Here is a 144179-nt window from a genome sequence, read left to right as displayed (position 1 = left end):
AACATGAGTTTTAGTGTATATAAAATATCATCATTTGTTAATTAACCACAGTTATAAAATCATTCTCAGACCATACTCACACACACACACACACACAAAATTTTTTATAAGCGAAAGTTCCCGAGGATAGGGGAGATTACGCGCCCATACATGTTGCTCCTTTTTGCTCAAATACGTTATGCAACTTGGTATGACTACAACTGATACCTATTAGGGTACTCGCCTTTCTTAGTAAGCCCTCGGACGGAGTGTTTACTTCGCCATAAACTTCATGCATGTTAATTCACATGCAAATACTCACACCTTTACAGTTGAAAAATATGCATTTACTTCCTCAGTATAAACTAGTTCAATAAATAATAACACCATTTACATAAATCAACATATATACGTAAAAGACACTCCTTGGGACTGATACACCATTTACTTCCCCCATGGTACAGGTTGTGTGGCCCAAAGGCTGGACTTATGCCCTGGGGGATCAACCCAAACACAATCAAAGTAACTATCTACAAGTGCTTCTGCAGGCATCCACAACCCAGTTGCAGGTCCGATTGCGTTACCACTTCCTAGTCCGATCCCCAGGAAAGGTACTTCATCCTCACACAGGCTAATCGATTGAGGCCACCTACACCTCTCAGTACAGTGTGGGCGCACATGGCCTATTAGAAATTCCCTAGCAATGGTATCGTGCTCACAATACAACTGGTCCTCAAGGTTTTTAAACCATATCATGCAATTTTAGTAATAAAAATTGTAGTATAAACTCATTTCGTATAAAACTTGTCATTTAATAAAACCTGGCCTCTGGTCGTCAGATCAAATCCCAGTATTTTGCAAAGGAAATTCTAGTATGTTTCACAAACAGTTCATTATTTTCACAACCATACCCAAATTTAGTTATACAATAAACCATACCGATTATTCACTTGCCACACAATTTCAGTATTTGAATATAATCCATTAAACAACCGAGGAGTACCTCGTAGTATACTAGTTTGTAAAGTAAAACCAAGCTTTTCACCATTCAATTATTCAAAATACCGTATCATATATTATATATTTGTAAAGTCCATTTTGAACGGTCGGTTTTCGAAATAACCTTTGAAATCATAAGTATATATATAAAACAATTTAATTGGTTCAAACTTAATAAAAACTTGACTTAACTTAATCCCCTTACCTGATCCTGAAAAAGAAACCGATTTTGTTCAAAAAATGAAAAACCCTAGCCTTTTGATCTTGCTGCCGAAAATGAACCGGCAAACCAAGAAAAGAGAGGAAGGTGATTAGAGTGCGATCACGATATTCAGGTGAGCCTACAGGAGAGAGAGGGTCATGAGAGAGTGAGAGCAGAGATAGAAAGTCCAAAAACCCTAAGAGAGAGAGAGAGAGGAAATTTTTGAGTTATAAAAATATGTGTTGCTTAACCCATAAGTAAGAAAACTCACAGGAAAATCGTCGACAATTTTCCCTACACTCACAAAACCATCGACAGTTTGGTAGTTGACCCTCCCCTATTGACCGAAACTAGTGACGATTTTCCCAAGCTCAATAAAATTGTCGACGGTTTGGGTACTGCCAAACTAATTTCCTTCTTTTTCCTTTCTTTTCCTCTATTTCTCTCTTTTATATTTATTTTCTTCCATTTTTTGGGTTCGGGTTTCTACAATGTGAGGCAGATCATATCTCTCTAGATCCCGCAATCCATAGGTTAATGAGTGCTGCATTGGACCTTGTCCACGAGGACGGCCGACGGATCCCTACACCTCAACTTGATGTACCTGCACGAGGAGGACGACCAACTCCAGTGCAAGGAGGTTAAGTAGCTCTAGTAGAAGGATGACATGCTTCCTCCAGTCATCCATTGAGTCCTACCTCCTCGTCATCGATTGTACAGGCGGAGTGCGTGTTCGGCCTGTCAGCACCGCATCCGCCTTTGTCTAGAGTTAATATTGTGGGACTGTCCAGTAGACCGGCTGACACCCCTTCTGACTCTGCTACCACCCCATCGATGTCATTTTTATTGGATGACATTTTTTGTGGGGAGGAGGTTGATGCACCCGCTATGCCACCCCGTTCTTGTCTAGATACATCATATCAATTCTCTCCCCGTGCGCTTCGCATAGATGATGATTACGAAGTACCTTTTGACGAAGATGATCCAGAGATAGGATGACGATGGGACAGGACACCTGATGCAGATAACCAGTAGGGGGAGGGTAGATGCAGATGGCAGCCACCCCGAGACCGGAGACGAATGCGCTGCGGCACTGAGTGGTATATCATTATGTTTATTTCATTTGTATAACATTGATTATTTTCATTTCATTTGTATAACAACGTTGTATTACTTGTGTATAATTGGAAGTGTTTATTCATTTTCCCCAACATGTATATGTGAATGAAACCTGTGCATGATAGTTTAGAATGAAACACAATGTTATCACCTATCATACAAGCAATTCTCCTATCATACAAGCAATTCTACTCTTATAAAAAAATATATATATATAAACTAAGGAAAACCTTAAAATCAAACATTCACTTCTATTTTTTTTAGAATAGTATTAAAAATAAATTAAATAGTAAACATAGAATTTACAATGAATTATCACTTCACATGTTTTAAAATTGAGAAACATAACTTTGAAAAATATATCAAAGCACACGACTTGAATTGGGACCAACCGATTGTAAATAATTTGATTGAATTGAGTGGGTGAAAATTTAAAACCAAAATAAAAGCATGGGTTCCCATGTACACTCATATGCATTTTCACAATGCTCTCTCACCATAGTTGTAATTTTTTTCAATTTTTTAAAAAAAGAAAAAAATTTCTTCAAAAGAGTGACACTAAAATTTAAGGTCAACATTTAAGTCAACATTTACAATTTTTAATTCTATTAAAATGAAAATTTATTTTTAGTAATATAGGATATGGTTTCTAAATTTATTATTCAAATGGATCTTCCTATAAGGATGAAAAAGTGAAGTCCATTATATGTGTGTATATATTTCAAGACATCCAAGCTGAATTTTAAAAAATCAAAACCGGCAATGGGTGAACAAATTGTTGTCCAAAATTTTTTTCTTTCTCTCTCTTCTTTTCTTGAAGATAAGGACAAACCTCCCACCTACCTCAAAAAATTTCCTACCCCCCCCCCCTTTTATCCGTACACTTTCAAAAATTAGAAGGAAATTACAGACAGATCAAACCCTAGCCCCTCTACACATAGACAAGTGATGAACTATCGAACTCAAAACCTAGGTTCTTTCCATCTCTCTTTTTAAATACACATAATATGTCACCATTTAAAAATAATTAATAAAAACTCAATTCAACAAACTCTATGTATGTGTAGAAATCAAAAAGATTTCAACCTAACTATTTATTTTGAGGTTTACTCTACTTGCAAAGTCTATATATATTTTTAATCATAATCTAGTATAGTGAAATAGAAAAGTTAGAAATAACATTCAAAAGTTGATGTGCACATTGACTCACTCTAAAAATGAGCAGCTCAGAAGTTATCCCAAGTGTAGGAGTTTAGTCGTGTAATACTTAACCCAAGGGCTAGATCGTCTCCTTAGGGAATGCAATCTAATTCCAAATTTCACATAATTCCAACAGAAAAAAAAAAAAAAAAACAAAAGGTTTACTAAACACAGTTTAGATTTGGGTTTTCTAGGATGTTTGAGATATTTTTTTTGACAAATTAAAACAACGTGCAATTTAAATTAAGAATCCTAACACACTAAATTTAGCAGCGAGAAATGATCCTAAATTTAATTAGCCAGGTAAGAATTAAAACCCATGTTGAACTTCAGACAAAAGACTAAAGACGATAACTTTACTACAAAATTTAAGCATGCAATTCTAACAACCTCAATCAAACACAAACTCAAACAAAAACTAAATTTTGACGCAATCAAGAATGCAAACCAAAATTAACTCTTTAACAACTTAAGCAACAAACAAAAACACGATAAAAATTTAGACTTTAATTAAACTAAAATTAAAATAAATAGTACCCAACAAAATTTAAATTCTAAAGAAGACAACAAATTTAAATCCTAAAGATGATATTTTTTTTTTCTTTTTAAAGAGATCAAACTGAACTTTAACAATAATAAAAATAACTCAACCAAAAACTAACTCTAATAATAATACTAAATACGAAGAGGGAAAATAAATTGACTTTAGTAATAATACCCAAACAAGATTTAAAAGTTAAAACTTTAATTGAAATTCTAATAAAAATTAACAATAATCAATCACTATTTAAAAGAAAGAATATGAGAGAGAGAGAGAGAGAGAGAGAGAGAGAGAGAGAGAGAGAGAGAGAGAGAGAGAGAGAGAGAGAGAGAGAGAGAAATGTAGTTGGTCATATGGTTTGAGGGAGAGATTGATCATGGCAGCAACAACATAAGAGGAGGAGAGGAGTAGCAGAAGCTCTCGGGTTCCTCCAATAGCAGCAAAGGCAATGGCTTTGGGTCCCTCAGTAGTAGCACACAATAGCCATGACAGCAAAGGACCTCTCGGGTTGATGGGGGTTACAGTAGCTTGGAGAAACAAGCTTCGGCAAAGTAGAGAGGCTTGGGTCCTTCCTCAGGATAGAGAAGTAGCAACATAGGGAGCTAGGAGAACGAAGGCAGGAAGCAAGACAGAGAGGGGAAGAAGTAAGGGAGAGAGAGAGAGGAAAGGAAAGAGAGAAGCAAGAGAGATGAGAGAGAGAGCTAAGTGCTTAGAGAGAAGAAAGGAGAGAAGAGGGAGAGACCGAAGAGGAGAGGGCGAGACAGAGAGTTAGAGAGGAGAGAGTGAGCAGTTGAAAATAAAAGAAGAGGACGAGAATGAGAGCCAGCCTAAGGGAGGAAGAAAAGGAAAACAAAACAAAACTCTGCCCCCATAGAAGCCCTACTCCCAGCGCCCAGCGTACACAAGTCCATGCCCGACTGCATGGCCGGGTCACATCAACCCGGCCCATGAGTATATTTATTTATTTTTCTCTTTTCTTTTCTTATTTATTCTCTTTTATTTTTCCAGCGCACAAGCCCAATTTTGACCTTCCTATAGCCCGTAACTCTCAAAGCTCAAAACACAAAATTTGTAGAGAATTTTCTCCGCTTTCCACAACATTTTGAATTACCTCGATTGTAGCTTGGATGGAAAACTTATGCCCAGATTATGACATAATGTCCACTTTTAATACCTATAAATTACGCTGGGATAACAAAATACCAAAAATTCATAAATTATTAAATAAAACCCAAATATTATAAATAGAGCGCAATGTTAAAATATTGAGCACAATTAGGCATTTAATTAAAAATATAATTGTTAGTGCATGAATTTAAATGCCTAATTATGTAATTTAGGTGCGTAATCACACCCCCCGAACAAATGTTTTGTTAGTCTCTAGCGAATAACGTGAATGAAATTCAGGGCGGTACCCACAAATACTAATTCCAACAAACATGAAATGAATGCATATGTGACATAACCATACCATTTCACATACATGAATATAACCAGATTACACACAAACTCTTACAATTCACACAACTCTGAAGCAAGTTACTCATGCAAGTTTCATCATTATATAGTCTTTAAGAATAATATACTCATGTAAAGTTAACCAGAAATACAATTTAGAGTTAACGTAGTCATAATTCGAGTGCAAACAAGCGAAATTTCGAGGTATATTTAATGTGTATGACTCATTACACCCAGGATACTAGTGGACACCTACAGAATGGTCGTTTTGACTCGGCCTTACAAGTATACCCTCAAAAACACTTATAAAGGATGAGTATTATATGTAAGAAGGAGTGTCGCAATCAAACATCCCACATATTAAAAGGAACAAACGCTAAATGTATGGAATGGACTAGTCTGAGAAGGATCTAGCCTATTTGTGAGGTGTCAGATCCTTCACCTTAGCATCTTCTCACCTACTCGCCATATCCAACCAATACCACCCTAGATCTACTTATTCACAAACCAGGTGTGAATACATTTGAAGCATTAGGCGGTTGAAAAGTCTTCATATGTAGAGAACATGTGTCGTGTCCCTGACTTTTTATTGTAGTTGTGTGGAGCAGGTATTAATTTTTAATCCCATTCTGGTGCATTTCTATTTCTTTTTTTTCTTTCTTTTTTGCTTATTCTTCAATTTCTTTCTTTTCATGGCCAATTAGGACAAATATTACACTTCTTTTGTTGTCTTCATACCACCCATGTGAATTAAGCTTGAATAGGGGTTCATGAAATAAGTCTATTTTTAGGGGTGACTCAGCCTTCACATCTTGAGTAGGCTACAAGACTTAAGTTTCTATCTCCCCACTAGATGTCACCTCTAGGCTAGCAAGTCAAAAACTGAGACTAGTGTACAAAGAGTATCTAGAAAAAGAAAAAGAAAAAGGGAAAGTTAAGTTTCATGAACTCTAACCTGACGTCAAAAACTCAAAAGAACAATAAATCGCTCAACAGTATCTCACGAGATGTCATAGTAGCCACGGGTGCTCTCTCAGAGCTCACAAGGAACCCTAAGTACCACAAGTCACGTGAACATGTATTTTTAGCCTCATGGGATACCATGTAAATACAAGAGTTTATATAGCCAGATTAACATGAATGAACTACCAATCAACCTTTATGGAGTTACAAAGCCATAAAAAAAGAAACTACACATAAATAACTTGAGTGTGTAACTCTTAGGTTATATGCAAGTATGTGAAGGGTATAAGTTAGTGTTTATCATAGCATAATCATCCATCTTCAATAATTTTGTTTAAAAAAAACAAAACTCAGTAAGTGAACGTTCACAGTGTCACATGCAAATTCTCAACCCCCCCCCCCTTTAATTAAAGTGGAACATTGTCCTCAATGTGAAGCATAAGGGAAATAGAAAAAAATACTGTACAAGGGGGAAACAAGCTAATGAAAAAAAAAAACACAGAAAATCACTACCGACTAATGCAACAAAAAAAGGAAAGAAAGATGCAAATAAAACAAAAATAAAAAGAAAAAAGAAAAAATAAAAAGAAAAGTAATGTGAGAGAGAGAGAGAGAGATAGAGAGAGAGAGAGAGAGAGAGAGAGAGAGAGAGAGAGAGAGAGGTAAGAAAAACTCCCCTAGGGTCTTGTAGAAGCAAGACCTCTTCATTTGGATCAAAGGGAGTCATGAAAGGCTTGAGCTACTGTCCATTAACCATGAAGTTGTTACCATTCATTGGATCCACAATTTCTACTGCGCCGTGGGAATGAGCGTGTTTAACGATGTACGGGCCACCCATCGGGACCTCAGCTTCGCGGGAAATAGATGTAATCTAGAGTTATAGAGAAGATCTTGCTGATTTGGGAAAAGTTATTTATCCTTGATTTTATTGTCATGCAGCAACTTCATCCGCTTCTTCACTAAGCGAGCCTTGTCATAAACTTCCCTCTTGGATTCTTGAAGCTCACACACCTGCAACTTTCTCAAGCCTTTGGTATCATCAAGTGAAAAGTTAATTTGTTTTATAACCCATAATGCATGACGCTGAATCTCAATAGGTGAATGACATGCCTTACCGTAAACTAACATGTAGGGAGACATCCCTAAATTTCTATTGAAAATAGTTCTATGGGCCCAGAGTGGATCAACCAATTTACCTAACCAGGCTTTTCGATTAGGATAACCCGTCTTCTCAAGTATGATCTTGATCTCTGCAAGAAACTTACGTTTATCCTGCGTTACCCCATGTTCTGGAGTTCGATCGATGACAAGGTAGTTCACAATATCATCAAACCAAGGGGCGCAAGACATGTCATTGATAGGATAGATGATGTCACCATCTAACATCTTCAGCACTTCTTTCTTTACCACCTTCGTCATGGTTGGGTTCAATCTCCATTGCGCATCATGAGCTAGTCTTGCATCTATCTCTGTGGACTGCCCCTCTGATTCTGGCAACTCTCTAACCAAAGGAACTTTTTCATCAAATACCTCAAGCTGCTCGAAAGATTCACTCTCAAATGCACCATCAGAATCAAATGCCAACAACAGCTCTGAAATATTCAAGTCATCTATCGCATCAACTGCATGTACCTCTGAATCATCACACCCATTCGGTGTCTTGTGAGCATTAAAAAAGTTCATCTCCAATGTCATATTTCTGAATGTGAACTTCAGTACTCCACTTCGGCAATTGATCAATGCATTGGAGGTAGCAACGAATGGCCGCCCAAGAATAACAGGTGCCTGGTAGATGTTGGAGACAGGCTGCTGCATATCTAGGACTACAAAGTCCACTGGATAATAGAATTTGTCAATTTGTACTAACACATCTTCAATAATGCCTTGTGGAGCTTTTAATGATCTATTTACCAAACATAGCATCATAGGTGTCTTCTTCAGCTCACCTAAACCCAACTGCTCATATATTGAAAATGGGAGCAAGTTCACACTACTCCCAAAATCAAGTAAGGCTCTTCCCATGCGAGTTTTACCAATCATAATAGAAATAGTGGGAGAACCAGGATCTCTAAGCTTCTGAGGAGTCTAACTCAATGTCAATGCACTAACTTGCTCGGTCAAGAAAACTTTCTTCTTCACGTTTAATTTCCTTTTCACTGTGTACAGATCCTTCAGAAATTTTGCATATGCAAGAACTTGCTTCATGACTTCCAAAAGTGGAATATTGATCTTCACCTGCTTGAAGATTTCTTGAATCTCAGTGTGATACTTATTCTTCTGACTAGATGTCAACCTCTGAGGATAGGGTACCATAGGTTGATACTCCTTAACAATCTTATCCTCCTTATTACCTGACTTCTTTGAATTTGAGCTTGCTTCATCTAATTTTTCTTTTGCTTCATCCGTATTAGTTGCAACTTCAGGTGTTGGAGCAATTGTTTATTAATCAACGAGCATTTCAAGACGGGAAAATTCTTTACCACTTCTCAAGGTGATAACAGCCTTTGTTGTTTCAATAGAATCCCCTGAAACAGTATGCACTGGTTGCTGTTGTTGTCAATATACTTGGAGATTAGACTGAGGTTGTGCTGGAAATTTACATTTTTCTAAGGTATTCAGTTGTGTACTTATCTTATTAATAGTATCTCTCAATTCATTCATGGCTTGAGTATTTTGACTGTTGGTCATGATGTGAATCTACATGAATTGCTTAAATATATTTGCCATTTGTGTCATGCTATCATCAGAAGATTTCTTTGATGGAATAGAAGCTAAATTAGGCTGAAATCCTGGAGGTGCATATCTCTTAGAGATCTATTACGACTGATATTGTTGTTGAGGAGTTACAATTGAATGATATAGCGATTACGGAGGTGGTACATAAGATTAAGGAAGTTGCTGAAACTTTAAGGAAAATGGACCGGACTGATCATTCCTCCATGAGAAGTTCGAGTGATTCTTCCATCCTGGATTATAAGTGTTCGAGAATGGCTGATTTTGAGATTTGTTGACCTAGTTTGCTGACTGCATTGGATCAGATCCACTATCCTGCAATACTAGTAGAAGTGGACAATCCTCCACCGATTTTGCAGCTTTCACTTTCTCTGATTCCATAACCTCTATTTTTTTAGACAAAGCAGCAACAAGAGCCCGTAAATTAGTTTCCTCTTTGACCTCGTATCTATCTTTACCACCAATTGCTCTGAGAGATTGTGCCACCATTAGTGCTCGATCATATCATGTGTTCCATTTTTGGGCACTTTCAGCTAAGTAATCAAAGAATGATGGAGCCTCATTTGGTTCCTTGCTGAAGAAATCCTTGTTGCACATAGTCTAAGAAAACTATTTACATTCAGGGGTAAAAGCAATATAGAAATAATTTACTAACCTCCAAATTTTGAATTCGTGATGTATCAGGTCCTTGAATCTCTCCCAGCAAGCTTGGAAGGTCTCATCACCCTTCTATATGAATTGACTGATCTGCTCCTGCAGGTATTGGGTTCTCTGAAAAAGGAAATAAATTATGTTAGAACTCATGCTGCATTTAAGCCCAACTAGTAATAGAGTTAGGTCTCGAAGAATTAAACCATATTTTTACCTTATCTTTCAAAGAAAAAGGAAACAAGCAAAGTTTGATATACTTATCAATTCCAGCCCTATTAATGAAAGTGGTGCAGATCAACTCAAAATCTGTCAAATGCTGATATGGACTCTCAGAATCCATCCCGTGAAACTAAGGTATCACAGATAACATACCATGCTTAATTGTGAAGTTAGGTGCATCTTGTGGTAAAACAATGCAGGAAGGTGTAGAAGTGCGTGTAGGCTATAGAAAATCCTGAAGTGTACGTGGTGCAGCCATAACTTCCTAAAAAATTTCTTCAAACAGATTACTCAAATCAATTTTAAAATCACTCGTAAAAGTAATAAGAGAACAATCAGATTTTGTGCTCTATGTGTCACTACTAGTGCTAAGTGTGATTTAGACAGTTTATTCGAAACATTTCGGACCCGCCAAGACATCAAACATCAATTTAGACAGCAAAAATTCACCAACACAACACCAAACAAGCATGATCAAATTTTGCAAAATTTTCAATTTTTTACTTTTTATTATTTTTTCTAATTAAAAATAAAAAATAATTGGAAAAATAAAAATTTTGAAATTAAAACTGGCACCCCCTGGCAAAGGCGCCAAAAACTTGACTCACTCTAAAAATGAGCAGTTCGAAAGTTATCCCAAGTGTAGGCGTTTAGTCGTGTAATACTTAGCCCAACGGCTAGATCATCTCCTCAGGGCATGCATTCTAATTCCAAATTTCACATAATTCCAATAGAAAGTTAAAAAAAAAAAAAAAAAAGCAAAAAGTTTACTAAACACAATTCAGATTCGGATTTTTTGGGATGTTTGAGATTTTTTTTTGAAAAATTAAAACAACGTGCAATTTAAATTATGAATCCTAACATGTACTAAATTTAACAGTGAGAAACTATCCTACGTTTAATCAGCCAGGCAAGAATTAAAATCCATGTTGAACTTCAGACAAAAGACTAAAGATGATAACTTTACTACGTAATTTAAGCATGCAATTCTACCAACCTCAATCAAACACAAACTTAAACAAAAACTAAATTTTGACGCAATCAAGAATGCAAACCAAAATAAACTCTTTAATAACTTAAGCAGCAAACTAAAATACGATAAAAATTTAGACTTTAATTAAACTGAAATTAAAATAAATAGTACCCAACAAAAGTTAAATTCTAAAGAAGACAACAAATTTAAATCCTAAAGATGATATTTTTTTTTTTTTAAGAGATCAAACCGAACTTTAACAATAATAAAAATAACTCAACCAAAAACTGACTATAATAACAATACTAAATACGAAGAGGGAAAATAAATTGACTTTAGAAATAATACCCAAACAAGATTTAAAAGTTAAAACTTTAATTGAAATTCTAACAAAAATTAACAATAATCAATCACTATTTAAAAGAAAGAATAAAAGAGAGAGAGAGAGAGAGAGAGAGAGAGAGAGAGAGAGAGAGAGAGAGAGAGAGAGAGAGAGAGAGAGAGAGAGAGAGATAGAGAAGTGTAGTTGACCGTATGGTTTGAGGAAAAGATTGGCCATGGCAACAACAACACAACAGGAGGAGAGGAGCAGCAGGAGCTCTCTGGTTCCTGTAGTAGTAGCAAAGGCAGTGGCTTTGGGTCCCTCAATAGCAACACACAATAGCCATGACAGCAAGGGACCTCTCGAGTTAATGGGGGTTGCAGCAGCTTGAAGAAACAAGCTTCGAAAAAGCAGAGAGGCTCGGGTCCTTCCTCAGCACATAGTAGCAGAAACACAGCAATGGAGAGTCGGGAGAACAAAGCAGCAGTAGCAAGGGGCTCTCGGGTTACCTTTGGATGGCAGCAGGATAGCAGTAAGGGGAAAGCAGTAGGAGGTAGGAAGCAAGGCAGAGAGGGGAAGAATTAAGGGAGAGAGAGAGGAAGTGAAAGAGAGAATCAAGAGAGCTGAGAGAGAAAGAGCTGAGTGCTTTGAGAGAAGAGAGGAGAGAAGAGGGAGAGACTGCAAAGGAGAGGGCGAGACAGAGAGTTAGAGAGGAGAGAGTGAACGGCCGAAAATAAAAGAAGAGGATGAGAATGAGAGCCAACCTGAGGGAGGAAGAAAAAGGAAACAAAAATAAACTCTGCTCCACAGAAGCCCTACTTCTAGAGCCTAGTGTACACAAGCCTACGCCTGAATGCATGGCCGGGTGTCATGGTCCGACTATTTTCACACTGTTGTGAAAGGGCCGTGCGACGCTAGCTAAAGCACTATTGTTTAACTAGCCAGCCTATCATTTACCAACATTCATCCACAAAACACTTTTATTATCATTCAATATGGCAACGGAAATAGTAAGCATTCATGAAAGCAGTGGCAACCAAGCAGTAAACATTGAATCAACGAAATTCATTGACAACATTTTCGTTGACATTCTCTATTTAGCAAGGGAGGCAAGTAGGCTAAAAAATTTGACAATAGCTAGTGAGTTTTATAATGACTGATGAACACTCATCCTCCTCTAAAGAGGATTTTATGTAATAATCATCTTGGCACAAGGAAACATCAAAGTGATCGAAGAGTCATACTGCCATATTTGGCACACAAATAAACTACTAGCAGAGAATAACCCTACACTAGTATTTACATGATGAAAACCCATCCCAAGCACACGAGACAAGGGGTCACAGGCAAGCATAATGTCGTGAACAAGCTTAGCTCGTGACACCGGGTCACATCAACCCAACCCACGAGTATATTTATTTATTTATTCTCTTTTCTTTTCCCGTTTCTTCTCTTTTTGTTTCCCAGCGCACAAGCCCAATTTTGACCTTCCTACAGCCTATAACTCTCAAAGCTCAAAACACGAAAGTTGTAGAGAATTTTCTCGGATTCCCACAACATTTTGAATTACCTCGATTGGAGCTTGGATGGGAAATTTATGCCCAGATTATGACTTAATGTTGACTTTTAATATCTATAAATTACCTAGCGATAACAAAATACCAAAAATTCATAAATTATTGAATAAAACCCAAATATTATAAATAGAGCGCAATGTTAGACATTTAATTAAAAATATAATCGTTAGTGCATGAATTTAAATGTCTAATTACGCAATTTAGGCGCGTAATCACACGTATTTCTAAATTTGGTTGACGTGTGACAAATCTCGCAAAACCAAGCTGCGAGATTTAAATGATCAAGGCTATTAAGTTTTGATGTGTGGCAAATCTCGTAGCTTGGTGCTAGGAGATTTAAACAAATCTCATAGGATAAAGCTTATCCTACGAGATTACGTAAGCAATAACTGGGAAGGTTTTTCCCAAATAGAGTATTATTTTATATTTTATTATAAAATAATAATAAATCAGGAAAAAACTCCCTAGATTCATATATATATATATTGAGGGATCAGATCTAGTGTGGCGCAACTTGGACTAACTTATTGTATATACCAATCATAATTAAGTAACCGTATTAATTTATATATATAATTTAAATTAAAATTGATTTTTCGATTTTTTAATTTAGTTATACTTTGGAAGCCGAAGCCGAACCTGAAACCAAAACTGAAAATTTATACTTTATAAAACCAAAACCAAAATCAAATACCGACAAACTGAACCGCTTATGATTTCGGTCCGATTTTGGTTTTTCAGTAATTTTTGTACATGCCTATTTGTATTTCATGTCCGTGAGTTTCAACAACACCCTTTAAGTTTTATGAACGTGACACTCTACCCCTTTAATTGTTCTACCAAGAAACTCCCTAAGGTTTGATACCACTGACAAAATGATTCATTAGTTGACCATTGGTCAACCATTAAGCATATGTTAAAAAAATGAATTTTACCCTTAATAAATTGATAATTTTATCCTTTTTATTCAATTATGATAAGATAACTTAAGAAAATGACATTAATTTAATAAATTAAGTTGAAAAAGTTGTTCAGTTAAGTAGAATACATTTTGAAAAATGAACTTATAAGTGATCTGGATACTTAGTTCTTGGTTTGGCTAGTCTAATTAGCCCGACTAATTTAAGTCAACTAATTGACATACACATGACAACAAAATTAAATTCTTATTTTTAAAAAATAAAATTATATAAAAATAAATAAATAATACTAGTAATTTAGAAAAATACTTAGATAAATTCCATATTTATATACAATTTTCATGCAAAATAAATGGCAAAATATATCTTTTAAAAATAAAATATATATTTAAAATCGACTTAGATTGGCTGGTTAGTCAAATGTTGGTTTGCTTTCTAAGTTTGGTTAAATTTCATATTTAATAATACAAAAACTTGGATTAAAAAAAAAACTATGGATTGGCCCAATCAAAGGTTAACCAATAGTATAAATTTGAGTTTTCTTTATTCATTTGACATTGATATTTTACACACATAAGAACTAGCATTTAACTTTATAATTTTAATTCATGAAGTATGAAATTTGAAAGTTTAATTTTTGTCCTTTTAACACCTTTTTTGATAGGTTACTTGAATTTAAAAATGTTGAAGCATGTTTTGTTTGTTTTGTGACATGTTTAGTCATAAGTTTGTTTTAAAATATATCTAACAAATATTTTGAAGTATTTTAGTTACTAGGTTTTTTTTATGATTTATTATTAATTTTTATTTTTCATATATATATATATATATTTAAAAATTTTAAAATAATGATATATTTATTTTGTTATGATGATATCAATTGGTTAACTTAAAGCAACTAGATCGACTAGACCATTCAATTTGAGAATTAGTCAGTTCTTTAATTCATTTATTCAATTTTCAAGATATTATACTACCCAATTTTCTCCATTTAATTTATTAAATTGGTGTCATTGTAAAATTTTATTTTATTAAGGGTAAAATTCTTTTTTTTTTTACATGTACTTAAACGTTAACTACAATTAACTAACATAAGGTTCATTTTTTTTTTCAATAAATTGAAATATTAGGGTGACATTTTTTTTTTATAGTTCTTAAAAACTCAGAGGATGGAATGTCATATTAAAAAAACTTAGGAGATATTACTAGATTTTACCCCAAATAGTAAAATGATATATAATTTACATAGTAAAATTAGTACAAAGGATCTTGAGTGGAATTCATACAAAATTTATTAGTTATAGGGGCAATTATAAGGATATTTTGGGCATTCAAAAATCTATGCAAGTTAGAAAGTCCTTTTTTTTTTTGATTACATAGGAACTCCAGCCACCAAGAAGCCTTTCGGACCCCCTAGTGCGGCACCAAACCTACGGATCAACATCCTCCGCCCCTAGGTCTCGCTGATCATGGTAAAGTCTAGAATGCGGACACGACTTCTATGTATCAGTTGGACGTTCGGCCAACATCCACGGTCCCCACTGGCTCACAGAGAACTCTCACCATCCACGGTCCCCACTGACTCATAGAGTAAACTCTCACCATCCACAGGTACCGCTGGATCCATGAGTGTATCTACCTATAATTGAACCCCTGATGCTCCTTCTTACTTGCTAATACCTTTCCACCGCGCCATGCCCATGGGGGCAGGAAGTCCTTTTTTTAAGTAATATAACTTGTGATGCATAAAAATAAATATAAATAAGATGGGTACGAACAAGGATATTTAGTTTAATTGCGATTTAGTTAGATAAGTGTTTAGGACATTTAAATTATCTTACCAAGTTTGATAAATTATTTTTTAATAATTAATACTAAAAATTAGATACCATAGATTAAAGGTAAATTAATCTTCAATAAAATATTTTAATATAATTTTATTTAATTTTTAATTTTTAAAACTATGTTATTAACAATGTGATTTACATTTGTATTTTCTAAGTATATTTCTCACATTAGATATATATACAAAATAAACTAAAACCTCCATTGAGGTTTCAGGAATTTCAAAGATCTTCCTTAAGTTTTGTCAAAAGAATATTGTTAGTCATCCCGGCCTCAGGAGTATATAGTCTAGAGGGGGAGTGAATAGACTCTTTTCGCAGAATACGTATTTCTTTACAAAATAAAAACTCTTGGCAAGATACAAGAAATTATATCACAATATAAGTAAATGTAAATCATGCACAAGACAAATAAAATGAAGAGACGGGCAGAGAAAATTAACACCAGTATTTTTACGTGGTTCGGCACCAAACCTACGTCCACGCCTTGGGACCAACCCAAGGAACTCCTTCACCAACAAAGAAGCCTTACAATTCGGGACCAAATCCCTACCATGCTCACAAAGAGCCTTCACTCGGGAACAAATCCCTACCCGCTGACAAAGAGCCTTTTTGGTTCACAAAGAACCTTCACCAAACGGTTCACAAAGAACCTTTATAAGAAGATGATGGAAATACAATATGATGCTCCTTAAATGAGCAAATATTAAATACAAAGCAAACCTCACACTTCTCTTAAGTAATGAATCAAACACAATTAAAGAGCAAGAGAGAATGAGCACTTGTGAATGAAGAACAATAATGCAAAGTGCTAGGTGCTTAGGTTTTGGTATAAAAAAGATGTTTTTCACTAAGAATGATCAAAAGCCTTCAAAACCATGTTAATACAAGACTAATAGCTTGTATTTGTAGCTTAAGAGCCAAAGGAGCCATTAACTAGACTTTGGGGGGGAGAAATGATATTTTATTTGGTAAACAAGCCGTTTTCCACCCGTTAGCATCATTCTGGACTCGTCAACGAGTCCCCTGCTCTCGTCAACTAGTCACACACTGCCACTTATCAACGAATCTCCTGTGTTTGTCAATGAGTGCCCTAAATTAGAAAAAGTCATCAACATGAAACTTGTGGAATTTTGTCTTAACTTTCTAAGGACATCAAGATCATCCTTTTTGGACTTTTCTAGCAAAAGTTATGCCAAAAATACAAAAGGAGGTTCAGGACTTAAGGTTGCACTACGGTAGTAACGATTGCTTTGTTTTTCCTTATCAAAAAGCGTTTTAATGACTCAAAACATTCTTGAACAAAAGAATATGAAATATATTAAGTCTAATGAAGATTAAAACTTGTCCAAATGAGTTTCCTTTCGAATATAAGATATCTTGATTAATAAAACACGTTTGAAAACCCATTTTGATATCTTATATGCTTAGTATGTCCTTTTATAAATATACTTGACTTTCTTTGAACCTTTAGGATATAAAACTTGTTTTAACAAAATTGGGACTAAGTATAAAAATGTTCTTAAAACTAGGATGTTAAAAACTTGTCCCTTTGAAAACATATTTGAATTTTAGGATTCATTTGACAAATTCATGTTTTAACTTAGAAAACTATGAATATTGAGTTTGTGACTTTAGTGCAATCCTATATACTTATGTGTCCTAGTATTCATGCATTTGATCAAATCTTACTCAGTAATCATGCAAGAAACACACTCGCAAGAGTTACAAAACATACTACCTCACACAACCCTTATTACAAATAATTTTACAATTTAGCTTCCTTTGGTTGTGCTTGGGTCCTTCCAAGTACGTGTCCATTTGATTCCTTCTTGACGTCTACTCGGTCCGATCTTTGCCTTCAATCCAATAATTCATGTATGAGTACCTGTGCTAAACATGATATGCAAAGATAAGAAAACACTAGGAACAACATATAGGTTAATATCATCCAAACACATTAAATAATGATGGTGTAGCCACTAAGGCTAATATTCTCCCCCTTTTTGATGATGTCTAACCTATTACTAATTTACTTAGTCTTTGCATTTGTATTTATACTAATCATGGCTTGATATGTAAAGATAAGCTTACTTAGAACCACTAATGGGTTGTTATCATCAAAATAATGCAACTAAGCTCACATATTCTTTAAGAGTAACATTCTTTTGATGATGGCAAACCATTGGTGTTCTCCTATAGGGTGAAATTTAAAGCTCCCCCTTAATTTATGCATACTCTAGAATGGTACTAAAATATGCTTCCCCTTACTTTATGCATATAAGGTTTAACTATATTTTTTCATATCTATGGAGCTTTTGACCTACAGTGCACAAGATAGAAAGTTCATTAGAAAGAAAAACAAGTAAGCAAAATGAACTTTCATGCAACCTTATGCATTCTACCCCATATCCATTTTCCATGCATTTACGTCTCCCCCTCACATAATACCACACAACATTTTCCTAACAAAGAGGACACCAAAAATCTTCTCCCCCTTTGATCATCATAAAAAAGAGAGGTATGATTCATTTTACCAAAAAAACTTTCTCCCCCTTAATATAAGATTCCCTAGTGGTGAGGTGAGTGTGTGCTAGACACATATACCAAAATATTTGCTAAACCATAACATTGGAAAGCCTAGAAGGGATTTCTTGCAAATACACAAATGCTGATTTTTAAGAAAATGCCATATGATGTAGATCAATCATTCAATGCAAATTTTTTAAAATGAGCACAAAATATTCATGCTTCTAATTTAAGCATGGTAAATGTATCCAAACAATTTGGTAAAGAGCATGTGTATAATTTAGAGTATTCTAGGAAAATTCAAAGGATTATTGAAAATTTTGCATGTTTTTCAATATAACATACAATGTTTAGGATTCAACATGCGCCACTTCCTATTCAATTATTCATCATGCATTATAAACATAAAGTTCAACCCGCATGTAATGGATTTCAAGCCATGATCCTTTTATCATGCATCATTTATAAATATTCATTAATGACAATGTGCATGAACCAATCTAAGTAACCACTTAAGGTTAAAACACTAAGTTCAACTTGGTCACCATACTAATACTGCATAAGACTTTCAAAAGTATTTAGAATTTAAAAATAAGTCTTATAAATTCATAATTTCAGTCTACTAGTTAGCATACATGTCTAAAATAGATCAATAAATTCAACATGCAAGACCCTAGTCAACTACCAGTATGCAATGGATAAATCTGCATGGACCAAGCAGATGACGTTCAAATCAGGCATACAGTTCAGTATATCCAATCAATATAAACTATTCATCAAATAATATAGCATTTAGAAAGTAATGGATAGTAAACGTTCAGTTCACACAAAGCATCCAATATAAAAAAAAAAGATATTTATAAAACAAACACAATACACTGAAGTATTTATTGGATGAACTTTAGATTTGCTGCTTCCATTCAATTATACAACCCAAGCACAAAAACTTTATGATCTTATAAATGTATTAATCATTTAAGCTTCAAGATGAGTTTAGGGCTATATGTGCAATGTCTATAATTAATTCCCTAAAGCTCAATTTTGTATGATGGACAAAATATGCTATATTTTAAGATATTCATACAAAGCATATGTATATAGCATTTAAAAAATTATTTAACTAGTTAAGATCCTTTGTCCATTTAGGGGGTTTACTTAATTATGCACTAGCCAATACTATCATATAATAACCAATCATAATGATATATATATATATATATATGTGTGTGTGTGTGTGTGTGTGTGTGTGTTAAGCAAAATAGATTGGATTGTTATGGGATAAAATCAGCGGGACTACTTTTTTGACTTCCATTGACCTGAAAAAGGGGAAAGGAAGAAAGGCTTGGAGGACCCGGGGTGTACTCCGGGGGATAGCTCCGATGCCTAAGTAAGGGAATGCTTCAGAGAGGCTAAAGGCAACAATAAGAATGGGCGTCGAATGACTTACCTTGGCCTCTTCTCTGCGTCCCTTCTTAGAGCGACTAGAGTTGACCCTTGGGTTGAATTGTCTTTATGGTGCGGGGGCGTGAATCACTCCTGGGTCATAAAGTGCCTGCATGTATCACTCCGATCGTTTAAGGCGCTGGCGTAGATCTCTCCCCCTTTTATTGGGTGGGAGTTGATTGCTCTTACCAAAAGGTTTGACTTAGGGAGCGATGACTAGGCATTGACCTCCTTATATTATCTAATATATTTTAGGCACATCGGTTGTCCTCCCTTAGTTTCAAATTTCTAGAAGGAATTTTGAAAGTAGTTGTGTCTTCTTCTTATATGCACTAGTTGTTCTCCCCCCTTTTATTTGAATACGCGCAGTTGGCGGACCTCAACCCGGTTTGGCTAGTCCGAGTGGATTGCGGGTCTTCGAACCGCTTGCCTTGTCGAGGGGGGGGTGTGGTGCAACTTTTCCAAGCTGCTTCAAGGGATGATGGCTGATCCAAGCCATCGATGAGGTTCGGATGGCTCACCGAGCCGGCCTCGACAGGGTTTGGCTGATTCTAGCCATTGTGGCATGCCGCCTATGCCGGGCTAATTTTTGTTGAGCTCTTCCTCGAAGTATTTTGGCCGGGCCATTGCTTCGAGGCCTCTTTACTGAGCTAGCTTCGCCAAGTTGCTCCTTGAAGCCCTTTTTTCAAGCTATTTCTTTGAGGCTTTTTGCTAAGCAGGTTTTTTCTAAACTGCTCTCTAGAGAATTTTCGCGCTTTTTTTTTTTTTTGCTGAGCAGGGTTTTGCCAAGTTGCTTTCTGGAGCGTTTTTCCAAGCCATTGCTTCAAGTCCTCTTGTCGAACTAGATTTTCTGAGCTGCTCTCTGAAGCTTTTTTGCCGAGCTGTTGTTCCGAGGCTCTTTTGTAGAGCAAGTTTTTACCGAGCTGCTCTTCGGAGCAATCTTTGTCGAGCTGTTGTTCTAAGGCTTTTTTTTTTTTTTCCGAGCTGCTCTCTGGAGCAATCTTTGCCGAGCTGTTGCTCCAAGGCTTTTTTGCCAAGCTGATTTTGTCGAGCTGCTCTTAAGAGCATTTTTCTGAGCCGTTGCTTCAAGGCTTTTTTTTCGAGCTACTCTTCGGAGCAATCTTTGCCGAGTTGTTGCTCCAAGGCTTTTTTGCCAAGTAGGTTTTTGTCGAGCTGCTTTCTGGAGCAATCTTTGCTAAGCTGTTGCTCCAAGGCTTTTTTGCCAAGCAGATTTTTATCGAGCTGCTCTTTGGAGCAATCTCTTCCGAGCTGTTGCGCCAAGGCTTTTTGTTGAGCTGCTCTCTAGAACAATCTTTGTCGAGCTATTGTGCCAAGGATTTTTTACCGATTTGCTCTTTAGAACAATCTTTGATAAGCCGTTGCTTCGAGGCTCTTTTGTCGCTCAAGTTTTTGCCAAACAGATCTTCAGAGCAATCTTTGCCGAGTTATTGCTCCAAGAATTTTATTGCACCAAGGCTTTTTTTTTTCCGAGCTGCTCTTCGGAGCAATCTTTACCTAGCTGTTGCTCCAAGGCTTTTTTTGCCAAGTAGATTTTTGCCAAGCTGTTCTTCGAAGCATTTTTTACCGAGCTGTTGAGTGCTTGTTGGCCTCATGAGTTGCGCTCGTCAGTTGTTCCTTATCTGCCTAATAAGCCATGCTTATTTGTTGGGCAGTTGCGTGACCTCATAAGCGGTGCTCGTTAGTTGGGCCTTATCTACCTCATGAGCTGTGCTCATTTGTTGGGCGGTTGTGTGGCCTCACAAGCGGTGCTCATTAGTTGGTCCTTATCCTCCTAATAAGTTGTGCTCATTTGTTGGGCGGTTGCGTGGCCTCATGAGCCGTGCTTGTCAGTTGGACCTCATCTACTGAATAAATTGTGCTCATTTGTTAGGGCAGTTGCGTGGCCTCATGTAATGACCCGAAGAATAATGGTACGTAATTAATAAATAGGGAGGAAAATAAAATTAAAAGGGGGGCACAATAGGTCTTGCGTTCGTCGATGACGTTGCATACTGGGCTCGCCGACGAGGGTGGGCTTCGTCAACGAGAAAATACCGAGAAACTATTTGCCCATCTCTGAATTTCGTTGACGAGGGGTGAGAGTTGGTTGACGAAGTGCCTTCTTGACCTTGTCGACGAGGTGACGTGGCTTGTCGACGAAGACTAGTGTATAAATAGGCAAAACTTCATTTTTTCAGTGAAAATTCGACGCACAACCTCTCTCTCTCTCTCTCTCTCTCTCTCTCTCCTCCTTAGGTTTCTCTTTCCCCTCTTTTCGATTTCGGCCTGGTCGTTCTCCGGATCGACGATCCGAGGCCACCACGATGCTCGTGGAAAATTTCTCTCCAATTCTACCAGAGCGGATCGTTGGTGGGACAGAGTTGAAATTCGTCCCTGGTTTCAAGTAGGACTTTTTATGCCAAATTTGGATTTACCGTAGTTATAGGAAATGTTATTCACAGGAAAATACTAAAGTTTAGTTTTGAGAATTGTTGAATTCAGGGTGTTAAGCGGGGAACCCTATGGGTGCAAGACGAGCGCATTTTAGGGGGTTTCTTTTAAGTGTCAAGTAAGGGAATAAACTAAAGCATTATTTTTCATGCAAATTATTATTATTTATTAGTAAATTAATTTTTAGGAAAACATGTATTATATTTGAATATTATTGAGAAAATGCATGTCTGGGAAAATACTGCTGTTATACAGGAAATACGATTTTAGAATGAAATGTATGATTTTGTTCAGCATTGTGTGACATGAATATTATTTTGCATGATAAATATTATGTTATGGTAATTTTATGAATGAAGTATGATTTTCAGAAGTTATGGAATATTGCAGTACATTATAGTTTTAAAATACATGATAAATGGATTATTTATTCAGAATGATATGTATAGAATGTTCGGCGCAAGGTCGTGATTGATAACCGGTGCGAGGCTGTGTATATGAATGATTTTGGCATAAGACCATAGATATGAAAGTAAACGGCGCAAGGCCGTATGTATTTACGCTATTATAGAATATGCTATCAATCTATTTACGTTAAACTGTATATTATCATGTATTATGTATTATCAGAACCCGGATGATAGTTCAGTTCAATTACAGGAGCACAGTACTGTAACTATATAGATCAAATTACTATGTTTAGATTTGAGCTAACCGCCCCACAAGGGGGTGGGAGATAGATAGTCGATGTGGCTTTCATTGTAGAGTTGTAGACAACCACCTAGCAGTCCGGACCAGGTTGTGGCAAACCCATCGTACTTATAGACATTTTTGACTCGGCCGTGGTCGGCCAGCCATTGTCATGTCCCGCCTTCGGGCTGCACAACCCGTAATGGGGGGTAATACATGACATCAGCTAACTATACATCTTGGGTGAATTTTCAGTATTATTAGCTATATCAGACATTTTATGAACTGTATGATTTATTAGAAAATACAAAAGTATAAGATTATTCAGTATGTTATGATGAATGTTTTTAGGTATATGGAATTTACTGTAGATGTATAATTGCATCAAATATTCATGTTGCCACACGACTATATTTAGTTTATTTTCCCTTACTGAGAAGTGTCTCGCCCCTGAACTTAAATAATTTTCAGGAAACTCAGAAAGATCAGCGGATCGAGGCCGCCGTTAAGATAGTGTGGTACTACCCTGCTAAGAGGGTAAGTCTGAAATAGGATCAGGAGATTTTGATGTGCGATCCTAGTGACATTTTTGTATTTTTGGGAGATTGTATATAAACACAGTATTTTGGGATTTAGTTGACTCTGGTATTATGTATTTTATAGTTTGAGAATGTGATTTACATTTACTGCTGCGTAGGTTTTCGCTGTGAATGTTAGGTGTGTCCCCATTACCCACAGGTTCGGGTTGACTTTGTTATTGATTATGTTTTGATATCTGATAAGATAAGTAGGTCATTATAATTTGGTATCAGAGCCTAGGATACTAAGTTCTGTAGACTTTAGAATGCAGCAGTAATAATACCAAAGTATAGGATAAGGGGATTTGAGGTCTGGTTTTGTAGTCTAGATGTAGGACTTCCGTGGTGGTTTGTGTGATTTTCCTAGGGCGACGATTTCAAGAAAGTTATGGTAAACTATCGTCGGGTTAGGTATCTAGGTTGTAGGATTGAACCTTGAATTAAGACCAGAAAAGATGAATTAATTGGGGATATATTATTAGTTGGATGATATGTTGTGGTGATAGGGGTTCTGAGTTAAGTTATTTATTTTTCAGGATGGACCCAGGTGGCAGTAGTGCCCATATAAGTGGGAATGAGGGTGCTGGACCCTCAGGCACTGTGGGCGATGATTCAGATGCAGTTTTACGCAACGTGGCACAACAGGTTATGACAAAAATTGCTAGGAATTCTAGGGAGTCGGGTGGTTCATCTGCAGGCCACGAAAGCTCTATCGAGAAATTCATTAAGATGAATCCTCCAGCTTTCTTAGAAGGAACTGAACCTGCAGTCGTTGAAAACTAGGTACAGGAGATCGAAAAAGTCTTTGCAGTGCTGTAGTGTACAGAGGAATAGAGGGTACTATTTGCTACCTATAGACTGATTGGAGAGCCCGAGAGATGGTGGACGGCGGTGAAACTCTTAGAGCAGCAGAGGACAGTACATGTAGATATGACATAGGAGCGGTTTAAGGAGACATTATTTAACAAGTATTTCCTATCCTCGTCTAGGGAAGCTAAGATAGAGAAGTTCCTGAATCTGAAGCAGGGATAGCAGACCGTGCAACAGTACGCAGCGAGGTTCATTAAACTAGCCCGCTTCGCCCCGTACATTATTCTAGATGAGGTGAAGAAGGTACGACAATTTTAAAGAGGCTTGAGGAGAGAAATATATAAGCAGGTGTTGATATTGAAATTGTAGGATTTTGCTGAGATGGTAGATAGGGCCACTATAGCAGAGATTGGAGAGCGGTTGGAGGCTGAGGAGTAGAAGCAAAAGAAGAAATCCGCACCTTCTGGTTCCCAGTAGGGAGTTGGCCGTGGTTCATGGAAAAGAAGTGGCTACTACAGAGATTGGAGGCCGGAGTGAGGGACTCGAGGTTTTCAGGATATGCAGCTACTTCCAGCTCGCCCGACTTGTGGGAAGAGACACCCGGGGGAGTGTCGTGTCGAGCGAGATTTTTGCTACCGGTGTGGGGAGCCATGGCATATGATGAGGGATTGTGCAAGCTCAGATTGGTGCTGCTTTTGCTCCTAGACCTACTCAAGGAGGCTACTAGGTGCCACGTAGAGGCCAGTAGAGGAATATGGCTCCAGCCAGGGTTTTTGCTCTGACATAGGGTGATGCTGAGGTGGTCGGCGACATGGTGAAAGGTACGGTTAATATGTTTTCATTTAAAGTTATTGCATTATTTGACTCAGGAGCCACACACTCATTCATATCTTTGGGGTGTGTTAAATTGTGTGGGGTTGAAACATAAATATTAGATATTGAATTATTAGTAGCTACACCAACTGGGTCAGCAGTGAGGTGTAGTATCATGCTCTGAGGTTGTTCAGTTGACATTTAGGGGAGGATTTTATTTGTTGATTTGGTGGTGCTGGGTATGCATGGGTTTGATATCATTTTCGACATGGATTGGCTAGTAGCTAACTTTGCCAGTATAGATTGTCGTGCGAGAGAAGTGATATTTAGACCTCCAGGAATATCAAAATTTAGATTTACAGGGTCACGAGTACAATCTTTACCTCATATGGGCTCAGCTATCCAGGTAAGGAGACTACTCCTGAGTGGTTGTCAAGGATTCGTGGCCTTCGTGAAGGAAACGATAGGGAATGAAGTGAAACTCACCAGTACACTGGTAGTAAAGGAGTTTATTGATGTGTTTCCAGATGAATTACCAGGTTTGCCACCTGATCGTGAGGTAGATTTCCCTATTGATCTACTTCCTGGTACAGCGTCGATTTCTAAAGCACCGTATCAAATGGCACCGGCAGAGTTGGCAAAATTGAAAGATCAGTTGCAGAATTTACTTGACAATGATTTCATACGACCTAGTGTATCTCCGTGGGGAGCTCCAATACTATTTTTGAAGAAGGATAGATCTATGAGAATGTGTATAGATTATAGGGAGATTAATAAAGTGACAATCAAGAACAAGTATCCTCTACCCCGTATAAATGATTTGTTTGACCAGCTCTAGGGTACACGGGTGTATTCTAAGATCGACCTCAGATCAGGCTACCATCAAGTAAAGGTAAGGGCAGAAGATGTATCGAAGACGACCTTTAGGACCAGGTATGGGCATTACAAATTCTTTGTTATGCCATTTGATCTGATGAATGCTCCTACAATATTTATGGATTTGATGAATAGGAATTTTCATCCATATTTAGATCAGTTTGTTGTTGTTTTTATTAATGATGTACTAGTCTATTCGAGGAGCTATGAGGAGCATGAAATACATTTGAGGCAGGTTTTGCAGATGCTCAGGGAAAAGAAGTTGTATGCAAAGTTCAGCAAATGTGACTTTTGGCTAAAAAAAGTTGTGTTTTTGGGGCATGTTATCTTAGGAGATGAAATTTCTGTGGATCATAATAAAATTGAGGCAGTAGTGAATTGGACTAGACCAAGGAATGTCTAGGAGATTAGGAGTTTCTTGGGGTTAGATGGTTATTACCGTCGTTTCGTTGAGTGATTCTCAGCTTTGTCAGGGCCTCTAACACGATTAACTAGGAAGAATGTGAGATTTGATTGGGACGACAGCTGTGAGTAGAGTTTTTAAGAACTGAAGTAGAGGCTTGTCACAGCACCAGTTCTAATTATCCCATCAAGGGGTGAAGGTTATGTCATTTACAGTGATGCGTCCTTGAAGGGTCTTGGCTGTGTATTGTTGCAACATGGCAGGGTGGTGGCGTATACGTCTAGACAGTTGAAAGAATATGAGAAAAACTACCCTACCCATGATCTTGAATTGGATGCAGTGGTACATGCATTAAAGATTTGGAGGCATTACTTGTACGTCGAGCAGTATGAGATTTTCTCTGACCACAAGAGCTTAAAGTATTTCTTCACTCATATGGACTTGAATATGAGATAGAGAATATGGTTGGAGTTTATTAAAGATTTTTATTGTACTATCAGTTACCACCCAAGAAAAGCAAATGTGGTAGCTGATGCCTTGAGCAGGAAATCTACGAGACCAATGTTAGCAATTATGGAGATCCAGTATCCGATTTTGATGGATCTGGAGAGACTCGGCATAGAGTTGGTAGAGAGTGATCCTCCAATATGTATCTCCAATTTAGTGGTACAACCTACTCCGCAGGAAAGAATTAAAGCCGCTCAGAAGAAATACCCAGAATTAGCATAGTTGATAAATAGAGTGCAGACTGGTCAAGGTGAGGAATTCTGCATTTCAGATGACGGAACTTTACAGTTTCGTTCTAGATTATATGTTCCTACTGATGTTGGCATCAGGTCGACTATTTTGGAGGAGGCTTACAAATCTTTGTATACGGTTCATTCCAGAAGTACAAAAATGTACAGGGATCTGTGAGAGTTCTATTGGTGGAGTGGTATGAAGAAGGAAATTACTGAGTATGTAGCGCAGTGCCTGACATGCCAGCAGGTAAAAGCTAAGCACCAGAGGCCGACGGGTTAGTTGCAGCGGCTATTTATCCCAGAGTGGAAGTGGGATCATATATCTATGGACTTTGTCTTAGGGCCGCCTTCGATATCGCATGACCAGAATGCGATTTGGGTGATAGTAGATCAGTTAACTAAGACCGCCCATTTCCTCCCTATCAAGATTAGCTAGTCCCTTAACCATTTGGCAGAGATTTACATTTAGGAGAGAGTCCGTTCTCACGGAGTGCTTGTGTCCATAGTGTTAGATTGAGATCTGCATTTCACGTCATGGTTCTGGAGAAGTTTGCAAGAAGCTTTAGGGTCTCAGCTATCGTTTAACACAACATTCCATCCTCAATCAGATGGACAAACTGAAATGATGATACAGATATTGGAAGATATGCTCCATGCGTGTGTATTAAATTTTTGGGGTAGTTGGACTCAGTTCATGCCACTGATGGAGTTCACGTATAATAACAGTCATCAGACCAGCATTTACATGGCACCATTTGAGGCTTTATATGGTAGGAGATGTCGATCTCCTTTGTATTGGGACGAGATGGGTGAGCAGTGAGTTGTGAGACCAGAGCTTGTGCAGCAGGCATATGATAAGATTCAGCTAATTAGGGATAGAATTAGTACAGCTCAGAGCCGATAGAAGAGTTATGCCGATAATCACCGCAGGAAATTAGAATTTGATATTGGTGATCATATATTTCTAAAAATAGTTCGGTTAAAAGGGGTTATGAGGTTTGGAAGGAAAGGTAAACTTAGCCTTAGGTTTATCGGTCCATTTGAGATTTTAGAGAAGGTGTGACCGGTTGCCTACAGGTTAGCTTTACCACCAGCGTTATCCAGGATGCACGACGTATTCCATGTTTCCATGCTGAGGAAATACGTCCCAGACCCTTCTCATATAATCAATTTTGGCGAATTAGAGCTGAGTGATTCGCTAATTTATGAGGATGTATTGGTGCAGATTCTGGATATAAGAGAACAGGAATTACGTAATAAGAAGATTCCTCTAATAAAAGTTCTATGGAGGAATCATGCAATAGAAGAGGCTTCTTAGGAGCTTGAGGAACAGATCAGAAAGAAGTGCCCACAATTATTCCAAGAAGTTCAGATATAACTTAAAAATGTAAGAAAATATGTGGTATTTCTTTTGCAAGTACATGTAATACTTTAGTTAGTAAGTAGTATTTTAGTTTTGGGGGAATTTTTTTTTATTTATGTAATCTCTCAGGACTCAAAATGTAACCACGGTATTCCTCCTCCATAAGTGAGGGTAAGTAATAAAAATAAGTAGACCGTTGTGCCTTAAGGGATGAGTTATATGAATAATAAATTTCGAGGACGAAATTTTATGAGGTGAGAATGTAATGACCCAAAGAATAATGGTATTTAAATAATAAATAGGGAGGAAAAGGAAATTAAAAGGGGGGCACAATAGGTGTTCGTCGATGGACGCTTCACGACATTGCATACTGGGCTTGTTGACGAGGGTGTGCTTCGTCGACGAGAAAATATCGAGAGACTATTTGCCCATCTTTGAATTTCATCAACGAGGGGTGAGAGTTCGTTGACGAAGTGCCTTCTTGACCTCGTCGATAAGGTGGCGTGGCTCGTCAATGAAGGCCAGTGTATAACTAGGCTAAACTTCCTTTTTTTAGTGGAAATTCGACACTCAACCTCTCTCTCTCTCTCTCTCTCTCTCTCTCTCTCTCTCTCTCTCTCTCTCTCTCTCTCTCCTTCCTATGGTTTCTCTATCCTCTCTCTCTCTCTTTTCGATTTCAGTCCCATCATTCGTCAGATCGATGATCTGAGGCCACCGGATGCTCCTGGGAAAGTTCTCTCCAATTCTACCGGAGCAGATCATTGGTAGGGCAGAGTTGAGATTCGTCTCTTGCTTCAAGTAAGGCTTTTTATGCCAAATTTGGTCTTACTATAGTTATAGAAAATGTTATTCACAGGAAAATACTAAAATTTAGTTATGGGAATTGTTAAATTTAGGGTGTTGAGCGAGCAACCCTACGGGTGCAGGACGAGCGCGTTTTAGGGGGTTTCTTTTCAGTGTCAGGTAAGGGAATAAATTAAAGCATTATTTTCCATGCAAATTATTATTATTTATTAGCAAATTAATTTTCAGGAAAGCATGTATTATATTTGAATATTATTAAGAAAATGCATGTTTGGGAAAATACTGCTGTTATACAGGAAATACGATTTTAGAATGAAATGTATATTTTATTCAACATTGTGTGGCATGAATATTATTTTACATGATAAATATTATGTTATGGTAATTTTATGAAAGAAGTATGATTTTCAGAAGTTATGAAATATTGCAGTACATTATAGTTTTAAAATACATGATAAATGGATTATTTATTCAGAATGATATGTATAGAATGTTCAGCGCAAGGCCGTGATTGATAACCGGCGTGAGGCTGTGTATATGTATGATTTTAGCGCGAGACCACAGTTATGAAAGTAAACGGCGCTAGGTCGTATGTATTTACGCTATTACAGAAAATGCTATCAATCTATTTACGGTAAACTATATATTATCATGTATTATGTATTATCAAAACCTAGATGATAGTTCAGTTCAATTATAGGAGCACGGTACCGTAGCTATATAAATCATATTACTATGTTCAAATTTGTGCTAACCACCCCACGAAGGGGTGGGAGATAAAAAGTCGATGTGGCTTTCAGTGTAGAGTTGTAGACGTCCACCTGGCAGTCCGAACCAGGGTGTGGCAAGCCCATCGTACTTACAGACATTTTTGACATGGCAGTGCTCGGCCAGCCATTGTCATGTCCCGCCTTTGGGCTGCACAACCCGTCATAAGGGGTAACACATGACATCAGCTAGCTATACATCTTGGGTGAATTTTCAGTATTATTAGCTATATCAGACATTTTATGAACTGTATGATTTATCAGAAAGTACGAAAGTATAAGATTATTCAGTATGTTATGATGAATGTTTTCAAGTATATGGAATGTACTGTAGATGTATAATTGCATCAAATATTCATGTTGCCACACGACTATATTTAGTGTATTTTCCCTTACTGAGAAGTGTCTCGCCCCTGAACTTAAATAATTTTCAAGAAACTCAAAAAGATCAGCGGATCGAGGCCGCCGTTAAGATAGTGTGGTACTACCCTACTAAGAGGGTCTGAACTAGGATCAGGAGATTTTGATGTGCGATCCTAGTGACATTTTTGTATTTTTAGGAGATTGTATATAAACACAGTATTTTGGGATTTAGTTGACTTTGGTATTATGTATTTTATGGTTTGAGAATGTGATTTACATTTACTGCTGCTTAGGTTTCCGTTGTGAATATCAGGTGTGTCCCCGTTACCCACGGGTTCAGGTTGACTTTGTTATTGATTATGTTTTGATATATGATAAGATAAGTAGGTCATTACAATTTGGTATCAGAGCCTAGGATACTAGGTTCTGTAGACTTTAGAATGCAGCAGTAATAATACCAGAGTATAGGATAAGGGGATTTGAGGTCTGGTTTTGTAGTCTAGATGCAGGACTTCCATGGTGGTTTGTGTAATTTTCTTAGGGCAACGATTTCAAGAAAGTTATGGTAAACTATCGTCGGGTTAGGTATCTAGGTTGTAGGATTGAACCTTGAATTAAGACCAGAAGAGATGAATTAAATGGGGATATATTATTAGTTGGATGATATGTTATGGTGATAGGGGTTCTGAGTTAAGTTTTTTTTTTTTTTTTTTCAGGATGGACCCCGGTGGCAGTAGTGCCCATACAAGTGGGAATGAGGGTGGTGGACCCTCAGGCACTGTGGGCAATGATTCAGATGCAGTTTTAAGCAACATGGCACAATAGGTTATGACGAAAATTGCTAGGAATTCTAGGGAGTCGGGTGGTTCATCTGCAGGCCATGATAGCTCTATCGAGAAATTCATTAAGATGAATCCTCCAGCTTTCTCAGAAGGAACTGAACCTACAGTCGTTGAAAACTGGGTGTAGGAGATCGAAAAAGTCTTTGCAGTGCTGCAGTGTACAGAGGAATAGAGGGTATTGTTTGCTACCTATAGACTGATTGGAGAGCCCGAGAGATGGTGGATGGCGGTGAAACTCTTAGAGCAGTAGAGGACAGTACATGAAGATATGACATGGGAGCGGTTTAAGGAGACATTATTCGACAGGTATTTCCTATCCTTGTCCAGGGAAGCTAAGATAGAGAAGTTCCTGAATCTGAAGTAGGGATAGCAGACCGTGGTGGTTTGATATATGATAAGATAAGCATGTCATTTCACCTCACGGGTCATTCTCGTTAGTTGGGCCTCATCTGCTTAATGAGCTGTGTTCATTTGATGGGCGGTTGCCGAACCTCACGAGTCGTGCTCATCAATTGGTCATCATCTACCTAATGGGCTATGCTCATTTATGAGGCTGTTAGTCTGACCACTTTTGAAGCGACGTTGCAATATTTTTGTGACCTTTTCCGTCCTACAAGTGTGTAATAAGTGCACATCAAATCGGTCGTACCTCAGGAAGTCACAAATTCTTGGAATTAGCCCCATGTCAACGTATGTACGGGTATTTTTTATTTCTTTTCTCTCGAGACGCACACCCGGGTTCTGCATTGCTGCCTCATTGAGATGCCAACTTCCTCGGGGATTCGTGCTGGCTTTTCTCTATAAAGGCATGAGCTCCTTCATTCGCTTATCATCTCACCCAAAGGGTTCCTTATTTCTGCTAGATATGCTCTCCTTCTGCCCTTTCCATGGTTTTTTTTTTTTCTTTTTTTTTTCTGCTTATGTGTGGCATTGTATATTTGCCTTGTTCTTTATGTTCTTCGCTGTTTTTATTAAAAGTTTGCCTTTTTGATTTGTTTTTGCATAGTGTCTATCGTGTTTTTATGCAAAGTCTATCAGTTTGATCATATTTAGTACAATGTCTTCCTTGTTTTTGTGGGAAGCTCACTTGTTTGATTCGTTTGCATTAATTGCTTGTTTCGTTTTCTCTAAACTTCGATTTTGTGATGGATTCTTCATCGGACCCAGTGAGGGCTCCGGTCATAGTAAAGAACGCTCGGTGTGATCTGTCCTCCTCCAATATACAAAATGTTTGGTACTTTTTTGCTATTCCCGCAAACATTAGTATTAGGTTGCCCAGTAGCTCAGAGTCGGCACTTGATCCTAGCCCCAGTGAGCTCTGTTTGTATACGGACTACTTGGACTTAGGTCTTAGACTTTCTTTTCCCCCTTTCATTTATGATGTATTACGTTTTTATCGCATAGCCCCCTCAGAGCTTGTTTCGAACTCCTACCTTACTCTAGTGTGGTTTGAAGTTCTCCTGCTCAGACAAAGTCATTAGCCCTCGGTGCCTCTCATTCAGAGTTGCTTCCAAATGAGAACGCACTCTGTGGAGAAGGAACTATGCTACTTCAGCTCTTTGCCTGGCTATAAACTCTTTACTCCGAGCATCTTTTCCATACACAATTGGAAGTCCTAGTATTTCTTTGTATCCATGGAGTTGAATTATACTAGCTCTCATGTTTGGTCTGCTCCTCTTGATGGTGACATTCTCTTCACTTTATTTAATTATTACGTATGCAAGGGTTGTGTGTAGGTACCTATTGCTTACCTATTTCTTCTTTTTCTTCTAGCTTGGGTGCATTATATACATCTGATGTAGTGACTCGAATAATTATAATATTTAAATAAAATTAGAGAGGGAGGAAATAGAAATTGGAAGGGATAAAGAAAGGGGTAGCAGGCCTATTGGGCTCGTCGAAGAGGATGTGTCTCGTCGGTGAGAAAATACCGAGAGAGGGTTTTTGGTGATTCTGAATTTCGTTGATGAGGAGAGAGTTCGTCGACGAGTCTTCTTCTTGGCCTCGTCGATGAGATTATGTGGCTCGTCGACGAAGGCCAGTGTATAAATAGTGTTAAACACGATTTTTCAGCTTATTTTGGCCTCAAAATTCACTCTCTCTCTCCCCCTTCGCTTTTTCCTCCTTCTTTCTAAGTTTCTGGGCTGGATTTAAGCCAGTTTGACGATCTGAAGCCACCACGACACTCTTGGGAGAGTTCTCTTCAAATCTGCTGGAGTGGATCGTTAGTGGGGCTGAGTTGGAAACCATCTCAGATTCAGGGTAAGACTTTCTACTCAGTATTTGGCTATTTGATAGTTGTAGAAAGCGTAGTACGCGTAGAAATACTAAACTTTAGTTCTAAGAAATGTCGTTTTCGGGGTGTTGAGCAGGGAACCCTACGGGTGCAGGAGTATTTCTCTTGAGGGCTTTTCAGGAATCAGGTAAGGGGATAAACTAAGCTAGTTATTTTATGAAAATGTATGTATGTTATTACATCATTTGATTTCAGGAAAATAAATATATTTATATATGTTTTATATTTGGGAAATACTGCTGAAAATGATGGTATGTGAAATATATGAAAAAACTGTTTCGTGTGGCATGAGTGGAAATTATTATGAAATACTATTTTTTGGGAATATGATAAAGATATGGATTTTTATAATGGAAAACCGGCGTACGAGCTGAGATTTTTATATGTTTTTCGACGTACGGGCCGTGTTATGGATATGTTTTGCCAGCGTATAGGCCGTACTATGTATATGATTTGCCGGCGCACGGGCTGAGCTATGTATATGATTTGCTAGCGTATGGGCTGAGTTATGTATATGATTTACCGGCATACGGGACGAGCTATGGATATGATTTTCCAGTGTGCGAACTGAGCTATGGATATGATTTGTTGACGTATGGGCCGAACTATGGTAAAATGTGAAATACCGGTGTACAGGCCGATGATTTTCATGATATATGTATACATGCAAAATGATATGATTGATTTGATAATTAATGGTATGAAATATCCATGTATCTCAGTTTTAGTATATGCTATATGTTATTAGAACCCAGTTGACTTGGTTTAGGCTAGCACTTGCACGATATTGATGCTATGTGTTTGTGATTTATCATGATATTTGTGTTAATGCAGCTGTACGGAGTGGTGTGAGATTGGATGGTCGATGTGGTTTTAAGAAGCGTATGAGCATCCCTGGTGTACGGACCAGGTCTGGCAGACCCATTGGATTTACAGACTGTACTCTTGACTTGGCAGTGGTCGGCCAACCATTGTCAAGTCCTGCCTTCAGGCCACACAACCCAGTCATGTGGGGGTAATATATGACAACAACCAGCTAACCTACCAGGATTTTTTTCATATTATGTTATACGAGATGAATTATATTTATGAAAATCATGTATGTTCTACAATGATTTGAAAATATATGTTTCCCAGATATGATACAGATTGTTATACTGATATGTTTATGTATGATTTTATATAGAACACATAAATACTCGTGTTGCCACACACTAGTATTAATTTATTTCCCTTACTAAGAGGTGTCTCACCCCGAATTTCATAAACATTTCAGGAGCCCCTGATAAGAGAGCGGGTAAAGCTCTGCTGATATTGTACATGGATCTGCCCTCTCTGAAGGGTAAGTTTTGGTGGAGATGGTTGGATTTTGTGGGAAATGTCCTCAGGTCTTTCTTATTTGGGATGTGTATATAATGGATGTAGTAACTCTGGTATTATGAGGGATGATATTGTGTATGGTGTTATGAGTTATTATGATTTTTGTATTTCCTGCTGTGTAGGTTTCCATTTTGTATTTCTGTTATATCCCTGGTACCCACGAGTTCAGGTGGATTATGTTTTTATTATATTATGGAAAACAAATCTATGGAAATTAAGCAGGTCATTACATCCGATGCTCTCTCCCTGCGAGTAGGTCATCCTAAAAGAGCTCTGAGCCCTTGGTCAGTAGGGGATAGTCCCTCATGAGGAGCTGCTCAAGGAGCGAGTCCTTGTGCAGTAGGGGATCAACCCCATTTCTCCAAGTCTTGTCTTGCCTTTGATCTTATAATGTATATATATCAAGATGTTTCTGTTGTTTTTGGAATTCTTACCTCCTCTTCTACCTTTGCAGATATGAAGTTTAACAAGTAGGAATCTCTCATGGGAGAAGCTAAAAAACAAAGGGTGAGCAAGAGTAAGAAGAAGAGAAGGGAGCTCGAAGGAGAGTCATCTTAGAGGGAAGCGACCGCTGTAGGCGAGAGTGAGGCTCCTTTTGCGGAGGACGTTGTAGCAGTGCATCCCCCAGTCTCGGTGGTTTTTAATAAGGGTATTTTTCACGAGCCAACCCGTTTCGCCCCTGCACTATGTAAGGAGGTTCATGTAAAAGATTTTTCTAGGCTTAATATTCTCTTCCCGACGTCCTTTCAATGAAGATCAAACACACCACGTACCAGGTATTCATGCTTTTTGATTGTACTTGTCTGTCTTCTCCTTTTCAGCCGTACTATAATTCTTCTTGGCTCCACTCAGCACCTTGTTAGTGTAGTATATGGGTCTGTGTTGCCTACCTTCTTCTCGAACTAGGACCGAGCTGACCACATTTGTCATCGAAGCTATATATAAGTAGAGGTCTTCTCCCGTCTTCGCCTTGGTTAGTAGAGGTGGAGAGCCAAGATACTATTTAAGCTGTTAGAAGGCTCTATTCTGCTCCTCCCTCCATTCAAATCCTCATTTCTTCCTTAATGCCTTGAAGAAGGGTAGGCCTTTGTCTCCTGAGCAGGAGACAAATCTGCTGAGGAAGGCTATCCTTCCTATTAAGATTTGGATCTCCTTCTTCGTCCGTGGGGCCTCCATTTTTAGCAGCGCCCTTATTTTGTCCAGGTTGGCTTCTATCCCTCTGTGCATCACCATAAACCTAAGAAATTTTCCTGCAGAAACACTAAACAAGCACTTTGAAGGGTTTAGTTTCATTTGGTACCTGCGCAACAGATCAAACGTCTCCCTCAGATCTTTGTAGTGCTCCTCCGCTTTTAAACTTTTCACTACCATGTCGTGTACGTATCCCTCCATCGTTTTTCCGAGTTGATCTTTAAATATCCTATTCACCAATCTTTGGTATATGGCCCCTGCATTTTTTAATTCGAAGGGCATTACTCGGTAACAATATAGCCCTCTCTCGATGGTAAAGGAGGTTTTCTCTTCATTAGCTCGATGCATTGAGATTTAATTGTATTCCGAGCAGGCATCCATAAAGCTGAGAAGTTCATGCTCGGAGGTCAAATCCACCAGCTAATTAATTCGGGGGAGAGGGAAACTATCCATCGAACATGCCTTATTTAGGTCTGTGAAATCTGTGCAGGTGCGCCTTTTTCCATTTGGATTCCTTACTAGAACCACGTTGCTTAACCACTCCGGATATTTAACCTCCTTGACAAACTTGGCTTGCACTAGCTTCGTCAACTCTTCATCAATTACCTTGATTCGCTCAATCGCGAAGCTTCTTTTCTTCTATTTTACAGGCTAGTGGTTGGGGTCAACTTGTAACCTATGCTCTATGATTGCAGGGTCAATACCCAGCATATCTTCGGTCGACCAGGCGAACACGTCTGCGAATTTGCCTAGAAGCTCGCTTAGTTCTGCTGTCAAGGTGTCAGGTAGGTGGCTCTCGATCTGCACGCACCTCTCTTGGTTGCCTTTTAGGGGTATACGTTTGATGTCTTCATCCACTGTGCTGATTTTGGGGTATTCCCCCCCTCACTTCTAGGTCTTCCATAGTTAAGGTTTCCCGTGCTTCCATCTTCCCTTTTAGGGCCATTATGTAGTAGTTCTGAGCCGCTGCTTGATCTCCCTTGACCACCCCAGTCCCGTGTGGAATAGGAAATTTCATCTTGAGGTGGTACGTTGATGTTATTGCTCGGATCGCATTAAGCAAGGGGCGGCCTAGTATGATGTTGTATACTAATGGCCGGTCGACCACCAGAAATTCCATAAGTGAAGTAACTTGTTGTGGGGTCATCCCCATTGTTACTGGTAGGGTGATTGTTCCCATGAGATGAACTACGTCCCCACTGAACCCGACTAGGGGGGTTGAGATTGGTTTGAGTCATTCCTTACCAATTTTCATTTCTTCGAGCGCTAAACAGAACATAACGTTGGCTGAGCTCCCATTATCTATCAATACACGTCTTACTTTGTAATTTGCCACCAATAGGGAGAGTACTAGTGCGTCGTCGTGTGGTTGTTGCACTCCTTCTTCGTCTCCGCTGTTAAATATGATAACATCATCTTGTTTGTTCCTTTTGCCGCTTGGTTCCCCTTTCTCCGTTGAGAGTACCTGCTTAGCATATCTTTTACAAGCTCTTTCGCTGTCTTTGCCACTAGTGGATCCTCCAAAAATCACCGCGATTTCCCATATGATTTATTCTTCCTTCTCATCCCCATTGGGTCTCTTCTATTCGCAAGGTTCCCCTTGCCGATCTTCCTTCTTTATGAATCTCGACAGGTATACCCTTTTGATCAAAGCTTCAATCTCATTCTTTAGTTGAATACACTCCTCTGTATCGTGCCCATGATTCCTATGGAATTGACAGAACTTGGATATGTTGCGTTTATATGAAAGGGTTCGCATAGGTTCAGGCTACGAGACATAGTCCTTCTTCCTTATATGCACCAACACATCAGACCGCAGTGCGTTTAGAGGTGTATAGGTAGAGAACTTACTGGACTGCCCTCTCGTCTTAGAGCTGGTGAGCAGCATATTGTTCTCCTGTCTCTTAGTTCGTCTAGAGGGTTCTCCCATCTCCCGACTATTACCTTTCCTTTTCAGCTCGATGTGATTTCCCTTGGTGTCCATCATTTCTTCGAGGTTGATGTACTTCTGTGCTCGAGCCATCAATTCTCCCATATCAGGCGGTGGCTTCTTCCCCTAAGAGTACAAGAAGTTTCTGGGCTGAAGGGCTGTGGTCAAAGCTGCCAAAGCCACCCCTATGTCTAGGTTGCAGATCTCTAGGGTCATAGTGTTGAAGTGATGCATGAACTTCTTTAGCGTCTCCCTCTCTCCCTAGACCATGCTCATTAGATAGGCTGATGTTTTGACGATTCTCTGACTACTGAGGAAGTGGCCGGTGAACAGCTATTCCATCTCCAAGAAGGAACCAATCGATCCGGGTCGTAGGTTATAGTACCAATCCCTAGCACTACCTTTAAGGGTTGCTGCGAAAGCTTGGCACATGATGGTGTTAGGAGCGCCTTGCAACTGCATCAACACCCTGAAGGTGTCCAAATGGTCGATTAGATCGGAAAGACCCTCGTACCTTTCAAAAGTTGGCATCTTGAATTTACTCAGCAGTGGAACCTCCATCACTTCTTTGGTGAATGGTGGCTCCGAGGATCTTAGGGATGCTTCCCCATAGAAGGGGTGGGTCTTGCCTTCTTTCATCATTTTCCCTATTTGGTCTATTTTCTTAATCCTTTCTTCCAGTTCCATTTATCTTTGTTGGTTGACTCCTATGCTATTCGTGTCTTCTACCTTCTTGGTGAGGTAGGTTTTATCCTCACCCTCCTTTGGCTTATCTGCCTTCTTGGTTGCGTTGGGACTCACCATTTATTGATGGGGGACATACCCTTCCTGACTCTTTTGCAGTAAGAGCACATTGAACATATCCTCCATTTTATTTTGAAAAGTAAGGAATTCTTCCCCAGTGACCTCCGATGGTTACGCGGGTGTGGAGTGAATGGACTAGGGCGACTCTTTTTTGGCAGCAGGACTAGAGCTAAAACTGCGTGTGGTTGGCATGGTTTGAATGTCGGAGGTCGAAAGCAAGATGATCACCTCTCAAAAGCAATTTCCCACAGACGGCACCAACTGTTGCGGGATAAAATCAGAGGGACTGCTCTTTCGACTTCCGTTGACCTGAAAAAAGGAAAAGGAAGAAAGGCTTGGAGGACCTGGGGTGTACTCCGAGGGATCGCTCTGATGCCTAAGTAATGAAATGCTTTAGAGAGGCTAAAGGCAACAATAATAATGGGTGTCGAATGACTTACCTTGGCGTTTTCCCCACGTCCCTTCTTATAGCGGCTAGAGTTGACCCTCGGGTTGAATTGTCTTTATGGTGCGGGGGCATGAATTGCTCTCGGGTCATAAAGTGCCTGCGTGTATCACTCTGATCATTTAAGGCGCTGGCATGGATCTCTCCCCCTCTTTATTGGGTGGGAGTTGATTGCTCTTGCCAAAAGGTCTGACTTGGGGGGCAATGACTAGGCGTTGACCTCCTCATATTAGCTGATATATTTTAGGCACATCATGGATGTTTCACTAAAGTTCCCACATTGGCTTGATTTTCCTAAGGTTCTTAGTATAATAATAATGTATACTAAAATTTAAAATTTTAAGCACAAAACACTATTTAAGCATTTAAAACACTATTACCCCTTATAACCTAACAAGAATCTTATGAGTAAAAAAAAATTTCTTTTAAGATATTTCATAAGATAGCATGCAAATATAACTCATGATTCAATAATGAATTTAACACAAGATGTAAATCATGAATCATGACATGAGATAAAGTATAAGGAGGAAGATATACCTTTTTAATTAACTTGGCTTTATTTGACAATGCTCTTAGAAAATAAGAGACATGTTCTAATATGCCACTAATGGGAAGGTATTCCTCAAACATATGATATTACAAATAAATGCTTCATTTTAGAATGCCACTTGTTGTTATGATTATTTTTACTAAAATTCAATTCATGAATGTTATGTTTAGATATTCTATTATGTATTCAAATAAGAGCATATATCATCAAAACGAATTATGTGACTAAGAAATACATCTCTTTTCCATAAGAGATGAATTTACCTATCATAGCATGCCTCTGAACTTAAATTCAAAACCTTAGTAACTTATATGAGAAAAACAAGGTATTTCCATTTAATGAGCTAGGAGCATATACTATTTATCCTATAAACAATAGCCAATATTTTCAAAAAGAAACCAATTGATAATGACATATACAATTAAAACATCACATTGGTTTTATAATTTGAATTCATCAATATTGACATGATTTTCAAAAGTTCACAACAAAGTAATTTAAACAATTCAAAATTTGGGATTTTTCACTTTGAGCTCATCAAATACTTTTACCTAGGTGGGGTTTAAATCTACATAAACCTATTTCCTAATCCTAGGTCCTAAGGAAACAATTCAAATAGCTCATGTGTTTCCTTTTTAGTACACATTCCTCCTTTGGTCCCAAGGGGTTGGTTTTCTTTACAACCTATTTGATTTTTCTTTCTTTACCTCTAGCTCCTCTAAATGGGCAAAAATATCTAATATGACCATTTCTTTCACAAAATAAACAAATCTTGTTTTCATGTGAGGGTCTTGACATAATTGCATTATTTTTACTTGTTGAGGCATGACTGTGTGATTTACAAGAGGATTTCAAATTCTTTTTCGAAAAGTTATTTCTTTTAACTCCCAAGAATTTATTTGTGTTTTCTTTTTCCTCTTATGATTTTACCATGATTTTCAACTTTGTTTTTCAAGAAAGTATTTTCTTTCAAAACATTTTCAATTTTATTTTTCAAAATTCCAACTCCCCCTTGAAGAATTTCATGGTCTTTTTGAACTTTTTCCATAAGCTCCTCATTTTCCCTTTTTAAAGAGCAATTTTCTTCTTTCAAGATAAAACAAAGGTAAGGTTCCTTGCCTTTAGATTTTGACAATTTTCCTTCCAAATTTTCTATCTTTTCTTTCAAAGTTTCATGCTCTTTTTGAGAATTTAAAAAAACACTCTTTATTTTTCCTTTTAAGAGATTCATTTTCTTCTTTTAAAGAAAATTTCATTTGTTTTGACAAAGCAAGTTCTTTCTCAATATTTGTATTCTTCCTTTTTACTAAAAGTAATTCATCAAATAATTTAACACAACTATTTATAATTTCATCATATGAAGGTGCATAATCCTCCTCATATGAACTTACTTCATCTTCTTGTTCGTTAGCAATAAAGCAAGGATGTGTTTCTTTCTCATTTTCATCATTGGTGGCTAATCCATCGATTTGATCCCAAGTAACACCATTTATGGCATTATGATGCCCATTTAGAAAATTTTCTTCATTTTGATTTAAGGGGCAATTTATCATGTCATGCCTAGAGTTAGTACAATTACAACATTCAATGCATGACTCTTCTTTTTATTTTTTTTGCATTCTTTTGCTTAAGATTTTATTAAGTTTTCTTGTAAAAAATGCAATATCATCCTCACCTATTTTTTGGTGATAAGCACAAAGTGTATTTAAGATAAGACCATTTTCTATCTTAGGTTTTTCTAGATTTCTAACTTCTTCAATGGTTATTGATGACTTAGGTAAATATTGAAGAATTTTTTGAATATAATCGTTCAATGAAAAAACTATACCATGTGCTTTTAAATTGTTTATGAATTGTGTGAACCGAGTGAGCATGGATGAAATTTCTTCATCGTCATTTAATTTAAATATTTCATATCCTCTAACTAGCATGCACATTTTTGATTGTTCATTTTGTGATGTGTTTCCATAGATGTTTTCAAGTACATCTCACATTTCTTTTGCGGTTTGACATTCGCAAATAAGACTATGTACATCATCATTTAAACCACAAAGAATAATATGTTTTGCTTTAAAATTTAGTTCAACTAACCTTTTTTCGCTTGATGATTGTTCCAATAAAGTCTTTGGAATATCCTCATTTTTCTTTGTGATTGAGAAGTTTCCTTTGGAGATGATCTTTCAAAAATCCAAGTTGTATGCTTGAATGAACACGGACATTTGATTTTTCCATGCGTGGTAGTTTGAACCGTTGAACATCGGTAGTTGATAAATGGATCGTCCATATGAAGAGGTGCTCACCGAATACTCCATTTGATCTTTTACGATCTGGATTTTACTCCGAAAATACAAGCACCTCGCTCAAATACCACTTGTTAGTTGTCCCAGCCCCCAGAGTATATAGTCTAGAGGGGGGTGAATAGACTCTTTTTGCGGAATGCGTATTTCTCTACAAAATAAAAACTCTTGGCAAGATACAAAAAATTATATCACAATATAAGTAAATGTAAATCATGCACAAGACAAAAAAAATGAAGGGAAGGGTAGAGAAAATTAATACCGGTATTTTTACGTGCTTTAACACCAAGCCCACGTCCACGCCTTGGGACCAACCAAAAGACTCCACAATCCACTAAGGAACTCCTTCACCGGCGGAGAAGCCTTACAACTTGGGATCAAATCCCTACCATACTCATAAAGAGCCTTCACTCGGGAACAAATCTCTACCCGCTCACAAAGAGCCTCTTCGGTTTACAAAGAACCTTCACCAAACGGTTCACCAAGAACATTTACAAGAAGATGATATAAATACAATATGATGCTCCTTAAATAAGCAAATATTAAATACAAAACAAATCTCACATTATCTTTCAAGTAATGAATCAAACACAATTAAAGAGCAAGAAAGAATGAGCACTTGTGAATGAAGAACAATAATGCAAAGTGTTAGGTGCTTAGGTTTTGGTATAAAAAGATGTTTTTCACTAAGAATGATCAACAACCTTCAAAACCATGTTAGTACAAGTCTAATAACTTGTATTTATAACCCAAGAGCCAAAGGAGCCGATAACTAACCAAATTCCTCCCTATCGAAAATGTCGTCCAATAAAAATGACAACGATGGGGTGACAGTAGAGTTAGAAGGGGTGTCAGCCTGTCTACTGGACGATCCTGCAATATCAGCTCCCGACGAAGGCGTATACGGTGCTGACGGACCGAACACGTACTCCGCCTGTACAACTGGTGGCGAGGAGATGAGACTCAAGGATTAAGTAAATTTCGAAAATTTAGTGCATTGGTGTTTTTACATTAACATAAATGCCTTTATGTTACCACCATCTGGGGTGGCTAAGAAAAAAAAAACTAAATAATAGGATAATCTCTGCTCTATAGTAATAAATTTGGCTAAAAATAAAGTCAAGTTAGAAAATTAATTTATTCAAAATTCAAAATTAATTTTAAATTTTAAATGTTATCACGATCTTCCCAAATCAGGGAGGTTAAACATTTTAAAATTTTTAAACTATATTTCACTTCTTGTAATTTTTTTTTGGATTCTCTTGACTATTTATTATCATATGCATTTTTAAAAAAATAATCATTTAATCTAAAAAATAATCATTTAATATAAATTGAAAATTTAGCTGATTTTTTTGTAAATATTTTAGAAACACAAAATATATTTCCACAACTAAATCCATCAGTCTCTGTTCTATTCTATATGTCAGCATCTAGACCACCATTCAGGCAATTGGACAAAAAAACAAAACAATTATAATGTAAATTAAATACAAAGTCCAAACTCACAATATCAATCCAAACAATGATTCATTTTAAATTAAAATCTAATCAATAATTCATTTTTTTTCAAATACCATATTTAAAATACTAGATTACAGATATCAATTACATTACATATAACACGTGAAATGAAGTAAAATATTAACAAAAAAAAAAACCCTAACCTCAATTTGGGTGTTTATAAATGATGCCTTCAATCAGCCTAACTAATTTATCAGCCACACTAACGATCTCATTAATCAAACAATTTCTTCAATAAAAAAATACAAATTTGAATTAAAGAACAGATGATAAGTTTTAAAATAAAGTTACCTCCATTGTCCATTTTATATGTTTCTCCTCAACTTTCACGAGCAACGTTTGGTGAGCCAACGCTCACCTGCACTCATTCGGCCACTGCCCTCTCTGCTCTTCAAGTCTCCTCTGTCTCTCTGCTCGCAAAAAATTGAAGGAGAAATGGCATTTGAAGGGCTGAAGCAAATCTCGCAGGACCAAGTTGCGAGATTTGCCAGGTATCCGCTCACGATCCATTTCCGCTGTAAATCTCGCAGTTTCGTTTTGCGAAATTAATTAACCAGCTTGCCACGCTTCAGCTGCCGATTTATTCCCCCTGCAAATCTCGCAGCATGGTACTGCGAGATTTGCTTCCTGACATGCCACGCTTCATAATGAGAATGTCTGACCTTTTAAATTCGCAACATTAAATTGGAAAAATTTTTCCAAGTAGAATATTATTTTATATTTTATTATAAAATAATAATAAAACAGGAAAAAACTCCATCATAACGACATAACCTAAAATTAACTTATTTCTTAATTATTAGTATTATTAAAAAAAAAAAAAACTTTATGGCGGTGAGCATAACAGAAAAGAAAACAAGAAAAACAAAAAATGAAATTGGGGGACACGTGAGCGGTCACCTGACCAAACCGTACGGAACGGCCAGTACCCAATCACGCCGTGCAGGCGAAGGACACAGGCCGGCACAAACTGCACCCTCCAAATATGGCAACAATGAATATTTTCACAACAGAAAAGATCTTCTTTTTGCCCAAATCCCAATCTCATCTCCCTCTATAATTCTTGCCCTTCCTCATCTCCATTCTTCATTCCTTATTCGCTCTCCAGTCCATAAGCGCAATCCTCTCTCTCTCTCTCTCGGATCGCGAGCCTGTTTTTTTTTTTAATTTCTACTTCATAAACTCGTTGGTTTTTTCTCTACGATTCTCAATTTCAAGTACCAGCACCTTTCGATCATGGGTTTTCGATCTTTCTTCTCCCGGAAGAAGAAATCCAACTCGTCCGCCAACAACACGCCGGTCGGATCGGGATCCGAGTCCGCGAGTTTGAGATCCCATATTGAAGAGCTCGAGCTGGTGTTCAAGAAATTCGACGTGAACGGAGACGGGAAAATCTCGTCGTCGGAGTTGGGATCGATTATGGGGAGTTTGGGGCAGCCGTCGTCGGAGGAAGAGGTTCACAAGATGATCGTCGAGTTCGATGCGGACGGCGATGGGTGCATTGATCTGGACGAGTTCATCGAATTGAACACGAAGGGGGTCGATTTCGACGAAGCCCTAGAAAATCTGAAGGACGCGTTCTCGGTGTACGACATCGACGGCAACGGATCGATTTCGGCGGAGGAGTTGCAGGAGGTCATGCGGAGTCTCGGCGACGACTGCTCGATCGCCGAGTGCCGGAAGATGATCAGCGGCGCCGATTGCGACGGAGACGGCACGATCAGCTTCGAAGAGTTCAAGATCATGATGATGACGGGGTCGCGCTTCGATACGTTGGAGTCCGAGAGACGCGCTGTGAATGTGGAATGATGTTTGGTTCTTTCTTCGCCTTTATTTTCCGCATTTTAAATTTCCCCATTAGTCCCCTAAAGACAGACTTTTCCATTTGTTTTTCTTCAGTCTTCTTGATTTCTTCTCTCTTCCTCTGAAGCGTCTGTTAAGATTGGTTACTGGTATTAACTGTTCATGAAAGATTCTGTATATTTTCAGGTTCTGCGCGTGGTTTCCAATGAAATTGAATCCTGTTATTCTAATTTGACGTTTGTTTCTCTTTCCTTTTTAGATTGTCTCTCATTCTGCAATGCGTTTTGATTCTCCATTAATCCTTGTGTTTAGATGTGAACAAAAAATTGATTGTCTCTGAATCAGAACTTTGATTTAGTGGTTCAGGTTAACGTATACATATGCGTTTGAATCCTTCGAAGAACAAATTTTTAATTTTTAATTTTTTTTTTCTAAAAAAAACGAGGATTGGATTGGGATTGTAGATTAATTGTCCTTTTCAAAGCATTTGAAGATGATACAGTTCGAAACAGAACAAAATAAAAAAGAAGGAAAAAACAAACAAAGGCTTCAATGGGGGGCTCACGTCTCTTTCGCTTCATTCTTTAAGGTTGGAAGTACTTGCCGGCATTACCGTAGGGCTTGGAAACTGCATCTCTGTTCAAAGATCTTTGACGCTGATTTTCATGGCAATAGGGTTTCTGTTTTTGTCTTTTTCAGAATTTAGAAATATGAACCATTGAATTTGGAATAGAGCTTATTTGGGAAAAATTCAACTCTAACCATGGAATCTATATATACATATAAAAGAAGCATAGACGACTTCAGTTTTAAAAATCAACAAAGCATATTTTAAAATTGTATTAACTCATTTTTTTCTCCTAATTTTACAAATCTAAATCTCCTTATGTTTGAAGAAGTCTTGAATTTGAATTGGTTCAAATCGACCTAAATTCAATTTCGATGTCCCAAAAATTTAAACTTCCAAATGCATCGTCTATATTTTTTTAATGCAAGAAAACTTACATATATAAACTTTAACAAATCAACTTTAACAAATCAGGAGGTTTCGTCGTGGTTTAATTGAAAATTTTAAAATAGAACAAAACTCTTTCTTAAACACTCTTCAAAAGAGGATTAATATTTTTTAAAATAAATGGAAATTCATATGTTAGGCTCTTTATAAAAAGTATTGATAATCTTTCATAATTTAAGTGGTCCTTCAATTTTATGAAAAGGTATTAATAGTAGTAGTTGTAATAATAATAATAGATTTCTCTACATGTGTTCTTTGCTAGCTGCCATTCAATGTTAGTTAATTTAATATTGCTTTCTCGCATGGTGGAGGAAGGCTACCCCCTTCTCCTCCATTAATTTAATTTAATATTTCTCCACACGTATTCCTTGTTTGTGTATGCATGTGCATGTTTTCTCTCTTCCTTATTTTTTTTTTTTCTTCCTTTTTAAAATTTTTTTATTTAATGACTATTTTACCAAATAAAAATAATTAAGTATTAATTTTGATTTGCTTTTTATTGTATCTCCAAGTTTGAGTCTGTAGTACATTAATTAAATTGATATTTTCAAGTCTTTAGAGGGTAAAAGAGGTTTTGGGAGAAGGAGACAAAAGGAGAGAGAGAGTCTTAGGAATTCCTTTAATGTGGTTCACAATTTTTTTTTCAATTCAAATTTAATCTTAGGAATTATTTACAAGGTCATGTATGAGGAGTTTGGAAATAGTATGATGCTACAATGTCCTACTCTATGACGCTAAAACTAAGATTCATCTTTGGCAACATATAGGCGTTTCACATTTTGATCAATCAAATCATTCAAATCAAAATACATAAACAATTTCTTATCTTTTGGAAACAAAGATAGTTTGATTATTTATCTTAATTCATAATTTTGCAAGCATTTGAGTCAAAAATCACAAAAGAACCTCTATCATACAATTGACTAATATTAAGAAAATTATGCTTTAGTCTTCTAGCAAGTAAAAATCACAAAAGAAGAATTCATGCCAATTGTACTTGTGCTAATGATAGTACTTATATCATATTCTATGAAGTCATGCTTCCTTCATGAGCATAAGAAACTAGGAGTGGTTCTCAACCCTATCCAAGAACCATTGCTTGAATAGGATTTTGGCTTCAAGTAAACCTGCAAAAATCAACCAATAACTTTTGACACCAAATATTTCTAGGGTCTATATATATTAGTTTTTGTCTTGGAGTCCAAACCCTTGTAGTGTGCAATTGTGAAATAAATTCGGTCCCCTTTAGTACCCACATTTTCTTAAAATCAACATATAAGTTTTCCTTAATGGAGTAAGAGTAGGAATAATGCCCATTCTGCAAGGAAAATTACATTTTACAAATGGACTTACTAGAGGGCGGGCCTTGGATCAATAGTAAGGTTGCTCCTTTGTGACCAGTTGGTCATGGGTTTGAGTCTAAGGAAACAATCTTTCTGCATAAAAGTAGGGATAAGGCTAAGTACACTGTGATGACCCTCTTCTTACCCTCGCAAAGCGAGGAGTCTTATGGTTCGACGATGCCCTATTAGAAATGGACTTACTGATTAGGTTGTGTTGCTGCCAAAAATCGAACAACTTTTGTGAATCATTCTTTGATCGCGACCACTTCAAAAGAACCAAACATAAATGACTTGGAGGACTTGGGGTGTACTCTAGGGGATCACTTCAATGCTTAAGTTAGGAACTGTGGGAGGCTTTGGATTGCAACAGAGTTAGGAACTATGAGAGGCTTCAGATTGCAACAATATTAAAAAAGTGAGTAAGAATGAGATACCTACTCCTCTCGAAGTACTCTCTTATAATGGTGGAGGTTGACCCTCCTTCAATTTAGCATTTATGGGTGCATTATTGCGTTTATGGGGGCTATGACTAATTTAAGGGCATTTATGCCAGAGGGGGGGGGGGTTTATAGAAATTTAATAATTGTCCCCCCTTATGAATGTTCCTATTGACTTTAGTATGTCTATTACGTAGAGGTGTTAATGGTGGTTTCATAACCATGTCCTCTCCTGAATGAGCCTATTAATTTTGGGTATATAAGTTGCCCCCCTTACTCTTGAATTTTTGAAACAAGTTTCTTTTATTTGAGAGTGTTTCAAGGTCCTCCATATAAGCTTCCATCGTAATCCGAGCTAGTTACTGAGCGACTAGCTCAATTTGAGTGTCTTTGTCGAGCCGATTACCGTACTAGTTGGCTTGATCCGAACCGATTCCTTGTCCGGCTTAATCTAAGTCGAATACTTTATTATTTGGCTCAATCTGAGTCGATTGCTTCAGTGTTTGGCTCAATCCGAGCCGGGTGCTTCATTATTAGGCTCAGATGGCTGTTTCAGAGTTTAGCTCAATTTGAGCAAATACCTTCACTATTCGGATCAATCTGAGCCGATTGCTTCACTCTTCGACACAATCCAAGCCAGTTGCATATGCTTGGTTACCTAATCAGCAGTGATAATCAATTGGGCATGTCTTCAAGGCTTCATGAGCGGTGCTCATCAAATGGGTCATCGATGGTGAGTCGCGCTCACTCCTTCCTTACCTTATGAGTTGTCCTCATCAATTGGGCATGTCTTTGAGGCCTCATGAGCGGTGCTCATCAGATGGGCCATTGCTGCTGAGTCTTGCTCACTTTTTTCTTACCTCATGAGTTGTACTCATCAATTGGACATGTCTTCAGAGCCTCATGAGTGGTGCTCATTAGATAGACCATTACTGGTGAGTCGTTCTTACTTCTTCCTTGCCTCATGAGTTGTACTCATCAATTGGGTATGTCTTCGGGGCCTCATGATCGGTGCTCATTAGATGGGCCATTTCTGGTGAGTCATGCTCACTCCTTCCTTGCCTCATAAGCCGTGTTCATCAATTGGGCATATTTCGAGGCCTCATGAGTGATGCTCATCAGATGGGCCATTAGTGGTAAGCTGTGCTCAATCTTGGGTTGCCTCATGTGTTGTGCTCATCAAGTTTGTGTATCTTCGGGGCCTTATGAACGGTGCTCATCAAATGAGCCATGACTTCGGTTTTCATGAGCGGTGCTCATCAGTTGGATCATTCCTCGTGAGTCATGGCCACCCTTGGGTTGAATTTTCTTATATTTAAATTCTTCCAAGGGCAGTTCTTGGTTGGAATTACTTCTTGTGTGGAAGAATGATCTCACATTTCCCAAAATTTGTAATTTCTAGAATCCTTTGCGTGTGTGTGTGTGTGTGTGTGTGTGGTTGTTGCACAATTTGTTCTTGCTTGCTATAGTGAATATTTTGAGTGTAACTATTCTCCCACTTTACAAAGTATAATCAAATTTTGCATAGGACATGATTCATTGGTGGTGGTTGTTTTCATCATCTTTAAGCTTACAAACCTCGCAACCTTCTTTCTAATATCTTTTAAAAAATTATTAATTATTAACCCTTTAGTGATTACTAAAGTGCTAAGTTTTCATCTTGGAATTAAAGATTCAAAGGATGTTGTCTTAGTTTGAGAACTGAGATAATCCAAGAAAAAAATTTGTTGAAGAGAAGGATTAGTAAAGTTATTCAATTTTCATAATTTAATTGATGATATCTAATCTTTTCGATATGTCATATATTAGGTATGCTAACTTGATTAATTTATTAGCTATTAAAAGAACAACTTGTTCTTGGTTGCTATATAGTGAATATTTTGAGTGTAACCATTCTCCCACAATAAAAGGTATGATCAAATTTCGTATGGGACATGATTCATTTGTGGTGGCTCTTTTCATCTTCTTTAAACTTACAAACCCAATAACCTTATTTCTAGTTTTTTTTGTTTAAATTATTTATTATTAACCCTTTAATGATTACTAAAGCGCTAAGTTTTCATGTTGGAAATAAAGATTTAATGGTTGCTCCTAGTTTGAGAATTGAGATAATCCAGGCAAAAAATTTTGTTGAAGAAGGATTAATAAAGTTATTCAATTTTCATAATTTAATTGATGATATCTAATCTTTACGACATGTCATATATTAGGTATGTTAATTTGATTAATTTATTAGCTACTACTCTTTTAATGATTATGAAAGTATTACATGTCTATAAGTTTTTAGAATTGAAAAGGCACTAGAAAAAGTATTGTTGAAGAAAAGGGGTCATGTCTTGATACAGTATTTGTAGTTTAAATTTATGACATCTAATCTTCATGATATGACGTATTTAAATATTAATACATTACTATCTATGCTAAAGGTAATTCTACTTGTTTTTTGTTGTTGTTATTCTAGGATAAATGATGACTATGTACCACACAAAAGGGTGGTGTTTGATTCTAAATAGTGTGCATATAACTTTTACAATAAGCATAGTCAAATAATGGGAAGCATTTGAAAATGACTAAACAAGAATAGAAAGAATTAAAAAATAACTTTTGGGAAATTTGTGTGTTGCAAAAAAGGTTTTAAGCTGCTTGACAAGCAAGATATATAAACAAAAATTCCTCAAGCAGAGACCAGATGTTGTTGCCAAGAATAAATGATAATTTCAAGCAAGTAAGAGACAAAATTATTTATCTCTAAGTTTGTTCCCAAGCATAATCACAAGCTTCAAAAACTCAAATATGCCAATATGATGCCCTTGAAAAGAAACATGTCTAAGGGACAAGCTATTGAAGAGGATTTAGTTAATGATTTTGCAATAAGACTCAAGAACTCATACGAATATCTTGGCAGACAAGCTAGCGGTGCAAGATAAGCATGGTTTTACTCACAAAGATCCAAAAAATTTCCTTTGTACAAAGCGTCAAATAGACTTACAATATGGAGTAGCAGGAAGCTTGCTTCATTACTTTCAACAACAAAGTTTGGAGAATTCTTTATTTCTTATGCAATTCAAATGGATGTGGATAAGATGATTAAAAATATTTTTTTAAGGAGATGTAAATGATCATGGACTACGAACATTTTGGGGATGTAATCAAACTAATTGATACCATATATCAAACTAATAGCTTAGGTTGACCTTTTGGAATTTTTGTTAGTTTCAACCATTATAGGCAATCTATCATTTTTGGAGCTCTTCTTTTATAAGATAAGAGAACACAATCATTTGGGTGGTTGTTTAGAGCCTTTCTAGAAGCAACGTCAAAAAATAAAATTAAAAAATGCATAAAACAATTTTTATTGACCAAGATGTAGCAATGGCAAAGACAATTTTCATTGTTATATATGCTTGAAGCATTCCATGGTCCTTGCACTTGGCATCTAATGCAAAATGCTAGAAACATAGGCTATTCATTAAAAAGCATTGAGGGTTTAGTGAGAAATTTCATGAATGTATGTTTGGATATAAGGAGAAGGATGAACTTTTTAAAAGCTTGGGATTTGATGATTGATAAGTATAACCTTCATGGAAATTCTTGGCTAGCGTAGACATTTAAAGAAGAAAAATATGCTAAATGTCTTATGAAAAGGATTTCTATTGTATGCATGAGAAGCATACAATTAAGTGAAAGTTTGAATTTAAGTTGTTTCAAGATAAATATGATATATTCCAACTGGCTCTCATAACTAGTCATGAGGAGAGATAGCCAACTCAAAAATGCATGGTTGTTAATATGAGAAAAATAAATAGTGAAAAGTGAGAGGAAATCCTTTGGAGCAAATTGTTGCAAATAGTTGTAAAAAATTTAAGACAGACACTACAAAAAAATTGATTTTTAGTGACGGATTTAATTTCATCTTTAAAAGTGGGTATTAGTGACGGTTTTTAAGAACTGTCACTAATATGACACTATTAGTGACTATTTTAGCACCCGTCACTAATATGACACTATTAGTGACAGTTTTAAAACCATCACTAATAACTTCACCACTACAAACCAATTTTCCCGCTCAAACTATCACGAGAAACCATTTTTTGCGCATAAATTATCTCAGGAAAATATTAGTGACGATTCTATGGGTATTAGTGATGAATGGAATCCGTCACTAAAAGTCGTTATTAGTGACAATTAGGTAGTCGTTACTACTATTATTGTATTAATATATAAAAATAATATAGTTAACACTATTAGTAACAAATTTTCAAAACTGTTACTAATAACATATATTAGTGACCGTTTAGAGTCGTCACTAATAGTCTTTTTATTTAAAAACTTTAAAAATAATTTTGTAAACAATAGTAGTGACGGTTTGGGAAAATTCATCACTAATAATAGGGTATTAGTGACGGTTTAGATTCGTCACTAATAGTCTTTTTATTTAAAAAAAGTAAAAATATTTTAGTTTACAGTATTAGTGACGGTTTGAGAAGATTCGTCACTAATAATATGGTATTTGTGATGGTTTAAATTTGTCACTAATAGGCTCTTTATAAAATATAAAAATAATTTAGTTGAATATATTAATGACATTTTGGGAGGTATTAGTGACGGTTTAGATTCGTCACTAATACGCATAAATATATTTACCTACGTCGCTTGGGTTTCCCCCAAGTTCCCTTAATTCCCTCCTTTCCCTATCTATTTCCCTACTCCCCTCCCGATCCTCCTTCTTTACCTCCTTCCTTTCCTTCCTCTCCTCCTAATCCTTCTCTTTCTGTTGCAACCCAACCCCTCGCCGTCGTTGTTCGTTGCAGCACCTTGCTCGATGTCATTCGCAGACTGTCGCAGACCCTCGCCCATCGCTATTTGTAGAGCCCCTTGCCCGTCGCCATCGCCATCGCAAGCCTCTTGCCGTTGATTTTAGTGCCCAACGATTCCCACAAGGTTCTGATTCCTCTTCTTCCTCATTCCTCTTTTTCTTCTATGCTCCATAGGCTCAAGAAGCACAAAAAACAGATTCTCAAATGAGCGTCTTACGCTTTTTGGGTTTTTAAAAATAGGAAAAAAATTACCCCAATTGATATGAATAGTTCATTTGAGATAATAGAGTGTTGAAATTCAAATTTTTATTTTCGTGTTTTCTGAATTTTTTGCAACTAGATACTACATTTAAGGTTATTAACCTCAAAGTGGGTCTGGATTGTTTTATCTGCTTTTGTGTGCTTGTGTGCATGCTTTGATTATTTTGTGTAAGGTGCTTATTAATAGTTTTGTACTTAGAACTCAGAAGTATATTAGTTGCATTGAAGCATCATGTGTGGAATGCTTGGCTCCTAGTGTAAGAACCCGACTCAGGATAGGTGCCTTAAATAAATAAGAAAAGAGAAGGAAAATTAAAAAGCGTAAAAAACAGCAGGGCTCATCGACTGGGCTTCTCTTCTCATCGATGAAGTCCCTTGTGCAGCTTGGCTGCATGGATCAGTGGTTTGTTGACGAGGAGATGCCGAGAGGTTTTGGTAAATCCTGAAATCTCAGGCTCGTCCACGAGTCCACCTTGGCGTTGACGAAGTCTCTTGTACAGCTCAGTTATGAGGATCAATGGTTCATCGACGAGGAGATGCCGAGGGATTTTGGGAAATCCTGAAATCTCAAGCTCGTTGACGAGTTCACCATGACGTTGACAAACTTCCTTTTGCGGCTTGTCGATGAGGACGCCGTCTCGTCAACGAGTTTGGTCGGGTCAAAGATTTATAAGTTGAATTTTCCATTTGCTTCATGGTCAAGAAATCTAAATCCTCTCTCTCTCTCTCTCTCTCGCTAGAACTTGAAAACACACACACACACACACACACACTCTCTCTCTCTCTCTCTCTCTAGGATTTCGGACCATCTATTGCCAAAATCAAGGATCCGATGTTACCATGTGGATCAGGAGGAGAATCTTTATGTTTATAGCATATTAGAATTTTGTTTCGAGGATTTTCAGGTTTTGACCCAAAATCGAGGTTAGGCTCTGAATCCTTTTTCGTTTCAGTAGATCTGTAGAGAATAGTATTGTAAGGAAGTATTATTCTTCGTTGTTTAGGTTTTGGGAACTTAGATAATAGTTGTGGAGCCATAGAGTTCATATTTTGGTTTTCGGGTTAAGGTAAGAGGATTCTATTTATATCAGTTATTTTTGAAATTGGGATTGGTAAACATGTAGCTTACGATCGTATATATGTTTTGGATACTTATTTGGAAAAATCTATAGGATGAAAATGCGGGATTTTAGGGTTATAGTTTTGAAAAAAATTTGGGGGTTTCGGGTATCGTCTCTATTTCTATTGGAAAATCGTATGTTGTATAAAACTTTAGTAATGAGATGGTCGTACCTGTATTTGCATTAAACTGTATTCTCGAATTGAAAATGATATGATATGATGTAACCTCAAATAAGTGTGGAATGAACTGTTGTATGTAAATGTTTCAGGTTTTGTAAAATAGCTGTGACGACTAATTACCGTAAGCTGATGGGTATAGGAACATGAGTTCCAAAATTATTCCAGGTTTTGTGAAATTTGCCATGTCTTGGCTAATTACGGTGGGCAAACTGTAAAGACTTGGAAATTTAAAAGGATTAAAATAATTTGGAAAAAAATAATAAATAAAATAACAGATAAATAAATAAAAGGAATGGCGTGGGAAAAAGAAGAAAAAAAATTAAAAATAAAGAAATTAAATTAGATTAAGATAAATTAAATAATTAAATAATTAGTTATTAAATTAAACATTATTACATTGGATTTAAAAATATATGTATATATATATATATATATATATATACATATATATATAAAGTAAAAGAAGAAAGAAGAAAGAAGAAGAAGAAAGAAGAAGAAGGAGGAGAAGAACAAGTGGCCAACCCCCCCCTGAATATATTTTTCCTGTGCGTTCGTTTCTGTCTCTCTCTCTCTCTCTCTCTCTCTCTCTCTCTCAATTTTTCGACGAATTTGCAGCAGATCGGGAAACAAAAGGTGTCATTGGATTTCTCATTCCGCTGCCGACATTTCTACTGTAGCAGATTGGTCGTGGGAACGACTTAGGCACTGCTCTTGGGGAAAGGTAATTTTTCCTAATTTTCTCAATTTTGCTTTAAATCTTCTGTTAAATCGGCGATCGGGTACAACCACATGATCCTAGTCGCGATTGCCGTCATTTTGATGTGAATAAATTTTCAATTGAGGTTTTCTAGGCCCCACTCCAAAGCGAGAGTGGGATTTGGGAAATTTGGTAATTTGGCTATATTTAAGGGTATATTTATTTATTTAGAATTTATGGGTTTAAGAAATATTAAAATAATATTTTATTCAGGATTAATTACATGGAACTAGAATTTTTAATTTCAGGATCCGGGTGAGCGCCGGAGGCATCTTTTTGGGGTCTGTGTTGGCATAATTCAAGAAACCAAGTAAGGGGAAAAATATATATTAAATCAGAATTTTTATGAATTAAATGAAAAATAAATTGTGTTATATGTACGTGTAAATTTTTTAGTATGGGTTTAAAATACCAACCATTTAAATTATGTTTTTCCAAATTTAGGATTGTTTATTAGTTACGTATATGTGAAATTAAACTAATGGAAGTGAAATATTTTTCAAAATAATTATGCAAGAAATTAAAAGTATTTTTCTAGTATATGAATGTTAATTGTGGGTTGGCTTATTTGCAGGTAATGTATGAATTTTACTACTAAATTGTGTGGTATGAGTAAATAGAAATGCTGTGTAGAAATATGTTATATGTATGAGATGCATAATATACAGGGAATGAACTGACTATGAAAATATTAAATGAAATATGCTGCTTGTGTGTGTTAATGCAACCATGTAAACAGTTGAAATATGCTGGGTAAAACAGCTGAAAGTGGTTGGGTAAATGTACGACAGTTGAAATATGTTGGGTAAAACAACTGAAATATGCTGGGTAAAACTGCTGAAAGTGGTTGGGTAAATGTGTAACAGCTGAAAAATGCTGGGTAAAACAGTTGAAAGATGCTGGGTATGAAATGAAATGAAATGAAAAGGGAAATAAATGAAATGGAAATTAAATGTGAAATGTGAACAATGTAAAATGGGAAAGAGTCACTTAAAGTGAAATGCAATGCAATGTTAAACCATGAATATGAATAAATGTGTATGATTGAATAATGATAAAAAGAATGATGTATTATGATATTAGAAGTATGTATGTACGTAGAATATGTTACAATTGGGCGAGGCGTACCTTTCGCCCGAGGGCTTGTTGAGTAAGGCGAGTGCACTAGTAGCTACAGATGTGGTAGTAGCCGCATAACGTACTAGGGCAGAGGGAACCTACTTGTATGGGCGAGTAGATTTCCCTATCCTTAGGGCCTTCGTCGGTAAGCTATTGTTGAACGGTATGAGTACAAGATCAATCTAACACTTGAGGGCTTACTGAATAAGGTAAATGCCCTGGTATGCTTTAGTAGTGACCTTAGGGTTGCCTAAATATCATAGCAGAGTGGTGCTACTTGTATGGGCGGGTAATCACCCTTATCCTTGGGTAATCTCGTGGGTAAAATATCTTGCATGTGTTTGAATAGGATTAGAAAATGATTTCAGGAATTATGTTAAAGATTTGCAAATGTTAAATATTATGTTGATTATAAACTCATGTTGGTCATTCACTATTTTAATATATCGTTTCTTCCCTTACTAAGATGTGTCTCACTCGAATATGATTATTTATCTTTTTCAAGATTTCCTCGAGATCGAGCTTTGAGAGCTCGAGGTTTTTATAGAATTATTGGGGAATATAAAAAGAAAATGGTATATTCCTATGTTAGTTTTCGGGAATGTAAAAATTTATGTTTTATATCTTTATATTTTAAGGCTGTTGAGTAAGGAATGATTGTGAATATACTGAAATGTTTTGGGAGTTATGTTGATTTATGGAAATGCAGGTGATGGATAATTTATTATGGATTATAGATAGATTTTAGAAAACTATGGTATTATAATTGGGAGATTATGTTTATGTTTTCCGCTGCGTATGTTATGGATTATGATTTATCAGGATATGATCAGGTATAACGTGCCAAATCCGGGTTTAAAGGTTCGGGGCATTACACAAACGCCATGTATCGGCTAAATACCATGGGTGAGAGTTTCCGGCTCTATATCCGAGGGCGTGAAATATCACCTGTTTGTTCCGGCTGGTCACCGATGGGTGTGAGTGGACACCATACTAGCAACGATATCACTGTGGGGCTTTGGTTATTGCAGCGTATCGGGTGCTTAAGTGTGATGACACTGACCGTATGTTTGGTATTGTATGTACTGGAACTGGATTTGTGAAAATAATGGAACTGTATCGTGTTATGTTTTATGTCGAAATAACACGTGTATGCCACACACTGATATAACCTATTTTCTTCCTTACTAAGAGGTGTCTCACCCCGAATATACAAATATTTTTTTTTCTAGATCCTTCGAGTAGTCGAAACTAGCATTCTAGCGTTCGGGAGCGTAGGTGTCGGTTAGCTACGTATAGTACTTGAGTAAGTATGGATTTTTGTAACCGGTTGTCATTACTGGGTTTTGTAGACACCCGAGGTATATAGTGTATTTTGGAGCATAAACTCTAGTCATGTATAAACTCTGGTATGGCATGTTGTACGTATTAGAAAGAACATTTCCACTACGTATTTGATGTGTATGGATATGTATGTGAATGTGTATAGGGTGTAAGTGTACCCTACGGGGTCGGACCCTTATTCAGTGTAGTATCATGTATGTTTTAATTGATACAGGGACATGTTAGGTTACTAAATTCACACCTGGGGCCCATTTTCGGGTTCGGGGCGTACAGCTTGGTATTAGAGCTAACCAGGTTGTTAGGTCTTGTAGACTTGGTTACGCATAATTATGTGTACATACCAGAGTATAAGATGTGTACATACTAGAGTATAAGATGTAGGAAATGGGTATAGTAGGTCAAGGGTTGTCTTGTTGCTAGACGAGGACTCATTGGCAGTGTTTTGTGTTTTTCTTAGAATGACGATTTCAGTAAAATCACGGCAAACCATTGATGGTTTCGTGTTGGTGTGGTATGACAGACCTAGACCCGTGAGAGTTGTAGTTAACATGATTAGCTTTCAATGATTGTGTTAACTGTGTATGTTATAGGTATTCTAACCAATTCCTATCCTATTTTCAGAATGGAGCCCAAGGATAACAACTTGGATAGTGGATCCGAGGGGACTACGAGTGCCGAGTCTCCTTCTATGCCTCAGGGTTTGACGAGGCAGGTTATGTGAGAGATCGAGCGAAGTGTTAGGAGACGTAAGCATTCTCCTACTACCACGGGTTGTACCATAGATAGGTTCACCCACATGCATCCTCCGACATTTATGGGAGGACCCAATCCGATAGTTGCAGAGAACTAGGTGCAGAAGACAGAAAAGATATTGAAAGTTCTACACTGCACTGATCAGCAGAAAGTTCGCTATTCTACTTTTCAGATGGTAGGAGAGGCTGAAAGATGGTGGACGGCGGTGAGTTTTCTTGAGAAGCAGAGAGCTGGTCCATCTGGTATGAATTGAAGCTACTTCAAGGAGGTATTTTTTGAGAATACTTCCCGGTTTACTCGTGATGCGAAGGCTGATGAGTTCTCGAGCCTGACTCAGGGAACCCTAATGGTGCAAAGATATGCTGCCAGATATATTGAGCTATCTCGTTTACCGTATTTGATCTCAAACGAGTATGAGAAAACTTTGAGGTTCGAGAAGCGTATGAGGAAGGACATCCACAGACTTGTGGGTATGCTGCAGATTCGAGAGTTTTCTATTCTGGTCGATAAAGCCACCATAGTTGAGGTTGACCTCCAGGAAGATGAGGTGGTACAGGAACAGAAGAAGAGGTATGTACCTTCTAGTCTCATACTGGTCCTCGACAGGGACAGTGGAAGAAGAAGAGGAACTATGATTCGGGTTATCCCCAAAATATCGAACGACAGGGTTCTCAGGGGAATCCATCTTCCGCGCAATGCACCAAATGCCGTAAATGGCACGACGGTAAATGCCAGTCGTTCTAGGGTAAGTGCTACAACTGTGGAAAATCGGGCCACATCTCCCGAAGCTATCAGGCACGAAGGAGCAATATGCCTGCACAGATCAAGAACCGTGGAAGTAATCAGGTGCCTTGGGGAAACTATTAGGAAAACACGGCTCTAGCAAAGGTGTACTCTCCTACTCCCGCAGATGCTAAGCATGCGAGAAACGTGGTGATAGGTACCATGTTATTGCTTTCACATAGAGCTGTTGTTTTGTTTGATTCGGGAGCAACCCACTCTTTTATATCTGTAAGTTTTGTGAAACTATGTGAGGTTGAAACCTAAGTGATGGATGAGTGGTTGTCTGTGGCTATACCGACTGGGAATGTAACGATCTGTAGTAAGATGTTGGGAAACTGCCCAGTGGTTATTTAGGAAAGGCTACTATCGGTGAACCTAGTAGTGTACGACATGTGTGGATTTGACGTCATACTGGAGATGGATTGATTATTCTCTAGTTATGCGGTGATTGATTATCATAGGAAGGTAGTAGTGTTTAGACCTCCTGGGGAACAGGAGTATGAATTCATGTGATCGCGTGTGCGTTCGACACCACAAATTATGTTGACTATGCAAGCGAGAAGGTTACTCTTGGACGGATGTCAGCGGTACCTAGCTTGTGTGAAGGAACCACCTCGGGATGATATGAAACTTGAAAATATCCTAGTGGTTAAGAAATTTTCTGATGTATTCCCGGAAAAGTTACCCGTTTTACCTCTTGATCGGGAGGTGGAGTTCATTATTGAGTTGCTGCTAGGCAAGGCACCGATTTCTAAAGCTCCATACTGAATGACTCCAACTAAAATTAAAGAGTTGAAGGAGCAATTGCAGGAACTACTGGATAAGGGATTTATCAGACCTAGTATTTTTCCCTGGGGAGCTCTAGTATTGTTTGTGAGGAAGAAGGATGGGTCGATGCAAATGTGCATTGATTACCGCGAGATTAACAAGGTAACAATAAAGAATTGATACCCATTGCCTCGTATAGATGATTTGTTTGACTAGCTGTAGGGAAGGCATGTCTTTTCAAAAATTGATCTATGGTTAGGGTATCATCAGGTGAGAGTTAGAACTGAGAAAGTTGCGAAGACTGCTTTTCAAACCAGATATGGTCACTACGAGTTTCTGGTCATGCCATTTGGGTTGACTAATGCTCCGGCAGTGTTTATGGATCTAATGAATAGAGTTTTCTATGAATATCTAGACCAATTCGTGGTGGTGTTTATCGATGACATTCTAGTATACTCTAGGAGTTCGGAAGAGCATGAAAACCATATGAGGTTGGTACTTTAGGTACTGTGGGAGAAGAAGTTGTATGCTAAGTTGAAGAAGTGCAGTTTTGCTTGAATCAGGTCGTGTTTCTAGGCCATGTCGTGTCAAAGGGTGGTATCTCAGTTGATCCTGGTAAGATTGAAGTAGTGGTCGATTGGGTGACACCAAAGAGTGTACAGGAGGTTCGGAGTTTCCTAGGACTGGGGGGTTATTACCGGCGATTTGTGGAAGGATTCTTTAACTTATCTGGCCCTCTGACACAGTTGGTGAGGAAGGGTGTGAGATTTAATTGGACTGACGAGTGCGAGCAAAATTTCTAGGAGTTGAAACACTGACTGGTCACTACTCCGGTGTTAACCATCCCATCTGGGCTAAAGGGGTTAGGATGTGCGTTGATGCAACAGGGGAGAGTAATTGCTTATGCTTCTTGGCAATTCAAGGAGTACGAGAAAAATTACCCCATGCACGATCTGGAGTTGGTGGCAGTAGTATATGCACTGAAGATTTGGAGACACTACTTATACGGTGACCAGTGTGAGATCTTCACGGACCACAAGAGCCTCAAATACTTTTTCACACAGAAGGAGTTGAACATGAGGCAGATAAGGTGACTTGAACTGATTAAGGACTATGATTGCACCATTAGTTATCATCCGGGAAAAGCTAATGTGGAAGCTAATGCGTTGAGTTGGAAGTCAGAGCATGCATCAGTATCTGCAGTGGTAGGTCAGCATCATATCAGACGGGATTTGGAGAGTCTTGGCGTGGAGTTGGTGGATGGTAATCATCAAGCTTTCACTGCTAGCTTGGGGATCCAGCCAACCTTATTTGAGAGGATTAAAGCCACGCAAGATGTGGAGTTAGTTGAGACTATGGAGAAAGTGCGGCAAGGGCTGGCTGCAGATTTTAACATCTTCGAGGGAGGTTTGTTGAGGTTTGGGACTAGGCTATGCATTCCAAATCACGAGGGGATAAAGAGGACGATCCTGGAGGAGCGCATCGTTCTTTGTATACAGTACATCCGGGTAGCACGAAGATGTATTGGGATTTGCGTGAACCTTTCTGGTGGAGTGGCATGAAACGAGAGATTGCTCGGTTCGTGAAGCAATTTCTGATGTGTCAGTAGGTGAAAGCTGAACATTAGAGGCTGGTAGGGCCGTTATAGCCATTGACTATTCTAGAGTGGAAATGGGAGCATGTTTCCAAGGACTTTGTTACTGGACTACCACCAACACTCCATAGGCAGAATGCAATTTAGGTGATCGTGGACAGGTTGACAAAATCTGCTCACTTTGTACCGATGAAGGTTAACTACTATTTGAGTAGGCTAGCAGATTTGTACATATAGGAGATAGTTAGAATGCACGGGGTGCCGGTATCCATTGCTTTAGATTGAGACTCGGGTTCACTTCTCGATTCTGGAAGAGTTTATGGGAAGCACTGGGGATGGAGCTTACATTCAGTACAACGTTTCACCCCCAGACTGATGGACAGTAAGAGAGGATGTTACAGATCTTGGAGGATATGTTACGAGCTTGTGTGTTAGATTTCGGTAGTAGTTGGATTCAGTTTCTACCATCAGTGGAATTTTCCAACAATAATAGCTTTCAGGCTAGTATCAGGATGGCATCGTTCGAGGCATTGTATGGTCGGAGATGTCGGTCTCCTCTATATTGGGATGAGGTCGGTGAACGGCGGGTATTGGGGCTCGAACTTGTACAACAGGCTTCTAAGAAGGTTAGATTGATCAAGGATAGGATCAAATCAGCTCAAAGTTAGCAAAAAAGTTACGCAAATGTTCACCGTCCTGAGTTGGAATTCGAGGTTGGAGGTAAAATATTCCTAAGAATTGCTCTGATGAAAGGGGTGATGAGATTCAAGAAGAAGGGCAAGATGAGCGCGAGGTATATCAGACCATTTGAGGTACTGGAACGAGTGGGTCCGGTAGCCTACTAGATTGCACTACCCCGGTGCTCTCGAGGATCCAAGATGTGTTCCACGAATCCATGTTGAGGAGGTATATGCTGGATCCTTCGTATGTGATTAGTTACAAATCTTTAGAGATTGGGGATGCTTTGGCGTATGAGGAGATACCCATTCAGATTTTGGACCGTAAAGTTTAGAAGCCACATACCAAAGAGATATCGTTAGTGAAGGTACTACAGCGAAATCACGCGGTTGAGGAAGCTTCTTGGGAATTAGAGATGGAAATATGTCGAAAATATCCACAATTCTCTTGAGTAGTAGTTTCGATAGCAGGATTGGTATGGGTATGTATGTATGTAATATTCTGCTATTGTAGTAACATTGTATGGTTAGTCTCTGGGGGAGTGTGTAATATTGTGTGCTCCCCAGATAGTGTATGTGTGTAACCACGGTATTCCTCCACCATAAGTGAGGGTATGTATGTATTTGGGATAGGGCTGCTATGTGGGTGGCCACCAGCTCTTTCTAGAGTCGGGTATGCGTTGGGCATGTAGTTGAGTTGGTAAATGAGAGATTACAAATTTCAAGGATGGAATTTTATAAGGAGGGGAGGTTGTAAGAACCCGACCTAGGATAGGTGTATTAAATAAATAAGAAAAGAGAAGGAAAATTAAAAAGGGTAAAAATTAGCAGGGCTCATCGATGGGGCTTCTTTTCTCGTTGATGAAGTCCCTTGTGCAGCTTGGCGACGACGATCAGTAGTTCGTCGACGAGGAGATGTCGAGAGATTTTGGGAAATCCTGAAATCTCAAGCTTATCGACGAGTCCAAATGGGCGTCAACGAGGTCTCTTATATAGATCGGCAACGAGGATCAGTGGTTTGTCGACGAGGAGACGCCGAGGGATTTTGAAAAATCCTGAAACCTCAAGCTCGTCCATGAGTTCACCATGACGTCAACAAACTTCCTTCTGCAGCCTGTAGACGAGGACACCGTCTCGTCGACGAGTTTGACCGGGTCAAAAATCTGTAAGTTGAATTTTCCATTCACTTCATGGTTGAGAAATATAAATCCTCTCTGTTAGAATTGGTGTATTCCCAAGAGTGGGGGTGAATTGGAATTTTAAACTTTTCTTCTAGGTTAAATCAGAAATCAATATGATTTAGCTACCTAGGGTCTTTCTATACAATCCCAAATGCGGAAGTAGATATAATGTATGGGAATCTAAATCATAAGCATCATTCAAACCATAACATACACGTGTGGTAAATATAGAGTGCGAAAAATAAACAAACACACGATATGTTATCGGGGTTTGGCCAACTGTGCCTACGTCTCGCAAGCTCGAGGATTCCACTAAAAGCTCACTTAAGGGTGGAGCGACACCAATTACAGTCAGGTCAATTAGCACATGGCTGACCTCAACCTTTACAACCAGGTCAATTAGCAGGGTTGACCTCAACCTACACGTCTTAATAGGATGGCGAACCTAGCTTTCCTAACTGGGTCTAAGCCAATCCGGGACTATTTCAAAGGGCAAGTCTCCCTCTTCAGGCTCGTGCTTGGTATACAATAGTTTTGCTCAATAAATTAAACGGTACAATGATTATGCTTTCAAGTAAAGCAGATATGTAGCCAGTTACGTGCAATCACATACACCACAAATGATATAATAAGTAAACTCAGTGTGGTCTAATATTTCAACTCTCAAATATATTTTCTATCAGTGTAATGGGTGTGTGAGAGCATCAACAAGCAATCTTTGTATCTCAAGATATTTAATTAACAGATTCACACAAAGATGTCAAGCAAGTTTCAAATGTATCAGTCTGAAGGATATATCAATCACGTAAATAGTAGATGACGTATATGCTTGGTTTGCAAAAGATGTATAGTCTTTGTATTCAGCAAATGATATGCAAATAGATATTGCAACAAAGATCTATATTACAAACACAAATATCTTCTCAAAGATATATCAATATAAATCACACAAGATATTTGAGTATGTTTTGAAAAAGTTTTTGCAACACAAAGACAAATACAAGCTTCCTAACATATTGCAACACAAATGCAATACTCAGAAGCTTAGGCAAGTCCTCTTAGGATAGGCTTATGAACAAAGCCCCCTAAGAATACTCCGGTTGAGCTCTCGTTAAAATCGAATCAATCAAATACAAATGGGAGAGCAAACCTGTGAAGATAAACACTCAATCAACTTACAGAGAGTATGATCGATAGGAGAAGGTAAGTATGAGTTGTTTTAGTATGAAAATGAGTATTATAAGTGTTTGGATTTTCAAAGAATTTTCCCTAATCAAATATGCTAATCTTCTACTAATAATCCCAAATGAGGGGGTATTTATAGATGCCACATGACTTATGACCGTTAGGGACCTATTGAAAATTATTAGGAAAGTTTTAAATCATTTTCAAATAATTAACCCTGTTTAAAAAAATTAACCACGGTAAAAAATTCAGGGCAACCCAAGAGACCCGGTCGACCAGAACCATTTTGATCGACCAAAATTCATATAGGTCGGTCGACCGGGCTTTTTTTGAACTTGGGACTCTGTCGACTGGACGTACATATTGGAGGCAATTTTTCCATTTTACCGAGGTTCAGTCAACTGGGAAGATTTGAACTAAATGGTTTGGTCAACCAGACCTTTGGGACTTCTCCCTAGAACCCTCGGTCGACCAGACAGTTGGAATGTAATTTGGGCTCGATCGATCAGGAAGTCAAAATGTTGACTTCAGGAGGTTTCGGTTAACCGGGGGTATTTGAACTATAATGGTTCAGTCGGCCGGGCTGAGGTCAAAATGTTGACCCAGACTGGATTCGGTCAACCGGGGCAAAATAAACTACCAAGGTCGGTCGACCGAAAGTGCACAAAGTGTGTATTTCAGTTTTGATTCAATACACTTTCACCATATTCAAGTGCCTAACATTTATGAGTGCAAAGGTGAGTGTCCTAGGGTTATTTCTGAGTCCTTTTGAAGACATTTGAAAAAATTCGGTGAGCTTACGTATTAGACCATGCATGTGATGTGTGTGATTATTACATACAAAAAGCCCTAATTACTATTACTGATCCTTTACATGAATGAAATATATTACAATAAGAGAAATTGGGTCTTCAATAGAAATTTGATCTTCAAGCCTCACTCTCTCCTTGTGCATTGTGATATGTCAACTTAAGTTCCTGCACAAAGTCTTAAACACTCATTAGAAACAATAAGTATTTGTCATAATCAAATCTAGGTGTGACCTACGAGGACAACTCTCTCTCTCTCTCTCTCTCTCTCTCTCTCTCTAGGATTTCGGGCCATCTGTTGCTGGAATCAACGATCCAACATTACCACGTGGATCAGGAGGAGAATTTCTATGTTCATAGCATATCTGAATTTCATTTCAAGGATTTTCAGGTTTTGACCCAAAACCAAGGTAAGGTTTTGAATACATTTTCGTTTCGGTAGATCTGTAGAGAATAATATTGTAAGGAAGTATTGTTCTTTGTTGTTTAGGTTTTGGGAACTCGGTTCATAGTTTTGGAGCCGTAGAGTTTGTATTTTGGCTTTCGGGTTACAGTAAGGAGATTCTATTTATATCATCTATTTTTGAAATCGGGATCGGTAAACATGTAGTTTACGATCGTATGTATGTTTTGGCTACTTATTTGGGAAAATCTATCGGGTGAAAATGCAGGATTTTCGGGTTATAATTTTACGAAAAATTTGGGGGTTTCGGGTATCGTCTCTATTTCTGCTGGAAAATCATATGTTGCATAAAACTTTAGTAATGAGATGACCGTACCTGTATTTGCATTAAACTATAGTCTTGAATTGAAAACGATATGATTTTTTGTAAACTCAAATAAGTGTTGAATGAACTGTTGTATATAAATGTTCCAGATTTTGTAAAATAGCTGTGATGGTTAATTACCGTAAGTTGATGGGTATAGGAACATAAGTTCCAAAATTATTCTAGGTTTTGTGAAATTTGCCACGTCTCAGCTAATTATCGTGGGCAAACGCCATGTCTCGGCTAAATACCATGGGTGAGAGTGTCCGGATCTATATCCGAGGGTGTGAAATATCGCCTGTTTGTTCCGGCTGATCACCAGTGTGTGTGAGTGGAGACCGTATTAGCAATGATATCGCTATGGGGCTTTGGTTATTGCAAGGTATCGAATGCTTAAGTGTGATGACACTAACCATATGTTTACTATTGTATGTACTGGAACTGGATTTTTGAAAATACTAGAACTATATCGTGTTATGTTTTATGTCGAAATAACACTTGTATGCCACACATTGATATAACTTGTTTTGATATAACTTGTTTTCTTCCTTAATGAGAGGTGTCTCACCCCGAATATACAAATGCTTTTTTTATAAGTCCTTTGAGTAGTCAAAACTAGCATCCTAGCATTCAGAAGCGTGGGTGTCGGTTAGCTATGTATAGTACTTGAGTAAGTACTGATTTTTGTAACTGAGTTGTCATTGCTTGGTTTTGTAGACACCCAGGACTTTAGTCATGTATAGACTCTGGTATGGTACGTTGTATGTATTAGAAAGAACATGGATATGTATGTGATTGTGTATAGGGTGTATGTGTACCCCACGGGGTCAGATCCTCATTCAGTGTAGTTTCATGTATATTTTAATTGATACAGAGATAGGTTAGGTTACTAAATTCACACCTAGGGTCCATTTTCGGGTTCGGGACATGACATCTAGCTCTATGCTCGATCATGAACTTGTTCTAAATTGGGTAGTTGTTTCTGTTGTGGTCAATGTTTTTTTTTATGTGAATGGTTGAAGGCATGAATGGTAAGGTAAAACATATCTCCCATCTGGTGACTGATAAGGCTTATATCACTTTGCTATGGTGGGAGTGCTTGTTTGTGCTAGTTTGATATACCGAGGCATGTTGAATCTCTAGTTTTGTGTGTTTCAGAACTGCAATTTCATTTGGACAATGATATTGGGATTGGTTCATACAGAAAAATGACCAAAAAAATAAATAAATCTATAATGTTCTTGCTACTTATGTAGCTCTACATATAAAGCACATATGGTTATAAAGCTAGAAGGCTTGGGGCAAGGTTTCCTTATCTAGGATGTAGTGTCCAAGCCTAAACTTAATGAAGCTTAGGTTTCCATTGTGTTTGGATAAAAGTGCTTTTGGTGTTGGTGTACCTAGATGAACTTGCACAAAAATGACCTGCGGTCTTATTGGTGTTTATCTTATGTTATATGATACTATTAGATGATATGTCCCTTTTCATTTCTCTTTTACTATGCAATTAGCCTAGCAAAAAAAAAAAAAAAAGGTGTATGTTGTATTAGATAGTTCTTCATTTGGGTTTCTATTTTAGAATGTACTAGAATATAAAATAGTAATTAAGCTTCATACTCAAAATCTTTACTTGGAATTTTTAGTGTTCATTCTATAAATTCAATTTATGACTTCCTTAAAAGTGAACGAGTTAAAATTGATGAAAACAAACTCCCGAATCTTGTTTTCTTCTTTGTTTTAGTTCTTTAAACATGAAAACATATTCAAATTAAGTTGTCTTTTATGACTTTATGCTTTATATGATGCATAATATGTGATCAAGTTACTAATTATTATGCAGGGGTTGTTGGGCTTGTTTTTGGAAGTGAAAACTCTACTTTAGGCAAAGATAGGTAAGTTGCTCTTATATGTTCATGATTTTTTGTAAGGGTTGATGGGCTAACAAATTACATACTGGATTTTTGAACTCCTTAAAGAAGTGAGACCTGCTGGCTTAGCTTTTTCAACTTTTTTTTTTTTTTTTTGGATGGAAGAAAGCAAAAATATTTATAGGTGACAACATGTATTCACAACTCAAAATTTTTTAGGTATGCGTTGGACACAAACACCAACATTCTAGTCTCCTTGTTTACTTTATTTAGAAATAATTGCAGAGCATGTATTTGAGGGCTTATTTAGGGCATGCTGCCTAAATTTAGTTAAAATTTTCCCAAAATAAAATCATATAAAAAGATAATTATAATAAAATGAATGTTAAAATATTTTTGAAAGGATGAGTGAAAGTTAAACGAATATTAAATTTCATTCTTTAGGTGAACAGCGTTGCAGATTACTATCCATAATGCACTGAATAACTAAATCTTTTTTTATGGATGTTGGTGTTTGTGCCCCACCTTGTGCGATGCCCCATCCCTGCACACTTAGGGTTTCATCTTTCCTTGCCGATGCCTCTACGAATGGAGCCTCGGGCTGCCTTAAAGCACAGCCACTCACCATGATGCGCCGCCAAGCGGCAAAAGGTCCAGGACCCACCAATGGTAGAATCTTCTTCCAGGGGTCGAGTGGCCCTGAGCGAGCACAAACGGATTTCAGAGGAGACAAGAGCACCAAGGGTGACTTTTCAGGATGTGCAGTTGCCCCCGGCATGTTCTACTACGCCACCCATTAGAGAGCAATCCCCAAATGTTACCCCAGGGCTTACAGAGGACATGCGTACTCAACCGGTGCTGTTTCATATAATTACGCCGATCATGCCATTGGATGTTGTTGCGGGGACTCTGGCGGACACGTTTGACCAGTTGGTGCTACTCCATATCCTTAGGCCACGCAAACCACCCTCCCCTCTTACCCTTAACTTGTGTCATATTCTGAAGGAAATGGCACGGAACAGAGACGCCACTAGAGCAGTAGCCGCCTCGCCTTGCTCGGCCAGTTCTGATTATGATTCTGACTTTGATTAGGATAGGCTAGATGTTTGGGATCTTTTAATGCGCTTTCTATTTTGCTTATGTACTGTGCTCATGCACACTTTGCTTTTCTTTTCTTTTCCTTTTCTTTTATTTGTTTTTTCCTGTATTCTATTTTACCATGCTTTTGAATGGTTGCACGCGTGTTTTGATGTTTCTATCTACATTGTACTGGCTCTGAAATTAATGAAAATACATGGTGCTTTTGGTTTCTACCTGTATTTTGTGCTTCACTATATTATTACATTTTTCTTGCTATTTCTAGATTTTATGTGGATGTTACTTACACAGGTACACTAGTTGATTCCATAGAACTGTGCAGTGGAGATGGCTCACCAGGTGCATATAGTGGAAATGGAGAACCAACAATTGAAAGAGAAGGTGTCCACCTTTGAAGCCCGACTGGAAGCCATGATGAACAGGCAAGCTCAACTCGAACAAATGATGCGCCAATCTCGACCAGACGATGCAGGTTACTTATATCTTCTTCTTCTTCTTCTTCTTCTTCTTTTGTACCACTTATATGAAAGTTTACAAACATTGCATGCTAAATTTGATGTCATGTTCTGTTGAGTCCTATATATGAATGATGAATTTGTGTAAGTTTGAAAGAGCAGTAAGTTGAATTGTACAGGAAATCATAATTGGTTATTTATCTCAAACCAGTTATTTTGTACTCTGTATTGGAGGGGCTAGCCTTCACCCTAAGATTGTTTTATGACTTTATGCAGTTATTTATGGTTGTGGCTAGTTTTTTTTGTATTTATAAAGTTAATTTTTGGTTGATTCTAATGAATCTATCTCATGTTTAAGGTCCTTGAAAGCAAAAGAATCTTGCTGATTTTGGAATTATCACTACATGCATTGCTCATATTAGAGTTAACGACCAGTATCTTACAAATGTTCTGCTTAAGAACAATGCGAAGGTGTATCTTACCAACTTGCCAGACACCACTTAAAAAAATCACCCTAGCCTCTAATTCCAAAAAGCGCTTCTTCCAAGCCTCAACCCTCGCCTCAGCTCTCACCTTCATAGACTCCAAATCCTTTATCTTATTCTTTAGATAAGCAATAGCTTCCTTCTCACATTCACGAGAACTCCTCGAAGGCCCCAACAATCGTCACTAATCCCTCCTTCCTCCTCTTTTCCCTATCGTTCGTTACTTTGTTATCCTCTCAGAAACGAATGGTCGTCTCTTTAGCATCTTTGTACTTTTTCTTCAAGTCTCTCAATTGATCTTCAAGCAAGAAATTATTGAGCTCTAGCTCTCCATTTTGCTCTCTATTTGTGAGTGATCTTTTGGTGAAGATCGCACTTATATAGGAGCATTGATCAAGCGTTGGCGCCTAGTAAATGCTTACTTGAAGATCAATTGGAATACTTGAAAAAAAAAATGTACAAAGAAGCTAAAGAGACGATCATTTGTTCGTGAGAGGATAACAGAGTAACGAGCGATAGGGAAAAGAGGAGGAATGAGGGATGCGAGAGGTTATTAGGGCCTTCGAGGAGTTTTCGTGAAGGTGAGAAGGAGGCTATTGCTTATCTGAAGAATAATAAGATGAAGGATTTGGAGTGCACGAAGGCGAAAGCTGAGGCTGAGGTTGAGTCTTGGAAGAAGCAGTTTGTGGAATTAGAGGCTAAGGTTTTGTGCCTGGAAGACGATACGACTTTGTTGATGAGGTGGGGAAATGAAGTACAAAATAGGGGCCTATTTATGTTTGCAAAGATTTAAGGCTAGTTGAATTTTGTATGACCTATTATTTGAGCTACTGGATTGCATGCCTTATCTAGAATGCCACCTACATGGTTGATGCAGTGATTTATGTTTTGTATGCTATAGAAAACTATTAGGCTATCTGGTATACTCTTTTTGATTTACAGATTTGGGAAATGTTCTATTTACATACGGCATGTTGCCGAAATTTTGTTAAAATTTTTCCTAAAATAATAAAAGCCCAAAAATCAAGTGCTAAATGTTTATAATATGATGCATGCTTAAATTATTATTGAAAAGATGAGTGATTGCCAAATGAAGATTGATCTTTATCTTAAATTGAAAATGTATGCATAAAAACATACATAGAGGAGCTGAGCACCATTCTTAGATCATCAGCAGTGACAACCCCCTGTTTTTGATAATGGCAAAGGAGGAGAAATGGATGGTAATGAGGATGATGTTTGTTTTTTGTGCTTGAATTGATGATGTTTGTGGAAGTCAAGAAAGTTTTTCCGTTGCTTGTTTTAAGGATGATACTGACTATTTGCATATATTTTGGTGTATTGATGCAAATCATCTTGCACTTTTTATTTATTTTAACTTTCTAATGAAAAACAATTATGCTTAATTGATGTTTGCAAGGACTTACTTAACTTGATTGTTTGTATGAAATGCTTGGACTGATCATACTGAACTGCTTGTGTTGAATGGAACATTGCCAAATATTAAGTATACTGAATTGCTTGTGTTGAATGGATTATTTTTGAAATATTGAGTATACTGAATTGCTTCAGGCTTGTATGTATGTTTTATTATGGAAAAATGTTCTATTTACAGATGGCATGCTGCCAAAATCTTAGTTGATTTTTTCAAAAATAAAATATGATAAAATGGTCATAAAGTGCATACATTGAGTGATTAAATATGAATTGTTCTTTGGTTATGTTAAATTTGGAGGAGAAAATAAAATCTTTATTGATGCACACATATTACAAGGGATACAAGGGTATATATATACATGAGATAATTGAAAAAGGAAACTGTATATTTTTCTATATGGAAAGGGTATATTTCTCTAATACTCCCCCTCAAGTTGGAGCATGGAGATCCGTAATGCCTAGCTTGCGTGATAAATCTTGGAAATGTTCATGACCCAAAGCTTTGGTGAAGATATTGACAAGTTGACTGTGGGTAGGAATATGCTTAGTGAAAAAAAGGCTAGCTTGTAACTTCTCATGAACAATGTGACAATTGATTTCTATATGTTTTGTACGTTCGTGGAAAACAGGATTCTAGGCAATGTGAAGAGCTGCTTGGTTGTCACAATATAAGATCATAGGCTGGGAATGCGGTACTCCAAGAACATTTAAAAGAGTTTTGAGCCATGTAAGTTCACATGTAGTGGAAGCAAATACACGGTACTCAGCTTCAGCGGAGGAGTGAGACACGGTAGTTTGTTTCTTAGTGCGTCAGGAAATCGGACTAGCACCCAACTGAATTAAAAAACCAATGGTGGAGCGGCGAGTGAGGGGACAACTGGCCCAATCCGAATCAGAATAGGTTGAGACTTTAAGAGTGTTGGCAGTAGGAAAAAATAAGCTATGTCCTAGAGAAGTCTTAATGTATCGAAGAACACATACAGCAACATCATAATGTGGTCGTCTAGGTTGGTGCATAAATTGGCTGAGAATGTTGACCGGAAACACAATGTCAGGACGAGTGATGGTGAGATAGATTAAACGTCCAACAAGTCGCCAAAACGAGCTTGGATCGGAGAGAAGAGTGCCATTAGTATTATTGAGCTTGAGATTTTGTTCCATGGGAAAGTGGGCAGGGCGAGCACCAAGATGACTGCTATCAATGAGGATGTCAAGAGCATATTTGTGTTGATTAAGAAATATGCCAATGGAAGAGCGAGCAACCTCGAGGCCAAGGAAATATTTCAATTTGCCAAGATCCTTTAGCTTGAATTTCTGAGCAAGCATGACTTTGAAAGTGCTAATATCGGAGAGATAATTACCTGCCATGGAAATGTCATCAACATAAATAAGAATGAGAGTAAAAGACTAACCCCAAGAGCGGGTGAAAAGAGAATGGTCGGCCTGAGATTGGGTGAAACCCGTAGCAAGTAAAACAGAAGATAATTTAGAGAACCAATTGCAAGAGGCCTGCTTAAGACCATAAAGGGATTTCTGAAGATGACAAACACGAGTCTCCCCCTGTTTGCAATAACCCAGTGGAGGGAGCATATAGACCTCCTCATCGAGGTCACCATGGAGAAAAGTGTTGTTGACGTCCAATTGAAGTAGATGCCAATTCCGAGTTACAGCCACTGCAAGAACACACCTAACAGTAACGAGTTTAGCAACATGAGCAAAAGTGTCATGATAATCCAAACCCTCTACTTGAGTGTAGCCCTTGGCCACCAAGCGAGCTTTGTGTTGTTCTATGGATCCATCAGCCCAAAGTTTTGTTTTGAACACCCATTTACAGCCAATTAGTTTTTTTCCAGGTGGAAGGTGTTGAAGAACCCATTTATTATTGGTTTCTAAGGCTTGGATTTCAGAAGCCATGACATCACGCCAATGTGGGTGCAACACAGCCTGAGAATATGAGGTGGGTTCGGGATGTTGGGACATGACCAAAAGAAAAGCCAAATATTGATTAGAGAAACGATGATAAGATAAAAAGGAGGAGAAACAATGAACCACAACTAAGGAACATCTTGAAACTTGTGAAGTCGTGGAGGACTTTGGTAAAGTAGGGCAGATATAATCATCCAAGTAAGAGGGATGTGTAACAGCTCGTTTGGGCTGTGAGGAGGTGGGTGGAGGGGGTGGTGGAGAGGGCGAGGGTGAGGGTGTCGGGGAGGATACCAAGGAAGAAGGAGAGGGAGGTAGGGGGCTAGGGGTAGGTGTGTAGGAAGTGTGTATATCAGGAATAGGAAGGGGAAGGACGGGAGAAGATGTAGGAGTTGGAGGTATAAGATGATAGGGAAAGATATGTTCTTTAAAAATGACATCACGTGAGATGAGAATTTTTTTGTTTTCAAGATCGTATTCACGATAAGCCTTATGATGAGTAGGCTAACCCAAGAAAACACATCAAAGAGCATGAGGAGAGAATTTATCGAGATGTTGGCGAGTGGTTTGGGCATAGCACAAGCACCCAAACACTCGCAAGTGTGTATACAATGGTGGATTTTGAAAAAGAAGTTCATGAGGGGAATTATGATTGAGGCTGGGTGAAGGAGTGTGATTAATTAAATAGGTAGCTGTTAGAATGCATTCGCCCCAAAAAGAGATGGAAAGATTGGCTTGAAAACGTAAACAGCTAACCACATTAAGAAGATGGCAATGTTTACGCTCGACAACACCATTTTGCTAAGGTGTATCCACACATATGCGCTCGTGAAAAATGCCTTGAACATGAAAAAAAGTTTGAAGCAGGTGGATAGAAATTCTCGACCATTATCAGTGCGTACATGCTTAACAATGCAATTGAAATGATTTTTGACCATGGCGCAAAAGTTTTTAAGGCAAGTGAAAGCATGAGATTTCAGGCGCATAAGATAGACCCATGTAGCATGTGAGTAGTCATCCACGATTGTTAAAAAATAATGTGCACCAGAGAGTGAAGTTGTAGGATAACCACCCCATATATCACAATAAATCCAATTAAAACAAAATGTGCTCTTATGTGTATTTAAAGGAAAAAGGTAAACAAGTGTGCTTTGCTCTAGCACAAAAATCATAAGGCAAATGAGAAGAAGAAATATTTAAGGTTTTCGAAATACATGAAATGCAAGGGTGACCAAGATGTTGATGCTAAAGAGTAGTGTCAGAAACATATTGAGAGTGGAAAACTGAGGCGGAGGGAGGTTTAAAGTGGTAAAGCCCATCTTGTACTTCACATGTTCCAATTAGCTTCATCGTTGATAGGTCTTGAAAGACACAAAAGGTAGAAAAAAATATAGCAACACAATTGAGATTAGTGGTAAGTTTGCTAATGAACAATAAATTAAATTTAAATGAAGGCACATAAAGAATATTAGAAAGAGAGAAATTAGGAGAAAACCGCATAGTGCCAGTATGAGTTATAGGAACAATGTCACCATTGGGAAGTTTAATGGGGCAATGTGGATTGAGGAGTTGAATATTATCAAGAGAAGACAAATTGGAAGTCATATGACTGGAGGCACCTGAATCAACAATCCATTCAATATTACAAAGAGAAGCAAAATGGAAGAGGCAAAGTTACCAGCAAAATTAATAGAGTTGATGTTCAAGGGTGATAAAAGATCCAAGAGTTGACTGTATTATTCGCTGGTGAGACCAGGGATAACAATCTTAGAAGAGGTTGAAGAAACTGTGGTCATATCTGCCGCCATTGAAAAACCAGATGCTTCCATAACGTCAAATAAGTTCAGAGGAATCAAACCGCCGAATTTGGTCAAATCCGATCTTTGCAACAATCAAAAAATATAAACCTTTGATTTGATAATCTTCAAGTTTAATTAGAGAAGCCAAAGGTTCCATCGAAGTGTTGAGACCACTAAGGCAAGCTAGAGCCGAAGATGATCAACCGAAAAATTGCTGAAGAAGATGGGCGCCGGAAGAGAAAATACGACTGAGATGGATCGCCAGAAAGCTACAAACAAAAACTAGCCGAGACAATGAACTAGAATTGAGAGGGATCATACCGGAGATGGGAAAGAACCACCGGATAACTGAGGAATGATGGAGATGAGACTTCGCCAAACTAAGATAATGCCAGAGATGATGACGTCGGAGAACTGAACTGATACAGGATCGTCAGAGAAGACAATCGGAGTAACGGGTTGCAAAAGGAACTGACAACAGTTGAAAGAATTGAGAGATGATGACTAACGAACACCTGAGCTGCTAGAAATCACCGGAGCTCCACGGGAAGGCTACCGGAGATAACGGAGAGCGGCGGCGGATGCGGCAGATGCAATAGTGTCTGGCCGCGGGGTGATAGGCTTAGGGAGATAGCCTTAGATGAGGAGGTTCTTGCAGGGAAGAGATGAGGATCAACTGGAGATGCATCGGCCGAAACGAAGACTCATAAGCATGATAGAGAGCAGAGAATGACACTAAAACACGGAGATGCAGCAGCGAATTCGTAAGTACAAAGAAGGAACGGTGCCGGTGTTACAAAGAGTGCAGCGATGAACTTGTGAGTGAGGGTGGCGACGACCACTGGTTTGTGCATCTTTGGCATTGTGAATCGGAGGTAACCCTCCAAAAAGGTGAACAAGCGAGAGGTGCGACGAGAACAAGCGGGAGAAGACAAACGTTGCTGATGCCGAAAAACTGGACAGCCAAAGACAACTAACGCCGAAGAGGAGGAACTGAGCTATGCTAGAGAAAGGCCGAGTAGGAGAGAGCCGAGACAAAGTGAGACGAGAAGGTATTGTGAGTTGCAGTAGAGAGACATCGGAATGGCTGCAGAAGACAGACCAGCGAGAAGAGGAGGCCGGAGAGGGTGACGGCAAGAGAGACCAACAACAGTGGGGCAGCACGGCAAGAAAGAAAGAAAAGAAAGAAGGAACAAAAAAATTAGGCTAGCTCTGATACCATGTTAAATTTAGAGGGCAAAGGATACAAGGGTATATATATACATGAGATAATTGAAAAAGGAAACTGTATATTTTTCTATACGGAAAAGGTATATTACTCTAATAGGTTATGAATATTTCTCTAATAGGTTATGAACACAAAATCATGCTATGTACATATATATATATATATATATATATATATATATATATATATATATATATATGTTCAAACATTGTATACTAGCTAGCTAATTTCTTGTGAAATTATTATTTTGTAGGGTTTGCGGTTCTCAGAACATTACAACAATGGCAGACACTTCAGTCGGGTCGAATGCGCGCAACTTTTTACTTTTCCTGTATTTCTTGTTAACTGAACAAAATTAATTTGTATATTTTAATTTGACTTTGTACTTGTATGTATTTTAATTTTGAACAATTTTTATTTTAAATTTTAATAATTTATGAATGTTTTAGTAATCAATTTTATGTATTTTAAAATGTAATTAAAGGATTTTACAGGAATTTAAAAAAAAATTAAATTTTTTCAAAGCATTAGTGATGGTTTGCAAAACCATTACTAATAATGGGAAGATGAAGTATTAGTGACGGTTTAGAAACCATCACTAAATAACCAAAACCTGACTATAGAATCAAACTTATGGGGGCCAAATATTAGTGACGATTCTATAATCGTTATTAATAGTCAATTATTAGTAATGTTTTTAATATTCATCACTAAAAATCGTACTATTAGTGATGGTTTCTTGACCGTCACTACTACAGTCATATTAGTGACAGTTATTAAATTCGTCACTAAAACATGCGCTTTAGTGACGAAGTTGAGCTGACCATATGTACAATTTTATAGTGAGGGTCGTAGGCTATTAGTGACGGTTCTTTTAAGTAACTAACACTCCACTATTAGTGGTAGTTTGAATATTTCGTCACTAATAAGTATTAGTATTCGTAGATATGGTGACAAAACTAAAATTGTCACTAGTACTAAGAGAACCGTCACTAATACCCTTATTTCTTGTAGTGAGATGAAATTTTACGTAGTCATGCTTTAAAGGTGTTTTATGTGATGAATATTAAAATATCCCCAAATTGTTATATTATAAAGAGTCGAACAAGGAATGCAAGGGTTGCAATTGTTCGATATATTAAAGGTAAAGATATTGAGGCAAATGTTAACTTAAAAGCAATGGAATGATATAGAACTTTATGTCCTAATGGGCAAATAAAGTAAGTAGTGCAAGTGAGTGTGAAGATGCATTCAAGTACTTAGCAAAGTTGACAAATAAAGTAAATCCGAAAGTTGAGGATATTTGTGCAAGTGGTAATGCAAGGTCTTATGGTTCCAGTGATGGGAATACACTCTAGTTCTCAAATAAAAGAATTGGGGAATAAGCATCACATTAAATGCATAACTAACTCATTGCCAAGGGGGATGAAGGCAAGGAGAAATGCAATTGGAGGTGGTAAAGCACTTAAAAGTGGGCTTGAACTAGCAAAGAAGAGAACAAAAGAGGAGTGTAAAGTTCAACCCTCAAAGGTAGTATATAGTTTAAAGATTCAAATGTTTTATTGTTCCAAGTTACATTAATGATTTTTCAATTGTTTGAAATATGAGATACAAAACTTCCCTCCCATGAGATAAATCTTATCACTAATCCCTACTCTATTGCTTGGATGACTTATGAGGAGTCATCTTATACTCCATGTCCAAGTTTCACCTAGTTGATAATGGTGAAGTATAAAAAGAAAAATTAAAAGGAAAAAAAAATCATTTTTCACTTTATATGAGATATTTATGTGGTTCTTGCATTATATTGCGTGCACCCCAAAAGTCGAGGATTTAAATGTGATGTCATATAATATGGGGAATGAATTGTCAATTTAATTGGTATTTTATTCATACTTTGTTTCCTACGCTATCAATTCCATCCAATCCACCAATCTCAACTATACATCATTTTTTGATCTTCTCTAATACTATAAAGTAGATTCTCCTTTTGGTATCATCTTTCAAAAAATGTCAAATTTATCCCTATAATTACCAATTATTATTTCAAAATAGTCCTTTAACTACCCATAACTATACTAAAATACTATTATAATTATGTCAAACAAAATACTCCTTTAACTACTCATAACTATACCAAAATACCCTTATAATTATGTCAAATTTATTATACCATAAAAGGAATTTTTCCTTTGGTGTCATCTTTTAAAAATATCAAATTTATCCCTATAACTACCGATGATTATTTCAAAATACTCCTTTAACTTCCTATAATTATACTAAAATACCCTTATAATTATGTCAAATTTATGCCTATAACAACTCATAATTATCTCACAATAGAAATACCCCAATAACTAGTTACAACTATCCCAAAATACTCTTATAATATTCAATTTTTTTTTATTTTTTTATAATTTTTAATATTTTTTTTAAAAAAAAATAGAGAGTTTTGGAGCACGCACATAGTGCATGCCCATGGCTAGTTAATTTGTTATATCATAGACGTATTTAATAGTGTGTTATTTGTGCAAAGACAATGTTATTATTTCTATCGCACCATGATGTTTTTTTTTTCTTTTTCATATTTGGTGTAATTATTTGCAATAGAACAAGTGGCAATAAATGGATAATCATGCCAATGTTGTTGTGACTTCTATTTAAATGTGTATTAATGGACACAAAGGTGTTTCCAAAAGGTAGAAGGTACAATATGTTGCATTAATTTAAAACTAAAATATCATAAAGCGTTCTTACATTTATTAAAGAAATTTTCATATAGGTACTTTTGTAATCAATCAACCCATCACATTTGATTTATCCTTACACAAGAACTACCCTTAGTCATATCAAACTCATACACCAAACTCTATTGTAATATAATACATGAAAAGTCACTCTACATATTCAACAAGGCTACAATACTTGGTGCCTAGGCATATTTGTATGATGTGTGAATATTTTGAGAAACCACCACACCTTAACGTGGGTGTTAATACTATATTTATAATTACAAAAAATAACTACAGAATAATTACAATTAAATGATACCGTATGTAAAATGGAAACTAATATCCTATAATAAATGAAATATTTACAATCATGGGAGTCAATGCATCTATATTTGGGAAGTCTCAGTGGAATGAGCTATGCAATCCTCAACACTCCCCCTCAAGTTGGAGTAGATAGTGATCATACTCAACTTGCTTAGTAAATGGTTTAATTGTGTGGGTCCAAGTGCTTTTGTGAATAAATCCGCAGGCTGTTGACTTGTGGGTATGTGAATAGTTTGAATAACTTGGTTTTGGATCTTCTCCCGTACAAGATGACAATTGATCTCTACATGCTTTGTTCGCTCATGGAAGACTGGATTAGATGCAATGTGAATAGCTACTTTATTATCACAATACAACTTTATTGGTTGTGGATGAGCTATCTGGAGATCTGTCAAAAGTTGCTTTAACCAAGTAATTTCACAACAGGTTGATGCCATAGAGCAGTATTCTGCTTCAGTTGAGGACCGTGAAATTATTGTTTGCTTCTTGGTTTTCAAAGAGATTGGTGATTTTCCTAGTAAAACACAGTACCCAGTAACAGATCGCCGAGTATCTCTACACCGAGCTCAATTAGCATCACAGAATGCATGTAATTGAGTACCACTAGAAGCTGACAAAAAGATTCCTTGCCCAGATGACTGTTTGAGATAGCGCAAAACCCGACATGTTGCATCTAGGTGGGAAGTTCGAGGCTTATCCATGAATTGACTCAATGTGTGCAACACATATACCAAATATGGTCTAGTGATAGTCAAATATATTAGTTTCCCACTAGTCTTCGATATGAAGATGGATCCGAGATAAGTTCTTCATCCGTCTCACTAAGTGCCAAGTTTGGTTCCATTGGTAGACTACATGGTTTAGCCCCAAGGAAACCAGTCTCCTCAAGTATCTCCAAGGCATATTTCCTTGGTGATAGGAAAATTCCAGTTTTGGAGCAAGCCACCTCTATCCTTAGAAAGTATTTCAAGGGGCCATGATCCTTCAGTTTGAAGCCTTCTCCCAAGTATTTCTTAAGCTCGTTGATCTGTTCCAAGTTGTTTCCTGCCAAAGTAATATCGTCTACATAGACCAAGATGATGGTGAAACTTGTTTCATGGGATCGGATGAACATAGAGTAAACTTCTTTTGATTGCTTATAACCAGCATTGATAAGTGTGAAAGATAATTTAGCATACCACTACCTGGATGCTTGTTTAAGACCATATAGAGACTTGTTAAACTTGTAGATTCTGGTCTCCCCCTTTCGTCCGAAACCAGGAGGAAGATGCATATAGACATCTTCATAGAGATCACCATGTAGAAATGCATTATTAACATCAAGATGAAAGAGGTGCCAATTGTGGGTAGCAGCAAGAGTGAGGACAGTGCGAACAGTGACCATCTTGGCTATAGGGGCAAACTTTTCTATGTAATCAATCTCTTCCGTTTGGTTGTACCCTTTGGCAACAAGGCAAGCCTTGTAACGTTCTACAGATCCATCAGGATTGTGTTTGATTTTGTACACCCATTTGCAGCTAATGGGTCGTTAGTGGGGCGGAAGAAGACTCAAAGTCCAAGTGTTATTAGTTTCCCAATGCATCAATCTCAGCACGCATAGTAGCATGCAACTGGGGATCCTGCATGGCTGGCAAAAAAGATTGGGGTTCTTTTGCAGAGGAGATAGCAGTGGTGAAAGCACGGTGTGTAGAAGAAATGGAATTATAAGAAAGAAAATCATAAAGAGGATAAGGAGTGCCTGAAGAACGGACCGCCACTGAATCAGATGATGGGATAGGACGAGAATGGAGTGCTTGGTCAACATGGTAATCCCATAGGTAAGCAGGTGGCTGAACTACACATGTGGATCTTCGGATAGGGACCATTGGAGCATTAGAAGAGAAATGAAGAGGAGGTGAGCCAGGAGGTGTAGAGACTCGGAGAATTTATAGTAATTAAATTATAAGAAAAGGAAAGAAAGAAAGGGAAAATTTCACAAAAGGAACAGAGCCTCATCGACGAACACGGAGCATTCATTGGCGAATCGTCTTCTTGGGATCGTCGATGTGGACACGTGTCTTGTCGACGAGAATTTACCAAGAGGCTATTTTCATGCTCTGAATTTCGTCGACGAGGGTAGGGTGTTCGTCAACTAACTTGCTTCTTGGCCTCGTCGATGAAGTGGCATGTCTCGTCGATGAAGCCAGGGGTATAAATAGCCAAGAATTCTTTTTCTGCGAGGTATTTTGCATGCAGGCTATCTCTCTCTCTCTCTCTCTCTCTCTCTCTCTCTCTCTCTATCTATCTATCTCTCTCTCTCTCTCTTTAAAATCATCCCTCCCTCCTTCTCTCTTCGATTCCAGCTCCATTCTTCACCAGTTCGACGATCCGAAATCGCCACGTGACTCCTAGCAAGATTCTTTTCAAATCTGCTAGAGTGATTTGTTGATTAGGCCAACTTGGGAACCATCCTAAAATTTGGGTAAGTGAATCTTTAGGTATTTTCAGTATTACTAGTATTATTTGAGGCCAGATTTTGTATATCATGAGAATATACTGGTGTTTTATAGAATAAATTTGGGGTGTCATATTTTCAAGAATAGGGTGTTTAGGACCTCTATAGTCATGGATTGACGACCCCAACAAGTATTTGTTTGGGAACCCAGGTAAATTATAGTTTAAGAAATTTATGAATAGGCAATTTCAAGAATTATGGGTGTATTGATTTACTAGAGAATATGTATATGTAAATGCAGGTTTTTGAGATTGGTACGCCGAGGGTGCAAGAGTGGAGTGGAGTGGAGTGGAAGCCAGCCTCCCAGTCAGATAGGTAAGGGAAATATGCTATGTTAGGAATTTTAGAAAGTTTACCAGAAAATTATGTATGTATCAGTATTATTATTCAGCTTTCTAGAATTTCATTATTATATCAGGAGATGCAAATTTTAGAGCATGAAATTTAATTATTCAATTGTGTGGCATGAGTTTATTACATTTTAGTATAGTATTTATAGAGTTTTACAAATATCATGATTTATAGTTTATTAGCATAAAATATTGATATGCAATTTTCAGAAAATATGATTTATAGTATTATTCAAAATGCCATGACTTGAGAACCGTAATACTCAGTTATTCAGTTATTCAGTTAGAAATTCAGATTATGCAGATTAATTTAAAGATGTTATGGTTATTTCAAAATCATGATAAAAACAGTAAAATAATAATATATATTAGTACTAAATAGTATCAGACCCTGAGGAAATATTCTGTCAGACTCAGACAGCAGAGCAAGGTACCATTGCTATTTAAAATCTGAGTGCAACCACATATCTCAAATAGTGTGTGGATTTCGTCTACCGTGCCGAAAGAGATTGTAGTCTCCCCAAAGAGCTGGGTTGAGGTGGCCGGTTTGACAAGGTATAGTAGTATCGTACTTGGAGAGACTGTAGTGGGTCAGATTGTTGATTGGTAGAGTTTCAGATTGACTTACCTGGTAGGCTAACCATAGTTAAGTCCCCCCTATGGGCCGCACAACCCTGTCATAAGGGGTTAAATCATGACATTCAAATTCTAGGGTATTATCACAATTGTTTATATATATATAGATCTACAATACAACTGCAAATTTACTATGATACTATAATTATGTGTAACTAGAAAATTCAGATATACAATTGTATTTTAAATTATAAATGTAATTTGTACTATATACTAGACTATCTGTTTTACAGTTTCAGTATTATATCAGTATATCACATGTGTAACAAAGTTGCCACACACTAGTAATAACATATTTCTTCTTACCGAGCGTTGTCTCATCCTAGTGGCTTAACATTTTTCAGGTGATCCAATTAGGCAAGCAAATCAGGCTTACAGGTAGAGAAGTTCCTGCGGTTCCCTTTTTGGAAGGGTGAGTGTGTCTTGGGTTTTGGTTGTTTGGGATAGATCCTAGGGTTTTTGATTGATGTCATTGGGTATTTTGTGATGTATAGTTTGGGACTTTCTAGATTTCTAGTATTGTAAATATAGTATACAGTTTTATGTTTACCGCTACTTAGGAATATATTGTGTACAGAGTTTCCTTAGTGCTCCCTTGGGTCTGATATATGTTCAGTAGATAATACAAGGAGATTTGCTATATATATTTAAGTGGAAAAAAAAAATGGCATGAAAAATCAGGTCGTTACAATTTGGTATCAGAGCCTAGGTTGTTAGGTTCTGTAGACCCTAGAGTGCAGTGGAAACAATACTAGAATATAGGAAAAAAAGTTAAGGTTTTGTTCTGTGGTCTGGGTACATGATTTTCGCGGTGGTTTCTGTATCTTTCCTGGGATGACGATTTTAGGAAAGCCATAGTAAACTATTGACGAGTTGTGTGTCTAGGTTGCAGGATTGGATTTTAAATTAGGACTAGAAAGGGTAGTTAATAATGAATATGAGATTTCAATTAGAAGAAATAAATTAGATCTATACGGGAGATAGGATCCTTAAATAGTGTTCTTTGTCTTTTCAAGATGGATCTAGGGAGCAGTGGTATGAATGCTGAAGGTGATAGAGCAGGACCCTCCAGTATGGGAGGTGGAGATACAGATGCAGTGTTGCGCAGTGTCACCCAGCAGGTGACGGCTGAGATGGTTAGGAACTCAGGGAAGCGTGGTTGCACGATCGAGTAATTTACGTGAATGAAGCCCCCATTTTTGTTGAAGGAGCTAACCCACTTATGGCTGAAAATTGGGTTCAGGACATTGAAGTGATTTTGGCGATACTTTTATGTACAGACAAACAGAAGGTGTCATTTGCGTTGTTTAAATTGACAGGGGAGGAAAAATTCTGGTGGAGGTCAACAAAGCTGATTGAGGAGCAGAAGTCTGATTCCATGCCAGTGACGTGGAGTCGGTTCAAGGAGCTGTTCTTCGAGTGATATTTTTTTGCTATTGTTCGAAGTGCAAAGGCAACAGAATCCCTGCATTTAGCTAAGGGACAGATGACAGTATCACAGTATGCAGCATGATTTATTGAGTTGTCCCGATTTACCCCACACTTGGCACCAGACGAGGAGAAGAAAGTAAGGAAATTTGAGGAAGGTCTAAGGCAGAATTTGTTTAAGCAGGTCATCGGTTTTCAGGCTTAGACATTGGCAGAGGTGGTAGAAAGAGCTGTCATTATCTAGAGTGGGAGACCCGGGTGTCGCGATGTCCCGGAGCACGTTTGCCCTGGGGTGGCGAAATAAAAATAGGGTTTAATATTTTCGAGAAACTTAGGAATATTGGAGTCGCCACTAACCTTTTAGTGTGGTTAAAACACTTAATTACTACTCCGTTAAGGGTAGAATTAGTCTGCGTTACCAAAGTTAGGATCGGGAGTTTGGTTACACGAGGGGAAGGTACGAGCACCCCCTACGTGCCCGTTCTTACGAACGGTACCTAAATAATTATAAAATTATCCCTAAGTAAATTTAAAAAGCCTTTTAGGTTACTCCTTTTGTGAATTTACAAATACACATGTAAAATAAATGAATAAATAAACAAATTATACAAAAATATGTGTAATATATATATTCCCTCATAACTAAAGATACGTGAAGCCCGAAAGCTCGTACCCCTTTTTGAAATCGTAGGGATAAAAATCAAGAAAATATTTTATATAAATAGCTCTCAGATTTTTTTTAAAAAAAACTTATAGCATTTTTTCTAAATATTAAATAATACTTTCAAAACTTTCTAGGGTTTTTAAAGATAATAAACGTAAAAGATAACATCATAATAATAATAATAATAATGAAACATAGATGTAATACTAAAATACCACAATATTCATAATAATAAATATCTACCAAAATATTACAACTACCATAATAAGTAAAGAAAATCATCATAATACTATATATATGAAGATACAAAAAATACTATTAACAAATAATACCATATATAAACATAATAAAATACCATAATAATATAATATAATAACATAATATCCAAAATACTAAAGTTACCAAAATAAATAATACTGTGTATATTAAAATATTAAAAACACCATAATAATAAATATATAATATAATAATAAACATATATACCATAATAATATAACAATAACATAACAAAAATACTTACCTCAACCTAATAATAAAAAAAAATAATATAATCTAAGCACCACAATAAACGAGAAATCCTAATAGTGATATCAATGTGATGATCAACATAAACCTAAAACATGATACTATAAACATCGGAAAAGATATAAATACAAAATCCTAATATCATAACAAAGATCAACATCATAATAAATATAAAACATATAATATAAACATCACAATAAACTAAAAATAATAGAAAAAGGATAAACGAAATAAAGACAATAATAAAGAGAAGCAATCGTGTACTCCTGAAGTGCTCTAGAACTTATGAACCTAGGAAGAGGGAGACACCTATGATGAGGAGGTTTCTCATAGAATTCCCTATTGCAGCACTTTAATAAAGAGTAGCAGTTGTGTACTCCCTGAAGTGCTCTGGAACTGATGAATCTAGGAAGAGGGAGACACCTATGATGAGGAGGTTTCTCATAGAATTCCCTATTGCATCACTTAAGTTTTTATCAGCTGTCCGGTTGTCCATTCCCATTTCTGAAAAGCTATCCCTTGCATGCCTTGGGATTCCAACATCAGATCTTTCATTTGTAGATTCATAACCATAATCTGAAGCAATGGAAGAATTACCTGCAGTCACAAAAATATTAGACTTGGGTTAGAATTGAAAGGATGTAACCATACCACTAGCAGAAGAAGTCACATGGCGAGGCTGCTGGAGTGGTGGTGCCGCCGTGCCGTGTGTGTGTGTGAACTGGGATGGGAGAGGGGTTGCTGTGTGTGTTTGAGTGTGTGTGGGTGCGGCTGTGAAGATGGAGTTGCAGGGAGAGTGGGTATTGCTGAGATTGGAGAAAGAGAATAGTGTGTGTGTGTGTGTGTGTGTGTGTGTGTTAGTGCGTGCGAATGGTGTGTGTTTACAGTGTGTGCATGAGGTAGCTATTGAAGATGAATTGTTGCGGAGGGGATGGCCGGAGCCGTGAGGAGCAGATAGTGGAGGATCTCGCCGGGAGACGGTGACGGCGATGGTGATGGTGGCGGGAGTGAGCGATGGCGTGGCGGTTGCTATTCCGAGAGCAGAAGTTGTCGTTGGTGCGGCGTATGGCTGGATTGCGACGGCGACGAAGAGGTGACGAGGCGCGACAGAGCGGCTGGTTTGCACGATTGCTGGAGTTGGTTTGGCTTTATTAAGGGAGATGGAGGGTAGCGTCGTCACGTGGGGGTATTGCCGGCTGGAAAGGGTTGTGAGTGTGTAGGAGCTGACGGCATGTGGTTGCTGCAGTTCAGAGAGAACCGAAGTAGGGGTGGTTGGAGTTGTGGTTGCCAGTAGATGGCCGAAGAAGTGGTTGCGAGTAGGTAGCCGGAGCAGTGGGGCTGAACCAAGGGAGAATAAGAGAAGAGTTAGGGAAGGAGGCAAGGGGTGCGCCCCAGCTCTGGGGAGGCCGCGAGGGAGAAAGAAGATGAGAGGCTATATTTGGTGTCTCCGCCCCCCTTGTTGTGCGTGAGACCCGTCTCGTTTTATAAAAAAAAAAAAAAAATCAAAACAATAGCATGTGTCGTCCCCTTTTTATTTTTATTTTGCACTTTTTAAAAAAAAATAATAACAATAATAAGATAATAATAATAATGATAATAATTTAACATTTAACAACAATGATAATACTAATAATAGAAATAGTAAAAATAATAATAGTAAAGTAATAATCATGTAGAAATAATAAAAATGATAAAAATAATAAAAATAATAATAGTAAAGTAATAATAATAATAATAATCATCTTATTTGATTTGGGCAAAAATAGGGTGTCTACAGCTGCCCCTCTTTATAGGTTTCGTTACTTCAAGCTAACAGTGAGAGCTCTTCTACGTTACCTTTGACAACAAGCTTATAAAGATAAAAGACACATATTTTAGTTAGGCCACACAACTACTTAGGACTTTTCAATTAGGTACTATTCGCTTCTGCCAATCACGGATAACAAGGCAATTTAGGAATGTTTAGCGCGATTCTCTAGAAGATGACCTCTTGAATGAACAAGATAATCCAACTGATATTTTTGAAAGGGTCAATAGAAAGTGAAGACGATGACTTGCATTAGGTTTGAGAACCCAAATACCAAAGTATATGATGATGACTTGCACTAGGTGTGAGAACTCGAGTGCCAAAGTATATTATGATAACTTGCATCGGGTGTGAGAACCTGAGTGCCAAAATATATGATGATGACTTGCACCGAGTGTGAGAACCCGAGTGCCGAAGTATATGATGATGACTTGCACTAGGTGTGAGAACTCGAGTGCCAAAATATATAATGATGACTTACACCGAGTGTGAGAACCTGAGTGCCAAAGTACATGAGAATAACTTGCATTGGGTTTAAGAACCCAAGTGTTGAAGCACACAATAATGACTTGCACTAGGTTTAAGAACCTGAGCGCCGAAGTACATGAGAATAACTTGCACTGGGTTTGAGAACCCAAGCACCAAAGCACATAAGAATGACTTGCACCAGGTTTAAGAACCTAAATGTCGAAGTATATGAGAATAACTTTCACTGCGTTTTGAGAGCCCAAGTGCCGAAGCACACAATAATGACTTGCACTAGGTTTAAGAACCTAAGCGCCGAAGTAGATGAGAATAACTTACACTGGGTTTGAGAACTCAAGTGCCGAAGCACATGAGAATGACTTGCACCATGTTTGAGAACCTGAATGCTGAAGTACATGAGAATAACTTGCACTAGGTTTGAGAACCTGAGCACCAAAGTACAATAGAATGACTTGCACCAGGTTTGAGGACCCGAATGCTGAAGTACATGAGAATAACTTGCACTGGGTTTGAAAACCCGAGCGCCAAAGTACATGAGAATTACTTGCACTAGGTTTGAGGACCCTAGTGCTGAAGTACACGAGAATGACTTGCACTGAGTTTGAGAACCCGAGCGCCTAAGTACATGAGAATGAATTGCACCGGATTTGAGAACCCAAGCGCTAAAGCACACAATAATGACTTGCACTAGGTTTGAGAACCTAAGCGCCGAAGTACATGAGAATAACTTGCACTGGGCTTGAGAACCCGAGCGCCGAAGCACACGAGAATGACTTGCACTGGGTGTGAGAACCTAAGCGCCGAAGCACATGAATAATGACTTGCATCAGGTTTGAGAACCTGAGCACCAAAGTACATGAGAATGACTTGCATTGGGTTTGAGAACCCAAGTACCAAAGCACACAATAATTACTTGCGCTAGGTTTTAGAAGCCGAGTGCTGAAGCACACAACAATGACTTGACTTAGACTCTGGCCATTTGCCCCAATATTCAAATATTAGTGAAACAAGGGTTGCTTGGACAATGATGAAAAGAGATGTTTGGAAAAACGAATATGACTGAATAATGTCATATGAAGCATGAATGTTGCTATCGGTGATGCTAGAATGCAAGGGTGCATGCATGTTGTTTGATATGATACCAGAGCATGGGGATATGTATGCATTTTTTATTTTATTTTTTTATTATTATTTTTTATTTTTTATTTTTTGTGCAATGCATGATGCATGAACTTCGTTTTTCCAATGCGCCTATAATCAACAACTCAATCTCTAATCTTGGCTATATTATCTCTGAATTGGTTCCCCTAAAACTCAACCCAAAACCTACCCCAACTGAACTGACCTATAACTGATCTTGGCTCGATTTTCTTAATTCATCCAATTAGAGAGGTGATTGGCTTGGCTCAAATGAAACTCAATCACAAAATCTGCTCCAGTTGAATGGATCTATAATTGATCTTGACCCAGTTTTCATATTCCAATCTGATAAGAAGGTGCTTGAATGGGTCCTATTGAAACTCGACTTGGAATTTGCCGTAGTTGACTGTATCTGCCACTAATCTTGGCCTTGTTGTTAGATTCTTCTTGAATAAGCAGATCTCTAAATCCTGACATGGCATTTGGCCCAGTTAGACTGCTCTTTCTCCATAGGGATCTTCTTTGGATTGTCTCCTTTATGTTTTAAAATCTCTTTGAAATTTAAATAAATAAGCATGCAATTAGATAACTCAATTTCAATAGGGATATGGATGGGATGCAAAAACTTGCTTTTCTTTACTTGACATTTTGTACTTGTTAAATAGGAGACAAATTTTACCAGTACTTTGATACTAGTGTAACTTTGCTAGCTTAAAGAATTATATCAATGGGCAAACCCTTTCCTTTTTTTTTTTTTTTGTCTCATAACCATAACTCGTCCACTGTATCATCGCTTAGAGATTCTTTCTTATTTATTTTAAGTTTATTTCAAACTCCCTGTCTTGAATTATAACTAGCGTCTCATTAAGTAGTCTGATCAATATTCCAATCTCAGGGAGGACTTTAAGACACATGACGAAATGTAGGCTTAGGATTTAGGTTTTACCAAGAACAAAGAAACTAAGGCTAAAAAATCCCATCCCATAATAAAAATTTCTGCCCCAGTTTGTGGTGCAGTATTCGCAAAGTGTTGACTGGACTTGTCATTTCAACAAGTTGCCTACGTACCTTTGTAGGATCAAGTCATTACGTAGTTCAGACTTAACATTAAGTCTGACAAATCATTTGAAACAATAACATGTACCAATTTGATCAGGACTTTCATTTGAATCGTAATGTAGGCTAGGGGTATGGGTCAAAGAAGAGAAGAGTTAAATAAGGCTTAAAATTATCAATTTCATTAAGGGTAATTTGATCAAAGATCACATATGTAGTGTGCCCCTTATTTTTCTTTCTTCTTTCTCTTTCCTTTTTTTTTTTTCTTTCATTTTTTCATCTTCTTCTTCTTCTTCTTCTTCTTCTTCTTCTTCTTCTTTTACCGCAACTTTTGTTTTTCCTTTTATGCAGGAATCTTAACTTCAATTTCATTTGAACTTCATTTGAGACTGATCTTTTTAAAACTGCCCAAGTGTAGGGTGTGATCCTTTGACGGGTTAATCAAGAAATGATTTTTTCAGACTCAAAAGAGCTTGCAAGGGATTTCTTCTTTAACTTTCTTTTAGGTAGTAGAAAAATGCCTTGCCAACCTTTTGGTAATGATTATTTTCTAAAATAACTTGCCAAACGCTAGGGAACCCAAACCCAAGTTAAATTTCTGGTAAACTAAATTTTAATAAAATTTTGGTTTAACATTCAGGCTTAACTTGGTTAACAAATGGTAAATCATTGTTTGGTTCTTTATGGGAAAACTGGTCGACCAAAGATAGCCACCCCTCATTTGATCAAAATATAATCATTATACTCTTAAGATACCAACCATAATTTAGAAGACAAAGACAGGAAACTTTGTTCGTCAATTTCATCCAGCAAATGCATGATAAGGCTTGATAAGTCGTTTCTATCTACTTCTCCTACAACTCTTCATCATTTTGCAATCCTCACTCAATAAGACTCCTTGACAACATCTAGAAGTGGGGTCCTTATTAAACTCCGACTTGGAGGCTTTTCCTTCATTTTTTTTTTTTACCCCATTAAATAAACTCCCAAAACCAACTATTGACTCCAAGCCCTTTGTAGTGGCAAAAATATTGTCTGTGTCACTTTACACAAAATGCAAGCAAAAATAGGCAAAATTTGGCATAGGGTAATGATCCAAGGAGAATAGGATGAGATGAGACTGAATGACATTCTTATTTCATTCAATTTCAAAGTGATTTAAATAAAAAGTATGGATGCATTCCTCTTGTTATCACCCTTAGGTGATCAAGCACATCTTTTGTCTGAAGTTGAATACCAATCAATCCTTCAACTCGATGGCATTTGCAACATTTCAACTGTGATCGGGCAATGAGTTCCCATGATTCTAACCTTTTGCCTATAATACAGAGATCGTTTTTTTTTTTTTTTTTTGTTCTGCTCAATGATGGAACCCCGAATCTTTAACTTTGCCACCTTGGCACATCAGTTTTATAGAAAATTGGGATGTAATTACTGACTTATTGGAGATGACTATGCATGCATGGTTATGAAATTGAGCATGAGATGCATGATTATGTTGTGTAATGGGTGTTTATGTATGGATGTAACTAGTGCAAACATACATATAAACAAGGATATGAACATGCATGCAACTTATCGTGCATGACTATGCGTGAAATTATGCATGAATGCATAAATGCAATGTAACCTAAATAACTATTTTGCAAGAATTCTAGAAAAATCCCTATCAACTAATGAAAGGTTTCATGATTAAACCGACCATTGATGGACCACTAATTCAATTCAATTACTCCCTTAACCATTCATTTTCTTGATGATGGTCCATGTACATTAGATCCTACGAATGACCAGGTTATGATCTGGGTTTGGGATTAACTTGGGCAAATCAACCTATTGGGTTGGTTCAACGCAAGCTTGTGGACTTTGATGTACACTTGGACCTCGAGTGTTTCAAAATATGGGTTTCAAGCTATTTTCTGATGGGTTTAGGCTAAAGTTTAAAGAGAGTTGGGCTTGGATTGCTTTTAAAAAAATGTTGGCCTGGATTTTTAAGTAATAGGGCCGAAGCCTCCTTTTGAAATATGGGTTTGGCCCTTTTTGAAAATCAGGCTCGGACCGTGTTATTTTGTTTAGAAAAAGGTCGGACCCAGATTTGTTTTTAAAAAGAGTTGGGTCCAAGTTATTTGAAAAGGATTAGACCGACCCATCTTTTAAAATGTTTAGGCCAAGTGTTTTATTTTTTTTTTAAAGGATAGGTCATGGTATCATTATTGGGATTTTCTAGAATTTTGGCTAAGTAGTAAGGATGCCTAGAATGGATGCAAGATGCACAACACAACACAAAACATATATACAAAAGACACGAATAAAGTCACATGGAGAAGGATGAGGATCTTATCCCAACCCAAGATAGATACACCTATTTTATAGGGTTTCTTCATGGGTCTATCATAGTTAGGGAAAACTATAGACAAGTATGTGTGGGTAGGCTCTAACCCTATTCATAATAGGTTCCCAATCTGACCCTCATCCTTGCCCAAAAGGGGTTTGGATAAAGTTCAAACTGAGCGGAGTGGTTCGCAGGTCCCATTAAGCTTAAGCTACGAAGGGACAAACGCTATTACATCCCTATCTAACCCTAACAGGTAAAGCTAAAGCTCGGGTATAGAGCACGTAGGAGTGTGTGAATCCTAGTTTAGCCTAACCCCGCTACCCCCACATGCATGTCATATGCTTATTCACAATTAATCACATGTTTATTCAAACAACAAAGGAAATAAAGTGTTTACAATCAATCACATGCTTATTCAAAATATGAAAACAAGATATTTACAATTAACAAACTTATTTTAAAAATTCAAAAGAAAATATTTACAATTAATATTCTTATCTAAAAATTTGGAAAGAAAATATTTACAATTAATATTCTTATCTAAAAATTTAGAGAGAAAATATTTACAATTAATAAAATCTTTGCAATTAATATTCTTATCTAAAAAATTTGGAAAGAAAATATTTACAATTAATATTCTTATCTAAAAATTTGGAAAGAAAATATTTACAATTAATATTCACAAAATGAGGAGCAACTAAAAGTTTTATTAAATTTGAACTCGGGATAATTTTTAATTAATTACTGGTTCGACTCTCTAACGTCCCTAGTGAAGACGCCAAGCTGTCGCGACATCCTAGAGCGCGTGTGCCCCAGAGTGGCGAAATAAAATTGGAGTTTAATATTTTCGAGAAAAATAGGAATATTGGAGTCGCCACTAACCTTTTAGTGTGGTTAGAACACTTAATTACTACCCCGTTAAAGGTAGAATTAGTCTGCATTACCAATGCTGGGATCGGGAGTTCGGTTACGCCAGGGGAAGGTACGAGCACCCCCTACGCGCCCATTCCTACGAACGGTACCTAATTAATTGTGAAATTATCCCTAAGTAAATTTAAAACGCCTTTTAGGTTACTCATTTTGTGAATTTACAAATACACATGCAAAATAAATGAATAAATAAAAAATTATACAAAAATATACGTTATATATATATATATATATATATATATATATATTCCCTCATAACTAAAGATACATGAAGTCCGAAAGCTCGTACCCCTTTTTGAAATCATAGGAATAAAAATCAAGAAAATATTTTATGAAAATAGTTCCCAGATTTTTAAAAAAATTCATAGAATTTTTTCTAAATATTAAATAATACTTTCAAAACTTTTTGGGGTTTTTAAAGATAATAAACGTAAAAGATAATAATAATAATAATAAGGCTAAAACATAGATGTAATACTAAAACACCACAATATTCATAATAATAAATATCTATCAAAACATTACAACTACCATAATAAGTAAAGAAAATCATCATAGTACTATATATATTAAGATATGAAAAATACTATTAACAAATAATACCATATATAAACATAATAAACTACCATAATATTATAATATAATAACATAATATTCAAAATACTAAAGTTACCAAAATAAATAATACTATGTATATTAAAATACTAAAAACACCATAATAATAAATATATAATATAATAATAATATAACAATAACATAACAAAAATACTTACCTCAACCTAATAATAAAAATAAACAATATAATCTAAGCACAACAATAAACAAGAAATCCTAATAGTGATATCAATGTGATGATCAACATAAACCTAAAACATGATACTATAAACATCGGAAAAGGTATAAACACAAAATCCTAATATCATTGAAAAGTAAGGTATAGTCCCAAGAGGGAGGGTGAATTGGATTTTAAAACTTTCTTTTAATTCCTTTTGAGAATTCTTAAACTTCTTTTATTTCTTTTAAACAATTCTTGACTTGTTTGTTTAACTCTTTAATCACAAAAGAACTTAGATTCTTTTATCCAATTAACAATACTATTGCTTAGCCAAACAAGTAATCAATCATTCAACCAAATCAATCAAGCACAATGTTTAAACCAAACAACCAAATGATTTGTCAAGTATAAGTTAACTGCAGCACTGTTTGATTAATGGAAGATTCAGCACTCTTTGGAATATAAACACAAACCACTCAATATCAAACTTTAAACCATTCAATCACAATATATCTTATCTTGTCAGCCTTGGATATAAAATTGAATTAAGCCCTGTAGATATGAAATGTTATGCTTGCTGATATAAAGCCCTGTATGAATGGATTTGCTTCTTTAATATGATGTGTAATATAGAATCCAACACTCTTCCCAATAATCAAAATTCAAATAAACTCTTAGTTAATTTATCTTTGCGATGTTTAACCAAGTAACGTACTCTCGTATGGTTTTCGCAAAATATGGTTTAAACAACGTACTCTCTTTCGGTTTTCGCAACCCAAATCAAAATCAAACTTTAAGTTTACTTGATTTCCAAATATATGTAGTATATATGATTTCCAATTTAAACCATTCAAACAATTTAAATATGCATTGAAAATAAAGAGTAGGGAAAGAAAGTGAGATGGAGATTTTTACGAGGTTCGGCTTATACCCAGCCTACGTCCTCGCCTTTGGTAAACCACCAAAGGATTCACTAAACCTGTTCCTTTAACAGGCGGAACAAACCTTTACTACACTCCTTGGTTAAGACTATAGTCCGCCTTCTCCAAACGATATCCCCTCGTCTGGTCACTCCTTAACTAGGTTAGAGCCCGCCTCTCTAAGCAATATCCCCTTACTTAGCCAACGATCCAAACAATCCTTAGAATCGTCAATCTACAAGAAATACAACCACAATATGTGTACAAAAATTTTGCTCCTCAAAGAGCTGATTAGTACAACAATTCAAAACTATTACATACTTCAAAGTAAATAACAATATGGAATATAACTTAAAGCTCAATAAAGTATATCACCAATTAATTCTTTCAATGATTGAAAGATTTAGAATTTGTAGCACAATTCCGGTGGAAGAAGATCAGTAAAAACTCAGTTGAATTCGTGCAAGTTGAGAGCAAGAGAGAGCCTTGAGAATTTAAGGGCAATTGAGAGAGATTTTGAATTTTTGCTGAATTGAATTCTTTTTTCCATTCATTCAATGATATTTGAGGCTTATTTATAGACTTTAAAAAGTATGTAACTTGATTCCCAAGTGTCTTGAAGTATTCCCCAAGTTTCCATGAAGTTTGAGCCCCAAGTAACCTCATTTAAAAAATTTGACCGTTATGAAAAATTCAAAACAGCAGTGTGACAGATGACTGTCCATTTTTGGCAATCATCTGTTTAGTTAAACCAAAGGGGCAGTAAGGTGTCAGTTGTCTGTCTGAACACGCACAGGCGCCTCAAAGTGCACCGGCAGTCGTCTATCAAGTTCTTGACAGTCATCTAAAATGCTATTAGCTTTGAGCACCTTTTAATATTTTTATCATAACTTCTTTTATGTAACTCCAAATTTGACGTTCTTAGTGTCAAATGAAATCTAAGAGAAACTCCTAAAAATTTTATGTTGAACACATTTTAAAATAAAGATTTTTTGATGGAGAAAAATGTACGTCAATGAAATGTATAAAAATTGACAGCATTTGAGAAATCCTTTTTTTGGTGCTTTTCATTCCAAAAATGATTCTAACCTTTTTGAAACAATTTTTTACCTTATAAAAATATTTTCCAATTATGTTCAAAGGTATCTAGGTCTAATAAATTTACCTAAGAGCTTTATGCATCCATATTGAAATTCTTTGACGTAATTACATAACATTTCCTATAGACTCTTTCAAATTTTCAATTCTTGAATTCCTTGAGGCCTTTGTACTTGCTTCATCTTTATTTGAGCTTTCCATGTTGATCACTTGGGCTTTCATTCTTGAAACTTTTTCTTTAATATAAATGCTCTCATGATCTTCAAGTTTTAATCCATGCCGCAAGCATGTTATAATCATCCTTCTTTGAAGTACAAGCTTTCTTAAATTCTTTAACCTTGCATTCATCATTGAGTCTTGAAAATACATCACTTAAACAAAGCATGTTAAGTTCTACTTATTTGTTAGCATCAAAACAAGATGTTAAGCCTTGTAAGGCCAACAATCTCCTCCTTTTTTAATAATGACAAACAAGAAGCAAAAATTGGAGTGAGCCTTAAAAAGACTCCCCTTTTCAATGAGCATCATTTTAACAACATTCAAGTTCAAATACTTCTCATCCTTTTGATATATATATTATGTTCAAGCTTACTTTTGTAACTCAATTTTTGCTAAACACTTCTCTCCCTTTTGACATCGATCAAAAAGAGAAAAAAATATGATGATCAAGTTTAAATGTCATTTTGAATATATCATTACCATGTGTACACCTCAATTTATTTTTCAATATAGCATGGGTAGTGTGTTATAACATTTAAGTATATGAGTTGTAACTTCATTACTAATAGCTTTTTCCTTTAGACAATATTCAAGATTTCAATTGTTGATTTTATGATACCGATTTAAAATTGAATTCATGATATCTATTTAAAATTCATGATACCAATTGAAAATTCTATGAATAGATTAATAGGGAAACAATCATAATATAAGAAATATGACATAACACTCCCCCTGAATTCAATACATTCAGTTTTGTTACCAATTATGCTTTTATCATCCCATGTTTCAAAACATTGATTCACATCATGTATCAAATATCAATATCATGCTAATATCATCAATGTCATACTATGCTCATAGATATAATCATACTTGTCATGCTTAAAAAACCGATTGATCTTTTGGATTGTGATACCAAATGAGCTCTTCAAAAAAAAAAAAATTATGATACCAATTAAAATTTTTAAAATGTGATACCAAAAATATTCATGGATACCAAAGACTTTATAGATACCAAAGTCATTATCACATTATACACAGCTCATGGATACCAATATAACCATTATATCTCTCATAGCTCATGGATATCAATATAACCATTATATCTCTCATAGCTCATGGATATCAATATAAAAAGCAGTAAGTCTATCCATGTAATTCATCAATAACATGCATGATCAAGAATTAATCTCATATCAAAATTCATGCTTATATTCAATAATATCATGCTCAAATTTTCAACATAGTGAACCATAAATTTTCAATATTAGTCAAGTATACCATGTAGCATAGGCATGTAAGCATGTAACATATAGCATATCATATAGGCATGTAAGCATGTAGCATATAACATTTCATTCTCAAATATCTTTTAAAAAAAATTATGTTTTCGCCTGTCAACAGGAGGCAGTCGTCTATCACTAAACAACCAAGTTTGTTTTTAAATGAACAGAAGGGTTACGGACGTCTATCTATATGGTGACAGTCGTCTGTCCATGAACAAATTAATTTTTCAATATACACAGAAGGTTGACAATTGTCTGGCAGAACACTCACAGATGGCTCACTAGTCACTGGCAGTCGTCTGTCCATTACTTGACAGTCGTCTGTCAGTTTTCTGACTTGTGTTAAAAACACTTCAAAAACATGTCATTCGTCTGTCACTAGACAGACAGTCATCTGTCAGTAGGATTTTCCTCATTTCAACATGTTTTTTAATTCTCCCTTCTTTGCTCATTTAGACTTAAAATCTCAAATTGTTCTTTTTTGAAAAAGAAGTTCCAAGACTTAAAACTAGGGTCTCTAAGTCTCTTTGCCTAGTGAGCTTAAAAAAAATCATACTTGAATCAACTTGAAGTACTTATGTAATAAGTTCAATTTGATATTTTCTTAATATTTTCTTAAGTTAAGTTTTGTAAAAAAAATCATCCTATGATTTTGCCAATAATGTCATTTTTGAATTTGTTATAATAAGCTCTTAAACTCATTTGTTGATCATGAATTAAGTTACTTTCTCAATTTTTAAAAGGGAATGACTTAATCCATGGAATTTTTCATTTATGAACTAGTCTTTCATCTTGGTACCCATACTTTCTTGGGTCCAGCTGGTTTGATAAAGGATGTTTCTTTTACTTTCCATACTTGTTTAGTTTTTACATCCTTTCTCTTGAATGGACATTTAAACTTGATATGCCTCTTTTTCTTACAATGATAGCATATTGTATTAGTGTAGGCATTACTAGATGTGGTAGCATAGTCTTTGGATGCTTTTAAAAAATATCCCATGTAAAGATTCTTTTTCTTTGTATTTTCAATCTCATTAAATCCAATGCCTTCTTTATTTAAAGTCATCCTTTGTGAGCCTATCATTTTGTCAAATTTTGTTTTTCCTTTTGTAAAGTTATAAATGATCTTTTCTTTATCTTTAATCTAATTTTTGAGATCATTCAACTCCATCTCTTTCTTGTTATCAACTTTCTTTTGAGATTTCTCTAACTTTAGAGATAATTTTCTTATTTTATCCTCTAATTCAGAAATATATATATCTTCCTCATATATCGTAGAGGATAGGGATCGAAGGTCTTCTACCATTTTTTCATTCTTGCATTCTAATTCTTTGATTTTCAAGTCTTTTTTCCTTTTCAGCAAGATTTTTGGATTCCAACTCCCTTGTTATAGCTTCATTCTTACTTTCTATTTCCTTGATTCTTGAATCCTTTTCTCTTTCAGCATTTCTAAGAGATTCTAGTTCTTTCATCATTCCTTCATTCTTGTTTTTTAATGATGTGTTTTGTTTGGTTACTTTAATCAACATCTTATGTACTTTGAATAGATCATTTTGTAATTCATCATAAAATGTCATACACTTATTACTGGATTCATCACTGCAAGAATTATTTGAAAGTTTAGATGAGGAGCTTTCCTCATCGTCCCAAGCCATAAAGCAAGTATAATCAACCTCTTGGTCACTTGATTCATTTTCTGAACTACTTATACTCATCATGTCCCAAGTAATGGCTTTCATGGCCTTTTTCTTTTTCTTCTTAGACTCTTTCTTAAGTAGAGGATTCCGGTTTTAAATGTCCAGCTTTGTTGCAATTATAGCATGTAGGAGTTTTACTTTTAGATTTCTTTTTGCTGATTTCTTCTCCTTCTTTATTTGATTCGGAGTTTCTTCTCCTTCTTTATTTGATTCGGAGTCTTGGTTTCTTCTTTTAAATTTGTTTCTCCTTCTTAGTATCCTTGCTAGCTTTTTAGATATGAAGACTTTTTTATCTTCATCCATTTCACTACTTGACTTTTCTTTTAAGGCTTTAAAGGCTATTGATTCTTGGGCTTTGGTTTTTCCATTCTTTTCATTTATTGCCAATTCATATGTAAGTAGAGGACCTATTAACTCATTTAAGGAAGTCTTTTTCAGATTTCTTCCTTCAGTTATGGCAGTGGCTTTTGGTTCCCATATAGTTGGCAGACCTCTAAGAATTTTCCTTATCATCTCATAAGTAGTATAGGTTTTTCCTAGTACATTTAGGGAATTGATTATGTGAGTTAACCTAGTAAACATATTAGTTATGGATTCATCCGGATTCATTTTAAATGCTTCATATTCACTTGTAAGCATATCGATCCTATTATCCCTAACATCTATAGTGCCTTCATATGTTACTTCTAATTTGTCCCATATCTCGTTAGTTGATTTGCAAGCCATTATTCTATTAGATTCATTGGCATCTAAAGCACAATATGGAGCATTCATGGCACTAGAATTTACTTGTAGCATCTTATAGTCTAAGCCTGTCATATCAATTTTCTCCTCAGGGACTTGTTTTCCATCAACTACTTTAAGGGGAATTTGGTCACCATCTATAACAACATCCCAAGCTTTCCAATTCATAGTATGAAGATATATTTGCATTCTCTTTTTCTAGAAGGTACAATTCAAACCACAAAAGATGAATGGTCGGGTTGAAGATTGTCCCTCTCCAAAGGGAGCTACGCCTAAGTTAGCCATTAAGATATTTTTAAGTTACTGATTAAGATTTGCGAAAACCCCGCTCTGATACCAATTGAAAAGTAAGGTGTAGTCCCAAGAAAGGGGGTGAATTGGATTTTAAAATTTTCTTTTAACTCCTTTTGAGAATTCTTAAACTTCTTTTATTTCTTTCAAACAATTCTTGACTTGTTTGTTTAACTCTTTAATCACAAAAGAACTTAGATTATTTTATCCAATCAACAATACTATTGCTTACCTAAACAAGTAATCAATCATTCAACCAAACCAATCAAGCACAATGTTTAAACCAAACAACCAAATGATTTGTCAAGTATAAGTTAACTGCAGCACTGTTTGATTAATGGAAGATTCAGCACTCTTTGGAATATAAACACAAACCACTCAATATCAAACTTTAAACCATTCAATCACAATATATCTTATATTGTCAGCCTTGGATATAAAATTGAATTAAGCCCTGTATATATGAAATGTTATGCTTGCTGATATAAAGCCCTGTATGAATGGATTTGCCTCTTTAATATGATATGTAATATACAATACAACACTCTTCCCAATATTCAAAATCCAAATAAACTCTTAGTTAATTTTTCATTGCGATGTTTAACCAAGTAACATACTCCCGTATGATTTCTGTAAAATATGGTTTAAACAATGTACTCTCTTTCGGTTTTCGTAACCCAAATCAAAATCAAACTTCAAGTTTACTTGATTTCCAAATATACGTAGTATATATGATTTCCAATTTAAACCATCCACGCAATTTAAATATGTACTAAAAATAAAGAGTAAGGGAAAAGAGTGAGACGGATATTTTTATGAGGTTCGGCTTATACCCAGCCTACGTCCTCGCCTTTGGTAAACCACCAAAGGATTCACTAAACCTGTTCCTTTAACGGGCGGAAAAAACCTTTACAACACTCCTTTGTTAAGGCTAGAGTTCGCCTTCTCCAAACGATATCCTTCCGTCTGGTCACTTCTTAACTAGGCTAGAGTCTGCCTCTCTAAACAATATCCCCTTGCTTAGCCAACGATTCAAACAATCCTTAGAATCGTCAATTTACAAGAAATACAACCACAATATGTGTACAAAAATTTTGCTCCTCAAAGAGTTGATTAGTATAACAATTCAGAACTATAACATACTTCAAAGCAAATAACAATATGGAATATAACTTGAAGCTCAATAAAGTATATCACCAATTAATTTTTTCAATAATTGAAAGATTTAGAATTTGTAGCACAATTTTGGTGGAAAAAGATCAGCAAAAACTCAGTTGAATTCGTGCAAGTTGAGAGCAAGAGAGAGCCTTGAGAATTTGAGAGCAATTAAGAGAGATTTTGAATTTTTTCTGAATTAAATTATTTTTTCCATTCATTCAATGATCTTTGAGGCTTATTTATAGACTTTAAAAAGTATATAACTTGATCCCCAAGTAGCTTGAAGTTGTTAGCTTTGGTGTATTCCCAAGAGGGGGGGGGTGAATTGGAATTTAAAATTTATTCCTAGGTTTAGCTAGTTCAATAGAATAACATTCACAACCTAGGGTCTATCTATGCAGTTGCAAATACACAAATAAATATAACATGCAGAAATTAAAATCATGCGCAGCGTTCACCAACTATAACATACATGTGCAGGAATGTAAATTGTAGAAAGATAAACAGTGCACATAAGATATGTTATCGGGGTTCGGCCAAATGTGCCTACGTCCCTGCCTCAAGCTCGCAAGCCCAAGGATTCCACTAGAGGCTGACTTAAGGGTGGAGCGGCACCGATTACAACCATGTAAATTAGCATAGGTTTGACCTCAACCTTTACAAGCAGATCAATTAGCGGGACTTACCTCAACCTACACGTCTTAACAGGATGGTGCACCTAACTTTTCTAACCGGGTCTAAGCCAATCCAGGACTATTTCAAAGGGCTAGTCTCCCTCTTCAGGCCCATGCTTGGAAATACAATAGTATTTTTCACAAGTAAGTTGGTACAGTGATTGTGCTGTCATGTAAAGCAGATATGTACCCAAATACGCACAGTATACTTAATCAACCACACATCAACAATGTAGGCAAATGTAAGCTCAGTGATGTGTATTTTTGTGCAAGTTACACTCGACAAGATATGATAGCTAATATGTTCATGAGTGTTCTAATCAAGCTATTTCTTTGAAATAGTAAATATCAAATCTCAATAATAAACCATGCTTTCAATGATGTTGCAAATATTTAAACAACTCAAAATATTTTCTTCAATGTAATATGCTCAAGAGTAGTTTGAAAGATATAATAGCTTGTAGAAAATGTTTTGCACACCAAAATCAAAGCTATGAAACACTTGCAATGGCAATGCAAATATCCTAAGCACACTTAGTTTATCCCAGCACAAGATTTATACTATCAAAATCTGTGAGATAAACTTAAGCTAAATCCCAAAAATAATATCACACTCAATCAATTAAATGGGAGTATTAGTACTATCTAATGAACACAAGGACAATCAATATACCCTCACACTATCAAGATGTATCAAGGGTGTGAATATTTGAGAGTATTTTAGGCAATGTAATTTTAAGATAGAGATGATTTTCTCTAATGATTTTGGCTATTCTCACACTAATCCTCACAAATGAACCCATATTTATAGGCTGGGGAAAAAATATAATCGTTTGGGACTTGTTGGGAATTATTAGAAAAGATTCAAAAATGTTTAAACACACTGAACCCAACTTAACCCAATTTTACCGCAGTTAAAACAGTTTTAACCCTCCGAGGCTTGGGTGGCTGAACCGAGGTTCAGTCGCCCGACCAGACTCAGTAATAAAAGCCACTCTTGAAGGTTCGGGTGCCCATGTTAGGGCTCAGTTAGCTGAACCAAAGTCAAAAAGTTTTGGTGTGCAATTCGGGTGCCCAAAGATACGTTTGGTTAACCGAACTAAGGAATTCGGTCGCCCGAGGCCTATTTCGAACTAAAATGTTCAGCGGCCCAAGTTGGTGAAAAGTGACATTTTAAGGGTTCAGTCACCCGAGGGCGATAGGATCATTTTAGGTTCGGTCGCCTGAAACTTGGTCAAACTATTGACTTCTCAACAGTTTGGGCGCCCGGGGAGTTTTGAACTTCTAGGGTTTGGTCGCCCGACCTCTCACATATTTGCCTATTATGTTCAATTTAATTTCAATCTGATCCCCTGATTGAGCAAGTGATTATGGGGACTTTCTTACGTGCAAGTGCTGGGACCTAGGGTCTTTTCAAGTACGCCCAAAAACCTGGCGTCGATCGATCGAAGGGTGCCCTAAAGTCATTCAGTTCTTATTATCAAACAACGGTCTTTTTGAGAGCTTACAAATACCTACATGCATGATATGCAGAGATTATTACAGACTGTTTCTCCTAATTACTATTATAGACCCATGTTACAATCATTGATTTGACAATACAAATTAAAGTCTTTAGGGTCTTCATGCTTTGCTTTTTTGTGCTATCAATTTGATTTTCCTAATATGGTCCTGCACACAAACTTGGCAATCATTAAATACCAAGAGTATTTTTCATTATTAAAACTGGGTGTGACCCATGGGGTCAACAATCTCCCCCTTTTTGATGATGACAAATACACTATGCAAAAAGTGGGTACAGCCTTAAAAGGCTTCCCCTGGCAATATGCATAATGTTAAAGATTTGTCAATGCAAACATTTTTCAATTTTCAAGTACCCAATTTCTGCCTCTTCTCCCCCTTTTGGCAACAGCAAAAAAGGGCTATAAAATAAATCATGTAAGAAAGGCATGTGAGTATGAATCATTTAGATACACAATAAGAATGGGAAAATTTTTAGAAATTTCGGTAGAATACCGTTTGAAAATAGAGCATTTTCCCAAAAATACCTGTATAAAAATGACCTGATTGAGTTTTAAATTTACAACATATCCACAACAATCAACTCAAACAGTTCAACATTCTCAAAATATAAATATAACTATCAACATGCAAAAGATATGATAGTTATGCATTTCATATCATAAACAAATTCAAAAAGTATAAAGTCATGAAAGGTTTAACAATTAAGCACACAAACTCTATAACTGGTCATTTAAAAATTTAAATGACATGAAAACTAAATTAAACCATAAATATGCACAAACTATGGCAATTTAAATCATATCATAAGACCCGTGAAAGATTTGAGTTAAAAGCACACGACATATGATACCAAATAGAAGGTTTGAGCTTAAAAACAGTCTAACTAGTTTGCATGCATTTTTATGTGTAGTTATTGAACCAGTTACGCAACTTGAAAACCATATATGTATATAATAATAACAATAATATTAAGGCAAGACAAAAAAATTGGTTTTGAAATAAGCTCTTGCCATAAAGTATTACAATAAGTATATTATGTATGTATATAAATATATATATCCCCTTATGATGTTTGCTTAAAGTATTGGGGGTTGCTTGCCAAAAATAAATTTAAAGATCATGCAAGCAAGCAACAAATTTTCTGGTATCTCCATTAAGCACATACTAAAGTATAACCAGAAAAACACAACCACAATGATCCTAAAGATGTCAAACAATTTAAAGTAAGGATCATATGGCAAAATAGATAATTGTGGCAACAGTAAACATCATGCTTTAAATTAAGATTTTCAATAATACTATTTCATTTAAGCTTATGCCACAATACAACTTAAAGCACATCTAGGCCAAAATAATTGTGGGTGAGCATAACATGATAGACATTTTAATTTTAGATGCCCCCCCCCCCCCTTATCAATTTGAGTACGTGCTTATATTCTTTAACTACTTATACTATCCAAAGATTAATTTCATTTTTCTTAGTAGTATAAGCCATCATTTTAAATCTCTTGAAATAAATATACTGGTAAAGATTAATTTACTCTTCTATGCAACCAGTATAGCTATTCCTATATATTACACATGCATCAGAAAAGATATACTAAGGCATGAAATGATACTCATAACTTAGAACAATCCATATATATTCATAGACCATTAAACACATGATATGATGTTCAGGGTTTTCTGAAGAGCCTCGATATTCAAAAGGTGAATTGATGCATATGAGATCATTATTCTCTTTCTCTAGGGATGGATCTGGGCTCCTCTAAATATATGATGATTATGCAAGGATGAAAGTTTAATTATTCAATTGATTTTTACTCATCCTTTCAAAAAGATTTTGACGCTGATTTTATGATAATCATCTTTAATACAAGGTTTTGGTTTGGGAAAAATCTTGTCGAAATTTCGACAACATGCCGTCTGTAAATCGGACATTTTCCAAATTTTCATGTAGCAAAACTTGATAGATTCAAGCAATCAATTTAAAATAAATCAATTTGAGCATGCGAGAACCTATAATCCACTACCAGCATGCAATTCTCATCAATTGCATCCGCCATGTTGGAGGCATTCTATACTAAGCATGCATTCTAGGAATACAATCAACTCAAGATATTCAATATAGCTCAATAGATGTTCGTGCTAGAAAAATATAAACTATCCATTAAAGAGATTATAACCATTCATTAAATCATGGATAGTTAGAATTTGTGTATTCCCAAGAGGGGGGGTGAATTGGAATTTTAAACCTTTTACTCCTAGGTTAATGTATTTAACAACAGTATATGCACAACCTAGGGCCTGTCTATGCAATTTCCAAATGCGTAAATAAATATAATATGAAAATTAAGTCATACGCATCATTCACCCATAACATACATGTGCGGTAAATGTAAAGTGCGGAAATGTAAGCAAACACACGATATGTTATCGGGGTTCGGCCAATTGTGCCTACGTCCCGGCCTCAAGCTCGCAAGCAGGAGGATTCCACTAATAGCTCACTTAAGGGTGGAGCGACACCGTATACAACCAGGTCAAATTAACACAGGGCTGACCTCAACCTTAACCAGGTCAATTAGCGGGGCTGACCTCAACGTACACGCCTTAACAGGACGACGCACCTAGCTTTCCTAACCGGGTCTAAGCCAATCCGGGACTATTCCAGGGCTAGTCTCCCTCTTCAGGCTCGTGCTTGGAAATACAACCAAAGTGTATTACAATGAAATGGTACAGTGATTGTGCTTTCAAGTAAAGCAGATAAGTACCCAAATTCGCGCAATAATATACACCACAAATATGATTCAATATGTAAGCTCAATGTGGTCTAAGATGTCAACTCTCAAATAGATTTACTATCGTTGTAATGAGTGCGTGAGAGTGCAAACCTAAATGATCTTTGTATCACAGGATATTCAATCTAAGTGCTTAAACAAAGATATTATCCAAACTTCATATATTTCAATCAACAAGTTTTCTCAATACATATATGTATATGAAGCTCTAGCATCGTATAAGTTTGGTTTGCAAAAGGATACTCAATCTTTGTATTTAGCAAGGAATATATGAATTAACGAATATTGCAACAAAGATTTTATCACACTAGCAAATATCTCATCAGATATTTTCAAGATAAAAACACAGTAGATATTTGAAAATGTTCTTGCAACCAAAATGCAAATACCAACTTCTTAAGATGTTGCAACGAAGGTGCAAATCTTAGAAGATCTATCAAAGTCTTCTTAGGATAGACTTATTAACAAAGTCTCCTAAGAATACTTAGGTTTATCTCTCAATCAAAATAAATCAATCAAATATGAATGGGAGAGCAAACCTATTAAATATAAACACTCAAAACCAACTTACAAATGATGTAGGCAATATGAGAACGTAGGATTAAGTGTGTGGAGCTTGGAAATGAGTGTTATAGGGTTTTGGTTTTTCAAAGAATTTTCCGTAATCAAAGTGACTAATCCCACACTAATTTTCTCAAATGAACTTGTATATATAGGCAAGGGAGAAAATATGACCGTTGGGGACCTATTGGGTATTATTAGAAAGGTTTAATGACGTTTAAGGCATTTTAACCCTGTTTAGAAAAATATTAATCACGGTAAAAATTGGACCAACCCGAGAGGTCCGGTCGATCAGAAATGGTTCGGTCGACCAGGACTCAAGTGGCTCGGTCGACTAGGGGCATTTTGAACTGAGTGGTCGGTCAACCGGGCAAGGGCGATTTTCCAAAACTCCGAGGTTCGGTCGACCGGCCCGTTTTTAAACTGCATGGCTCGGTCGAACAGACCGTTGGGAATCCTCCCAAGACCCCTCGGTCGACCAGGTAGTTGGAGTACAAATCTGGTCGGTCGACCGGGAGGTCAAACTGTTGACTCCTATGTGGTTCGGTCGATCGAGGTCAAATGACCTATAAGGGCTCGGTCGACAAGTCAAATAGTTGACCCGGACCGGTTTCGGTCAACCGGGCCAAATTGAATTGAATTGGCCGGTCGACCAAAAGTGCACCAAGTATGCATTTCGATCCCGTATCGACCCAAAACAATTCCTATTCAAGTGCCTAACAAATATATGTGAATATGTGTGTTGTCCTAAGGTCACTTGGGGTCCAATTTGAAAGCACTGAAAAAATCCGGTGTCGGTCGGTTGACCCGAAGGGCACCCTAAGGTCTTTCTACGGTCCTTACTTATTCATGGTTCGGTTTGAGCTTACGTAGTAAATCATACATGTGATGTGCGTGAGCTTATTACAAACCGAATGCCCTAATTACTATTACAGACAACTTCACTGAAAATTATTACAATTAAGAGTTATGAAATTGTCTTCAAGCCTTTCTTGCTTTGTGCACATCTTGATCTTATCATTCTTGATTCCTGTACAAAACTCAACCACTCATTAGATACAATAAGTATTTGTCATAATCAAAATCGGGCGTGACCAATAAGGTCAACAGTGCTGCAATGTGATACACAGAAAAGCATAAAGGCATAACAATATATGGATTTAAGAGCATTTTAATTTATATAGATATAAGGAATAAAAGCTCCTCCTAAGTTCTACACTCAACGCATTTAATGCCCTTTTTATTTTCTAATTTCTTTAGCCAAGAGTTATAAGAATTTCAATGGTTTAATTTTGGTGTGAATGCTTTAGGCTTATTGAACCAACAGCCACAGAGAATATTCATTAAGGTGATAAGCCTATGTCTGCCTCTTCTCTTATGAATCTAATACATGTGAGAGGCACAAGTTTAAATGACTTTTAAATTTAACTCATCATACATAGGTTTCTTTCAAATTTCATTTCATAATCTAGATTTGAAACCTAGTGCAAATAATTTTAGCCATTCAACATCATTTTGATAAGGTGAAGCTCTAAATGATTTGATTTAATGTGTGAGAGCTTATGAAGTGAATTAAAAATAAATACTCTTAAAGTTAAATTATTATTTAGTTCATAAGAGTAATTAGAACGAGTGGACATTATTCAAAATGTTTTCAAGGAAGTGAATATGTCCTAACAGACTAGCCAAGGAGCACTCGATATATATATTAGTCATTTATGATCAATAGTGTTATAAACCTAGAATGATGATTGCTACTTGGTCAATGCTTTTAAATTCAAGGATGGGTTTAGGATTAAATGATATATAGTAATACATGGGAACCCTAAACCACAAGCTTGTACAATGGACAATGTATGCTTAACTTAAGATGTTTACATTTAAGTACGAATTAAGCATTTTGAATTGTTTACCAAGCAAAAATGCTTTGTCCATTTTGAAAGTGGATTTTATTCAATTTTTGTATTGGCTTGGTTATCTTATGATTCTTAGTATGGCAATAGTGTATAGTGATTTCATATACTAAGATTTAGAATTTTAAGCATGCACCACTTCCTAAGCCTATAGTCATTACTACCCCTTAAACCTAGGAACTAATGATGATTGAAAATATTTATGTAAAGTTAACTTAGATCCATTTAACTTTAGGTCCTACAGGGTTTGCTTTCATGATAAGCCATATCATTTTCTTATCCAATCCACGGCCATCTCCAGATGAATAATTATGTTTAGTGTGCCCATTTCTTTTGCAGTGTAAGCAAGTCATGTATGTGCGTAACAGAGTATGCTTTCTGATTTTATGTTTGCGTGAAGAATCATGATTGTGGGATTTAGAATATGAATCCTTTTCAAAAATTTATTTCTTTCAGCTCCTAAGGGTTTATTTGAACTGTACTTCTTAGATTTGAAAATCATTTCAGGATGATTGTTAATTTTTCTTTCTAAGAAGATGATTTTCAAGATCTTTTTAATCTTTTTCTTCTCAAGGATAGTATGATATTCCTTCAATTTTTCTAATTGTTGAGCTATTCTTTCATTTTCATTTTTGAAAGATACCTTCTTCTTGTTCACCCAAACTAGAAACTTATTCATTTTCAATAAGCATTTTTCAATTTTTCACATGAAGGCATGCTTTCATTTATCAATTTAGCACATGATTCATCAAAAGAATTAACACAATAATTTTCACATGAATCATTGCATGCAACAACAACAGTATTTTAATAAGGAATACCATATGATTCATCATACAATGTACTGCAATATTTTTCACAAGAATCATCACGTGCATCAATAATAAGATTATCACAATATTCAATAGATGATTCAGCACAAGTAGCAACACAACATTCAACACATGATTTCTCAAATGAGCTAAAGTGAGAATCATATACCTCATGTTTTGTTGATGCACTATCCCTATCACTAACCACTCCCTGATCATCTAACCATGACATCTCTGGAGTGATGTTTCCCTTTTCCTGGGTCTCTCCATATTTCTTTTCCAACTCAACCTAGATTTCCTTTTCAATACGACATGCCACAAACTCAACAAAAATATCAGAATCTAATGCAAGATATAACATGTCCATGGCATATGAATTTGCATGCATCAAATTAATATCATTTTCTACAAGCATACAAATTCCCTTATCAATCACCTTCCAGACCCTCCAATTCATAGATTTTACAAATATGCAATCTAATTTTCCAGGTGGTGTAATCAACACCACAAAATAACGGAGGACTGGAAGGTGATTGTCCCTCTCCGAATGGGGATACACCAAATTGAGCTATTGCAATTTTTTTGCAAAAACGTTTAAGTTAAGTGCAACGAGGCTCTGATACCAATTGTTAACTCTAGTGTATTCCCAAGAGGGGCGGTGAATTGGAATTTAAAATTTATTCCCAGGTTTAGCTAGCTCAACAACAGTACATTCACAACCTAAGGTCTATATATGCAGTTGCAAATGCGCAAATAAATATAACATGCGGAAATTAAAATCATGCGTAGTATTCACTAACTATAACATACATGTGCAGGAATGTAAATTGCAAAAAGATAAACAGTGCACATAAGATATGTTATCGGGGTTCGGCCAACTGTGCCTACGTCCATGCCTCTAGCTCGCAAGCCCGATAATTCCACTAAAGGCTGACTTAAGGGTGGAGCGGCACCGATTACAACTAGGTAAATTAGCACAGATCTGACCTCAACCTTTACAAGCAGGTCAATTAGCGGGGCTTACCTTAATCTATACGCCTTAACAGGATTGAGCACCTAGCTTTTCTAACCGGGTCTAAGCCAATCCAAGACTATTTCAAAGGGCTAGTCTCCCTCTTCAGGCCCGTGCTTGGAAATACAACAGCATTTTTCATAAGTAAGTTGGTACAATGATTGTGCTGTAATGTAAAGCAAATATGTACCCAAATATGCCCAGTATACTTAATCAACCACACATTAACAATGTAGGCAAATGTAAGCTCAGTGATGTGTATTTTTGTGCAAGTTACACTCGACAAGATATGATCGCTAATATGCTCAAAAGTGTTCTAATCAAGCTATTTCTTTGAAACAGTAAATATCAAATCCCAATAATAAACCATGGTTTCAAAGATGCCGCAAATATTCAAACAACTCAAAATATTTTCTTCAATGTAATATGCTCAATAGTAGTTTGAAAGACATAATAGCTTGTAGAAAATGTTTTGGCAAATATCCTAAGCTCACTTAGTTTATCCCAGCACAAGATTTATAATATCAAAATCTGTGGGGTAAACTTAAGCTAAACTCCCCAAAAATAATATCACACTCAATCAATCAAATGGGAGTATTAGCACTATCTAATGAACACAAGAACAATCAATATACTCTCACACTATCAAGATGTATCAAGCGTGTGAATATTTGAGAGTATTTAGGGCAAAATGTGATTTTGAGATAGAGATGATTTTCTCTAATGATTTTGGCTAATCTCACACTAATCCTCACAAATGAACCCATTCTTATAGGCAAAGGTAAAAATATGACCGTTTGGGACTTGTTAGAAATTATTAGAAAAGATTCAAAAATGTTTAAACACATTTAACCCAATTTTACCACAATACCCCCCGAGGCTTGGGTGGCTGATCGTAGGTTCGGTCGCCTGACCAGAATCAGTAATAAAAGCCACTCTTGAAGGTTGGGGTGCCCATGTTAGGGCTCGGTTAGCTGAACCAAAGTCAGAAAGCTTTGGTGCGCGGTTTGGGTGCCCTAAGATACGTTCAGTTAACCGAATTGGGGAATTCAGTCGCCCGAGGCCTATTTTGAACTGAAAAGTTCGGCGGCCCGAGTTGGTGAAAAGTGACCTTTTAAGAGTTCATCGCGCGAGGGCGATATGATCATTTTGAGTTCAGTCACCCGAAGCTTGGTCAAGCTGTTGACTTCTCAACAGTTCGAGCGCTCGAGGAGTTTTGAATTCTTGGGGTTCAGTCGCCCAACCTCTCACATATTTACATATTATGTTCAATTTAGTTTCAATTTGATCCCCTAATTGAGCAAGTGATTATGGGGACTTTCTTACGTACAAGTGTTAGGACCTAGGGTCTTTTCAAGTACACCCAAAAACCTGGCGTCAGTGGACCGAAGGGTGTCCTAAAGTCATTCGGTTCCTATGGTCAAAGTTAAGTCTTTTTAAGAGCGTACAAATACCTACATGCATAACATGCGGAGATTATTACAAACTGTTTCTCCTAATTACTATTACATACCCATATTACAATCATTGATTTGACAATACAAATTAAAATCTTTACGGTCCTCATGTTTTGCTTTCATGTGCTATCAATTTGATCTTCCTAATATGGTCCTGCACATAAACTTGGCAATCGTTAAATACCAAGAGTATTTGTCATTATCAAAACTAGGTGTGACCCATGGGGTCAACAGAAGTATTTCCCAAGTCTCCATGAAGTTTGAGCCCCAAGCAACCTCATTTAAAAATTTTGACCATTGTGAAAAATTCAAAACAATCGCATCACAAATGGCTGTCCATTTTTGGTAGTCGTCTATCCAGCTAAACCAAAGGGGCAGTTAGGTGTTAGTCATCTGTTCGAACAGGCACAGATGAACCTCGGAAGAGGGAGACACCTATGATGAAGAGGTTTCTCATAGAATTCCCTATTGCAGCACTTAAGTTTTGATCAGCTATCCAATTGTCCATTCCCATTTCTGAAAAGCTATCCCTTGCATGCCTTGGCATTCCAACATCAGATCTTTTATATGTAGATTCATAACCATAATCTGAAGCAATGAAAGAATTACCTATAGTCACAAAAATATTAGACTTGGGTTAGAATTGAAAGGATGTAACCACACCACAAGCAGAAGAAGTCATATGACAAGGCCGCTAGAGTGGTGGTGCTGCCGTGCCGTGTGTGTGTGTGTGTGAACTGGGATGGGAGAGGGGTTGTTGTGTGTGTTTGAGTGTGTGTGGGTGTGGCTATGAAGATGGATTTGCAGGGAGAGTGGGTATTGCTGAGATTGGAGAAGGAGAAGTGTGTGTGTGTGTATGTGTGTGTGTGTGTGTGTGTGTGTGTGTTAGTGCGTGTGAATGGTGTGTGTTTACAGTGTGTGAGTGAGGTGGCTACTAAAGATGAATTGTTGCGGAGGGGATGGCCAGAGCCATAAGGAGCAGATGGTGGAGGATCTCACTGGGAGATGGTAACGGCGATGGTGATGGTGGTGGGAAAGAGCGACGGCGACGGCATGGTGGTTGGCAGTTGCTGTTCTGAGAGATGTTGCAGAAGTTGTCGTTGGTGTGGCACGTAGCTGGATTGCGACGGCGATGGAGGTGGTGAGGGGCGATGGAGCGATTAGTTTGCAGGATTGTTGGAGTTGGTTTGTGAGGGAGATGGAGGGTAGCATCATCATGTGGGTGTATTGCCGGCTCGAAAGGGTTGTGCATGTGTAGGGGCTGAAGGCATGTGGTTGCTGTAGTTCAGAGAGAACCGAAGCAGGGGTGGCTGGAGTTGTGGTTGTGGGTAGATGGCCGGAGAAGTGGTTGCGGGTAGGTGGCTGGAGCAGTGGGGCTGAACCGAGGGAGAATAAGAGAAGAGTTCAAGATGGAGACAAAGGGTGCGCCCCAGCTCTGTGGAGGCCGTGAGGGAGAAAGAAGATGAGAGGCTGTATTTGGTGCCTCCGCCCCCCCTATTGTGTGCGAGACCCCTCTCCTTTTATAAAAAAAATCAAAACTCTAGCATGTGCCGCCCCCTTTTTATTTTTATTTTGCACTTTTTTTTTTGTAAAAATAATAACAATAATAAGATAATAATAATAATAATAATGATAATAATAATAATAACAATAATAATAATAATAATAATAATAATAATAATAATAGTAATAATAATAATAATAATAATAATAATGTAATATTTAAAAACAATGATAATACTAATAATAGAAATAGTAAAAATAATAATAGTAAAGTAATAATAATGTAGAAATAATAAAAATAATAATACTAAAAATAATAATAATAAAATAATAATAGTAATAAATAATACTAATAATAATAATAATAATAATAATCTTATTTGGCTCGGGCAAAAATAGGGTGTCTACACCGGGCATAGGTCTTGGTCATGTCAAGGATTGCTGGCCCAGGCACCAGCTCCCAGACGATTTCGAGGTGGTCATCAGGCGTCTTGTGGAGGCCAGCAAAGGAACACTACACCGGCGAGGGTCTATGCGTTGACGTTAAGTGACGCCGAGGCAGCTGGAGACGTAGTTACAGGTACCTTTACCGTGTTTTCGTATAAAACTATTGTTTTATTTGACACAGGTACCACCCATTCTTTTATTTCGTCAGGGTATGCTAAATTGACTGAGTATGAGACATGGTTGTTAGATGTCGAGTTGGCTATAGTAACATTGACCGGATTAGTGGTGAGGTGTAGGACGATACTTAGGAATTTTCCAGCGGCCATTCAAGGAAAAGTACTACCAGCTGATCTTGTGATATTAGATATGCAGGGGTTTGATGTAATTTTGGGTATGAATTGGTTGACAGTTAATCAAGTCAGTGTTAATTGTCATTTGAAAGAAATAATTTTCAGATCTCCTGGTGAGCAAGAATACAGATTTATTGGTTCACGTGTGTGTGCTTCGCCACAGCTTGTGTCAGCTATTTAGGTGAGGAAATTGATTCAACATGGTTGCTAGGGATTTTTTGCCTACATAAAAGAATTTCCAAAAAAAGAACTGAAACAAGTAGATATTCCTGTGTTCAGAGAATTTTTAGATGTTTTTCCGAAAGAGTTACCTGGTTTACCACCAGACTGTGAAGTTGAATTTACTATGGATCTTCTACCAGGGTCGGCACCGGTATCTAAAGCACCTTACCAAATGGCTCTAGCCAAGTTAAAGGAACTAAAAGATCAATTGCAAGAATTGTTGGATAAAGGATTTATCAGGCCCAGTGTTTTGCCTTGGGGAGCACCAGTTTTATTCGTGAAGAGAAAAGATGGGACAATGAGGATGTGTATAGATAATAGAGAAATAAAAAAACTGAAAGTCAGAATAAATATCCTCTTCCGAGGATTGAAAATTTGTTTGACCTAGGTCTATTCTGAAATTGACCTTCGATCGGGTTACCATCAGGTGAAAATTAGGGTAGAAGACATTTCAAAGACGGCATTCCGAACTAAATATGGGCTGTACGAGTTTTTGGTGATGCCATTTGGGTTGACTAACGCACTAGCAATATTTATGGATTGAATGAATCGGGTGTTTCATCAGTACTTGGACCATTTTGTTATAGTATTCATTGATGATATACTGGTCTACTCGAGGAGTTTTGAGGAGCACGAGTATTATTTGAGGTTGGTGTTGTAGACACTAAGAGAAAGAAAGTTGTACACAAAATTCAAGAAATGTGAATTCTGGTTGAGGCAGGTTTCTTTTCTTGGCCATGTGATCTCTGGGCTAGCATATCAATTGACCTGAGTAAGATAGAGGCAGTGGTGAGTTGGGTGAGACCAGGGAATGTTCAAGAGGTTTTGGGTTTGGTAGGCTACTACCGACGCTTTGTTGATGGGTTTTCTAGATTATCGATCCACTGATGCAACTCATGAGGAAAAATGTGAAATTTGAATGGACCAATGACTATGAATAGAGCTTTCAGGAATTGAAGCAACGGCTGGTCACCGACCCAGTTTTAGTTATTCCATCAGGAGAGGATGGGTTCGTGATATACAGTGATGCGTCCCTGAAGGAACTTGGGTGTGTATTAATGCAGCATGGCAGGATTATCACACATGCTTCTAGGCAGCTTAAAGAAAATGAGAAAAACTATCATGTGCATGATTTGGAGCTAACTGTAGTGGTGTATGCTCTCAAGATTTGGAGGCATTATCTGTATGGAGGAAAATGTGAAATCTTTATGGACCACAAAAGTTTAAAATATTTCTTCACTCAAAAAGAGCTAAATATGAGGCAAATAAGATGGCTGGAACTTATTAAAGATTATGACTACACTATTAGCTACCATATAGGGAAAGCAAACATGGTGGCTGATGTATTGAGCCTAAAGTCAGTAGGAGCAGTATTATCAATAGTGGAGATTCAGCACCCTATTCTAATGGATTTGGAGAGATTAGGCGCGGAGATAATAGAGGATTATCACCAGTCATTCATTGCTAATCTGGTGATTTAGCCTACGTTGCAAGAAATGATTAAAGTTGGCCAGAATTTTGACCCAAAGTTAGTGGAATTGATAGAGAAAGTGCAAGACGGACAAGAGGAGGATTTCAGTATATTAGATGACAGAGTCTTGCGGTTCCGTACTAGATTATGTGTTCCTGTAGATGTCAAGATCAGGAGAACTATATTGGAGGAGGCTCACATATCTCTATACATCATACATCCAGGTAGTACTAAAATGTATTGGGATCTACAGGAATCTTTTTGGTGAAGCCGCATGAAGAAGGATATCGCTGAATTTGTAAAGCAGTACTTGACATGCTAGCAAATAAAGGCTGAGCACCAGAGACTTGCGGGATAGTTGCAGCCACTCTTCATTCTAGAGTGGAAATGAGATCATGTTCATATGAATTTTGTTACTGGGCTACCACCAGTGCGACAGGGGTTGAATGCTATTTGGGTGATTGTTGATCGTTTGACGAAGAACGCTCACTTCATCCCTATTAAAGTTGGCCATTCCATGGACAAATTAGCAAGAATATATGTTCAAGAAATAGTTCACGCCCATGGTGTGCCAGTATCCATAGTCTCAGACCGAGATCCTCGGTTTACTTCACGATTTTGGAAAAGCTTTAAAGAGGCTATGGGAACACAGTTAGTATTCAACACTGTTTTTCACCCTTAGACGGATGGTTAGACTAAGAGGATGATCCAGATATTAGAGGATATGCTTCGTGCATGCGTGCTAGATTTTGGGGGTTGCTGGACCCAGTTTATGTCATTGGTTGAGTTTGCTTATAATAACAGTTATCAAGGATACCAACTGTCACGGACCCCCAAAATGGGGCTCAAGTAAAGGTCATATGGCACTCGTTGAGAGCTCTCCCTCGACAAGTCATCCAAGTCTCACACGTTCAAGCCTGCAATCACGAGCACCTGATGAGTCTCAATACTCAAAAAAAACAAGGAACGTAGGATATCACACGAGCAATATATTCTTGTACACTGAATAAGACTATAAATGAGGCATTGTATGATAGGAGGTGCAGTTCTCCTCTTTTCTAGGATGAAGTAGTTGAGAGGCAAGTTTCGGGTCTGCAGATGGTGCAGCAGGCGTATGATAAAGTCTGACTAATTAAAGAAATCAGTACAACTCAGAGTTGGTAGAAGAGCTATACAAACACTCGCCGCTGGGAATTAGAATTTGATGTGGGGGATCGGGTATTCTTGAAGGTAGCTCCTTTGAGAGGGATTATGAGATTTGGGAAGAAGGACAAGCTGAGCCCTAGGTATATTGGCCCTTTTGAGATACTAGAGAGAGTGAGGTCAGTTGCCTACAGGCTAGTTCGGCCACCAGCTTTGTCTAGAATATATGACGTGTTCTATGTTGCTATGCTAAGGAAATACGTCCCAGACCTGTCCCACATAATCAGTTATGCAAAAATAGAGCTTAGAGATTCATTAGCCTATAAAGAAGTACTAGTACAGATCTTAGACCGAAAGACACAGGAATTGCGCACCAAGGAAATTCAGCTAGTGAAAGTTTTGTGGAGGAACCATGCAATAGAAAAGGCTTTGTGGGAGCTTGAGGAAGAAATTAGACTTAAGTATCCATACTTATTTAATGAATTATAGTGTTAGTCAATGTTGTTTAGATAGAAACAAAGTTGTTTAGTGTAGAGAGATACATATATGGTTGTATTTTAGATTATAGGATAAGTAATGTTTTGGTTTTGGGAGAATTTTCTGTTATGAGTATATTTGTAATCTCCAAGGACCTAGAATGTAACCATGGTATTCCTTCGCCACAAGTGAGGGTAATTAATAAAATAAGTAGCTAATTTTATTCAGAGAATGGTGTATGATACAGATAGTAAATTTCGAGGACGAAATTTTATAAGGAGGGGAGAATGTAAAGACCCGGAGAATTTATAGTAATTAAATTATAAGAAAAGGAAAGAAAGAAAGGGAAAATTTCACAATAGGAATAGAGCCTCGTCGACAAACACGAAGCGTTCGTCGACGAATCGTCTTCTTCGGATCGTCGACGTGGACATGTCTCTCATTAACGAGAATTTACCAAGAGGTAGTTTTCATGCTCTGAATTTCGTCGACGAAAGTAGGGTGTTTGTCAACTAACTTGCTTCTTGGCCTCGTCGACGAAGTGATGTGTCTCATCGATGAAGTTAGGTGTATAAAAAGCCAAGAATTCTTTTTCTGCGAGGTATTTTGCATGCAGACTGTCTTTTTCTCTCTAAAATCGTCCCTCCTTCCTTCTCTCTTCGATTCTGGCTCTGTTCTTCGCCGGTTCGACTATCCGAAGCTGCCACGTCACTCCTAGGAAGATTCTTTTCAAATCTTCTGGAGTGATTTGTTGGTTAGGCCAACTTAGAAACCATCCTAAAATTTGGGTAAGTGAATTTTTAGGTATTTTCAGTATTACTAGTATTATTTGAGGCTAGATTTTGTATACCATGAAAATATATTGATGTTTTGTAGAATAAATTTGGAGTTTCATATTTTCAAGAATGGGGTGTTTTGGACCCCTATAATCATGGATTGAGGACCCCAACAGGTATCTATTTGGGAACCTAGATAAATTATAGTTTAAGAAATTTATGAATAGGAAATTTGTAATGACTCGATGAATAATGGTATTTAAATAATAAAGAGGGCGGGAAAATGGAAACAGAAATAGAAGGAGGCAGCAGGCTTCATCGACGAACGCTTCGCATTCATCAACGACAATGCACTTTGAATATAACAACTTGAAAATTTTTACACAGGGCCTCGTCAACAAATACAGGGAATTCATAGACGAGCGCATAAGTAGGGCAAGTTGAGCCCTAGGTATACTGGCCCTTTTGAGATACTAGAGAGAATAGGGTCAGTTGCCTACAAGCTAGCTTTGTCGCCAGTTTTATCCAGAATACATGACGTGTTTCATGTTGCTATGTTGAGGAAATACGTCCCAAACCCGTCCCACCTTATTAGCTATGCAGAGATAGAGCTTAAGGATTCATTAGCTTATGAAAAAGCAGCAGTACAGATATTAGACAGAAAGACACAACAATTACACACAAAAGAAATTCAATTAGTAAAAGTTTTGGGGAAGAATCACACTATAGAGGAAGCTTCTTGGGAACTCGAGGAGCAGATCAAACAGAAATACCCACAGTTGTTCCAAGAGGTATAGAGGTAATCAAGTAAAGTATAAAAAGTTAAATAAGTTTCTTTTGCAAGTACATGTACGGATTTAGTTAGTAGATAGTTTTAGGTTTTTTTTTTTCTTTTTTGTAATCTCCCAGAACATAGAATGTAACTACGGTATTCCTCCGCCATAAGTGAGGGTAGGTAATAAAATAAGTAGACCATTTTACTTTTAAAGAATGATGAGTTATATGAATAGTAAATTTCGAGGACGAAATTTTATAAGGAAAGGAGAATGTAATGACCCGAAGAATAATGGTATTTAAATAATAAAGAGGGCGAGAAAATGGGAACAAAAACAGAAGGAGGTAGCAACCTTCATCGACGAAAGTTTCGCGTTCATCAACGACATTACACTTTGAATATAACAACTCGAAAATTTTTACACAGGGAGTTCATCGATGAGCGCATAAGTAGGCCTCATCGATGAAGCCATGCCTCCTCAACGAGAAGATACCGAGAGAAGGTTTTAGGCAATCTGAATTTCGTCGACGAGGAGGTAGGGTTCATCGACGAAATTACTTAAGGACTCATTGACGAGGTTATGTGTCTCATCGACGAATCCAACTCTATAAATAGCTGAAACTCGGATTTTTAATCAATCTTCAACGCAAAACCCTTCTCTCTCTCTCTCTCTATCTCTCTCTCTCTCTCTCTCTCTCCTACAACCCCCTCCCCTTCTTTCTTCGATCCTGGACCCATTTCTCGTCAGATTGAAGATCTAAGGCCACCACGACACTCCTGGCGAAGTTCTTTGCAAGTCTATCGGAGCATATCATGAGGAAATTTGATTTGAAATTCATCCCAAATCCAGGGTAAGGCATTTTATTCAGATTATGCCTTCCTTGCAGTTGTAAGAAATATTGTAGGTAAGGAAATACTGATATTTTGTTCTGGGGGATATTATTTTTAGGATGTTGAGTTAGGAACCCTATGGGTATAGAGTCAGAATTTTATAAGGGTTTTTCAGATTTAAGGTAAGGGAAATATGCTATGCTAGCAATTTTTAATATGTATATAGAATATTATGAATATGTATTTACAAGCATGCAAATTAGATTATTTTTCCAGAGAATTATGAATATTATCTTTATAACAGAATTACAAAAATTAAGCATGAAATTGTGTTTACTCAAATGTGTGGCATGAGTTTATTACAGTATAATATGTAAATTCTACAGTATTATAGATAATCAGATATTTCAGAATAACATGATTTCTAAACCATAACACTCAGACAGTTTATATAGACAGATTATGCAACTATAGCATCAAGATGCTATAATGAGATTATACAGAGATTACAGGTATTATACACAGATTGTACATATATTTTATACAGTTACTACAGATAGTACAGACAGAAATCACTGATATATCTATATATTTCAATCAGATATTTCAGATAATACAGTTCAGAGCTATAGTGTTATGGTTGTTTTTGAAATCATGTTAAAAGTAGTAAGAATATTATATAATTATATATATATATATATATATATATATATACACACAGTATTACACAGCTATAGAACCCTGTGGAAATTACAGACAGATAAATATATAGCAGAGTACGGTACCATTGCTAGTACAGAATAGAGTGCAACCACATAACTCAGATAGTATGTGGATTTCGTCTGGCTGAGCTAGAAGAGACTGTAGTCTCCCCTGCGAGCTGGGTTGAGGTGGCCGATTAGACGATGTTAGAGTTTGGAGATCGCCCGGAGAGATTGCAGTGGGCTAGATTAGCGGATGTACAGATATAAATTGACTTGCCTGGTAGGCCAACCAAAGTAAGTCCAACCTAAGAGCCGCACAACCCTACCATGAAGGGTTATATCATGATATACAGATCCCAGGGCATTGAAAAAGTTCCTATGTACAGTATATCACACAGCAGCAATTTATATTATTATACTAGCAATACCTTTAGATAGCAAACTCAGATACACAGTCATATTTTAAAAATTACCTGATAGATAGATATACTCTGTACAGTTTATCAGTTTTCTCAAATTTCAATATTATTTCAGTATTTTAAATATGTAACTCAGCCGCCACACACTAGTAATAACATATTTCCACTTACTGAGCGTTGTCTCATCTCAGTGACTTATCATTTTTTTAGGAGATCCAGTTAGGCGAGCAGATCAGACTTGTGGGTAGAGGTTGACTTGAGCTACCCTTGTGGGAAGGGTAGGTATTTTTGAGATAACAGTGTTTTAGGATAGTTTTCAAATTATAGTAACGTCACTGGGTATTTTGTATTGTAAATCTATTTCATAGTTCTACAGTTTCCTAGTATTGTATTGTATATAGCAGTTCCCAGTTTTTGTTTGCCGTTGCCTAGTTTTGTATGACGTACAAAGTCTTCCCCAGTGCTCCTTTGGGCTTAGGATGTTATTAGTAGTATTTCAGATAGATGATATTATGATTTACAGATAAAGAAAAAAAATGCTAAATAAGTAGTAGGTCCTTACACAATTTTAGGAATTATGGGTGTATTAATTTACTAGAGAATATGTATATGTAAATGCAGGTTTTTAAGGTTGGTACACCGAGGGTGCGAGAGTAGAGTGGAGTGGAGGCAGCCTTCTAGTCAGATAGGTAAGGAAAATATGTTATGCTAGAAATTTTAGAAAGTTTACCAGATTATTATGTATATATCAGTATTATTATTCAGTTTTCCAGCATTTTATTATTATATCAGGAGAGGCAAATTTTAGAGCATGGAATTTAATTACTCAATTGTGTGGTATGAGTTTATTACAGTTTAGTATAGTATTTATACAATTTTACAAATATCATGATTTACAGTTTATCAGTAGAAAATATTGATATGTAGTTTTTAGAAAATATGATTTATAGTATTATTCAGAATGTCATGACTTCAGAACCATAACACTCAGTTATTCAATTATTCAGTTATTCAGTCAAAAATTCAAATTATGCATATTAGTTTAAAGATGTTATAGTTATTTCAAAATAATGGTAAAAACTGTAAGATAATTATATATATCAGTACTAAATAGTATCAGACCCTGAGAAAATATTCAATCGGATTCAAACAGCAGAGCACGGTATCGTTGCTATTTTAGATCAGAGTGCACCACCACATATCTCAGATAGTGTGTAGATCCTATCTACCATGCCAGGAGAGATTGCAGTCTCCCTAGAGAGTTGGGTTGAGGTGGCCGGTTTGACGAGGTAGAGTAGTATCGTGCTTTGAGAGACTGTAGTGGGCCAGATTATTGATTGGTAAAGTTTCAGATTAAATTACCTGGTAGGCCAACCAGAGTTAAGTCCGGCCTACGGGGGTCGCACAACCCTATCATGAGGGGTTAAATCATGACGTTTAGATTCTAGGGTATTATCACAATTGTTTTTATATATACAGATCTACAGTACAACAACAGATTTACTATGATATTAGAACTACGTGTAACTAGAAAATTCAAATATACAATTTTATTTTAACTTATAATAAATGTAATCTATACAATATACTAGATTATCAGTTTTACAGTTTCAGTATTATATCAGTATATTACATGTGTAACTCAGTTACCACACACTAGTAATAGCATATTTCTTCTTACCGAGCGTTGTCTCATCCTAGTGGTTTAAAATTTTTCAGGTGATCCAGTTAGACGAGCGATCAGGCTCGCGGGTAGAAAAGTTTCTGTTGACCTTATTAGTCACGCCCGGTTTTGATTATGACAAATACTCATTGTATCTAATGAGCGTTTGAGTTTTTGTGCAGGAATCAAGAATGATAAGATCAAGATGTGCACAAAAGCAAGAAAGGCTTGAAGACAATTTCATAACTCTTAATTGTAATAATGGTCAGTAAAATTGTCTGTAATAGTAATTAGGGTTCTTCGATTTGTAATAAGCACACACATCACAAACATGATTTAATTTGCAAGCTTAAACCGAACCGTAGAAAGACCTTAGGGTGAACCTTCGGTCGACCTTCTGTCGACCGACACCGGACTTTTTCAGTGATCTCAAATTGGACCCCAAAGTGACCTTAGGACACACACATATTCACATATATTTGTTAGGCACTTGAATAGGAATTGTTTGGGTAGATACAGGACCGAAATGCACACTTGGTGCACTTTCGGTCGACCGGCCAATTCAGTTCAATTTGGCCCGGTCGACCGAAATCAGTCCAGGTCAACTATTTGACCCGGGCCCGGTCGACGGAGCCCTTATAGATCATTTGACCTCGGTCGACCGAACCACCTGGGTGTCAACAGTTTGACCTCCCGGTCGACCGACCAGATTTGTACTCCAACCACCTGGTCGACCGAGGGGTCTTGGGAGAATTCCCAGCGGTATGGTCGACCGAGCCATACAGTTCAAAAAGACCCCGGTCGACCGAACCTCGGAGTTTTTGAAAATCGCCTTTGCCCGGTTGACCGATCACTCAGTTCAAAATCCCCCTAGTCGACCGAGCCACTTGAGTCCTGGTCGACCGAACCACTTTTGGTCGACCGGACCTCTCGGGTTGTTCCCATTTTTACCGTGGGTAATATTTTTCTAAACAGGGTTAAAATGCCTTAAACATCATTAAACTTTTCTAAAAATACCCTATAGGTCCCCAACGGTCATATTTTCTCCCTTGCCTATATATACAAGTTCATTTGAGAAAATTAAAGAGGGATTAGTCACTTTGATTAGGGAAAATTCTTTGAAAATCCAAAACCCTATAATACTCATTTCCAAGCTCCACACACTCAATCTTACCTTCTCATATTGCCTACATCATTTGTAAGTTGATTTTGAGTGCTTGTTGTAATTGGTTTGTTCTCCCATCTCTGGATTGTCGGATTTATTTTTGAGAGCCAAACCTTAAGTATTCTTAGGGGACTTTGTTAGTAAGTCTCTCCTAAGAAGACTTATATAAAACTTCGGAGTATTGCATAGTCATTGCAATTTCTTAAGAAGTTAGTATTTGCATTTTGGTTGCAAAAACATTTTCAAATATCTACTGTGTTTTTATCTTGAAAATATTTGATGAGATATTTGCTAGTGTGATAAAATCTTTGTTGTAATGTTCGTTAACTCATATATCCCTTGCTGAATACAAAGATTGAATATCCTTTTTGCAAACCAAACTTATACGTTGCTAGAGCTTCATATACATATATGTATTGAGAAAACTCGTTGATTGAAATATATGAAGTTTGATTAATATCTTTGTTTAAGCACTTAGATTGAATATCCTGTGATACAAAGATCATTTAGGTTTGCACTCTCACGCACTCATTACAACGATAGTAAATTTATTTGAGAGTTGACATTTTAGACCACATTCAGCTTACATATTGAATCATACTGTGGTGTATATTATTGCACAAATTTGGGTACATATCTGCTTTACTTGAAAGCACAATCATTGTACCATTTCATTGTAATACATTTTGGTTGTATTTCCAGGCACGGGCTTGAAGAGGGAGACTAGCCCTGGAATAGTCTCGGATTGGCTTAGACCAGGTTAGGAAAGCTAGGTGCGTCGTCCTGTTAAGGCGTGTAGGTTGAGGTCAGCCCCGCTAATTGACCTGATTAAGGTTGAGGTCAGCCCTGTGTTAATTTGACCTGGTTGTAAACGGTGCCGCTCCACCCTTAAGTGAGCTATTAGTGGAATCCTCTAGCTTGCGAGCTTAAGGCGGGGACGTAGGCACTGTTGGCCGAACCTCGATAACATATCGTGTGTTTATTTACATTTCTGCACTTTACATTTACCGCACGCGTATGTTATTATGTGAATGATGCGCTTAACTTAAATTTCCACATATCTTTTATATCTGCGCATTTGGAATTATATAGACCAACCCTAGGTTGTTTTATACGAGCATTTTATTTAACCTAGGTGATAAACTTGAAAATTCCAATTCACCCCCCCCACCTCTTGGGAATACACCGATTCTAACAGTTTCTGCACTGCCTTTTTTGGAAGGGTGAGTGTGTCTTGGGTGTTGGTTGTTTGGGATAGATCCCAGGGTTTTTGATTAATGTCACTAGGTATTTTGTGATGTATATTTTGGGACTTTCTAGATTTCTAGTATTGTAAATATAGTATACAGTTTTATGTTTACCGCTGCTTAGGAATATATTGTGTACAAAGTTTCCTTAGTGCTCCATTGGGCCTTAGATGTGTTCAGCAGATAATACAGGGAGATTTACTATACATGTTTAAGTGGAAAAAAAATGGCATGAAAAATCAGGTCGTTACAGAAGGTGTCTTGGTTAGGTTGGCGGAGAGGAGATCTGGAGAGTCAAGAGGTTGCGGTAAGACAGAATATGATGTTTCAAAAGGAGTGTGGCTAAATGGAAATTGATCCTCATGGAAGATCACATCACAGAAGACAAAGGTTTTGTGAGTGGCAAGATTATATAACGCATAACTCTTTTGTCCGTGGGGATATCCAATGAAGGCATAACGAATGGCACGAGGGTCAAATTTAGAAGGGTGGCGGAAGTGACTGGAGGCATAACAGAGACACCCAAATACTCAAAGGTGGTGATATTTAAGTGGGGTTTTTTAGAGTTTTTCATAGGGAGATTTCCCGCCCAAAAGAGGAGTAGGGGTTTTATTGATCAAATAAGTGGCAGTAAGAAAAGCATGACCCCAAAATTCTTTGGGCATGTTGGCCTGAAATAGAAGAGTGCGGGCAACATTTAAAAGATGATTATGTTTTCGTTCCGCAACCCCATTTTATTAAGGAGTGGAAACGCAACTAGTTTGATGCACAATGCCCTTTTAAGAGTAAAATGATGGAATGTTGAATTCAGAACCATTATCACTGCGCACAATTTTGATTGTATGGTTAAATTGATTTTCGACAAGTCAAATAAATGTTTGGAGAAGAGAAAGAGTCTCTGACTTATGACGCATTGAATAGACCCAACTACATCGAGTGTAATTATCAACAATACTCAAGAAAAATTGTGCCCCAATGAGTGATGGAACATGGTAACCCCCCCCCCCCCCAAAAAATGTCAACATGTATTAATTAGAAAGGTACAGTAGAAGTAATAGAACTTGAAGGAAATTCAAGATGTGTTTGTTTAGCCAATGGGCAAATGGAACATGGATCTAAATTAGAACAAATGCCTGAAATATGTTGTGAAAGTGAAGACAAAACTTTATTGGATAATTGACTGAGTTGACGATGCCAAAGTTGGGAATTCGATGTAGCCACCTGGCAACGTGTAGGAGATGGCTTGCGGAAGTAGTACAACCCATCCTTCTCAGTGCCCTGTCCAAATCATCCTCATCGAGCGTAGGTCCTGAATAAAACACAGGTGAGAAAAAAAAATGATTAAGCAATTAAGATTTTGACATAACAGGCGAACAGAAATGAGGTTGAAATGAAAGGAAGGAACACAAAGAACATTTTTCAAAATAAGGGAAGGAGGTAAAACAATGGATCCAATATGTGTTACCACAACATGAGAACCATCAAGGAGTCGTACTGTGCAACCAAAAACAGGAATAGTATAGGTTAAGCCAGTGGGAAAGCACACCATGTGATCGGTGGCTCCACTATCAAGAATCCAAAGACTTTTATAAGAATGATGGGAGAATATACCTGATAAAGACTCAGTAGTACCTATATGGTTTGCCATAGGCGATGACTGTGAGTGGAGCAGGGCTAAAAGCAGCTGACATTGATCAGGAGTAAAAGGAAGACTGCTAGTGGATGGATTGTTGTCAGCGGAGGAGACCTGGTGTGCACTTGGCTTGGAACCCGAGCTAGCTTTACGGGGTCCATATAGGAACCCATGGATGAAATAGCAGCAATCCATCATATAACCTTCTTTGTGACAATGAGTACACTTTGGTCTGGGCTTGTGGAATGATTTACCATCTTTTGGTGTGGGGAGAATACCTTTTGCAACTAATGCTACCCCATTAACAAGGGAAGTAGTTTGGATGTTCCATTGACAATCTTTTTGAAGGACTAAATTGTAGATACGTTTGATCGTGGGCAAAGGATCCATCAAGAGAATCTGACTGCAAATCGCACCATAGGAGTCATTAAGTCCTATAAGAAACTTCATGGTGCGCTAGTACTGTTGGTATGGAGCTACATCTCCCTTAAAGAGATTAGACTGAAGATACAACAATTCATCCCATAGCAATTTCAACCTTGTAAAAAAGGTAGCCACAGACGTATTTCCTTGAACAAGATTATTTTTTTTTTGTTCAAGATGGTACATCCTAGGACCATTAACTTGAGAAAACTGCTCCTTCAAATCTATCCAGATATCTTGAGCAAGATCACAAAAGAGAACACTGGCAGAAATTTATTTTGAAAGGGAGTTAAGAAGCCATGCTTTTACCATGTTATTGCAACGATTCCATTATCAATACTCGGCAGAAGATGTCTTGGACGGCTTGGATATGATACTATCAATGAGGCCGACTTTGTTCTTTGTGCTAAGTGCAATGACCATGGATTGGCTCCATGCATTGTATTTAGTTTTAGTCAAGAGATTGGAAACTAAGACAATACCAGGATTGTCGGAATTACTGAGATAAAAAATATGACTTTGATCATCAAATTTGTCAGTGCCTGCAGTATTGGTAGCCATGGAGACAAATTAGAAAAGGTTTGATTTTTTTTTTTCGTTCGTTTTTGTTTGTTTTTGTTTGTTTTTTTTTTTTTTTTTTTTTTTTATCCCAACCGGAGAGGATCTTCAGTACAATGGGAAAATTGGTGCACCCAGGGGTGCTCTTAGCATTTGTACAAGTAAAATATAAGTACATTTGTGAAATGTAAAACTGGTGGGAACATTTCTGCGTGTTGCTAGATTGGAAACGCAAACGAGCGCCGAAGAACTCTGCAGAGAAGATTTGCACAATGATCCGATCTGCGTTTATCGATCGTGGATTCGTGAGGGAGCTTGTTTGTAAGGATGCGAGGGAGGTGGCGTTCGTCGGGGGCGAACAGGGTCACAGAGATCCGAAAGTTGGAGGGAGACGACGTCAACGGAAATAAAAACGAAGGAAGTCAGCGATGACGAGGATAGGGAGTCGTCGTTAACACACATTTTGCAGAGAAAACTGATGGGGACCTGCTGCAACAGTGGTAGAGGCGTAGATCCGGCGACAAGAAACGCACAAGAAGCTTGATGCTGTGTGACGGGAGGTTCAGGGTGGCACTGTCGGCAAACACGAAGGCGATGGCGAGGCTGAAGCTAGAGGTGAGGAAGTCAGAGATGCAGACGGAAGACCAAGCTGGATGATATATTAGTGATATGGGAAAAAATATTTCCTACGCTGAAAGATAGAAGTTACGCTCTAATATCATGTGAATATTTTGAGAAACCACCGCGCCTTAACATAGGTGTTAATACTATATTTATAATACAAAGAATAATTACAAAATAATTATAATTAAATGATAAAATGGAAACTAATATCCTAAAATAAATGAAATATTTACAATCATAAGAGTCGATGCATCTATATTTGAAAAGTCTCGGTGAAATGAGCTATGCAATGATGATTCTTTATTTCCCCTTTGCACCAACCATGTGTCTAGTATTTTCCTCTACCATTGTACCTATATATGTTTAAGAGTCAAATGAAATAGCAATGTTGTAGCTCCAATTTGAGTCCTGCTGCTACAACCATATACTTTGGAGCACATGTTGGCAACAAGGCGCTCAAAGTACATGTACCCAATTATGTGTTCCATGATAATGTTCAAACCCATCTATTATGATTCACCAGCAAAAGATCAATTCTATGTTCTGCTAGAGTGGAAGCTACTGCCGTACCAATCCCATCTAGGAGAAGTTAGAAAGCTTCATTTTTTCCAACCAAGCATCAACATACAAAGTACCTATTGTAAAATCCCAACATTCATGAACCAAGTACCACGCTCCAATGCAATGCCAAAATACCCACTTTCCACATCCAAACTACAAACACTACAAAAACCCGACCCTATGTTCGGAGAAGTCTTAGATTTGGAGTTATTAGATTTAGATAAGATATAATATAAAACTGTATTAAAATTTGTCCAAATTCTAAATCCAAAATTCATGCTATGTAATTCTAAACCTAAATCCTTTGAATAAATAAAAAAAAAAAACACAGTAAATCCTCGAAACTCTGCTGTAGTAAATACAAAATAAGCCAAAATTGCCTCCCCACCAAACATTCACGTCCAAGGATCACTAAATACGAAGTGGAGACACATTTCTCGGCATTTCAAGAACAACATTGTCATTAATCCCCACAACAACTAGCCATTTCCATGCAAAACATTTTTCGGTGTTGCATGGAGAATTTCATGGAAGGACAAGTTGAGGAAAGTGATAAGAAATGAGGAATTGCAAGTGAGGAAGGAAAATGGGAAGGAGGAGTAGGAAAGGGTAGGGTTAAATTTAAGGCAGTTGACAATGGGTTGTAGTCGTAAACTGCAAGTGCATTTCTATTCCTCAAGTGAGGAAGGAAAATGGGAAGGAGGAGTAGGAAAGGGTAGGGTTAAATTTAAGGTAGTTGACAATGGGTTGTAGTTGTAAACTGCTGCAAGTGCATTTCTCACAGGTAATACGGAATATGAATAGAGAGCAAAGCAATTGGCTATGAAGGAGGGAATACAAATGGTGTTAAGAAGTTTCCATTTGGGCAAAATGAGTATTTCTCTTTCTTCCAAGGGCAGCTTCCCTCCTTTGCTCCCAACTGTAATGATTCAAAAATAATACCCTATCAGAAAATAAATGATTTTAATTATATTTTTGTCTTTTTAAGGAAAATTTTTCATTCGTTCCTATAAAAAAAAAATTCTGAAGTAATTAAAAGAATATTAAACTAATTCTAAAAGTAGGCAGGAATTTGGTAGTCCTTACCTTATGTGTGACAAAAATTAAAATACCAAATTTATCCTTCATTTTTTTTTTTTTTATTAAAACTGAATTTTAATTCCCTCTATATCCTATAACTTAAAAGTTGGAACCCCGTTGGGCAACGGATCTGCTCGCCGGCATTTCACTCTCTCTAACTGTTATGCTCTGATCCCGTCTCCCACCGCCGCCGCCGATGATTGATCTTCCTCCATGCCTCTCCAGCACCTGCCGGCCATTATGCTTAGGAAGCCCCTTCATCGGAGCCACACTTCCGTAACGCCAAGTGTCTGCGTTTTGTGCATGATAGCCTTCGCTGGTCGTGCGTTATTTGTTATATTCTCTTACAAATAGATAAACAAACTAAATAAGCAGGGGATGGATTTCTGTCAATGACTATGTCCATATAGATGGGGTTAGTGTGTTTGGGGTTTAGTAGGGGTTTGGGTTTTGGATTTCTTAACTAAAAGCTTATCCTGAAAATTGTGGCCCATTTGGGACCTTTGGATTTCTTCACCACTAAAATGGTAGATTTGAGAGAGCCGAAAGGCTGATTGATTAAAAATATGGAAAGGCTATGCTTTATTAGAAAATCTTTGTCTTTGTCAAATGTATTCGATACTTGTCATTTAATTTTATTATTTTCTGCAATATATGGAGATGGAGCTATGGAATTTCGCCACTGCTATGGTTATAGTGGAAAATCGTGTTCTAGAAAGCAAATGGAGATTTGTTGTGCTTCAAAGTGAATTCAAATCTTGATTTGTAATAATTATTAGGGTTATCCCTCATCAATTGTGTGAAATGGGCTGGTGGTCAGCTATTAAGTGCGAGGGAAAGTTTCACTTCATGAGCTAGTTTTTTGAATTGAGAAGACCATATACTGCCCAACAATAAGTTATATGAATTATGAAATGTGAAGGGGTGTTTATAACTAGAAATGTTGTGTGCTGATAAAGGTGTACATATTATTCTTATAAACCTGTTTAATAGAATGAAACTGTGCCCTTTCTTTCTAGTTTAGGTTCTTTATTTTTTCTCTTTATATTTATTACACTAAATAAAACTCTCTTTTTTCCCTAGTAAGAAATTTATTTCGAAATTCTATTTTATGAATGTTGAATCTTCAAGCTTGAAATCCTCTTTCGTACCAATATCAACAGTACCCAACATGATCAAGTTTTTTCATAATCCATTTTATTTAATTAATTATTTTTAGTTATTTTATTTATGAAGATGGGAAAAAAATGACAAAACTCTTGTGGTATATCCTTCAATACATTCTACTACTAGGTCCTTTATAAAATTGGTTGTGTTGTAGGCCATGAGTAGCATAATATTCTCTGTTATATGTTTCAATATAATTGTAATTTTTCTATGGTGCTTAAAAAAATGTCAGCATGAATATTAACAATATATAAACCCTAGAATATATCATCTTTTATATCTTTTTTGTTTCTAAGAGTGAACAATTTAATATATTTTAGATATAATCCAAGCTACTCTGGATTTATTCCATTTTTGTATCAGGAATTTCTTGAATTATATAGTCATTATGCATGTGCGAAAAGATAAATTGTACAATAACATGATTTAAATTTATTAATGTTAGGACCTGTGAGCAATAAACAAGCACCAGATATTGAGAGGCACCAGAAATTTACGTAGTTCGGTCAAGATCGACCTACGTGCACGGAAGACACCACAATTTCACTATACAACCGAAAAAAATACAATCTCTTAGACATAGCTCTCTTCTCTCTTCTTTCTTCCTCACTCCTCTACACTCTCTCCTCTTCACTATTTCTACCTCTCCACAGCTCCTCTATTTATAGATAGCTGGAGTGAATCACAATAAATAAAAATTGAGGAATTACATTCATCTACAATAAATGGTTGCGAATTACAGCTGGGTACGCGTCTCCAGCTTACATATCCTGGCTCCAACTATCATGTCTCCAGCTTGCATCTCTTGGCTCTAGCTACACAACAATCTCCCACTTGGAGACGAAGACGCCTCCTCAACCAGTATCAATACATGAATAAATGATGTGCTCAAAATATGTCTTTAGGCATGAAGACCAATTGAAGTTGAACACAACTTCAGCTTCTTTATAGTCACCACCTTTGTTAACATATCTGCCAGATTTCTACTACCTTAGATTTTTTCAAGTGTCAACACGCCGACCTCTATCAGAGATCTGACGAAGTGATAAATAGTACAACTTCAGCTTCTTTGTACTCTAGATTTATTCCATTTTTGTATCAAAAATTTCTTGACTTATATAGTCATTATGCTTGTGTGAAAAGATAAATAGTACAATAACATGATTTAAATTTATTAAATTAGTGCACATAATTAAATGAGTGAAGAGGCAATGAGAAAATTGACTAGATAAGCAAAATTGACTAGATAAGCAAAAATAAAATTTAAATTTTCTTACTTCAAACCTATACAATATACCATTTATGTTATTGTTGTGGTGCCTTGGAATTATTTTTCTAATTGCTTATAGGATTATGGATTGTTGACTAGAACATTATAATGTGGCATGTTATTCATGCTTCATTTAATTATGGTTTGTAATTGGAACTCTTTGTCGAGTGGAGACATCAATGGAAGTATACTTGTTATTACAACTCGATAATCCATGGTGCTTTGAAACTTAAAACTATCATTAGCTTATACTCTGATGGGTGGAGAGGAACACTCAGTCACTGGTTGTGACTGAAACTCAGTAAGGATAAATTGCACACAAATATATTTCAATCTGAAACAATAATACAAAGAAAACAACTCTCTCAACACTCGCTGGTTTTTCTATCTCAACACACCACATTTTCACAACACATACACACACCTATTTATAGTAAATCATACAACAATATAATCAACAACGGTGGGAGTTAAACTTCAACAGAGGTGGGCTGGTAGGTGGAGTAGGTTGCCTACCAATCTCCAATGTCAACAGCGGTGGGCTGCCGGTCATCTCCAGATTCAGTCAAGGTTACTGTTTTCAACATCCTCCTTAAACTTGACTCTACTAACTTTGTCATTCCGAGCATTGTCTTCAGTCTTGCAAAAATATCATGCTTGAGTGGTTTTGTGAAAATGTCAGCAATCTGATCATACGTTCTGCAAGATATCAATTCCACTTCTTTATTCTTGACATGCCCCCTGATAAAATAATACCGAGTATCAATATGTTTGCTTCTTTCATGGTAAACTGGATTTTTCGCAAGTGCAATCGCTGATCGGTTGTCGATGTAAACTTTTGTGGGGTTATCTTGAAGAAATCCTAGATAGTTCAGTACATTCCTAATCCATATACCATGACAAATAGCCGAGCTGGCAGCAACATACTCAGCTTCACATGATGATAGCGTTATGATGGGTTGCTTGACGACCATGTAAACACTATATCTCCTGTAAAAAATGTGAATCCCGTCATGTTTTTTCTTTCATCAAGATCTCTTCCCCAATCGCTATCTGAATAGCCGATAAGTTTATAATCACCTCTTGATGAATAGAGCATACCATCGGTGATGGTACCCTTGACATATCGGAGTATCCTTTTTGCTGCATTCAGGTGGGACTGGTCAGGAGTCTCCATGTACCTGCTGACAAGTCCAACTCCATAAAGTATATCTAGTCTAGTGCAGGTCAAATACCTCAAGCTTCCAACCAGACTTTTAAAATATGTGGGGTCAATATCTCTTTGCTCATTCTTTCTCAACTCCAATCCCGTTTCAACTGGAGTTGTCACTGGGTTGCATTTGTCCATCCCAAACTTCTTCAATACTTCTTTTGCATAGTGGCTCTGGGAGATGAAGATTCCTTTCTCGCTTTACACGACTTCTATGCCAAGGAAGTGAGCCATTTGGCCAATATCTGTCATTTCAAATTCTTTGACCATGCTTTTCTTAAAAGCGGCAAACATCTCTGGATTGTTGCCGGTGAAGATCAGATCATCAACATATAGACAGGCTATCAACTGCTTCCATCTGTCTCCATCTTTGTGTATAGCGCATGCTCATAGGGACACTTCTCAAATCCATTCTTTTGGAAGTAGTCATCAATCCTCATATTCCACGCACGAGGTGCCTGCTTCAAGCCATAGAGTTCTTTCTTCAACTTGTACACTCTATCTTCTTTGTCCTTCTTCATATATCCAGGTGGTTGGTCAATATAGATTTCTTCTTTAAGAAAATCGTTCAGAAATGCTGATTTCACGTCCAGCTGGTAAATTTTCCATCCATTTTATGCTGAAAGTAAAATAAGTAATATGATGGTTTCAAGTCTGGCAACCGGGGCATAGATTTCTCCATAATCAATCCCTTCTTTTTGCTTGTAGCCTTTGGCGACAAGTCTTGCTTTGTATCTCTGAACTTCTCCTTGAGCATTCTTTTTGGTCTTGTAGACCCATTTCACACCAATGATTTTGCGGCCCTTCGGGAGATTTGTCAATTCCCAAGTTTTGTTCTTCTCGATGGATTGAATCTCCTCGTCCATCGCTTTTCTCCATTTGTCTTCTTCGTTAGCTTCCTCAAAGCTAACCGGGTCGCTAGTTAACAATAGATAGTAACGAGTAACATACTCTTCAATTGGTTCTATAGTTTCATATAGGTCGGCTAGATTTCGAGCTCCTCTAGGTCTCATGTCTGAGATTTCATGCTCTATTGGTGATGGAGCTTTATTCTTCTGTGGTGAATCATGTGGAGGTGTCTGTAGCTCAGGAATTTGAGGCTCGATGGCAACTTCTCTTGTCTGTGTAGGTTCTTCTCCTTCAAGTGTCAATTCCACATCTTTGGAACATTCAACCTGGTCCCATTTCCAGGATTCATTTTCTTCAAAGATGACATCCCGGCTGTGAAATACTTTCTTGTTGATGGGATTGTAGAGTCGATATCCCATGGTGCTGTCACCGTATCCAACAAGGATACACTTCTCTCCTTTATCTTCCAACTTTGTCCTTCTTGCTTCTGGGATCTTGGTGTAGGCTATGGAGCCAAACACCCTAAGATGACTCACACTGGGCTTGTGAGTACTCCAGGCTTCATATGGTGTCTTTGTATCAAGACTCTTTGTAGGACACCTATTGAGCAGATAGACTGCACATAACACTGCTTCTGCCCAAAAACTCTTGGGCACATTTTTATCCTTTAACATGCTTTTGACCATGTTAAGGATTGTGCGGTTCTTCCTTTCGGCTACACCATTCAACTGGGGAGTGTATGATGGTGTGAACTGTTTCTGAATCCCTTGTTGTCTAAGGAATTCCAGGAAAGCTTCGTCTTTGTACTCTCATCCTTGATCTGACCGGAGTGACTTGATACGGAAGCCACTCTGTTTCTCCACAAAAGCTTTGAACTCTTTGAACTTGTCGAACACCTCTGACTTCCTTTTCAGGAAGTAGACCTAGGTCTTCCTGCTATAGTCGTCGATGAAGGTGAGGAAGTATTGATTCTGTCCATTTGAAAATGGTCTTAGTGGACCACACACATCTGTGTGTATTAGCTGAAGCGGCATGGTTGATCTCCAGTCGGCTTGCTTTCCAAAGCTGTTTCTGTGTTGCTTGCTCAAAATATAGTTTTCACATATCACATTTGGATGATGGATATTGGGTAAGCCCTTCACCATCTTCTTGCTTCCTAATTGTTTCAAACTTTCAAAGTTTAGATGCCCACATCTTAGATGCCATAGCCAGTCTATGTCGCTAATGATAGCTCTCAAACATCTTGGCGTATCATGTTGGATGACGAGCGGAAACATTATTCTTTGCCATTTGAACTCGAGTAACAAGCTTTCCTCGAGCATCTATTATCACCATCTGCTTATCACTAAGGCTAATTCGATAGCCTCTTTCCACAAGCTGTCCGAGACTAAGTATATTAGTCTTCATGGCTGGCACATAGTAGACGTTGGAGATGTAAGCATGATCTCCAGACTTCTGTTTGATCAAAACATCTTCTCTCCCTCGGACTGGGATTTTAGAATTATCGTCGAAAGAGGTCTCCCCCTGAACTTTCTCATCAAGTTCAAAAAATAAGTTCTTTCTGCCAGTCATATGGTTGCTGGCTCCAGAATCAAGGTACCAAACACTTTGGTCCTAGGGAGTTGAATTGTGTGCCATCAATGTAGACACCCTATTTTTGCCCTAACCAAATAGAACAAGGGGTTCCCTTTTATTATTTATTATCATTATTAGTATTTTTATTATCATTATCTTTATTATTATTATTATTAGTATTTTTATTATCATTATTTCATTATTACTTTCTTATAATTATTTTTATTATCTATTAGTATTATTATTATTATTAATTTACTATAATTATTCTGGATTATTATTACTATTATTTTTAGTTATTTCTTTTACCTTATTATTATTATTATTATTATTATTATTATTATTATTATTATTATTATTATTATTAGCATTAGTATCTTATTTTGGGTATTATTATTTTTATTATCTGCATCTTTATTAGTAATGTTATCATTATCATTATTATTATTAATTATTACTTTTAATATTTGTATTATTACTTTATTTTTATTAGTATTATTATTATTATTATTATTATTATTATTTTGTTGATAATATCTTTATTATTTTTATTTTTACTATAATTATTTATTATTATTTACTATTAGTAGTAGTATTATTATTATTACCTTATTGATACTTATATTATTATGATAATTATTATTATTATTATTTCTATTTTCATTATTACCATAAGAATAAAAGCATAAAAAAAAAGAAAAAGAAAAATAAAATCAAAAAAGGAAGTTTTTTTTAGGTTTTTCAAAAAAAAATTTTTATAAAAGGAGAGGCCAAGGGCACGCGCGCTCCCGGGACGTCGCGATAGTTTGGCGACTCCGCTGGGGACCTTAGAGAGTCGAGCCAGTAATTAATTCGAAATTATCCCAAGTTCAAATTTAATAAATCTTTTAATTACTCGTTATTTTGTGAATATTGTAATTTGTAAATAACCTTGATTAATTGTAAATATTTTATTTCCATAATTTACAAACAACCTTAATTAATTTTTTGAATATTAATTGTAGATATTTTGTTTCCAAATGTTTTGAATAAAACATATTAATTGCAGATTTTGTGTTTTCATACCTTTTGAATAGATATATTGATTGTAGATATCTTTTTTCCATATTTTTAATAGCATGTGAATAAATGTGGGGGTAGCGGGATTAGGTTAAAAATTGAATTCACACACTTTCACGCTCTATACCCGAGCTTTACCTGCTAAGATTAGATAGAGGTGTAATAGCGTTTGTCCCCAAGTAGCTTAAGTTTGATGGGACCCGCGAACCACCCCGCTCAGTGCGAGTTTCGTCCGGATCCCTATGGGGGAGGATGAAATTTCAAACTGGGGTCCTTCCTATCAATAGGGATTAGAGCCTACCCACACATACTTGTCCATAGTTTGTCCTTAACTAGGATAGAGCTACAAAGAACCCTATATATATGTGCCTACCCTGGGTCGGGACAGGAGCCGCATCCTTCTCCATGTATAGCATGTTCTATATATGTTGTGAGATACCTTGTATTATACCATACATTTTGCATCCATTTTAGGCTTATATACTACTTAGCCAGTATTCTAAAAAAGCCCAATAATGAGACCATGACCCATCCTTTAAAAAAAAAATGAAGCACTTGGCCCGAACTTTTTAAAATATGGGTCGGCCCAACCCTTTTCAAATAAATCGGGCCCAATTCTTTAAAAACAAACTTAGGTCCGACCTTTTCCTAAGTAAAAACTCGGCCCAGACCTGATTTTCAAAAAGGGTCAAACCCAGATTTCCAAAAATGGGCTTCGGCCCTATCACCTAAAAATTCGGGCCAACATTTTCTAAGCAATCCAAGCCCAAGTCCTTTTAAAACTAGTGCCTAATCTCATCATGAAATACATTGAATCCCGTATTTTAAAATACTTGAGGCCCAAGTGCATACTAAAGTTCACAAGTTCGCATTGAACAATTCCAATGGGTTGACTAGTCTAGGTCAACCCCAACCTCAGAACATAATCTGACCCTTCATAGAATCTGAGATACATGGACCTTCAACTAGGAAAAGAATGGTTAAGGGAAGATTTGAACTGAAATCGTGGCCCATCAATGGTCGTGTTAATCTTAAAATCTCTCATTAGTGGAATTTTTCTAGAATCCTAGCAAAGTAGTCATTTAGGTAACATCGTATTCATGCATTTCATTTCATACATAGTCAATCACGATAGGTTGCATGCACACTCATATCTTTGTTTGTATGTATAAGTACATTAGTTGCATCCATACATAAACACCTATTGCATAGCCTAATCATACATCAAAACACATTCACTCATGCAATACATAATTGCGCATTCATGATTCTAAAAAATAAATTTTTTGGTTTTCAGTTCCTAATCAAAAAGGTGGTTTGAGTAACATAAAGCAATAATTGAGACCACCACGCATCAGTACAATACCAGACGATGAGTGAGAGAAATGAGTGGACAATTGGAAAATAGAGTCCTATGTCTAGAACAAGGACAAGAAGAGATAAATGATCAGATAAGTAAGGTTCTGGAGTTATTGATGAACAAGGGAAAAGCAGTGCAAGTTGATCCCGAAGTAGATGTGGACCTCGCTCATCCCCCAGGGTTCACCCCAGATCATGGACAAACATCAATTCCACCACCTAGTGTCATGGGGGGTCCACTGCCAAATATGCCTCCTTTCATCCCTGCTATGCCAACACAGGGGTTCCCAGTGGTAGGAACTCCTCCATTAGTACCTTCTGATATGGGGATGAACAAATCTGAGACTGAGCGTCGCTGTGACGTATTGGAAGAACGTTTAAAAGTAATGGAAGGATCTAATACTTTTGATTCCGTTAATCCAAATGATCTGTGCTTGGTGCCAAAAGTCACCTTACCACCAAAGTTCAAAATGCCAGACTTTGAAAAGTTCTACGGGACCCGATGCCCTCGAATACATTTAGTGATGTACTACCAAGCAATGGCCGCTTACTCAGACGATGAAAAACTAATGATGCATTGTTTTCAAAGTAGTTTGACCGGGTTCGCTATCCGTTGGTACATTCAGCAAGATAAGGCTCGGATCCGCACCTGGAAGGACTTGGCCAACGCCTTTGTTACTCACTATCGCCATGTGACAGAAATGGCGCCTGATCGAATGACTCTACAAGAAATGGAGAAGAAATCCACCGAAACATTCAGAGAATATGCTTACAGGTGGAGAGATATGTCGATCCAGGTGGACCCCTCGGTGAGTGACCGAGAGGCCATCTCCTTGTTCGTGAGCACATTAAAAGACCCCTCCCGCACACATCTTCAGGGAGCAACTCCCCACGATTTTATGGATATTGTGGCTACGGGAGGAAGAATTGAAGGCGATATCAAAGCAAGCCTAGTCAAGGATAGTGGCACAGAAACTAGTTTAGGCAAAAGGTGGACTAATAGGAAGAAGGAGGAAGAGGCACAAATGATACAGGGGCAGTTTAATTGGAAGAATCAGTACACCAGAGGTGGGAACCAATGGCCCAAGAGAAACTTTGGTTTTGAGCCTATGGTAAATCAAACGGCGCATACAGGCACAAGGCCCCAGATTGTTCACTCTGGTCCTACATTCACCCCACCAAATCAGCAAACACAAGACAGGAATGTGACCAGAAACTTTCGAAGGGTGGACCCCATCCCCATGACATATGCCGAATTATTTCCTCAGCTGTGGGAAAGGGAGATGGTATCTGCAATCCCTGGGATGCCTGTTGCAAACCCTCCTCCACAGTGGTATGATCCTGGGGTTCGTTGTGAGTACCATGCTAACTCTCTCGGCCATACTATTGACCGTTGTTGGGCTTTGAAGCATAAGGTACAATCGTTAAGAGATACAGGATGGTTAGCTTTTGATGACAAGCAACTAGGAGTTCAGGGGAATCCTTTGCCCAAAAACGAGGAAGGAAGTGGTTAACATATCAGGGACGTTCCCAAATCAATGGTTTCAGTTGTTATCCATATAGGCTAAAGTGCTGGAGTAGTGACCTTTTGACTATCTAATCCTTTTCAATTGATGTTCTTTTGTTTTTTCCCATTGTTATTTGCATTTTGTAATCCGTGGACGCCTGTGTCTCGAAATATTTTCTATATTCAATAAAATGAATTATGCATTTAGTTATCTTACTTGCATCATGAGTCCAGTTGCCAAATATTGTTTATTTATGTTTCATGCGGGAATAGGGAAAGTAATATTGCCAGTATTCACAAGCTGGAAAGAGCTGTTAATTTTGAAAATTCAACCCAAGAGGCGAAAGTAGAGAAGGATGAAACAATCATCAAATTCAGATGTTATGAAGAAGTATCTTACTTTCCAAGGAATTCAACGAAGCGGCTGTGCTGTTATGATAATCTTTTGTCAATTCATCACTCATGTTTTGGTTAAATGATGGATGGCCCTTTTTGGCTGACCTGTTATCCTTAAAAGAACCCAAACAATGATTTATCATTTGTTAAACAAATTGAACCTGAATGTTAAACTAGTTTTTTTTCTTAAAAGTCAGATTACCAAAAATCTAACTTGGGCATGGGTACCTTAGCGTTTGACAAATCATTTGAGACAATAGTCATTACCAAAAGGATGCCAGGCCATTATTCTGCTACCCAAAAGGAAGTCAAAGAAGAAATCCCTTGCAAACCCTTTTTGAGCCTGAAAGATTCATTTCTTGATTAACCCGTCAAAGGATCACACCCCACACTGGGGCAGTTTTAAAAAAAAAGATTGGTCCCAATTGAAGTTCAAATGAAAATAAAGTCAAGATTCCTTAAAAAGAGATAGACAATGAAAGAAAAAAAGAGGAAGAAGAAGAAGAGGAAGAAGAAAGAAAATAAGGGACTTACTACATATGTGATCTTTGACCCAATTACCCTTGATGAAATTGATGATTTTGAGCCTTGTCGCGACGTCCCGGGAGCGCGTGTGCCCCGGGCGGCGAAATCAAAAATCAATTTAATATTTTCATGGAAAAGCATGGATATCGGAGTCGCCACTAACCTTTAGTGCAGTTAGAACACATGATTACTACCCCGTTAGGGGTAGAATCGGTCTACATTACCAGAGTTGGGGCCGGGAGTTCGGTTACGCGAGAGGAAGGTACGAGCACCCCCTACGTGCCCGTTCTTACGAACGGTACCTAATTAATTTGAAATTATCCCTAAGTTAATCTAATAATTCTTTAAATTACTCCCTTTTATGAATTTATAAATACATGTAAAATAAATAAATAAATAAATATATACATATATATATATATATATATATATATATATTCCCTCAGAGCTTAGGGTACGTGATGTCCGAAGGCTCATACCCCCGCAATAAAATCATAGGGATAAAAATCGAAAATAATTTACAAAAATACACTCCCAAAATTTGGAAATCTTATAGGGTTTTTTTTTTAGTATGAAAATACTAGCTTGGGAGGTTTTTGAAATAACAAAAAATATATATAATTAAATAAAATAGTGAAAGTCAAGTTAAAAATAGTTTTAGAATTTTCTCCTAATTTTCTATTTTTTATGATTTTTCTATATTTTACTGAAATTTCAAATAATTAATAAAGAATATGATATAATACTAATACTATATATTATAACACGTAAATATCATAACAGTCAAAATCTCCATGATAAAGCTCAAGTATTAACAATCCATCCCTAATAATATAGCCCAATAATTAAACCCAAGAAATCATATACCATATATAAACACGTAAAGAGAAAGAAATAAATTATGGAAACAATTCAAGTCATGAATCTAATAGGAAATATACACAAACTCTAGAGAAATCAATATGCCACAAGAGGGGAACCCTAAAAATAAATATGGAAATAAATTTAATTTTATCAAAGAGTGTTCAATAATATAGAAATACTAAAAATTGATATGCAATCATGTGGACAAAAATCAATGTACAATAACATGACCAATAGTAATAGGAAAATAACTCAAACCCTAAAACAATACTTAAACATAAAATTATCAACCTTCTAAAAACATGAAAACTACCAAAATCCTAAACAAACCTAGATATAAAATATGAAATGATTTAAATAATAATCAATAATAACCAAAATCGTGAACGAATTTAAATAACACAAATAAACTGCAAGAAAAATTAAACCGTATTAACATGATAAACCTAACCTTTAAAAACATAAATACTAACATATAAAACAAAATGTAAAATAATACTAAAACAATACAAATCGTTAAATAATACAACATCAATTAACAATACATGCTAAATAATACAAAATCACTTACCGGCAATAGCCTAGAATTCTCACCACTGAACTACAGCCACAATATAACAACAATAATGTGAATACACAATATTACATAATAATATAACAATAAAATATATATATATGTGAGGATATAACAAACACAAATATAATGCCCAAAAATATTACCTTTGGAGTAGGAGCCGTGGGCGTGTGCATGTGTAGGTGCTGTGTGCGTGAGCTTGTAGCAGGAGAGCAGGGGAGGTTGCCGGAGGTTGCAGAGAGTGACGGCGCTGGGAGGTTTCGCCGCTGGAACTCGCGGCTGGAGTCGCTGCTGATGGGATCCGGGGAACTGCAACGGACGGACGTGAGTCTGAGCTGAGAGATGTCGGAGACGATGGATGGGAGTAAATAGATCGTCGAAAACTGAGCACAAACAAACAGACAACGCCAGAGAGATGGGCTAATATGGGAGCGTCGGAGAAGACGAGCACGACGAGCACTGAGAACTGAGATGCTGAAACGAGCCGGAGTTTACGAAAACACTGAGATGAGAGATAAGTTAGAGAGAGACAGGAAAACTAAGAAAAACTAGAAAAAGAGAGATGGAGAGAATGAGTGATGATTCCGGCAGCCGTGAGGCCGTTCGGCCGTGAGGCGAGAAGAGCAGCAGGGTCTTTGGGTGGTTGCTGGAGATGATGATCTGCGGAGTAAAGGTGGAGGCTTTGGGTGGTGTCTGCTACTCTTGGTGGTTGAATACGGAGGCTGTAGCTGGTGTGGCCGTGGAAGATGCTGTCGGATTGGAACTGGGATGTTGGAATGTGGTGAACCGTAGGCTCGCCGGAGTGATGGAAGAAGAGGATGCTGCTGGTGCGTGGACTGGAGCAGCTGGTGCTGGCTCGTCGGCAAGGGAGTCCCAGGGTGGAAGGAGAAGAAGTTGCGGTAGCTGTGTGCGCCCGCGGCTGTGTTCGCAGCGCCCCCCTGCCGTGTGTGTGCAACGCCCCCTCTCTTTATAAAATTTTCAACCCTAAAAAAAAATCCTTCTTTTCTTTTCCTTTTTCATTTTTATTCTCTTCATACTTTTATGGTAACAATATATACAATAATAATGATAACAATAATGAAAATAAAATAAATAATAATAATAATAATAATAATAATAATAATAATAATAATAATAATAATAATAATAATAATAATAATAATAGTAAATATGATAATAGTAAAATGGTAATAAAATAATAATAAATGAAATTTTAAAATAAAATAACAAAGATAATAAAATAATAATAATAGTAATATAATAATAATAACAATAGCAAGATAATAAAGTGATAATAATAATA

At 37.0% G+C, this 144179-nt stretch overlaps 1 protein-coding gene across 1 annotated transcript; it reads left to right on the top strand.

Annotated features, from left to right (window-relative positions):
- The first annotated feature begins 44510 nt into the window (after positions 1-44510).
- LOC131154344 (probable calcium-binding protein CML25) lies at positions 44511-45625 on the top strand. The gene has a single exon (XM_058107047.1). The coding sequence runs from the start codon at positions 44829-44831 to the stop codon at positions 45399-45401; it is 573 nt and encodes a 190-aa protein (XP_057963030.1). The 5' UTR covers positions 44511-44828; the 3' UTR covers positions 45402-45625.
- The last annotated feature ends 98554 nt before the right edge of the window (positions 45626-144179 follow it).

The sequence above is a fragment of the Malania oleifera genome, chromosome 4, assembly GCF_029873635.1.
Source record: "Malania oleifera isolate guangnan ecotype guangnan chromosome 4, ASM2987363v1, whole genome shotgun sequence".
Taxonomy (NCBI): Eukaryota; Viridiplantae; Streptophyta; class Magnoliopsida; order Santalales; family Ximeniaceae; genus Malania; species Malania oleifera.
This window is presented reverse-complemented; position numbering and strand designations above follow the sequence as displayed.

Coding starts and splice junctions, on each gene's coding strand:
- LOC131154344 (XM_058107047.1), top strand. CDS start 44,829: ATGGGTTTTCGATCTTTCTTCTCCCGGAAGAAGAAATCCAACTCGTCC.